At 47.4% G+C, this 144179-nt stretch overlaps 2 protein-coding genes across 2 annotated transcripts in view; both read right to left on the minus strand.

The window, feature by feature from the left end:
• The window catches only part of EDN2 (endothelin 2), a 5666-nt gene extending 926 nt beyond the window's left edge, over positions 1 to 4740 (minus strand). The window contains exons 1-5 of the mRNA XM_037381902.1: positions 4560 to 4740; positions 4123 to 4255; positions 2853 to 2972; positions 1935 to 2039; positions 1 to 1187 (exon numbers count right to left, since the gene is read on the minus strand). The exon at positions 1 to 1187 is cut by the window's left edge and continues 926 nt beyond it. Coding sequence (XP_037237799.1) covers positions 1091 to 1187; positions 1935 to 2039; positions 2853 to 2972; positions 4123 to 4255; positions 4560 to 4617 — 513 coding nt within the window. The 5' untranslated portion in view covers positions 4618 to 4740 and the 3' untranslated portion in view covers positions 1 to 1090. The remainder of the gene's footprint in view (positions 1188 to 1934; positions 2040 to 2852; positions 2973 to 4122; positions 4256 to 4559) is intronic.
• Positions 4741 to 45984: 41244 nt separating this feature from the next.
• HIVEP3 (HIVEP zinc finger 3) lies at positions 45985 to 116003 on the minus strand. The gene is made up of 7 exons (XM_037381538.1): positions 115936 to 116003; positions 106161 to 111820; positions 101943 to 102088; positions 68730 to 68905; positions 59953 to 60051; positions 51363 to 52423; positions 45985 to 48491 (listed from the first exon to the last, which is right to left on the minus strand). Exons 2-7 carry the CDS (start codon positions 111276 to 111278, stop codon positions 47598 to 47600), a joined length of 7494 nt encoding a protein of 2497 aa, XP_037237435.1. The 5' UTR covers positions 111279 to 111820; positions 115936 to 116003; the 3' UTR covers positions 45985 to 47597.
• Positions 116004 to 144179: the final 28176 nt, after the last annotated feature.

Below are 144179 nucleotides of genomic sequence, written 5' to 3' on the forward strand. Positions count from 1 at the left end.
GTTACACCTCTCGCAGTGGCACACTATCCATATACCGGTCATCTATTATATAGAGCCCGAATCAAAAACCTGACCTAAGCGAAGCAGCAAGCAAGCCTTTGCAGGCTATTCTCCCACCACCCATCTTCTCTGCCCCTAGCCTTTCTTTTCAGGTAGAGCTGAAAGAAAGCTGGGGTGTTAGGTTAAGAGCTGGAAGAACACTACCCTGCTAAGGGTATGTCCAAGATGAGACAGATTCACAACACTGCACTCATCCAAGCTAGCAGCTCAGCTCTGCCTTGTACCCAGCAGGGCTCCCTCCCCCAGGCTACAGGGGGCTGCACGCATGGGGGTCCTGCAGAGATATAGCCCCACTTCAGCCTCCCCTCCCCACTGCTGCTGTGTCTGATGGCAGGAGCCCAGCTTGGATCTGGTGCAAGCTCCAGTGTAAGCAAGCTATCCTCCACCTAAACAAGAGCCACTTACGGATGGCCCTTCAGTGACCTTCTCAGCCAAAGAATGCCCCTGACTGCTCAGCTGGCTTTCAGGCTTCTAGATGATACATATTCTTTAATAAAAGTTGGGAGCTGCTTTACCGTGGGAGTCTCATTCATACGCATATCATACTCTCTGACAAGTAAGAGAAAAAAGTGCAAAGGTAGGCTCACGCTGGAGGTGGTCGATCCCCATCTACAAAGACCAGCCAAACCACCACTGAATGGGGCCACGCTGGAACCAGCGCTCAGCACCCAGCCTGGGGCTGCACTGAGCTGCCTGCTTTGTGAGTGATTCAACGGCCCAGCGCCGGCTGACACTCTGCCTGGGACTCCAGCGCAGAGTTAAGCTAGTACTCCTCCAGCAAGACCCCTGCCCGATCCAAAAAGGCACAATTCAGCTCCACAACACATCTATGACTGTATAGAGGCAGTTTTCCCTTTACAACACTCTCTGGAGCGCATGCAGTACTGGTTCACACAACAGGAGCATGGAGGCTTCCACTTCTTCCCCCTTCCACTCATGGCCTTTCCTTCAGCTCTAACTACCGACAGCGGAGTTAGTGGCACCCACAGGACTCCAGATTCTTCTGGTGAACTTGATATGCACCTGATTCTTATCTCTTCTTCTTCCACGGCAAAACCATTGGCTGTGCGTCCCTCTGAGAATGGTGCTGGTGCTTGCCGAACCACAGGCTGGAGGCAGCAAGATCCCTGTAAAAAGAAGAGATGTGATGTTCATTCTCCCGTCCATTTTTCTAACTGCTCAGCAACTGCCCCTCTTTATGATATTTATCTACCCCTCACCAAGAGGCAGAAGATGGGGGAAGGAAAAGGGGGAATTTCTACTCGCAGACATATTAAGCCACAATGGGGATCCACCAGCGGCCAGTGGCAGCGGATTCAAGGAGTCCTGCAGCAGGGCATGACCCAAGCGATGCTTCCCCAGATCTGCCTTTCAGAAAGTGTTCCCACTGCATCCAATTTAACTGCCACCAACAGACCAACCCTCCTTCAGTTTGCCAACTCCCTTTAATTCATTTACATTCCTGGAGTCCACAGTTTCTCCCAGCAGTGAGTTCTGCAGCTCGCTGACGTGATGTGAGAAAAGCTTATTTCCTTCCATCCAAAGTTGCTGCCCAATGAACTTTTTTCCTGCATGACTGATGCCATCCCTCCCCCACTTTGTGTCTATCACCCATTTGCCTGTCCCATATCACAGCAATGTCCCACTCCAATCAAGAATTACATTTTATGTAATATTCCTCTAGTTTTGGAAGGACACAAGCAACGCTGGCTCCCTCAGGTGCTAGCCTTCAATTCCATGGAGAGCAGAAACAGGCAAGTGTACTCACTTAAAGGGAGACAAGAGGGGGAAGGTTACTGCAGTCTGGGGTCACAACTGCAGATTTTGAAGTGCTCAGGAGGGACGTTCAGAGTGGGTTTCAGTGGCATGCTCACCTGAGAGCTCTCAGCAGGCCATGATGGGAAGGCCTCATGCCACCACTCTGTGGGGACTTCGCTGGTGCTCCAGAGCTCGCTGGGAGCTTCAGACTCTGGAGGTACCTAATGAGCAAGAGGAGATGCATGAACCACTGACATCCAGCCGTGTGCTATGGTAAGTACCAGAGGAGTGTCGCTTTAACATCACCCGTGACAGACTAAGACAGTTGAATGCATGTTTTTGAAGAGTTAATTGCAGTTATTTGAGAGCTATTCATAGCTCATTCTTACACTATCCTCTTCTGCCAGACCTCTCTCTATTCACCGTCACATTTAATGATTGGGGATTTTAACTATTGCTTTGCTATGAAATGAATGACAGGTCTCTACAGTGACTCTGCTCCCCAACTCCCTGCAGTGTAAGCACGCCTCTGTGCCGCTGGCTGAAGTGAGACAACAGAGGGCCCATACGCACTATAAAACAAGCTGGCTATGGAAGATATCCGACTTCCAAGTCCCAGCTCACAGCAATCCTACTCTCCTGCAGCCTCTCCCACCTGAGCCGTGCAGGAGACACTGGTGTCCCAAAGGTTCACGTCCTGTGCTTGTCCCTCTTCCAGCATGCTGCCAGCAACTCCCTTCCCACCAGTGCACTCAGCACTCCCTCAGCCTCCTGGCAGCAGGAGGAATGGAGGTAACATTGCTTCTTATCAGCTAGTAAAGAGACTATTCTACAACAAAACCACCTATTGACGCTTCGCCAGGGCCTCTTGGGAGGGGTATGGAAGCCACTAGACAAGTTCCAGCTGTTTGCAAAGAGCTGCGCAGCTGTCCCCACGGAGGCTGCAGAGTTACTGCAGCTCCGAAGCTCTGCCTGCCTGCCTGCACCCTCACCGAGCAGCCCCCAGGGACATCCCCAGGACCCCCGTGACTTACCCAGGCTTCACCTGGCAGAAGGTGGCACAGATGCTGTCCCTGGAGTGCGAGCACTCGCACCTGCTGAGTGATCTCTTGCGCCGCCTTGGTGGGCTTCCCAAGCCATAGGGAGCGGTGTGTCTGTTAAAACAAAAGAAATCAGCTATGTAACCAACTTTTTATTAGCCAACATGTTTATAACACCATCCTGAGGCAGACAAGCCAGTGCCGGGATAATAAAAGATGCATCTATAGACATAAGGTGAAAAGGTCACTGATACATCTAAGCCTTTAAACTTCATCTCCTCTCCTACCTGCTGTTTTCCCCACCCCACCCCTCCCAGGGAGATTGCCAGTATGTGCTGGGTCGCCAGTGGAATTTTCTCTCCTTGCAACAGCCCGAGCGCCCGTGCAAGGGTCGCAACATGGGCTAGGCAAGCTGGCAGCTCACCTGCGTGGCACAGCACAGGAGCAGCACAGATGCCCAGGCCCCCAGCAGAAGCTGCCAGCCCCTCAAGCTCAGAGGTGTCAGGGCTTTCCCTCCCCCTGTGGGTTTTAACACACAGGACATAGTACAGATCAAGATGTCTTGGGGCCGTAACAGGTTCTTCTGATCACGGCATGCTTTCAGATCTGTTAGCACATTCCCTGCTTCATCTTTGATTGCAATCTACTCTCCCAGAGGGTTTAGGATTGGCAGTGACTGCAACTATTCTCTGAGCAAGCAGCGAGTTGTAATTGCACGTTAGCAAGCACGATTATAACCACACCTGAGTACATGTGTTTTCCTACAGCGTGATGGCCATTGGTCTGAAACTGCTCCGAAAGCTGCCCGAGCATTCTCGAGGGCAGGACTTGGCAGCTGCAGGACCTTAGTGCCAGCCCACCCCTGCTTCGCTGGCTGTAGCTGCGCTGGCAGGCGGCACTTGGGGTTACTGCTCATGAGCGGGCAGAGCAACTTTCCAACTTGCAGCTGTAATGCCTCCGTGTTGCTTTGGGCACACAGAGGTGCAAATCTCAGAAGAAGCCGATGAGGAAGCAGAGCCCTGTGTTTCCACTCTGCTCCGCGGGGGTTACACCGCAACCCTGTGCAGAAGCACAGCTTATCCCTTTCTGGCTGCGGGAAAGGACTGGACTCGCAATGCTCTCTGGAGCAGGTGCTGCAGGTGCCTCACGGGTCTGGGACCCTTCCCCACCTTCCCCTAACCGAACCCCACCCTCGATCAGAACGTACAACGGCTAAGTCAGCAGCAGGGCCACCCCCCAGCCGGAAAGCAGCACTCATGCTCACCCAGGTGTGTTGACCCAGATGATATCCAGGTGGCAGAAGTAAATGCACTCCTTATCTAGCCAGCTGTTGCAGGAGCATCGCTTGGTCCTGGGGTGCGCGGCCAGGTGGGACTCGGGTGGCGGGTGGCCTGTACCTGCGGCAGAAGGAGGGAGGGATGAGCCGCAGGCTCGGTGCGGGGCGCTGGCGTGCCCGTCCGTGTGATGGCGCAGCTGCACCTCCGCTGAGGATGACGGCGGGCAGGCGGCTTTAGCGGGGCGGGCTCCGCGGGGGCTCGCGTAACCCCGGCAGCTGCAGGGGCCGCCCCGGGAACGACGCCCCCCACCCCGCAGCCAGCCGCCGGGCACCCCCCAGCACCCCCCGCTCAGGGGGCGCGGGTAGGTGTCCCCGCCTGGGCGGGCACCCCAGGGGCAGCGAGCCCCCTCCGGCCCGGGGCTCACCATCTCCCAGGAGGGCGCAGAGGGCGAGCGCCAGCAGCACGGCGGAGGCGGTGGGCATCGCCGCGGCCCGGCGGCGGGGCCGGGGCGGCCGCAGGGCTCCGGGGACTCGCTCCGGGGTTCTCTCTCTCTGCCCCCCGGGCCGGCTCCTCCTGCCGCTCCTCCGGGAGCCGCGCTGCCCTGAGCCGCCGCGCCGCGTCTGGAGCCGGCGGGCGCCCGGCAGGTGCTTTATAGCCCCGCCACGCCGCGTCACGGCCCCGCTCCGCCCCGCCGCGTGGGGCGGCCGCGGGGGAGCAAGCGGGGCGCGGGCACACGCGTGGGGGCGGCGGGGACCCCCTGGGCAGAGCCCTGCCCGCGCCGCGCTGCCCCCGCTGCCGGCCCCGCCGCCCCGCGGGCGGCGCCGAACACGCGTGGAACCTTCTGTCCCCCCCCGCGCTGCGAGGAGGGGGCGTGGGGACGGTGCGAGGAGAAAGTGGGTGCAGTGTAGGGGGGGGGAGTGGGGGCAGCGTGTGCGCGAGTGGTGTCCCGTGGAGGGGGGGTCTCGGGTGGGGCGGCGGGGCCGGGGGTCGCAGCCCGCCGGCGGCTGGGGGGCGGGAGGCAGTTCGCAGCCGCCGCCGGCAGGTGGGGCGGGCGGGGCGCGGGCAGCGTGAGCCGCGGGGGAACCGCCGCCCCACGCGCGGGTGATGCCGGCCCCGCGCGCGCCCCCGCGCAGGGTCCCCGCGCCGCCCCCCTCCCCCCGCGCGGCGCGGCCCGGGCGAGCTGGAGCGGCGGGAGCCGGGGGGATCCCCGTGGGGCTCAAGGCAGGTGACACGGTCACTGGCCCCAACGCGTGGCTCACTGCACTGGTTAAAGCCTTCTGCTAGGCTGAGCGGTTAACATCCCTTGCATTAATCCTCTCCGAGAGCTGTCTAATTTTGCTTCGACGTTAATGATGGCATACGCGACGCCATCTGCACACTTTTAGGATACGATCGACGTGAAATAGGGCAATGACCTGCTGGCAGGCACGAGGAGGCCGGTAAAGCCGCCTGGTCCTGCCCATGGTGCGTGTTGTGCAGAAGCAGGACACTGTCCCCGAGAGGCGCCGGGCGCTGACCGCAGCAGGGCTGGCCAAAAGCCTCCGGGCACCCCGTGTCACCTGGGGCCACTGCCACACAGATCCGTGGTAAGTCTGGGCAGCAGAGCATGCCTGGAGTGTGAGCAGGTTAGAAAAGCCAACAAAGACCTACTGCACTCGCCTTTCTGAGATGTTTTTAAAGCCTTCTTAGGAAAGGGAGTGTATTTTTATTTGTTTACAATGAGCACTTTAGGGTTTTATTGCACTGTTGTTATGAACAGATGCAAGATGACGGCAATTACAGTCAATCAGTGTGAGGTCTCAGGCAAAGTGTAACACGTGCATGAGGAATGGAAAGAGAAGTAAGAAAAAGTGCAATGAACCGAACCAGTGTGGAAAACTGCTTTCATCTGAGCAATAGTTTCTGCTCACAGCGTCGCGTGGAAGTGAAGCAAGTTATGATTGCATTCCTGCAAGCAATGACAAGAAGCTTTAACAGACCAAGCACCAGTGTGAGTGCTTCTCTCTATTCATGCAAAATGCATGTGTGCAGGGGAAAACCCACAGTGGGATCAAAAAATATGCTCAGGGGAAATTATTGTTCTATTCACCCAGCAACTCTGACTACGACGGCGCATGAGAACACGGATACTGTCAAGAGCTGCATTTACTGAGGGGGGAGGCGGGTGGCTGAAGCGTGAGGACACAGGAGGCCAGAGCAGATGAAAAAAAAAATATGGAAAAGCAGCTAAAATATCAGGGAGGGGATACATTAGGCAGAGGAAATCAGGAATAGTGAAAATTTTATTTTAAAATAATAAGAAAATGAAGATATAACTGATAAAATACAGCTTCAGTGTGACTAGCAAACAAGCAGAGGGAAGTTTTTAAGCCTGTGTGCCAGTGTAGTGATTGTCCTAAAGAATACAGGGAAATACAATAGCAGCATTACCTGTTACAGCCCATATTCCAGCTGTGCCAAGTTTCAGAGTTATGTCAGAGCTCGGATACTATGTGACATTCCAGATGCCAGTTCAGTGATATAATAAACCTCCCTTGGCTCCAGTTTCTGTGATCCTCACTCTGGTCACTGCAGGGTGAAAGAAGATATCCTTGACATGGGGAAGGTAATGCAGCCGTAGTTACCCACATGGAGGAAAGGCTGGGGAATGAATGACTTCACTTTGCTTAAAGAAGGGGCACTTTCTGAGGAAAGGTGCTATCAGTTGTCTGCAAGAATTGCGAGACAGAGCCCCAGTAATATGGCTTTCCAGGATTCATTTGCTGAAAGGGATAGCCGAAAACTTTGTCACACAAAGACCTCATACCTCTGGGAAGGAAGAAGAGTCTCAAGCTAACCTGAGGTTTTGGAGATGAAGGTTCAAGTGATTACCTTCATCAGACTCCTTTTGTGGCTGTAGTTTTGTTGCTTAGCTTGCATTTCCAAGAAGGTCTCTTGCTGTGCAGCCAGAGGAACAGAAGCACCCAGGCACCTGCGAGGTACCTGCCTTTAATGCCAGGTGCAGGAACATCTTTACAAACCAGACCCTTCACCCACTTCTTTTCTCACTTTTTTTTCTTCATTTCTCATAAATCCCAAGAGATTTTGCACTGTCGCAGAAAATTGAGCAAATGTTACACCTTCTTGTTCATATATGTCTACTGAATGGAGTTTGAACTATTTTTTTTCCTCCAGGAAATACCCTACTGTGTTGAGCAGGCACAAACCTGACCAGCACACGTATGGCTATTTGGCACCACTGTTTCAAAGATCTTGAAGAATGTGGAACTATGGAGAAAAGCCTCCGTTTGTTGCAGGGATGTAGGAACCCTGCAGACGAGAGGTGGAGTGGAGATCGCATTGACCAGGACCGCTTTGAACTTGATTCTGAGAGCTTTGTCCAGAGCCACAGAATTTCTGTATGGGAAGGTAAAAAAAATAATAAAGAAAAGACTTGTTAAAAAGTAATTTGCCTTTAGGTTTTTGAAGAACATCCAGACATAGGGCGAAACAGCTGTTTCAGCATCAGCCATCCCCACAGAGTACTATTCCGGTATCTAACCATGGTGGTTTCAAGGGTAGCTCCTCATTTTAGGCTGTTCCTTCGTTCTCTGGGCTGGGGGGTTCAGCTGGGACTGGGAGCAGTGGTTCTCCTCGACCTCCTAGACACAGAGAAGCTGCACTGCTTCTGCCACTGTCCCAGCTCCCCTGATAAAAAGCAGGGGCCACTGCTTCCCAGGGCCAGCCCTCCTGGCATTATCACCACACTAAAATCCCTAAGAAAAACAACAGGCTGGAGCAGAGGGATGGGTCTGTGCTACACAGACGTGGCTTCCAAAGGAGGAACAGAGGCATACACAGGATCATAAATGCCAAAGATGGGCTTTGCCTCCTGCAGTTATTTTTTCCCTTTTGTTTCTGACTGTAGGAATACATTGTTCACTTCATTGTGAAGAGTTTCAGGCAGACATGACGAAAGGGACAAAACAGCTCAAGAAAGAGACATCCCGTGCAGCATTCATGAAGTGCGCTGTTTGGAAACAAGGAACGGGCAAACAGGAAAGTGCTTTAACCATTGAAAAGACAGGATCCCAGCATGTTCTTGGCACCAGCAGGAACAATGGGGTGATGTCACGAGCCAGAATTCCCCACGGTGGATGGAAGCCCAGCTAATAATCATAATTCTTGTCCTGGGACATTAGCAAAATTTTTCCACTGTTGGTCATCCCCCACTGAGTCCCTGTTAGGAAGTATAGGAAAGAGACATTGTCAAGTCAAGCTTCCTTTGGGAGATTCATCGCCCCCCCTCCCCACCCCAGATCAACGCATCAGTTGTTATAAATCACTGCTTTCTGCTGACTACAAGGAATTTCAGTGGTGGTGCTGGGAGGCTGAGCACAGGGCTGCCTGAAGAATATATTTCACACAGTGAAGAAGGGTGCACATGAGGGTCTGGATACTTGTAAGGGCAAAGGGGCAGGAGTCTCATTAGCTATCTAGGGCTTTGAGCTGACACAGCAGCAGTGTGGAACACTGTCCTTGCACCGTCAAAGCTGCTGAGAATGGCAAGGATCTTAGGAGGCAGAGTCTTGCACAGACAATGGTGTGGAGAATTTCAACCAAGTTTAAGGTTACTAAATTACATGAGCAGTATGAGGACATCCTCCAGATCCCAGACTCTCTTATTTTGGCTTAAAACCAGCTCCACAGAGAGTGACCTGAAGTTCACTTGCAGTACACAGGCATTTTCCGAGGCAGCTCTTGAATTCCCCTTTGGCTTCTTTCTTTTGACAGGGACTAGTCCCACGAGAGGACTGGGATAGCCAGGCAGCCCTCACAGGTTGTGACATTTTTCAATCATTATTGAGCTATTATGGAAAATTCAGGCTTCTCTCACGTCTCCCAGATATGTTCTGCAAGACCCCAGTCAGATTCCCTGCAGGGCACAGCAGCTCTGGGTTGACACAGTTTGTTGCAAGCAGGTTGCTGTTAGTGCGATGGGGAGGTGGGACTGCTTGGCCAAGCTGGACATGGGATTACTCTTTCAACAGCAAAAAGGACTTCAGCGAATCTAAGCCAGTCATTAAATGGCATCCTTAAATAAAAGAAGCATTGAGACATGAGTGTTTGCATGATTTACTGAAAACAGATTTGTCCCTGTTCTGTGTTTGTCTGTGGTTTGCATTATCACAAATGCTGTGTTGAGCAGGCACAAACCTGACCAGCACACATATGGCTATTTGGCACCTGAATATACCATGACGGGTTGTTTAGTCCCAGTTTCCAGATCTTTGTGTATTTTCCCTCTCCTAGGAGTTTCCAGAAAACCCGTGTCCCTCACAGGCATGGGGAGAGGTAGCCTGGCCCCAGGCATAGGGACTGTCATCCGAGACTGCTAGAGCTGTCCTGCTGCCTCCATCTCCCCATATCACAGACACAAACAAGGCTTCTCTGTTGCAGAGGCAGACATCTCCCTAGGAAAATGGTGAGAGAAGGTGGGGTTAGAGGGGAAGGTGATGACCATGCCCTGCAGCCTGGGGCTTGCTGCCTCCATCCTTGCCAGTGAGGTGGGAGGGGGGCAGGCAGCAGCAGCTGGGCTGGACTTTGCACGGACCACCTGTCAGATCCCGGAGAGCCAGCCCGGTTGTAGCATCACCCAGAAAGTGTGTGTCCCCGTGGCGGTACTGACCCCTTGACAGGATGCTGCCCTTCGCCTGCCTTGTCTGTGCCTTGAGCCAGCCTGTTACAGTATGGCTGATCTGTGCACGGCATCCTTGCTAGCCACTGCAGGCTACAAGACAACAAAGGGGAAGGGCAGGCATGGAGTGAATTTGTGCTCCCTTGCTGCTGTGCTCCTCGGCTTTTACTAGAGGTCTCAAAAGTCATTTGCACAGGGCAGGTTTGGTGCCACTGGGGTTGTGGCAATGACGGACTGCCTTGGGATGGCTGGTGGGCAGAAGGAGGCCCCTGCAACCCTGCAGTTCAGGAACCTGCTAATGAAAACTTCAGGGCAGTAAAAGAGAGGTGCAATTCTCAGGTGATTTTGAAGGGGAAAGAATGACTTGAATGTCTCAGAGACCTTTGACATGTACTGAGCTGTCGGTAGTCTAAGATGATTATCACACTGTTACACAAGTGTGATTAATTTTATAGCAAAGTAACTAGTCTAGTAAAATAAAAGAGGGGGGGAGGTAAGACTTGCCTCTAGGACAGCAGTTCAAATTAAATCCAGGAAGGCACCAGATAAACTGGGGATGTTGTGAATATATGGATATGTGATCAGCTTTGGAAGGGACATTCAACTTCATGCATCAGGGCTCTCCTGTTACATTAGACCTGGAATGAGACCTACAGCAGGAGCAGGCCATACCTCATCCTCAACGGCAAGACTTGTCCACCTTCCTCTTCAGCATCTTCTGCTGGTCACTGCCACAGACCACAGACCTGAGCTAGCCTGCATTTACAGTTGTTATTTTAAAGTCATAATAAACGTGCTCCTGATGACACCCTTCCATACTGCTGTGGGAGATTTTGCAGAGAGAGTCACCGGTAAAAACTCGCAACTCTGCCACACCAAGAAATTTGCTGAATATTTTCCACACAAGCTATTCCTTCTCTCACAAACATAAGGACTCTAAAGGCTGTGAACTTGTCCTATTCCTTCCTCACTACCTGGGAAGCAAAACATGTTCTCCCTTTTTCTATGGATGGAAAAGTTGCACCAAAGGGTAAGATTTGCAGGTAAGACCATTTTTTTATAGAGTTAAACTGAATGTCAATAACAGATCTGTCCTGTATGCCTGTCTGATTACATACTTTCTGTGCCCAAAGGGCAAGAAAAGCAAAGCGCAGTGTGTGTTTAGACAGCCCCATGGAGACATTCCTTGTATGTTGGGTGTTCATTGGAACACTTTAATATGGATGTCTGCGTTTACTCCACCCTGATGGTTGAACTCCTTCAGATTTCCAGAATGATGAGTGACCTGGAATTTATAATTACAATAGGTGTAATGCAATTAATCACCACCTCGAAGCTGTCTTCTATCGCTAACTGCTTTATGATACCAATCCTTTGCAGCAAGTGCATGAGAACAACTTGTGTAACATAACTACTTCCAGCTGAGACAAGTTCCGTGAGGTTCCTGCCACCCGGACAGGCACAAATACCCCTTTCTGCAACAGCTGCTTTCTGCAGATGCCAAGGTGTTCCAGGCTGCAGACTCAGCAATATTCAGTATCCCGTTCAGATACCAGCAGATGACAAGTGCTTGAAGTCCCCTTTAAGCAACAGGTTTTCATGTGGCTAGCAGCTTACATCCATTCCAGATCACTCTTTCTAGGTCATTCTTTTGGGGAGATATGGGGCCGGGGGAAGAGTACCCAGGCAAATAAGCTGCAAAGACTGGGCAGAGGCAGAAATTCATATAGAGCATAAGGCAGAAGTTAAATCTAGTTTGAAGAAAACCAAGAAAAACAAAGAAAATGCAAGTGTATGCCCTTTAAACCTCAGCACCTGTAGATGTGGTTAATTATTAATTATTGATATGGTTTATTGATGTATTGATGTATTGATTTGTGCCACCTGGAGGACAGACCCTATTGTTCTGAACGATGTACAAATCCACAACAGTATCTGAATTGCTTGCAAAGGTTTTCCAATGAGCAGTGCAGATGCTGGAATGCTGAAAAATTTGAACACTGAGAATATCTCAGTTTTCCCCCCAAATAATAGGTAGAATTAGAAATTAAATCCAGAGCTTTTGAATCAGACAGTTTGTTACACTCAGTAAAATTATTCCAGCTCTCAGTCTTGCAATTTGTTGCGAAATGGTTGAATTGATTTAATTTTCTTCACTCAGGGACTCAAAATTGTAATGGAAAAAAATTTCCCCTGTCAAAATGCAACATTTTAATCAAGCTATCAACTTTGAAAAACAACTTGTTTTTAAAAGAAATCAGAAATACTTGATTTGAGAAGAAAAAACCCAAAACAAACACAAAAACATTTCCAGCAAACTAAGAAGGTCATAATTTCCATCCAGCTCTATTTGCAATTTTGGTAGGAGATGAGAGACTCCAGTCTGCAGAAGCAGATCATTTAGGGAAGGAAACAACAAAAGTTTTACAAGAAAGTTTAATTAAAGTAGGAGTAATTAGGTGCTGAGGAATCACAACACAAAGCTGGCAAGGGATCAGTCTATGCTAGCAGTGTCTTTTTGCTGTATGCCTCTGCCCTTGGACAGATGTAACCATAATTTCAGTTACTGGTTAACCAGCCTGCCATGAAACTTCATTCTTACAGGCTCATTTGTGCTGCAACTGTTGGTATCTCACTGCAAGTCCAGAGGGATCAGAGCTGAAGGTAGTGACCAGATCTGCTGCTTCACTAGAAATTCTGCAGTTTTCTATTCCAACAAAAAAATGATGTAAAACTATTAGGCATTTCATATTAAGAAAATAATCTCATAAGCAAAATTACCTCAGGTCACAGAAATGTAGTATTCTGAGCAAACGGAATTTTAGTATATTGAAGGAAAGGTTTCACTTTGAAAAGTAAATTTAATCAGGATAGCAAAATAACCCATTCCTGAACTGTAGACATGAGATACTGCAGATTTGTAACAATACTTAACATTGTTAACTTTGCTGTTGATTGTTGGTTTCAGTACAATCAGTGTTTGAAAAGGCTGTTTAACAGTACTAGCTGTGTTTGTAACTCACCCAAAGCAGTTGCATTTCTAATATTCACTTTGTCTCAATTTCCCAATATAAAAACGGTGGAGAAGAGAATAAAGGAGGAAATCTTGTCCTTTTTCTTGCCACTGGTTGTTTTGTCTATTTATTCTAGAAACTCCTTGGCTGTCTGTGATGGTTCTGAGTAATCCAGTCCCAGCCCAGAGAGCAGGTCTCCAACAGGAGCTGCTGAACAGGGAGCACAGTGTTTCCATTGAGTGGTTTTGCTCTGAAGGCCACTCGTTAGTTATGTCTGACATCTCTTGCATGCCACAAACCATCTCCTTTGTTACTGGAGATAATAGAAAGTCGAGGAGAAAACAAGGCAGGAGTAGCAGAGGTGAGAGGACTCAGCTCCTCCTGAGCTGTTACTAGTTATACCTCAGGGATTCCTCAAAATAGCCTCTGCTGTGTTTACAGGGTGGTTTTCTCTAGCACGAATCACGTAGAGATGCACATTCCTTCTGCCCAGCATTGCCTGAAGATCATGGGGTCTCCCCATTGGTGGAGGAGTTCAGCCCTGGGGGGAGGCTGGGGAAGAGAGGGTTTCGTGATGCCATCAGGAAGGACACCCAAAAACCTTCTTAGCCGCTCCCAGACAAACTCTTCCTTTTGACGACCGAGGCTACATCATGCTGTCAGTTGGGAGCAAATCTAAACCTACCACCCACCTTGATTCATCTGCTTCTGGCCCAGCTGATACTATGTGCTGAAGCTCCTCTGATGGGGAAAGCTCAGCCCCAAACATAGACACTGGCTCTCATCAATACAGCCTGTGCTGCTCAGCCAGGGGGCAGCTGAACGGGCTAGTCCCAGCCCATCCAGATGGCCCAGGGATGCTTTTTTGCATCCAGTCGGGATGGGTGCTTAGAACCCCAACGCGGCTCAGAGTGCCGGATGCAGGAGCAGCCTGCTTTAATCCCTCTTCCCCTTCAAACAGGGACATTGCCTGAGGAGGTGTCAGGGAATTCAGCGGTCCTTGGTGGGGGGCACTGCCTCATTTTTTCAGGCTCTTACTGATACTTCTGGATACTTTCACTGAAAACCAAATAATAAGACAGCAGACTGGCCTGAGCAGTATCTCTACCCAGCCCTCCCATAATCCCCAGTAACCTCTGTTGAGCTTGGCCATGGCTGCACTCCTCCTTGCCACTTCTGCAGCTGCCCACCACAGCGGGGCTCAGCCAGCCCACCCTCCTGTGACTGCTTTCCCCTTCCCTCTCAGAGAAGCACCTCTGCCTCCTGCAGGGCCCAAGTCAATCCCTTTCACCGTTGTCTCCAGTGGGCTCAGATTTAGCTGGGCTCAGCTGTAGGTCAGATGTGCTTCTCACTGCCTTCCCACAGACCCAGATTTCCACGCCCCTTCATTTCCCTCTCTGCAATAATCCTCATCTGCCTGCAACAGAAGTTGTTAAATTTTCTACAGTGATGACTAGAATGTGCTGCAAATCAACTACCTTGGGAAACTGGGTTCAGTCCCATTTTTCTGCTGCAAGCGTCCTCCAGGGCCCTGGGAAATGCCAAAACACAGATTTTAAAATGTTAGAAATTCTCCTGCCAGCATGGCAAGATGAAGGTGCTTGAGAAATGTGAATTTTCAGAGGTGCTTTTGTCTCAGGTGGTAAATCCACAAAGTGCTGCCAGGTGTAAGCAGGAGACAGGACACAGAGAAGACCCAGTCTGAGCAGAAAGCTGCCTAAACCACTGGGAAATACAAAGGAGGGAGTTAGGCAGCCAGAAGGGATATTAACTGTGAATGTTCCACAAAAGTTCAATAAGGGAACTGGTCCGGTGTTTCCCACGATAAATGAGGTCCAGGAAGAAAAAGGTCTCTCTCTCTCCCTTCTCACTCTACCCAGTAGACCACTTACTTCCAACCTTCTACTTTACTCAGTATTTAATTAGTTGTACAAAATATAAGGAAAGAGATGAAAATCCCATCCCAGATAACCTCACTGTCTCCTACAAAGAGGGCTCTATATTTAATAGCCACAGCATAAAACAGGTAAAGTAATTCACACTTGGCCTGTCCCACAGCCCAGGGAAGCGCTGTAACCACTGGGCTTTGAGTCTACTAGTACACACACATGTCTGAGGGCTCGTCTCTGCTGTCTTTTGTGTGGGTTTGGCAAGCTCCGCACATGCCTAATGGATCAAGTCTTGCCAAAAAAACAGAAAGTGGGGAACGCCTAGTTTAAGAGTCTCTCCAGGGCTTGTGCACAAGCAGCTCACCATGTCCAAAGAGCTAAATCCAGAGGGGATTAAGTGCTCAAGCCTAGCATGTAGGCATCCTTGAGAAACTGAAAACCTGAGCTGCCACCTAACACTGTAGGTGCTTTAGGTTCCTGGGTGCTGACGTTCCTCCAAAGGAGTGCACACAAAACTGTCTACACCCCAGGCTTTTTGACACTCATATTTCTGCTGCTGCATGGCAGACATCCTACACGAGGTACGTGCACATCCCCATGGCATAAACATTCTCCACCGCACTCAGACTGTTCTCCTCTTTCCTAAAACAACAGAGTTGTCCCCGTTGTTTTATGACATTTTGGAAAGGAATTCAGCAGTACACTGAAGGACACATAACAGCAGGGACAAACACTGATAACATTGGCAAAGTGGCAAACAGTGGGTGTTTGATAGCTCCCCAAATACAGACTTCCATCCTCCGCTTAACGATAGGAAAAGTGTAGACAGGATATCCCTGCAGGGTATCTCTTCAGGAGAGTTGCTGGCAAAACGTGTGTTTCTCTATACACGGTGAGCAAAGGTGCTTTGAGCCAGAAGGATTTTTTATTGTGTAAGAGAACAAAACAAGAAAGAACAGAAGTAGTTTTCATGAGAGAAGTGTGTGAGTTTGCTTGTGCTCCCTCAGTAATAATCTGCAGTGAAGTGAACATAAATTGGCTGCCTGTGTCTCTAAATTGAAATCTAGCATCACTGTAGACATTAATAGTCATAACACATAGAGAGCTCCACACATGATAGCACTCATTGGCTTCCAAGTCCCTCAAGAATTTCTTCAGGTGAAAGAGTAGAAGGCAAATGTTTGCAGGTGTAATGCAAGGTTGGTTGGTTGTGGAGGACAAACTTGTCCCCGCAGGGTTAGGGACAGTAAGGAGAAGTCAGTCTTGTGAAGGAATGCATGAGGAAACACGGGCAGGTTCTTAGGATGAAGCTGGTGATTGTAGAAGACCATGCATGGCTGGGCTGCAAATTGAAGGTAGTTGGGTGTTACTGCTCCTTAGAGCTGATTCCTGGAGGAAAGATGGGCACATCTTCCCTTTTCCATCCCACCAGAGGGTGAGAGTGTTGAAATTAAAAGCCAAGGCTGTCCACTGGAACGGCATTGCTGGGCACCTTGTTCCTGGGGTCAGCTAGAGCTTTATTGTCCATGAAAGGAAGGGGAAAAACTGGGTACAGAGGAGCGATGTGTTATTACTAATTGCTCTTCAGAATCCAGGACTTCTTCAAGAGGCTTCATCAAAGAGGACCCAAGAGTCTGGACAATTTATCCAAAAGACTGTCCATAGCCTGGAAATGACAGGAGGGCCTGGCTGGCATTGGTTTGAGTGTCCAGAGGTGAGGAGCTAGAGGGACTTGGCTTTAGAGGGGATCTGTCATTGCACTCCAAAGCCATGTTCCTCCAAAGTATTGGACACTGAAGAATCAAAACTTTTGAAGATGTCTGTTGCCTTTAAAGATCTATCCATTGTGCAAAGTTAGCTTCAAAAAAGCCTTTCCAAATTCAGCTTTGATCTGATTTGGTATGAAAAGCACAGAAGGTAGCTTTTCCTTTCACTGACAGCCCTGCAGCTTCCAGCACAGCTCCGAGGGCTCTCACCGTACTCACGCAGAGCTAGAGGGAAGGGAGTCCATCAGGAACAGGTTTTGAGCCTGCTGTTAACATTTGTCCTGATAAATTATGAGCCGAGAGGGGCTGTTCAACCCTTTGGAGGCTCATCTTTGGCTCAGTCATCCTCTGCCCTGCTTTTGCAGTTGTTCCAATCACCGTGTTTTTAGGTTCAAACCTTTGTAATTCAGTGCCAGCAAGACAGGCTGCTTTGCACAGCTAATTGCACGCAGCAGCAGATGCCTCATTGTGCTATGGTTGTCTGGACATGATATAGCAAAGCCTTGGTCTAGCTATGTCAGAGGGATGAACAGAAATACTAGGAGGATGATCTGCCCTAGGTTAATGGCATAATGAGATAGGTGTGAAAATTATGAGTTGTGGCAGCCCTGGGAGGCATCTTATTTATCTGCATGGTGACAGATGCCACCTAAGGAAGGGGTATACATGCTACTGACAGATGATGTAACACAAATCTTAGTTAACATTAGGCACTTTTAACAATAACTATTCAGATGACAGTTCATGGAGAGCACACATTCCTGCAGGCAGAGAAGCTGCAACCAGGAGTGTACCCCACCCAGCAAAGCAACCCTAAGGCACAAACCTACAAAGGCACAAGGGCTTGCCTGAGAAGGGCATGTTGCACACAGCCCTTCGTTGTTTCACAGTGCTTTGTGTCCTGCGCTGTTCCAAACGTGAGTGCAACCAGAAGCCACGAGCACCATGACACGTTGGAGGTACTTCCTCCACAGCCACGCCACAGCAAGAGTCGACTACATAGAGAAGAAGGCAAGATATTCTGTGGGAGAATAAAGGTGTTCCCCCTGCCAAATCAAGAATGACTCTGCTCTGGGATCATTTGTCATGACTTCTTCAGCCATGGAGATGTTATATCCTGTGTCACCATGGTTTTAGACCACTGTCTTCTGGATCTAGTCATCAGCACCAGGTGTAACTATGAGCACTTCAGCTTCAATAACCTACCACTCTGTGCAAGCAGAAGAAGAGCTCAGGCTGAGGTACAGCACTGTTCTGTGGGATGCTGAAATGCATCAGCACCAGTTGTAAGAGTATGATTGCAAATCTTATTAAAAACTTCCTCAGAATCCCGGGCTCTGGATTCATGTCATGCTGTGACAATCTCAGCTTACATGGTTTGAAAGTAGGTTTCTTACTCTGTCTAGATCCAAGGTAAAACTACTTATGTGCAGAGCAGGGGCTGGGAATGCAGCCTGGAGATGATGACTTGGCTTTCTTCTGGAGGAACACCTGTGGCTGCTGCAGATGCTACCTAGGAGGCACCAGTGCCCAAACCTCACTCTGTGTATGATGAAGCAGGGGTGGCTCATGACCTGTTAGACGTGAATATTCCCCTGGCTTGCAGCCCTGCTGCCATGCTGCTGTAATATGTGCTGCTGCTTTAATCTTGGCTGGAATCAGGCAGTCATGCAGATCTTGGGCAGCCAACTGCACAGTAGCACCATTCCAATATGATGCTTTGAGCACGTAGGGGTGAAAAGGGACGTGGGATGCTTTCATGGCACCACGTTCCTCAACTGTCAAGAAGCAAATACCTCCATGTGGCAAATCAAAAAACCCTGGATTTTAATCCACTGAGATGCCAGCTTAGTTTGGCTTTGACATAGGTGCTGAGAGAGGATAAAAGCTTCTGGGAGGACAGGCCAGATGGGAGGATTATCTCCACTGTTTTGGGAAAGGCTCTGACTTTACAAACATTCACTCACAGAAATGAACAAAAACATCTTTTGTGGTAAGTGCTGCCTGCACTGAGCCTTCTCCCCAGCTCGCTGATATGCAAATCTCACCACACGCAGCTGGGCTGGAGCTCTGCGGTTGGCAACCTTTCTGTACCAATTTTGGTAATAGCTTTCTACGTGACTTGGGTATGACTAAGCAGAAAGGAATTAATGGGGACTCTTTGTTCTTGAAGCTCAGCCGAAATATGAACGTGCTGGCCTGACAAAAGCCGGCTTTTTGCATAAAGAAAATAAAGAGGTCTGGAAGGTTAATGAGTGACATAATCAGCTCTCTGGGAAATGCGCACAGGCAAGGAATGAAAACAATGTGCAACAGTGATAATTGATTACCTACAGTGTAGCACTCACCTGTGGCAGCATGGGTTCCCCATCACGCTAACTGAACGCGACTCACAGGGGCCTGGAGATGAGGCAAAGCCTTCAAAGGGTTCAGCTGGGATCCTCAGCACCTCTGGCAGGCTCAGAGGAGGAAGGCGGCTGGCTCTGATGGTGGGCATTTGCAAACAGCCTGTTGGAGGGCAAAGTCTGCAGGTAGGAGAGGTGTGCAGCAGGAGCAGGGAACACTACTTTTTTCCCATCCTAGTTTCAACCCAGGTTGTAGTCTGCTGTTAGGGATGGAAGAAATATGAATTTCCCTTCTGGTCACCAAGTCCTTAAACCAGTCTTTGAAGCTCTGAGTTACTTCCTAAAGCTGGAAAATAGCTCTTCACAAAGTCCTGTCCAAAAGCAGCCCTTGTTCTGTATTTGAATTGCGTGGTGTCTGCCTAATGTCAGGGCAAAGCTGTGCCATTGGGGAGTGGAATTTCCCTGTAGCCTTCCCACATCCCTACGGTCAGTGAGCAGCAAAGTTGAGACACACTCTTCACTTCCCCAGTGGTTATCTCTAAACAGTCTTCAACCCTTCGGCTCCATGGCGGGAGCCAAGTACCCTAAAGCACCTGAGGTTACAACAATCAGTGGTCACAGAGCCCAAATACCATCACTGACCTGCCTATACCAGAGCCTGGAATACCGCATGGGGTGGCAAGGAGGTAGAAGGAAGATGACCTGGCATCACTGTTGGCTGTGGTATGCCAGGTTATAGCATGGACCTGTCAAACAAGTCATGGAAATGAACTTGCAGCTGACTTTGGTTCAACTAACTATATCTGTGTCATGTCTGGCATAATGCTACTTTTGATGTCCAGATGAATGAATGATACCTGAGCAGAGCTTCCATCTAGCTGCTAAGTGGCGATGTGAAATCCTGTGCATCACTCCTGAGAGGTCTGCTGCGTACAGCAAAATAGTCTGCTCTGGGCTGTGACATCCCTGGCCAGGTCCTTGCAACGATGGACTAAACCCCCTGCTTCAGCCAGGCAGCTGCATTGCACATGGAGCCTCCCACCCCAGGCCATAGAGACTGTCAAAGATCAAGAGGTCTGCTGAAATTATTTTAGCCTAAATATTTCAAAGAGAAAGCAAATGCACTGTTGGCAACAATACCTGCTCAAAGGCCACGACAATCTCAGCGCATGGCAGAAGACACAGGCCTGTGACTGCATGAAGGATTTGCCTCTGCTGCCTTGTAGTGGGCAGCACACAAGGACATGAAGAGTCATGTCCCTGCAGCAGTGAGTGCCTGGGAGGCTGGAAGGCAGGACACTATTGTTATCACCCTGACTTAAAGGTTTTGTTTGTTGTTCTCACAAAGAATGAGTAAAAGATTAGGCTTGTTTCCTAAAAGGGTATATTAATCACTTATGGCTCTTGCCCACAGCTTGTTCTCTGCAGTCCCCGTAAAATGAGCTTCCAAGTCTGGGAATGTACATATCTGGGTTTTATTCTCAGTTATCTTTACTGACATCAGTAAAGATTGCCCAGGAAATCAGAGCACTGAGTTTCAGCTCTCTGGTCTGCCACAGCACCGCTGGAGAGTGGCTCAGCTCCCCAGCTTCAAAAAGGGGATGGTAGCACTGTCCTTTCCCACAGGGCACAAGGCAGAGTGGTGAGGATGTCAAATAGAAATGTATCCAAACCATGGATGGGCACTGGCCTTTATGTGCTTATGGGATTTGTATCTGTTGTCTGCACTGAGCTTTGTGACCAGTGTCAGTGTCAGCAGGGACTTAGAGATGCTCATGTGCCCCTGGAAGCCATCTGTGAGCCGCCTTCCATTCACACAGCCTGAAATAGCCAAAACCACCCTCCTCCCAGCACATTTTCTCATACACAGGTATCAATTAATATTTCTACCTTTGGCAGTGTCTTCAGCTCATTTATGTGAAAATATGTGCAAGTCTTACTCTGGGTCCTGGGAGATGAGAATTTGGAGCACAAAAGCGATATAATCAGCAATAAACTTTTTATGATCATGCACAGCAAAATTTTAGTGGAAGGGTGAAGGGAATGGTGATGTCCATTCCCATTTATTGATGTTGGAGGGGACCATTCTAGTCAACACTGTCCAGCTGTAGCCTTGCACAGAGTGGCAAATCTCTCTCAACCTGATTCTTATTCAGCGCCTTTTCCCTATTTTGAAGGTGGATAAAGCGATGGGCAGAAAACACCTTTGCTGTTTGCCTTTGCTGTGCCTGTTATGCCTTTGCTGTGCCTGTTATGCCTTGGTGAGCAGGTTTCCAGGCCCTGAATTCCTGCTTTCAGTCCAGCAGCATTCACCACTGGTAATGCATCAAAATGTGAAGGTCAGTTAGGTTGGGCATTATCTCTTTCAGCATGAGATCAGACCACTACGTTTGGTGAGTCCCTGTGCAGGACTCTGTGCCCCTGACCTGCTTCCACCCTCTGAAGGTCTCCTGCCCACCACTGAAGCAGAGACTGACTAGTTTGGACATAGACTTCTGATTTTCAAAAAATGCTCAGGTGGATGGACCTCGTACCTGATAACTCTCCAGGCTGGGGACAAGAGCATTTCTGGGCTTGTGCATTCGCCATGGTGCAATCTGGACATGTCAGATTTCTCCCTTCCAACGATCATCCCAAGGTGAAAGCCATTTTCCCGCAGGTACTCCTGTATCACATGGGCATTGTGTGGTGGCTTCCCTGGCCACTGGAATGCAAACTGTGGGGTATGAATCAGCCGTGCTGTCTTGAGAGGCCACTTCTTTTCAGCTCATTGAATTAGAGTAAGGGGGGGATTCTTTGGAGACTGATAAATGGCACCCACTTGAGTCTAAGCCTCATTAATGCCTGTGGTCATGAGAATCTCAGAACAGTGGCTATAGCTAAAGCAATCTCAGGAAGATAAATATCAGTCCCCAGGGGATACCCAAAGGAGGCAGAAACCCCCTGGGAGTCTCATAAATGTGCGTCCAATGTTTTATTTGCATCTGTTTGCAGGCTGCTCTTGGGACAGTCTTCAGGTCCTGGAATGTGGTCACACTGTTTCTCAAACGAGCTGCTTTGCCAAGATACCTGTCGGGCACTGCGTTCCTCAATCTGGTCAGTCAGGTGTGGAAGTGTGAGAGACCAGACAGGAGGGAAAAATGCATGCTGCAACTAAAAACCCAAATCATCTGTCACAATCTGGGAAATGTATTGGCAAAGGGTCAGAGAAAACAACGTTCAGTGCAGTGGCCTCTCCCGTGGCTCCTTGGAGTGGCTCCAGCCTCACACCTTTGTTAGACTCTGGACAGATTTCAGTTTTGTCTCTGTCAACACTTCCTTCCCTCTAGCATTGCCCTCATCGCTTCAATCGATCACTGTCGGCATTCTCCTCTCACCTGTACTTGGGCTGGCACCTTAACCATTCCCTAAATTAGCACCTCAGAGAAGTTATGGCCATGTCTGTAAATGAGGTACAGGGCTTTTAGAGGGAGCATAGTTCATCCCTGGAATGGTGTTGCAGAGAAGGGTTGACATGCCATCACTTGGCACCCACAGATGAAGCCAGAGTGGCTCCTTTGGGGTGATATGGAGCCAGGGACCACTGGGGAAAGCAGTGGGGCAAAAAAGGCTTCAACCTCCTCCACACGCAGCACACTGCACCCACATCCTGGACTCCAGCTAGCCCGGGCAGCTGCCTTTCAGGAGGTTAAACCACGACTTGTCTTGCAGTTGGACTGCATCATCTTGCCTTGTGTTTCCATGTAGGAGTTGGAAAACAAGCTCTGCTTGGAGCAGATTAACCATCACAGACTCGAGAAGATCTTAATGACATCTGCCATATGCCCAGCCTAGCAAGCCCAGCTCTCCCTCACCTGTGATATTGATGCACACATTGAAAGCCACACCACAGATGCTAACAAGATTTAACATAGGGGAAATCATAGCTCACCTGTTTACTGCTGCAACCTTTCTGCAGGATCCATGTGTCTGAGGGGCAGGGGTGGATCTATCCTTCACACAGCTGCGAAGAAGGGCAGGCTCAGTACCCTTATTGCATGGCTGAGGAGCAAAGGCGTAACAGGTAACAGTCCGGGTCCACACAAATAGGCACCAAACTCCTACTGAAGCACACACTTCGCCACTGAAACCACCAGGCAGCTCAGGATGAAAACCAGAACACCGCGTGTCCTGCAGCTTCCCCATGTCCAAGTAGTGATGGGATCTTTATGAGAGGTGCCTGGTTGTCCACCAACAGTCCAGTGGGGAAAGAGGTCCCTTCTTCCTCTGAAGTCCAGTTGGAGAATGTTTGGGCTAACAGCCCTGTATAAAGAGCACTTCCCCAGGAAGGTGCCTTCTCTGCCTCAGCAGGCAATGCTTCCCTCAGCAGGCAGCGGAGGGGGCTTTCCCATTCACACTCACCCTGGTGTTGCTGAGCTGCTGGGAACTCAGTGGAAAGGGCTGGGGAAGGAGGAGAGGGCTCCAGCCGCCCCGTGATTACAGCACTCCTCAGCACAGGGTCAGAGCTGGATCCAATCCCAGCTCCAGAGGACGTATTTGTTTATTTTGTTTATTTTTATTTCATGCAAAAGGGAAAAAACAAGCAGGCAGGAGGCTTGCAACAGCAGGGCCGTTACCCCCGAGAGATGATGATATACGAGGTGGCCAGCACCCACCCTGCTGCCCACCATCTTCAAACAGGAGAAAGGATGGTTCCCAGCTGATGAAGACAACTTCCATTTCCAGTAGCATCCTTATATTCTTAGTGGGGAGGTGGATGCATCTGGAATCATTTAGGCAATGGGCTGTCCACAAAGAGAGGAACAGCAAAACTAGGCTGCTTGGCTCATTTTCTGCAGATTCTCCAAGACAATGGCCTCTCCTCCTCCAACACGGTTACTGTAGGCCACCTACCTCTCCTGACCATCCCTGAGGCAAGGCATGGAAGATTTCCAGCAGGTAGCACTTGAATTAGACACCTCAATTAGGCAAACTGCATGCAGCCTCAGGTAACTTTACAGTTCAGGTCCTGCGTGACTTGTCCAAAATCGCCAGGACATGTGTGTCCAGCACTGTCACAGGTCTGATATTAATTGCCTTCCTATTAGGCGCAGGACCAGAAGACATCTCACATTTGCCTCCTTATTGCCTTGCAAGGCAGTGGCTGCAGCAGTGCGGTCAGGGTGGACTTGTTTTTATGCCAACAGGTTTAATCCCAGCCTTGTTCTTAAGAATCAAAAATTATTCACATCTGCCTGCTGCTCTGTAATCAGGGCATCTCTGCTTGGTCAGCCTGTCACCCTGCAGCGCACCTCAGGGCTCTCCCAGGCCAGTCATACATCTTCAGCTGAGCTTCCCTGCCCCAGTCAAGGCCATGGCAAAGGGCCTGGAAAACCGCATTGGCAGAGAGCTGCCAAACCTTTGGTGTACCCGACATAGTACCCAGCCCGAGCCTTGCACTGGCCCTTCCAGAAGGCCCATGGAGGACAGTGTTTGGCTAAAACCCAGGTGGGGCTATTAATTCTTGTGTCTCAAACATTCCTTGGCTACCAATTAACTGCAGAAGGCTATTATAACATACAATACTTATTTATACAGCAATTAAAATACTGTGGTGTGGGAAATGTCCAGATGCTTGAAACACATCCCCTTTTCTGACATCTGAGAAACTTTTCAGCATTTAGTTAATGTGCAGCGTGTTGCTGGGGTTAGCTCAGTGCTGGTCACCTTCACCGAGGAGCCTGTGAAGTCTGACCAGCAAAGGGAGCTCCAAAATCAACGGTAGATTATCTTCTCCCATGCTGGCTTCTAGCTGAACCAGAGGATTTGGGGGTCTTGATAATGGGTGGAGGGATGGTGAGGCCAGATGCTGATTTTAGCAACACGAGCAAGGCCTTGGTGCAGCAGTTCACCTGAAGGTAACCACACGGTGAGCCTGGCCCTCGACGTGCATGACAGAGGGTAGCGGAGGCTGCAGTGGAGGCTGTGGCTGAGCATGACTGACTCAGATGGCAGCAGGTTGGCAGTCCTTCAAAGAGGCTTGCTTTGTCTTCTTTGTGGGAGGTGTAAATGAATTGAATGGAGACACTGAAGGCTTTCCCGTGCCAGTTATTAGCAATCTCACTTCTATATATAGCTTCTGCCTAACTTACTCCGGGTGAGCAAGCAGAGTGGCATGTGAGTTATCGCTCTTGTCACGTTCGCCTCTCTTGATTACACACATTTTGTTTGCTTGCTCTATCATGGTGATGTAAGGCAGGCTTAAAGAGGCTGCAATGCCGCATGGCTTCAACACGCCAGAGCTACAGGCTCCAGTTAGGAGCTTCCTGAAGCGTTGGCACCCCAGGGTATCATAGCCTCAGGACTGGGAGCAGAGCTGCAGGCAATGCTCCACGGAAAGTCGGGCACTTCCCTAGCTGTTTCCTGATCTGTCTGGCACAGCAGTGGCTCATGTGCAGGAAGAGAAGCAGTGAGAGACTCCCGAAACTGCACTGGAGGAAAGCAGTGAAACTTCTTCTTGTGCCCCCTGTCAAGCAAAAGCCAATTAATTAGAGATTTTTCAGAAGTTTCATTAATTTTCCTGTTCTTTTTCATTTCTCCCCATTCTGGGCTGGGACCAGAATCAACATGTCAAAGGCTGTTCAAGTGGCACCATTGAGCTCACCAGGTCCCAGATGACTCAGGGAAGACTGGAGAAAAATACTTTGTGCATAGAACCTGCTTATACTAACCCAGTATAAACAGCCCCCCTTCATACAGATCAGCAGAATCTATTTTCCCTCCAAGCTGCTTCACTCCCTCAGCCCAGCAGCCCTCAGATGAAGGTGTTTCTTCCTGCACTTTTTGAGGGGCAGCAAGTGGAGCAGCAGTTGGAGCTTAATCCCAGCAAGCAGGGATGAGTCACGTTAATTAGAGATAGTGAATCCAGCCCAGTGCCCCACTCCCTCATCCCCGCCTCAATTCGGAGAGACTACCAGGCAGCCTGAGGGCTGATCCTTCTCTGGGTCCCTTGTGCCAGTGCAAGATGGCTGCAAAGCCTTCCTGTGCTGAGTTTAGCGTACCAGGTCCCTGTTGCACACACTCTTTGCACTCACAGCATCCCAAGGATGCCGGTGTAAAAAGGCCAGAGATGTTAATTAGTCACCTCTGGTGATTTTGCCTCTGTAGGTCTGGGAGCAGCTATGCCCAACCAGTTGCCCCAGGGCTGAAGGAAGGTTGTGTGTCACCCCTCACACGTAGGCAAAGCCAGCGGCGTCCCTGCTGTGACTGCTCTCCACAGATCCTGTCTGGATGCTCTAATGTCTACATGGTCTCCCCAGGGGAGCAGATGCTGGCAGCTGGTACCAAGCAGGGCCTCTCCACCATGTTCCCATTGAAGCCCTAGTGCTGCCTGTTGAGTGTGCCAGCAATTCACAACACTAGCAGGCCCCTGGGGCAAGATTTCGTGCACGTGGGCCAACACTGAGCCCCTTGGAGTGCTGAGGGGTGTGTGTGTGTTGGCAGAATCAATTAAAATTCTTGGATCACCACCAACAGCTTTGTCTCTGTTTGGGCCAAATTCCCAAAGGGGCCCCTTTGCTGCTTCCATGTTGGCTGTGGCCAAGGTCTCTTGAGAACAGACTGGTCCAAGTTGGAATATGTTTTAGATAAACAGTGTGTCAGGTTATGGCATGTGCCCAACAGCCTGAGCCAGCCTCAAACGCAAACCCCACCCACGAGCCCAGCTCTCCCAGAAAGAGGACGGTGGACTGTGATGATGTCTGTGGGCCCACCATGGATGGAGTACACCACAAAGTCCTTAATCCCAAAAGTAACCTCAGCACCCAAGGTATTTTTCTTGTGATTGTGGCTTCCCACTGACCAGTTGCACCTGGGTGTAATTTTACTAACAGGCAGGAAATTTCTGTTGAGGACCTAAGGCAGTGCTGGCCAGTCCCAAAGCAGTGGCGGTGATGGCTTGCTGGTGACTCACATCTGCTGTATGTGGCTGCGCTCCCCTATCTGCACAGGTCCATGGTATCGTTATCATCAGCCTCATTGAGAAGGGGAACTCACTTGGAATAAATTAAACAACTGCTCTTTTCTTCCCCTGCAAGAGAAACATGAGCAGGAATTGCCTGATTGGAGCGACAGGCTGCTCCATTGAATAAACACAGAGCCTTTTAACAGCGAGGCTCCTCCGGGCACTGGGACTATCTGAGGGTGAATTACAGCAAACAAGAGAGACCACTAGCAGCCAAAAGTGCGGAGGCAAAAGCCAGAGCCAAGCTAAATGTTTCCAAGCCCAATGATCCCACTTGGGAATGCAAACCTCCAACCAGGTTTGAGATTCAATGAAGCTTTTCTCTGCCTTTCTCTCTCCCTTGCATCGGGCTATCCTGGGTAGGAGGAAGAACAGAGAAATGCCACCGAGGAGACAACTCATGTTGACCTGGATTAACCCTCCAAAGCACTACCCAGCCACATCATGGGCAGGCCCTGCTGCCACACAGCCGTACCTTGGGTCCGATGTGGCAGGCAGGCATTCCGGGCTGCGGCCACGGGGCAGATGTAGGCTGTATCAGGTATCCTGATAATGAGTGTGCAAATAAAGCTAGGGAGATAGCCAGGTATCTATCATTTTACATTATCAGCTTCTCAGGGCTCTGCTCAGCTCTTCCTCACACAACTCATTTGTGGGTGGTGATTTGAGTAAGTAACGAGTAAAATATGACTAATGCTATCTAGGGCTGACACTCGGATAGAGATTCGCTGTACCCACAAAAGGCAGCAGACATAATGCCACTCTGGCAGCCCCACCTTTATCATTTCATTTTACAAGAAAGTATAAATTTAGGGTCAATTTTTGACAATAGATTTTAATAAACTGATTATTTTTTTCTGACTTTTAACACTTCAGTTGATCAGACTCTAAGCGCAAAGAGAGGGTGGACGGGGAAGCACCTTTTCTGCCAACTCGTACCTCTTTCAACAGCCAGAATATATCAGCCATCCACCATACTTGTAGAGTAGGAAGAATAATTCAGTCTTAGCAGTTATTCTGCTACATATATTTAAAATATCAGAAACAATACTTTATACATACATATGTATGTGTGTGTGTCTGTGGATGTCCTGGTTTCAGCTGGGATAGAGTTAATTTTCTTCCTAGTAGCTGGTACAGAGCTGTGTTTTGGATCTAGTATGAGGATGATGTTGATAGCACAGTGATGGTTTTAGTTGTTGCTAAAGTAGTGTTTATACTAGTCAAGGACTTTTCAGTTTCTCAGGCCCTGCCAGCAGGATGGATGGGGGGGTCACAAGGAGCCAGGAGGGAACAAAGCCAGGAAAGCTGACCCGAACTGCCCAAAGGGATATTCCATACCATATGATATCATGCTTGGTGTGTAAACTGCGGGGGATCGCTGCTTGGGGACTGGTTGGGCATCAGTCAGCGAGTGGTGAGCAGTTGTACTGTGCATCACTTGGATTTTTGTTAGACATTTTCCCTCCCCCCTTGAACTTTATTTCTCTTTTGCTTTTTGTTATCTCCCTTTTCATTACAATTATTGTTGTTATTATTATTAGTAGCAGTAGTAGTATTAGTATTATATTTTACTTTATTTGAAGTATTACACTGTTCTTATCCCAGCCCACAGGTCATACTTTTTTTCTGATTCTCCTCCCCATTCCACTTGCAGGGGGGTGGGGGTGGGGGGGAGCCAGTGGCTCTGTGGTACTTAATTGTCACCTGGGGTTAAACCACAACCATATGTGTGTATACATATATTTAAAAATATGTACATACGGTGCTTAAACCACAGTGTCCTACTTTCTATTTAATGCATAAGCATACTGTAGCTACAATGGCATTGCCTCCCACCCACCCTTATTCTACCACAGAAATAAATGTTTGTCAAACTTGAGGATTTTTCAGCAAATGAAGCCTCTCCCCACTGCTCTATGACATTCTGTTTCAAGAAAATATTACATTACATTCCTAGTACAGGTGACCTGATTAGGTGGTCACCCTGATGCAGAGAGCATCACCAATCGCTGGTCTGGGGGCTGAGCCTTGGAAGGTGCATCGCCCATGCCACTTCAGCATTTCTTTGAAGGAGCATCCTCCAGTTTCTCTGTACCAGCCCACAGAGAACAGCAGAGTCCACAGCTGGCAGATTCAGGCGTTGGTGTTGGACCAGCTGCTGGGTGAAAAGGGCTGGGAGTATGCGTATGGTCAAGGGAGAGATGGAGGGGCCCAGGTAAATCCTGATCATAGCTTACATGGCCTCCAGAGGGCCAAGCCTCCTGCAGCCTTAAATCCAGCTCCAATTCCTTTATCCTTGGTCTCCCCTTATCTCTATTGTTGGTCTCCCCCCTTCCAGACTCGTGATTTCCAAATAGGTCCTCTCAATGCAGCCCAGCATCTCCCATGACTTATGGGGACCTCCAAGGACACAATTAGGCTATAAAAGCACTTGAGAGTTTTTCACAGTGACCCTTCCAATGACTCCAGCGTGGAATAAGCATGAGGATGAGGCTTGCTCTGGTGCAAGGCTCTTGGTCTTGAAGGAGAGACAGGCAGAGCAGAGCACAGACATGCTGCAAGGAGCCAAATTGTCCCCTGCGTTTCATGTGGAGTGCCACCAGCATGGAGAAACACGCATCTGTCCCTCGGAGGAACCCACATATGTGCCTTGGGCAGGCACCCACACATACCTGTGCTTGCAGTGACATACTTTGCGTTTTCAAAGAAATGCAAATGTACTCTTAAACAAGTGCAAGCACACACTCTCTTGCTCCCTCTCCGTCACACGTAATCCCATACACAGAGATGCACGTATATATACGCACTAGTAGGTTTAGAGAAGATGTAGTCATTTCTGTAGGGTCTCTCACAAAAGGATCTAGACCTTACAGTACTTATCCACCCTGTAGTACCACTGACTTACAGGGCTTTTTAAATACAAGTGAAAACGTGCAATATTTTCCTTGTGGAGCTTCCACTCTAAATCAAGATTGATAACATGCCAAAAAAAAGCAGACATTATGCAAGAAAAGGAGAAGCAAAAACACAACTGGAAAGGAGCTTCTGGGAGAGCGTGCGATAGGGAAAATTTGCATTAATTAGTTTGTTTTCTCCTCTCGGACATGCATCCTATGTACAGTGCTGTATTTTTTAAGGAAACACAGCTTTTTTAAGGAAATATCGAAGATAAAATAAAACCCCACTAGATGGCACTCTGTGGACACGCATAATTCACTGTCTAAGTGAGGCAGAGCCCCGTGCCGAGCTGAGCTGGCAGCAGAGCTGGGGCCCGATCCTGGTGCGGGTGATGCAGCGCGGGGAGCTGGTGCCCTACCAACACTGTCAGCACCCGTGCCCCGTGCCAGGGCCCTGCTTCTGCCCCTAGCCGGGCACCCCAGCCCGTTCGTCTCCCTGTTGAACCCCGGGGGGGTCTGCTTCTCCTTATGTAGGTAAGGGGGCTGCAATCTGTGTTTCAGGGGTGGGAAATGGAGCCCTAAGGCAAGGTAGTGGTTTGCTGAAGTGAAGGAGGGAGTGCGTTTGGGAGAGAAGCCCTGAAACCACGGCTTCTGCCCCGCTGCTCTAGCTTGGGAGGCTTCAGTTTGCCAGGAAGGATGGCACCACAGCCATCTCCCTTGTAGTATAACCGGCATCAAACAGCCTGGCGTTAGGGCAACGGAAAACTTGGTTTGACCCTTTTATCAACAGCTCATGCCAGGGAGCTGTCCTTCGATGTGGCTGTAGGACAGAGACAGTGGGAAGGGGCATCTTCCTCCTCCTGCTCCCCTTGCCCAGCGGCTCCAGCCTGCCCTCCAGCCGAGGTGACAAGTGGGGTGCTTGTCCAGAGGAAGACCAAGCTGCGGACAGCTGGGGGTTGCTGCTGGGCTACAGGGAGCTGGAAAGGGTCCTGTTTTGCTTGGAGGAATATAATTATCAGAGGAGAGGGTCTGGGTGCTTCCCAGCTCCATGGCATGGTGGATGAGGGCAGCTGGGAGAAACAGACCCCACCAGGGAAACTCGCTGCGCACTGTGAAGATGTGACTTGGGCTAGAGAAACACCTAGCAAACCCCAAGACCCAATCCTTTCTTCCATCGGGCCTCAAACCCTTTTCTTCTCTGTGTGCCATGCTCAGGGATGCCTGTGGGAACAGCTGAGCCCATAAGGGTCTTTTTTTTCTCCAGGGTGATGCTCTTCATCAGAGGCCCTGCTCCCAGCCCCACGGCTGAGGCACAGGGAGATCGCCAGCCCCGCTCCCAGTGCCACCCCCATGGGGGCGAATGGTGAATCTGGCTCCTTCCCAAGCATCATGAGCACAAAATGCTCACTTGACCGAATGGCTGCTTGGCAGCAGGTCTGCAGCTCACACGGCTTGACTGACAGCTTCCTGAGGCAATTTAATTAAAGAGACAAGAGTGCTCAAGAAAAGCCATTAATTTCTCTTAAAAAGAAATCTTTGCCGAACATACCTGCCTGATGGAGGGCTGCTAGGAGTGGGGCTGCGCTCCAGCAGTAATTGGCATGAGCACCCACACCCGTGCTAATCCAATCTTTTCATGTTTCATTCCTGCAAGCTCATTTTAATACCATCTGTCAGCAATCCGATCCCCTCTTATCACCACTGTAAGACCATGCAGCCATTAGACAGGCAGCAATGACGGGGCCGGAGGGTACACGCAGCCACCTCCGTGCAGACTGCAAACCCTACCGAGCCATCGAGGAATCGTCATGTCTGTGATGGCAGCAACCAGCCCCAGGAAACACTGGCCTTTGAGATGAGAACAGTTTCCACTCCATCACTACTGCTCTGCAGGAACAAGGGCAAATATTTCCATTACTGCAAGGGGTGGACAGACATTGGTGGCACTGGGGATGGCCATGACTGGTTTGATTTTAGCTGTTCTGTGTTCAGGGCTGGTGGGAAAATAGAATTTATTGTCAAGGTGGTGGTGCTCAAGGGTTGGCTGAAGATGAGAGCAGGGATGCTGATGGGCCGGGTACCTCACAGAGTTTGGGGCTGAGGGTCCAAGGGCCATAAAGGGTGACTGGGGTGGGCTGTGACCATCTTTAGACAAGAAAGGAGCAGAATGAGGAGAATGAAGGAAGCCTGTGACAGGGACCAGATCTAGGTAGGTCCCAACTTGAGAAACCCAAGTGGAGATTCCTTTTGCCCGAGTGTCACGGCAGACTGGGGATGTGGCACATCATCACAGGAAGCCACAAGCTGTGTCTGGAGTGACTCAAACCTAGCCACCAAGATCCTGCTGCCTCTCAATGGATAGTTTGTGGGGAATCAACCGGGACGTTCAGCCTGTCTTCTGTCAATGGCCGCTGAAACCACCTCCACAGCTACCAGTCCAGCAGGTTTGAGGCAGGCACAACCACAGCCAAGAGCCAAATAAAAGCAAAAGGACTGGCTATGGGAGCAGCAGCCCAAACTGCAAAGATCCCAGGAATAAGCCATGGGTACCCAGACAGAGCCATGGACAGCCTCACAGGCAGCACACAGGTGATCTCCCCTAGAAAGGCTGCCCAGGCCTGGTTAAATAGCCACTAATACCTCCATCATCTGCAGTATCCTCCTTGCACCCGGCTTAAACAGTACCCTCACTGCTTCTGTGGCTTGATCCTCTTGCGCTGCCCTGCCCTGTCATTGCAGAGCTGTGCATCCCACCGTGCACAGCAAAGGCTGCTGAACCTGCAGCCCCCTTTACTCATCTCCCAGCCCACTGCTGCCAGAGAGCAATACAGGTGGATGTCTCCAGTGCAGACACATGGTGACAATGTCCATCATGGGGCAGGAGAGCTGGCAGGTGGTGCTGGTCCCTTGGGTGAGGCAGGGTGCTGGCACCAAAGGGTTTGCAGTGATGCAGCTGGCAAAGCTGTGTGCACCTTGACCCAGAGTTAAACCAGATGCATATTTATCTGTTCATGCACGCAGAGGTGTCACATGTAGCTCCTTGCGGACACAGATCAGCCTGAGTCTCTGCAGTCAAATGTTCACCCCAAACAGCTCTGGCTGGGTGCACACCCCGACACAGTTACACTGGCAGGTGCTCTGCAGATAACACTCCTCTGCACCCCACTGCACGGTGGCAGAGGGTGGGGAACTGTTGATAGTGAGAAAAGGGAGCCCATCAGCTATTTCCCTTCCCCTTCACCCCCAGCCCAGCCCAGCTGCATGCCTTCACTGCCAGCGCTCCCAAGAGGCACATGCACAGAGCTGGAGCTGTTCAGCTGTGGGATCTGGTACTTTGCTCCACAGTTTTGCCATCCACAGGTGAAAAGCAGAGGTTCAAAGAAAGAATCATTCTGAGCCCATTCCAATTCCAGCTGCAGGGCAGCGGTTAGGTAGGTCTTTCTTAGGATGTGCTGGACTTACAGAGTGATCAGATTTGTGAAGCCTGATCTCGTCGCTGTGCCTACAGCCCCAGTGAGGAGCACAGCCCCGCACCATTGTGGTTCTTCACCCTCCCACTGTGCTCATGACTTTCAGACTGAACACATTAGTTCCAGGTGTCTCTGGCTCAAGCACACCTTGAGGCTGGTGTGGTGAGACCATAACCAGACCTGCAGTGTGCACCACTTGGCTGAGCATGGGCTGAGCCGCATCCTCCCCAGCCTGTGCTCTTTTTCCCCAAGCAGACACAGCACCAGCAGCCCAGCCCTGTACACTTCTCCATGCCAATGCAGATCATCTGTGCCTCTCCCCTTCCTCCCTCAGCAGCGGAGGCTGTGATTGAAGTGTCTGTCTGCCTCTAGAGTCCCAGGTATGACCCCCTTGCTGTGCCCCAGGACCGGCAATGGCTTGCACTGCTCCCTAGCTTAGCCCAGCCCCGTGGCCTGGAGCCCAGGCAGGTCCCTGCCTAACCACCTCTAAAATCAAGGTCTGGCAGCAGGTTTTGCTGGCTTCAATTATCAGCAGCCCAAAATGGGAAATGCAGCCCCATCTCATTGTGCACCACAGTCAGGAAAACCGAGCTGCACTTTTGCCTTGGATGCTCTCAGAGCTGTCTTTTGGGAATAGCTCATGGGCCAGGAATGTGGCTTTGGAGCACGAGCTAGGATCACTGCTATTTTCCCACTTAAAAACAGAGGAAAATAGATCAAATTAATTAGCAGCAGGGGAACCTGCTGCAGGTTTATTAGGATTTTCCCCTTCTGCAGAACTGCCTGATTAACGGACAGGCTACAAAACACCATAATGCTTTCAACATTGCACATTTTCAAAAAGCACGGCCAGTGCCTGAAGGATGAATAAGTTGGGGGGTGGGGGGAGGCAGGGGAGAATGGTGTAAGTGCAGAAAAGGAGGATGTGAGTTTGCCTAAAGAGATGATGAATCCTAAGCAGCATCCCTTGTTCTGCCAGTGGCTAACAGTAAGATCTTAGCACAGTCACATCTCTGGCTCAGTTCTTTATCTGTAAAATGACCTAACCTCTGAGCTAGTTTAGGCTGTAATAAAAAGGCTAGCGGCTGGTGCGAGCGCTCACTGGTATCACAGCAACAGCAGGAACATTTCAGAGCAAGCTCGGTTTAGCCACAGCCTCTGGGGTTCTGGGGAACAGCTCTTTAATGTCTGCAAAAATGCTTTGAAATCCAGGGATGAGAAATGTGGAAGGGGAAGGATGGTGGTTATGACAAATACGGCAGATTGTGCTTCGAGCATATCTGAATGCAACAGCTCAGAGAAATCACGCCTGAAGAATATCTCGGTGAGACAGCTCAGCTCAGATTTCTCCCAACTGATACAGCTGAGAAATATCCAAGGAGACCCGTGGAGCTGCATGACCTAAAGGATGCTTCAGGTGGGATGAAGCTAGCAGAAAAGCAAACGGGCAATTCTTGATGATCCAGCAGTGCAGAAGCTGTCACCACAGCACAAGGGCAGAAAGACCTCTCATTTATCCTGCTTGTTGGGCCGAGGGAGGTTAAGAACCATAATGTGCTTTGGGATCCCTCCCTCACACCCAGAGCTATCTACATGTCCCTGGAAGGAGTCTGGAAACTTCCATCCTCGATCATCCCCCAACAAAACATCCTCCAGACCTCTATAAGTAACCCTCTAGGACTTATGACTCGGCCTTGCTGGAAGGCAGAGTGGGGTATAATTTTAACCCACAGGAAGAAATTACTTTAAGACAGGCTCATTGCTCCTTCTTGTACATCCCTGGATGGGGAGGAGACCCCAGAAATGAGCCCCACTGCCTAAAGGAGGTGTGCTTTGCCATCCGCAGGTGCCCTTTGGCTCGATGCAGGGGAGCAGCCCATCTCTGCTGCATAGTCAGCCACGCTTAATGCCTCTGCAGGACACAAGTCCACAGCAGAGGAACCAGCGCTGCCATTCTTCCATTTCAGCAGCTGCTGGCACATTTTGGAGATGGAGGCTGCCTGACGATGCACAACACTCCAGATCTCTTACTTGCCAATGGCGTAAGGGGCTTAAAATGTTATAATGGGACCTCTGGTGTCCACCAAAGCAGTTCATAGGAGACATTGTAGGATTTTACAGTTTCTCCTCCTTCCTGAAGCATTACCCCTGGGTTATTGCACTTATTAAATTAGGAGCTGTAAAGCAACTGGGTAAATAATAAATTGCTAGAAGGAAATAAAAAAAATGCCACCCATTTCAGTTATTAGTCTAGATGAGTGAATTAGGTGTTGAAATGGCAGCTTTGAAGTTCGACCCATTAAATCACACACCAATTCAGTGCTTATTAGGTCTCCAGTCAGATATATAAAAGCACTGTGAGGATAGGTTTGCTGTTAGCAATAGCCATTACTTTTTCTGCTGTGAGAAGCCTGTGAGTCTCACACTGTTTTCTGGGTTGTGAGGGAAGAATTTAAAGTACCAGCCTCTGGTGCCACATGAGAGTTTGGGAATTGTGGGGTTTGTTTCTGAAGAGGGAGTTCAGAAAGCGGGTGATAACTACACAAACATTCACGAAGAGGCAGGAAGGCATAGAAAACAAGCTGGGAGGAGAATTTCTGGCCTATCTGTCTGTCACAGAGGACGATCAGCCATGATGTCCACATGCCATCAGCCAGTGCTGCAGTGTCTACCACAAGAAGTTGAGCTCTTCCACTCAGCAATGTGGATCCACAGTTTGGAGGCTTTCCCCTATACCTTGATCCATCTGTCCTGGGTATCCTCCTCCTCATGCATCTCTTACGTACTTTCCCCATAACCCTTATACCCTTTTCTCCCCACTCTCACCTGCCAGATGGCACTGTCTGAGTGATGGGCCAGCAGCTGGGATGCTCACATGCCATCAGCCACCAGCTGGGCAATACATGCCCCAGAACAAAACTATAGAGCTTGTCAGAAAATATGAAAAGACCTTCCTTGAGTACAGCACTCCTTAAAACACTACCTGATTTTTATGTAGCTTGCCTCCTTAAATAAATTTGCAACCTAGTAGGTAGTAAAGATCTTAAAACTGGAGATCCCCTCTGCAGGGGATTAGTGTTCAGACATGGCACTGTTGGCTCTGTGTATTGAGAAGTCCCAAGTGAAGTCTTCAATGTTATGAGGTTAAAAGAATAATACATTTTGAATTCTTCATATTTGCTTTATGTTAGGAAATACAGTCATTTTTTTTTCACAGCCACAACACTCAGAAATCTATTTTTAAAGTGAAAATTTGGATTCTCAGTTAATAACCTGATTCCAGGAGCAAAAAGCTGTAAGTGAAGTACATTGCAGGACTGAACAATCCCAGGCTAGCGATGGCATGCGTGTGCCTGGGAATTCCCAGTGCTCACATATTTATAGGACCAAAGGTTTAACCAAATGTTCAAAGCACAACCCAATCCTCTCTCTGGGAGCCTAGTATTCCATCTCCTAACCCAAATATTTCAGCTGGAATGTTGCATTTCTTTAGGACTGAAGCAAGCAGGCATATCTGTGGCCTGAGCTGCCTTTCAGCTTGCAGCTGAAACAGGGGAAGACCTGAGATAAACAACACTTTGAATATGCTCTCACCCACTGCCGCCTCTTGCTGAAACCCTGTCCTCTCTGTAGTTGATCTGTAATTCAAGGAAGAATAAAGCTGACTCATGTCTCAGGGATATTTGGGGGGGGTGGGGGGGGGGGTGGGTTGGGTTGGTTTTTTTAGGTTTAAAGTGTTTTTTGGTTACCTAGTTAAAGGTGTGCCATAAGGGCAAGTTACTGGCGTCATTGCAATACTGGCTTGGGCGAGGGCAGCGGCAGCAGGATGTGGTGGGCTCACAGTCCCCCAGGCTCCCAAGCACAGGGCTGCAGAGGCAATGTCTGGCTGGTGTTGCCTCCAGCGTAACTTCTGAGCACCTGGAAGGCTTTAACCCATTGCTCACACAGAGATGTACATGTTGGCATCATAGGATAATCCAGTTTGGAAGCGAATTGAGAGCAGGGTCAGCTAGGAGGTCAGACCAGGTTACACCAGCCTTTATGTTGTCTGGTCTTGAAAATTTACTTTATGCTCACTTTAAAAAAGTCAGGGCCACATTCCTAAGGGATGTGATGAGGTGTCACAGGAAGGCAATGGCAGAGTCATGAATTTTGCATGGGTGTTAATCCCTCTTGGCAGGCACACAGGAGGCACAGTTCCAAGTTTTCTTCCATAACCCAGAGGATACAGTTGTTTGCATCTTTCTAGCAATGGAAGCCAAGGTTTTCACTTAATCTTCTAGGTCCAGGAGCTGTGGTTTTTACAAAGAAGTGCACAGTATGAGACATCTGATTAAAATGAAAAGCACAAGCTGACACTATGGACTTACCCTGACAGCTTCCTGCATTATGCCGACCCCCTTTTGGGCAGGAGAGGCTGTGAGGGGGCACTGGTGACTCCAACAGGACACAGAGTTTGTTATTAGGTGATTTTATTTGTCTTGCTAACTGTCCAAGAAATGTCTGTAAGGAGAATGAAGTCATGCTTCACCTGCCAGTGCTCCCCATGAGTGATCTGCTGCAGTAATCAGTAGTCTGTCACATCAGGCATTATTTCCCCAGGTTTTGCCCACTGCACAGGTCCCATTAGCCACGCACATGCTGGCAGGGTTTAGGCTGCTGGCATGTAGCATTGCAGGCACGCTCAGACCCTTCTTGTGCACAGTGGTGTCATGAACCATGGGAGGAGGCATAAAGCCCTACCTCTCATGGTCCTCCATGCTGGCTGCATCCCTGCACCCCTGTCCTCCATCCCTGCACCATGCATGCTAACCCCATGCTTCTGCCTGAGCCCTGGCTGGTTCAGACCTTCTTTGCTGCCATCCTTTTTCCTTCCCTTCCTCCCCTGTTCTGCTCTGCACACAGCAGCCTCCTCTTGTTGTCATAACAACAAGCATCAGCCCGTGGCGGCCATGCCAGCTCTTCCAGCAAAACCACTTCCCGGCAGAAAGCCCCGGCTCCCAGCCCCAAGCCGTCTGGCCGCGGTGGGGAAGAGGCCGAGCTCACCCGCGGGCAGGGGGCTGGGGGGCTGCTTCCCCCCACCCACACATGTTGCCACGAGATGTCCCTGGCCATGCAGCAGCCCCACTCCCTCTGTGCCTGCCCTGTCCTCCCTCCAGCTGCCCACGCAGTCAGGCAATGTGGGGCAGATGCAGGAAGGGCCGTGTCCTTCCCCAGCAATCCCTCCTCTCCATCTCTCGCCGGAGCCCCGATATCCCCAGAGCCTCTCAGCCCTGGGGTCTCCTCTCCTTCCTGTATGACACAACTCCAACATGTCGCACCCTGAGGCACTGGCAGGATCAAAGCCGACCAGGGCAGATGAAATGGCCCCACGGGCTCCCTGTGGCTTAGGACATGCTTCTCCAAGGGGTGCTAGGAGCACAGGCACAGCCAGAGCTGCTCCTGAAGGCATCAGGGGCACTGGGCAATAGTCCTGTGCTCCAGAAAACCCATCAAATCCAAAGCCTCAAAGGCATTTCTCCTTCTGGAAGCCCATGGCCAGCGACAGATCAAAGCCACTCAATGGCAGATGTTTGGAGTGAGGGGCTGCTGCTACACCCAGATGTCTGTCAGAAACAGAGGTCCAGGACAAAGCAACGAAGACCCGAGGTTTACCTACTCCTTCACCATTCCTCACAAGCTTTGTGTGAGCTCCGTTCAACCCAGACCTTCTGTGCCAGGACCAAAGACCAACACCCTCCTCAGTGGTTCTCAGCTCTTTCCCAGCTCTTTTCCAGCAAGCTCTGCCAGCTCCACCCCTCAGGGCAGCACTAGCGGCCCTTTGCACTGATGCTGGTGTGGAAAAGCAAAACCAGTAAACAACCAGAAACTTGCTGGCAGGGCTGGATCTTGGTGTGGACAGTCGCCCCTGCCCACCTCCACCCTTGTCTGGGCTTCAGTCCTGCTGCATCCCCCTGGAGACATTACTTCATCCCTGTCCCCAGTCCTTTCCCCTCCGTTATTCCTCCCACGCCAGCAGCTCCCTTTGCCACAGCTTGGTGCAAGACTGCAGAGTGACTGAAAGCAGGTAAACTAATTTTATTTTGCTAAAGCCATCCAGCTCATTCTCCACACAAGATCATCAGCTCTTCCCAGTAGTGATACTGGGATACACCTTCCAGCACAGTGCAGCTGAACCCCACCCCTTGGCTTGGTAATCTGGCTCCTTCTTCAGGCAAGAGCCCTGTGAGAGGTCAAGGAGTACAGATTTCTGAAGGTGCTTTTATGCCTGCAATGCACATAAAGGCCTGGTTATAACAGGGATTAATCTTTGCAGGTTCTCAAATCAAGCTCCCGAGCTGCTGGGAGGCTGAGGCTGAACCTGGGGAGAAGGAAAGACCATTTCACCCTGGGACTCAGGTATTTCAGAAGAGCAGCAGAAATTTCAGCCTCCCAGAGAGACGCACTGGTTCAAACTTCCTACAGCATCATCACAACCTTCCCTGCTTCACACGGCTATCAGTAACGGCATTTCCCAGGGGTTAACCAGCCTGTAACATCAGCCAAAGGATTCTTAATATTTTGATACTATGTTTGGATTGACAGGGGAGGAAATGTCTGGTCTCTGTGTCTAGAAAACAAAGATTCTTTAGGGGGAAGGAATTTCTTGGGACACCTGATTAATTGGAGCCACTCTGGAGATTCATGTAAACCAAATTGGTTCCAGGTTTGGGAGATTAGCAGGGTTTAGCTGCAGCATTTTCCAGACAGCTCTGCCTGCCTTTAAAGCCTCTCTGTTTTTGAGAAACTATTTTTTTTAAAAGGAAAAATCATTCCTCCATTCAGTGGCTAAAGCACACACTGGAGGGGCTAGCAGTGTATCTGGAACAAATGTCACCATCCCACAGCCTCCAGCCAAGACTTGTTGCCTTCAACCACCATAAAGGAAAATACAAGGTGTTATTCAGGCAGTAAGGGACCCAGCCTTCCCCAAGCCCTGACTCCCACACATCTTCCCTAGTCCCACAGAGGCTTTTGGATGCACAGACCAAAATGCTAGATCCACTTCTGCTGCACCTAGCAGGCTCTCGGAACAGGGCTATGGCATCTACCACCCAAAGCTTTCTAAGCCTTTTCAACACAGGAGCCCCCCTGGGAAGATGTTACCCAGAGCTGTGCATCCTTATGCCTTGCTGTTGCATATGCTTTAACCACTGGAGTTTTCTCATAGCTGCATGAGGCAGCCATGATTGCTGTCTGTAGTTGGGGAAACTGAGGCACAGAGCAGGGACTTGCTGCCCCAGCTGAGTGCTGGGGACTGGTACACTACTTCCTCCTGAGTGAGCAATGAATAAATTAAAACCCAGTAATTGCTGCAAAGCCAGGCAGATCTAGGAGAGGAGGAAGGCAGAGGTTTGCACCCTGACACCAACACTGCTCCCTCCTCTTCATGCAGAAATGTGGCTTTTGTGAGACTAAATGGAGACCCCTTCCCTCACCTCTCCTACCCAGCACAGCCACTGTGTCAGAAAACACAGTGCCAGAGAAGCCAACTATTCATGCTACAGGCTCTGATACTTGGACAGGGAGCAGCTGGTTCTGGTGGCTAATGCAGCCCCAGCTGCTTGGTCACAGATAGAAATCAGATGGAGATTTCCTTCCTTGACCCATTTTACAAAGCCTCCCTCCACCAGCCCCCCTGCTTCGGTCTCTGAACTTGTCTGCAAACGTCCATCAAAGGCTGGTCAGACCGCTGGAGGCGATGGGGTGAGGATGAGCAGGTGGGAAGTTGCCCAGAAGGGTTTACTGACCCATAAAGAGAAGTGACGGGCTGAGGGCAGCCTGTTTCACTGGAAGGACAATTAGCAGGGGGAAATTACAGGCTTTTCTTTTTTTTTTTTTTTTTTTCTTTTCTTTCCCCCGCCCCCCCCCCCCCCCCCCCCCCCCCCCCCATGTCATGCTCATTTCACCAGCAGCGCGGCAGTGGAAACTGCCTCAGGCAGGCCTGGCTCCCGAGAAGTGATGCATGCCTGCTGCACCGAGGCTTGCATTAGCTGGAAAGCATGGTTGGAAAGGTTGGGGTTCACAGGGGTGCTGGGGTGCAGGAAGCCCCCGAGCCGCTCCCCGCTGGCAGGGTGAGCAGGCAGAGCAGGACGAGGAGGGCAGCAGATTCCAAAATACCCTTTTTAGGGCTGCTTTACCCCTGCTGGCCCTGTGGCAGGGGTGCCCCAGGCAGAGGGGCAGGCAGCACTGCCGCACGATGGCAGGGCAGAGGAGGAGAGGAGGGATGCGGTGGGGAGGAGCGCCCAAGCCTGGCCAGAGGGGGAAGAACCATCTGGAGGGATGGGACAGGAGGGAGTGGGGAAAGCAGCCCTCTTGGCTTTCTGGCAGGGCATGCTGCTTCACCCGGCAGCGGAAAACCCAGCAAGCCCTCACAGCATTTGCAGCCACGGTGGGATGCTGGGCAGCATCCCAGGCTTTGGGGCATCCAGCAAGGAAAGACACCTCTTAAAAACTCAAACCCAGCGCTGCTTCCTGCAGATGGTCTCAGATCAGTGCACTGAATCCAGCCCAGCCTCTGCAGAGCCCCACCAGAGCAGCACAGTGTGCCTTTGCTTGGCTACCCCTGCACTGCAAGGAGGAAATACTGAAAAAAACCACATTTGTGGCATTTCTATTACAGCAGCACTTTACAGGCACCCGGGGTGCTGGAAGGGGTGACTGCAGCTTAACGCTGCTTTAGCTGAAGTTGCCTCCGTCATTTTACAACCCAGGTCCCTGACTGTGCTAAATAAAATGAAAATTAAAGACTGCCAGTCATGCAAGTAGTAATATGTTGGGACGTTAAAATTTATTCCAACACACTATTTTTTAAAAAATACGCTCAGACTGAGCAGACAATCTGAGCTGTAGTAAAGGCAATATTATGCTTGTAAAAACTTCTCATTCACAGTACAGATGTCATTTACAATAAGGGTCACAAACATCAAATACTGAGTATTTTTTCTTCTTTTTGTTTTTTGTTTTGTTTTGTTTTTTTGTGGTTTTTGTTTGGTTTTGTTTTTTTTTTTACATCAGTCTGTGCTTTTACCTGCATTTTTTTTTTTTTTTTTTGCACTGATATAACCATACAGACATTGCAAGATGCAAGTGTAGAAACTGGAGTTAAAATAAAATTACAGGCAAAACTACCAAATTACATTGTATGCTGTACATATTTACAGTACCTTTTTTGGAATGTATTGCCATTTTAAGAACATATAGAAACTTTCTACAGACTATTCCACTTACAGAATACATACACCTTTTAGAAAAAAAGGCAAATATTTATCTTACATGAGACCATGTATATTAAATTTGCGTACACATTATTATTATTATTTTTTACATTACATTTACTAAAGTGATCGTAAGTGCCATCATATCTCAGTAATGAAAACAGATTGGTTTTATGCCATCAGGACTGATTTTTAATTTTTTTTTTTATTATTTTTTGTAAATAATTTACAATATGGTTTTATTTGTAAATACTGTGCAATAGATGGAAATACTTAAAAAAAAAAAAAAGCACATGATGAAACCAAGTAAGCAAGTGAAAAGCTATTGCAAGAACAGCAGAAAAGGGCTAGATCAAATTGTCCAGGATTTTGCATGAAAACTGGAATAATTTTAATGACTTCTGTGTGACCAAGTATATTGCTTGTTCAGGTGCTGCTGTTTCTGTGGTTTTGAAACAAAAACCAGGTAAAAGTGAAAGCTGTCTTAAGGGAAAAACCGCCTCTTTTGCAGATTTTTTGGGGGAGGTGAACGAAAAGCGCAGGGGAGGTGGCCAGTGGCACCTGCCATGGCTCGGTGGAGCTGGTGGCCGAGGAGTGGCAGGTGCTTGGATGCCGACACCGGCTGAGGCAGCACCCCCGGCACTGCCAGCCAGCATCCTCTGCGCATCCAGCGCTGGGCTCGGCACGGGAGTGGGCAGCACTCGCAGCAAGCCCAGCAGCTTGGCACGGCTTGAGCCACAGCAGGGTTTGGGGCTGGCGGGTGGCTTTATCAGCGAGCCCGAGTGCTGGCCGAGGAGTGTAACTTTATAGACACCAGGGCTGAAAATGTCACCTTCTTGGAGCAGGTGATGATGAAATACATTTCCCAGTCAGAAGTCGTAAAGTCACAGCTACTTCATCATTACTTTTAAGAGTTTCCTGCTGCAGTTCCTGGGTATCCAGCCAACAACCTGTGAATAATTAGAGCTGACAGGGATCTGATTCAAGGCACAGGGTCGTTTTGGGGAGGTAACTGCTCCCCTCTCCTCCTCCCATGGTCTGCTCAGTCCTGCAAGACACTGAGTCCTGTAACCTTGATAAAAGAAGCTAAATTCATGTTTAAGCACAAAGAAGTTACTGAAACTCCAGAAATGCTTCAGCTTACACCAACATACAAGTGCTTTATTAGCTCTGGCTATAGTAAGGCTTGGTACTTGGCTGCTTCAAAGAGTTACTTAAGAGCACGGGCCAAGTCCTCTGTGCAGAATGATTTCTTGGATGCCACAGCATCCATTTGCTATTGAGTACCTGCATTCATGGGAGCTACATAAACAGCTTACCAGGGAAGGAAATCTCAGAGCAGGGGTCGGGCTGGTTAACCGGCTACATAACGAGGAGGAGCAGCCAGTCTCTGGGGGCCACATGCCTTCACAGACTATCAATTTAAGAACCTCTGCCATAAGAAAAGCAGGGGATTTTATTTCCACCTGCGGACGAAAAGGCTGGACTGGGCTCTGGTTTTTAATTTGCCTATTTGCATTATTAATATATTCCCTTTCAAGTAATACTGCTAACTGCTCTGCAAAGCGCCTGCACAAGATACAAATGTAGCCACCCCTGCAGCCCTTGTGGAAAGTAAGTGGGGATTTATTGTCCCTATTTTGCAGACAGAACAGACACCCAGAGTGATATTAAAATCTTTGATCTGCAAACAGCTTTCACCAAGTGTGACCCAGGGAAGCCAAGGGCTGCTCCAGCCAGGAAAGGCAGCCACCAGCCACGGCCCCTCTTTGACCCCGCTGTAAGCAATGCGTGGCTCTAGGACACTTGGTGGAGTGGCATCGCTGCATCCCTGGGCTGAGTGTGGGGGGGGAGCAGGGCACGAGTCACACAGGGTCACACTATAACTTCACAGCTGGGCTGGGGCTGCCCTTGGGGATGCCCACTCTGCCCGCAGACGGAGATGCTGGTGCTGGTGCGGAGGAGGACACCCTTCCCGCAGAGCTCTGAGCTGTCGGCGTGATAATTAGCCCTTAAATATCAATTATTTTTTTGTGATCCTTTTTGCCTGTCGAATAGGCCATATCGCACCCGGTAGGTATAGCATGAAGCACCATTTCACCCCAGCCAGAGCCTCCCCCGCGCTGCCCACAGCTGAGAAGTCAAACTGGGTCAAGACTCGGCACAGCCTTGGGTTTTTTTTTTTGTTTTTTTTTGCCCAGCTTCTGAGTTGTCACATGCCCTGGGGGGCACCTCAGTGTTGCACGGCCCCTTCCCAAGCTCCTCTCCCCACATTGGTTTTTGGCCGTGGGTGGGGGCATGGGGACAGTTGCACACACAGCTGCCAGCCTGGCCGCTCTGCAGCTGAGAGATGCAGAAAGCTTCAACTCATCTTGAGCTGCTGGAAACACTTTAAATAATAATAATAATAAAATAATAATAATAATAATTAAAAAAATAAAACGCAACAACAAAAGAAAGAAACCAATGTAATGACTTTTGAGGTTTGGTGTTTTGGTGGGTTTTTTTTCCCTCTGTCCAGAAATGACAGAGAGAGAAAAAAGAAAAACAACCAAAAAAAACCAAACCCCTTGCAAAGTATCAACAGGTCAAGGATTAAGATACAATTACAGAAAGAAGCCGAGCAAATTTGATCTAGCCCAAAGCTCATGTCAAATGCACCTAACAAAACCAGGACGCTGAGTGCACAACTGCTGCATTTTTTTTTTTTATGTACAATTTCAATATATATATATATTAAAAAAAATTAAATACAAAAAGCTACCTCGGAATAATGTTAAGAGTGTGACAAGGGCAAGGAGGGGGGAAATGTGGCAGAAGCCAGGAAAGCCCAAATGTCGCTGCATTTGGCAGATGGTTTCCAGGGGTGCTCACACAGACCCTGCCTGAGCAGCCCCTGCCAAGCCGCCTTGATATGAAGCACACACTTAAAGCACATGCTTGACATGAGCACACACTTAAAGCACATGCTTGACATGAAGCACATGCTTAAAGCCCATGCAGGATTTCAGCTGGTGCTTAAGAGTTTCACTGAAAGAAGCTGTGACGCCGAACGGAGCTCCCAGCCCCTGCTGCAGCTGTGGGATCTGGACAGGTCTGAAAGCAGGACCAGCTTCCAGGCTTGGGGACAAGAGGGGGAGATGGGAAAAAGGGAAACTTGATAAAAGTGCTAATTAAGGTATAAATGTGTTCTGGATGTTGTTTTGGTCAATGTCACAGGCTTAATGTTATTTCCATGATATCTTCTTTTGTACTTAATTCCCTTTACAAGTAAAGCAAAAAAAAAAAAATATCACAGAAGATTATTAAAAAATTTATATTATTTGCCCATGAAATGGGAACAGTTCATAGCTCATCAAGTCTGGCAAGGAAATATGTTCTAATTCAGATTTTTATTTGATTTCTTTTGATTTTTTTTCTTTTTTATTTTTTTTAAAAAAGTGTGTTACGTACCCAGTAAACTGGAACAGCTCCAAAAGAAGAAAGAACTGGTCCACTTGTTAAATATTTATCTTTCTTTTTGTTGTTTTTTTTTTTTTTGTTAAAATAAAAAAAAAAAAGAGGTTTGTACAGATTCCATAGACCAGAAAACCCTCTGAAGTAGTAAAGAGCCTGCTGAAGTAGTAAAGAGCCTGCTGTCTGATAGGGCAAATATATTTAACATCTGTATTTTAAAAAGTGTGTTAACATGACAGAGAGGAATGGCTCCATCGGGTCTCCCGGTATTTGGTATCGTATCTATTGGCAGTAGAGGCCATCACTCTGCTGTGAATGGTCATCATTAAAAATCTGCTCTGGAAAAAGTTACTGTGCATGCATAACAAGCTGATTGCAAACATGAACCACTCAGCATCATAACTTTTTTCTTCCAAAACACCAAAAAAGGGCCCATCTGCACAATAAGGACTACGTTTGCGATGTTCCACTTAAATAAATAAATAAAATTAAAATAAGACACAGAGTCACTCGTAAGCTACAGAACCGCAGGTGTGCAAACGAGCAGAGCACAAACGGCTCCTGCATCCCTAGAGCTCAACGAAGCCAAACCAGCCAGGACTGAGTGGGGGTGGGATGGAGGGAGCTTGTCAGCAACTAAAAAATTACAGAGGGAAAATGGTTGCAAGGCTGAGTTTACTTCCACTTTGAAACCAAGGGAGAGGGTTTACAGAGGGCTTCCAAACCCCAGAAAAGAGGGGCTCTCAGGCACAGGCATGACATTGCCGGGGCGATGTAGAGCATCGCGGAGCGGCCGTGCACGTGGGGAGCGGGCACAGGATGGAAGGATTAAAGCAAGCAGGAGGCCGGCTCGTCCAGCGAGAGACACCATTCCTGGCACTGGGTCTACATTCGATACATTCCTATGTTCTTGCAGTTAAATCTTTGAAGAGGAACCTTTTTTTGTCCCTTTTTAGAAAAGTGCTTTTTGATGGGTTCTGCAGGAGGGAGGGATGCTCAAGATTCATTTTCTCTTTTGCGTGACAATTTCTCTCGCTGCGAAGAACCTCCCCCTAGTCAGGGAAGTGCTAGTTTCATTTACAGGTTCAGGGTAAACAAGTTTTTCAAATGTAAAGCAGTCTCAACTGTTTAAAGCACAACCATAGGCAATCAGAGGGATGCAAGAAAAAAAAACCAAGCACTTTGCGAGAATTAAATAAAGCATGTAATAAATACGAATCATAAACTTCTGTACACAGGAGCAAGGGTTTGGTTTGTGGGGCTTTTTTAATCATTTAATCAATATAAAAAAAGTTTTTCTGGTTTGTTTTTGTTTTCAGTGCATCTTCTTCCTCTTAAAATGCTTAACCCTTTCCTTTCTGCATCTCTCAGGCCCATAATTATGCACACCTAAATGGCAAAAAAGACAAGGTCTAACAAACCCCTTTCCAAAAAACTCTAAAAAAATATTCACAGCCTCAAACAGTTTTGTACATTTCAAGCAACAAAAGGTATAGAAAAAGGCACAAGTAACTGCATACATGTGGAGATAATACCAGACTGGGACAAAGAAAACCAGGAATTTTCCATGGGTTTGGTCATTCACTAGAGTGCTTCTTATAGCAATGATTATACTAAAGGAAATAGTGTTGAAAATGTCTGTTGATTTTACATAGGAAGCCTAAAGGTGGAACAGATGGTGGAGGCTTAAGTACTTCCCGTGTTTTCATCCACCTTTTTTTGAGTTTGACCTAAATCTGCGTGCTCTAGGTGTGGACTGCTCTTCCTGGAGGTTCCTCCTTGGCGACTGGGCTCTCCAGAGAGGTTTCTCCTCCGGCCAGAGAATGGCTCGGAGTGCGAATGGCTCGGTGAGGGCTCTGAGAGGCTGCCAGTGCTGCTGCTTCGGTCCAATGGCTGGGAGGGGAGATCTGAGATGAAAGTGCAGGATGATTCAAAAGAAGTGCTCGAGCTGCCAGATTGCTTCTTGCCCGTTTTTTTCAAGGGTTCTTCCCCACTTGTCAAAGGCTTTGGAGAGTGCTCGTCAGATGTGCTGGGGCTGGCTGGGGATGCCGAGCAGCCTGCCTGCTCCGCATGGCTAGACTCAGCGAACTTTTTTACCCTGTATTCCTCCTGGTCTGTCTTTTGCTGAAGCTCACTAGTCCTTGTTTTCTCTTCCAAGTAACCACCACTCGTAAGCTCTGGGGACAGTGTGTATTTAGAAACTTTTGCAACCGGGGAGACGGATGCTGACGATAGCTCCTGCGGGACCTGCGATCCCTTGTCCCTCCTGGGACCCCAGCTGAACTCCGCGAAGCTGCTGCCACCAGAGGCAAAGTACCCCGCTTGCAGGGACACAACTGAGCTGGGCACCAAGCTGGGATGGCTGCTTGGTCTTGCCTGGACCATCTGGATGCCCCCAATGGGAATCATAGGATATGGGGTCCTTGTGAGCTGCTGCGAATGCAACGGGAGATGGCTGAAGACATTCTCCTCCCCTCGGTTGGGAGCGTGGACATGTATCTCATGAGGTGCCTGCAAGGGTCTGGAGCAGACAGGCTGCATGACGCCAGGTGAGCCTGTTGGGCTTTGTGGTTCTATATTCTGCACCGGAGAGGGAAAAGAAACAGCCAAATCAGTGCAACATGCAAGTAACAGCATTAGCATCATTAATGTTCCCTACAAGGATTGGGTTTGTTAACATTTTATGCTAATTTGAGGAAGATCAATCAACAGAGGAAGATTTGGACCCCCAAACCTTTAAGGAAAGGAGCAACACAACCCACAGCATTTTCCCTCTTAAATGTGCCCATGGTCTGTTGGGGCACAGATCCAGGGCTTTGGTTCAGGCTTGGATAATTACAAAATCATAGCATGGTTCAGCTTGAAAGGGACCTTTAAAGGTCACCTAGTCCAGCCCCCCTGCAGTGAGCAGGGACATCTTCAACTAGATCACATTGCTCAGAGCCCCATCCAACCTGACTCTGAATGCTTCCATGGATGGGGCGTCCACAGCCACTCTGGGTAACCTGTGCCAGTGTTTCACCACCCTCATTGTAAAAAAAAAATCTTCCTTGTATCTCGTCTAAATGTACCCTCTTTAAGCTCAAAACCATTACCCCTTGCCCTGCTATCAGAGTTGCCTCTGACACCCTGGCAGAGGATGCCGGTGTTCCTTCCATCCAAGCTGCTTTGGATCCCTTTCAGTACATGGGGTTTCTGAGAGCCCAGAACAACGCTATTTATTTTTACTGTTCTTTCTGAAAGCAGGATTACAACCTTACAGCTACTAATTGCAAGGATGTTTTGGACCAAGTAAGATATAGCATTAACTCTCATTTGACAAAAAGCACACCCAGCAGTGTGGTCCCCACCACCACCCTCATGGTGTGGTCTGTAGAATTCAAGGGTTAAGACCCCACCATTTTACCTTTTCCTCTTTCTCTCTCGGTGCTTCACATAGTTTCCTAATGTACATCATGGAGACATATGTGGCTAAACAGAAATGGATTAATTAGTGATGAGGTTATAACTAAACCCCTAAACAGGACTCCCAAGAACAGGAAGCAACAGAAACTGAAATCAACTTTCCATTAAGATGGAGTTAGCTATAAAACCTGAGGATTCACTGGAGGGCATATTTCTCTGTAGGATTAGGGAGAACTGCCTGACCCTGTGAGCTGGATCTCTGTGAAGAGGCAACAGAGGAATGCAGCAGAAGAGAACAGCAGAGAGAGAAAGCAAGAGCTGCTGGAAACAGTGTAGAGTTGGCCAGCAGTTACAAGCCCAAACACTTGCTAAAACTCACTTATCCACATGAAGTCTTGACAGAATCACTATAGGGATGCTGGGAATCCCCCAAACAAATCATCTCACTGGTGTAACAGCTACCAGAAGGAATGACTACCTACTGCAAGAGCCAGTGGGAAGAGAGATGGTCATGGTGAGGCCTGATGTGCAGGCTTGGCAGAAAGCCTTACAGTGAAGCCAAGTTAAGATTGTCTCCAAGTGTCTAAGCACCACACAGGGCATCAGTTTTGAGCACAGAGCTCCTTTTGGGATCCCATAAATCCACCTCTGATCTTTCTGTCTCTTGTAGCCTTACCAGGAACATGATTTAGCAACAAAAGCACAGGTGTCCACCTTGCTGATAAATGGCAAGTTTCCCATTCAGATCTTTACTGTCACTTTGGAGGCACATTAGAAAAGCACCAGTGGTGACTTTGGGTGCATGAAAGGAGCAGGAAAATGAAAGAAAAAGGCATGCGTGCGAGAGCATAAGTTAAAAGGTGTGAATGGGCAGATAAGCAGGGGTATGCAGTAGTGTCTTCTATGTGGACTAGGGAGCTTAGGGGATTAGCTGCAAGTAGGGGCAATGAGCAGTTTTCCTGACAGAGCTGCTTTAAAGTTGAAGGACTCGGCTTTCCACAGCCTGGGATTCACCACAAGAAGTTAAATGACAGGAAAGGGAAATAGCATTAAAGTGAGCAAAAGTCTGGACCTCAAAGGACAGTCTCTGAGAAGGTAAGACAGACACTCATATGGGAATCAGTAGGAAGGCAGCACCAAAAGACGGTAGTGAAAGAAATGCAGACTGGGCAGTGTGGCTTTTCTGGAGAAGACATGGGTCAACACCTGCTGTGACAGGTTCTCCAGGGCCTGTATAAAGGCCTCTCTTTCCAGTGCAGTCCCTAAGGGCTCAAGCCTCTCCTCACACCTGTTTCGCAGCAGAGCAACTCCAGCCACTGAATCTCGTGTTCATCAGCATGAATTACAGGAGAGCTAGGCACCTCAGTAGAAATGGGAAGCGTCCCACCAAACCCAATACCTAATTTGCCTGTAGCAGTGGGAGGAACATGGAATTTTCCTTTACCCATAGTATTTGATAGGTCCAGCAGAGAGATTAAATAATTTTCTGGACCCAGCGGGAAACACCTCTCTGTGCTGAAGAGAGAAGCAAGATGAAATTAGAGATGTTCAAACAAACATTTCCCAGCAGTTAATCTAACAGAGCTGGCTGCATATGTATGTAGCTCAGAAGTCAGCAACAGAGTGCAATGGCCAGTTCAGATCTGGTTCAGGTCACTGACCAGTGAAAAATGGTCACAGCATCACCCCAGCTGGTGAAGTCTCAGAAACAGGTATCCTTGGGATATCCCAGGGAAAAAATGCTACTTAGTGACAACTAGTCATTACTAAACAATTGTCCTTACTGCTTGTCTCAGCAAGAGCCTGGTTGGGTCATGAGTGTAAATAATCCTGCTGACAAGGGACAACTTTATTTCTCCTGAACTGAGATGGGCAGGACCAAAATGGTTGCAACCCCCCTTGCTGTCCGCTGTCACTTTTCACTGGGTTACCCATGACATTGGTCACAGTCAGAGTCACTGTGCACTTCTGCATTGCAACCTTCATTTAAAAACGTATCAGAGGACATACTGCAGGGACTGGAAGGGAAGAGGGGCTTGAACTTACCAGCTTGGACTCATAGAGCTCTATGTTTTTGCCAAAGAACCTGTGAGGTAGAGGCATCAAAGATAATATCCCATGCTGGGCTTGATATGAGCTTTGAACTTTGTCATCTGCTGCCAATTTGCTAGTACCAGGCAAGTCCTCTTTCCTGGGGGATGGATATCTAGATGACTCCGAACAGCCTGGTGACAAGGCTTGCTTCAACGATAAATATCTGACTGATGACATCTCTCTGCTCGGCGAGGAGTGCCTCGCAGGGGAGACTTCTCCTTCTGGTGGAAGGTATGTTCTTGGGGACAGCTCTCTTCTGGGGGAAAGATGCCTGCTGGGTGACAGCTCAAGTCTGGGTGACACACATCTCAGTGGAGATGCCTCCCTCCTGGGAGAGACGCGCTGGCAAGGAGACAACCCTCTCCCTGGAGACAGGCACCTTAGAGAAGACAGTTCTCCAGTTGGTGAAAACCGTTTTGGTGAAGTTTCATTTTTGGTTAATAGGTGTTTTCTCACTAGCATTGGTCTGCTGCTGCCACCACCTCTGCCAGAGTCCTGGCTTGGAGACCACCTTTTTCTTGGGGAGGTGTCTTTTGAGGTTGACAGGTCCATAACTAAGGTCATCTGTGGCCTTGTGACAGACTCTCTTTCAGCAGAAACTAATTGTTCAGTGGAGGTCAAAGCTGGTCTGTGGAGACTCAAGAAGCTGTGGCACACAGCAATGTCACTGCTGTCTGCTGACCACTTTGTTTCCAGCCCGGAGGAGGAGGCCTGCTGGCCGTCACCTACTGTTTGGCTGCTGGAAACAGTTTCTTGGGCTAAGGACAATGCTCTTTCAGTGCCTTCCTCTTGAGAAGGTGGAGAGCCACCTGAAGAGTGCATTGGGAGGGTGGTATGCTTGCCTTCCAGCAACTTTAAAGGTGGCTCATCTTGGCTCTCCTCTTCTTCCTCATCTTCCTCATCTTCATTGTCATCATCATCATCAGATTCCTCTAGGTCTGAAAACTGGTGTTCCTCAATTGGCTCAGATCCCTCCCGCCCCTCAGAGTCCTGGAATAGGTCTTCACTGGTTCCTGAAGGGGTGGGCAAACACAAAACAGAAAGTGTAAAACACACGTACAGGGACAATTTGGGTGCTAAATCTGCTCAAAAGTTATAAGGGGACAAGAGGAGAGACAGCCCGGCTCTTTCCTAGATCTGATCATCTTGTGCAGTTGTGCCCTCTGTGCCAACTTCACTCCTGATGATCCCAGTAGATCCAGATGAACCCCACCATCCAGACCTCCTGCTCTAGCCTAATTTTGGTTCTAGCCATTGCTCCATCAACACACACAGCCATCGGTCCCTGCTTCTTCTGTCCACACCCACACACCCTCCTGCCTTTCGCTAGAAATGAAAAAAAGTGTCTCGATGGAGAAGAGCATCACCCAGCTTCGCTGGGCTTTTTGTGAACATTTGGTGCAATGTTACAATGTTACAGTGTTGCAGGAGTACAAGGTTACAATGTCAGCGGTTGTGCTGTTACAATGTTGCAATGTTGCAGTGTTACAATGTTGCAATGTTACATGTTACCATGTTACAATGCTACAATGTTACAAAACTACAACCTGACAAATGTGACAAATGTGACAAATGTTACAAGTGATACAAAATATCAACAGCTGCCCAAGCAGGGGGAAGTTGCTGTGATGACTGCTCCCATCTTCCACATGCCAGCCCTTCTCCTGCCTGGATTGCTGTCAAACATCAGTAAGACAGGACTTTTTTGAAAAAGTGAACAATAGGGTTGGAAAACCTCTGGATTTTTCCTTATTTTGATAAATTCTAGCTATGAAGCAGATGCTTCTTTGTGGCAGAGGTTTTTGCTGTCTGTCTGTGGAAGGTCTTGCACCGGGATGCTTTGTTAACTCTTGGAAACAGAGAGGAGTATACCAAAAGCAAATTCCCAAGGACTTGAAATGCATCTGCAGGTAAAACCAAAGCATCTCTCTTCTACTTTAAGGGCCAGCAGCAGCTTTCTGAGATGGGTACCAAGCTCCCGAGCTGATCGCTGCTGCCTCACCCCCTGCTCTGCTCTGCACTGGGGAAAATCTGCCATTCCCCATGCCAGATGCGCAGGGATCCTGGCAGGGATCCTGGCAGGAATGCAGGCTCAGCCCGGAGCGGTCCACCGGGAAGAGCCACTGGATGTCACTGTAGCTCAGCAAAACCGCACTGGCAGGCGGCTTTTCCTGCCAGCCCCTGCTGCTCTGCGCGGTGTGTGTGTGTGTAATAAAATACTAGTTTCTCGAACTCCGTTTGTGCCAGCGCCAAGACGATGGGTGCAGAGCTGCCGGGACACGCTGGGTCCGTGGATTTGGAAGGAGAGCACCTGGATGCTGCTCCGACACCTGCGTGAAGCCGGGTAACTAATTACAGCACCGCTGGCCTCTTTCCCCCGTCAGTTCAGCCTAGGACACTGTTTCTTCTCTGATGAACACCGAAACAGTTTTCCATTTAGAGCTGCCATCTGTCAGCAAGACGAGCCGGAGGGGAAATTAGAGGGAGCTAGTGCTGAGGCTGGCCCACACCTGCCAGCTGCAGGCAGGGTGGTTTTCAGGAGGGGATGTGGCCACACAGTGAGAAGTCTAATTTTGTTTACTTTGAATAACAGGGCCTTACTAGTTAAATGCTCACGATGTATTTGGCATTACCAGTGACACAGGACATGCATTTTACCATAGCTGATCATCCATCCAAGAGGGAGCCTGAAATGCATCTCATTTGCTCCCCACCCGGTTTAAAAAGTATCTGTTAATTATCCATAAAGTGAAACCTACTGCAGCATTCATACGGCATAGAGTCAAAGGCAGCAGCTCCCCACCAAGAGGCTGACTTCCATGGTGAAACACTTGTGTAATGATGGTATTTGCTGGACACAGGATCCAGTGGCAGATTGTTTGCGACCTCCCAAAGGAACGGAGTTCAGAACAAATATTATTCCACACGACCAGTTCTCCCAGCTGTAGGGTGAACTGTGCATGCTTCTTGCTTGGAAAAGGAATGTGTTTCACTCCCAGAGCCATGAGCTAGTCCCTGTCTCTGGTTTTGGGGCTTGACGTCTATGGGCTTCGGAATGGACAGGCAGCTGTGGCCTCCACCCCACGGTGCGGGTCCGAGAGCCCTGTCCTGTGTGGTCTCCTTTTTTGGCTCTAGTCACACATCGGACAGGCCCTGGCCAGGACAGAGAGCAAGGCTGGAAGTATGGAGCGAGGGAAGCTGAAGCCAGCTCCGCACTGGGGAGTTGTTTGCATTTGGCACCAAAGGAAACATTTCAGTGAGTCCTGGGACAGCCCAAAGGGAATTTGCTTTGGCCTCCTAACCCCCTTCTTGCAGGCAGAAAGAGAGCACAGACCTGAGCCCTGGGTTCTTGCAACTGATTTGCATTTTGCTGAGCAAATGGGCAGCGAAAGGGCAAGTTAGGGGAAGACAGAGTGGGGGGGAGAGATGAAGGAGAGAGGAGCTACTGAAAACGTGCCCTGTCGACGGCTTTGTCTGAGGGCTGCATCTCATTACACATCTGTTATTTTAAGGTTATTCTACCAAACTGGCGCAATCACACCAAGCAAAGCCAGTGCAGGAGTAAAGAATTATACTCCAGTCTCCTTTTATAGTAACATCCCTTACTTTCTCCTGCCCCTTAAATAGAAATAAAAACAATGAAGTGAAATATAATGCTAGTTTAAAATAATCCAGGGAGTTTTACAAACTGCTGCTCCTTTCCCGCCTGTCCCAAAGGAAAGCACAGCAATCTTCTTGCGCTGGTTTCTGTCACATGGAAATAGTATTTTTTATTATTATTATTATTTTTAAATTTAATTAAAATAGCCTTTGCTAGGCTCTGTTCTGAGCCTGTTCACACACAGAGAAGACACTCTGTGGTTACACAGGGGAAGGCTCTTTGTAATCCACTGCTCTGAGAACAGGGGATGCATGATACAGCTGTGATCTCTGATTTCTCATGCACCTTTCTGCCATTTCTATGTTATTTTCTCACCCATCCAAACAGCCCCAACCATTACAGTACAAAATACTATTTTCTGACCATCTTCTTGGCTGCTTTATTTAGTATTTACTTGGCATTTCTGAGCAGTGGGCCTCCTTACTCATAAGGCAGAATGTTTGAAATTTCAGAAGTACAATAACCAGGTGAAAAAGCTTTAACCAGGTGAAAAAGAAGCTGGAAGAAAAGAAAGGAAACGTCCTCTGATACTGCGCCTTCCCGCTTTCACCTTTCTGCATTCCTTCCTGGCAGACCGTCCCCTTTACACAAACACAAATGGTCTTCATCAATGGGAGGAAATGGGGTCTGTATATTTTTTGTAATTCTAAAATTACACAGATTGCTTGCATAACACAATGAAGTCCAGACATTGCAACACATTCCAGTGAGCAGCCACACAGCCAACAGCAACAAAGAGAGAGGAGTCCCTTCCCAAAGCTAATGGGCTCCTGTCCTCTGCAGTCCAGGCAGGGCCCTTCCTCGCATGGCTTAGCAGGTGTCCTGCACCGGGTGCTCAGCCACCAGCAATCAGGGACCAATGCTACAATGATGGCCAAAATTAAGTCCCCCAGCTGATGGTCCCATCCTTTCTGCTGAGTGCTCTCCCAGATGAGGTGGGGATGCAAGGCAGACCTTCCTGGGGCTTTTGGTCAGACCGACTCTTTCCATGAGGCCAAAGGCTGAGACCAGCTCAGCCTCATCACCTACCAGAGGCAGGTTTTCACAAGCAGAGTGCTCCATCAGCTTACACGGCTGGCACACCGTGCTGCAGAGTGCACTGCTATTAACCCTGTATGAGCCTGGGGATGAATGACTGAAGTAAAACATGAGAGAAAGCACCCCCCTGGCCTGGTGCAGCGAGCCCTGGCAGTTCTCTCTTCAGAAGCCTGCAATTACATGTAACATAAATAGGACTTCTGATTTGCAGGTTTTCAAAAATGACACTCAATTAATATGATTCATTAGTTCTAATTGACTATAATGGAAAAGTTTAGAATAACAATTGTTCTTTTCAGAGTCATGCAACCAACATTTCAGGAGCCACTTTCCTCTTTCCCTTATCTAGCTCTGATCTGCAGAAGCATCACCCACAGGTGGTGCAACAGCAGGGAGCTATTTCTGGAGACCATGAGCCAATCAATCATTTTAAGCGAGTTCCTGGGCTGAAGGTGTTTTCCGGCAACCTCACACGGGAGCAGCCTCCCTTGCAGCACCTGCTTGGGCACTTTTCCCTTGGGGCGGCTACTGCAAAATCCCTGACTAGGTTTTCTTTCGGCCATGTCCTTCGGAAAGGCCATGGCCAAGTACAGCATGTCTCTGCCTGATCAAAAGGCTGTTCTGAAGAGCTGGAGAAAAGCCAAGAGTTCAAGCAGATATAAAAGGAAGAAAGCCATCCCCTGCAGCAGAGCAGCACACTGTCAGCTAGCCCAGATAGCCTTAGCCTTTGTTTGATGTTTATTCTGCATGGCCTGGGATAGCCCTTTGCCCAACCCTGAACACATCAGGAGAGGCACTGTGAAAGGGTGCACAGGTGTCTGGTAATGCCTCAGGGCTCTTCCCTTCTCCCCTGTCCTGGTCCCCTGAGCGCAGTGCTACTGCACTGGGGATCATGGGGGCTTGGGACTGCTCAGCCAGGGGGACTCCTCAGGTGTCCCCTACAGGTTCTCTGCCGGCAAGTTGAGCCATGGTCTGTTCAGGTCAAGGACAGCTGCATCAGCCCGCCAAGCTACATCTGTCCTGGGACAGAGACACAAGTCTTGCAGCCCCATCAGATTGCTCTGCATCTGCACCTCTGTGCCTGCAAAACAGGGTGGCTGCATCCATCCTCCTCTGCAGGAACACCAATTCCCAAACTATGCTCAGCATTTTTTTGGAAGTGTGGTAGATGGCCTGAACCACAGATGTCTTGCTGATTGCTCCTGCAGTTTAAGTGGAGACGATGGCATCCCAGTGCCTGCATATGTCCCCAGCAGTTTAATTAACCAGCACGAAGATACCCAAGTATAAAGCACGCTGTGGGGGACAGCATTTCTAACCTTCAGTACCCAAAACCTGAGACTTAAAGCACTTTAGAGGGTCCCAGTGGCCAGGGCTACTTGGTGGGCACAGCCTCCCCAGCCCCCGGAGCCACCTGCACCACGAGCTGACCCTGCGGCATGAAGGGCTGCAGCCTGCGGCGGAGCAAACCCTGTTCCTACCCTGGGCTATGCAGGGGAACACACTTAGTCATTTTCAATTACCTATGAAGCAGGAAGCATGTGACACTGCCCATGCCCCAGGAACCAGCCCCTTTCCCAATAAAGCCTCTGATGGACTTGACCTCAGCGGGGAACTGGGGTGATAAGCGCTGTTTGTTGTTCCTGCCGAGTTAACATTCCCTGGCTCACAGCACCGTCTCCAGAACTTGCTCAGCTGATGTTCACTTTATAAAAATAACTGTGGCGCCATGTGTTTTATGAAGTTCATTTTAACCCATTGTCAACAAACCCTTGTGGGCTGTGGTACAATGAATCCCAGGGATGGGTGAATCAAAATTGTTTGGGGTGAGACAGGAGGGTGAAACAGGGGGAAAAAATGCTAAAGGCAGCCACAAGAGCTGCCTTCATACTGGGATTTCTGGGGTGGCAGCCAGGAAGGGTCAATGGTGTCATGACCAGCCTGCAATGCAGTGCAAATGGAAACCACCACCCTGACTGTGGCACTGAGTGTTTTATCCAGGAATAAACACACTGTGAGAGAGACAGACCTGTGCCCCCAGAGCCCCTCCTTCCTCTACAGCTGGTATGTGCATCCTATAAATGCAAACGACCCACTGAACACAAATGCACATCACCCAAAATTTCATGAGGACTTGAGATCTGCTACCCCTAAGGCTTCTTCCCCATCATTCCTGTGCTGTGGCTCCAGCCCCGAATAGTCAGGGTCTTGCTAAAGGAAACAGAATAACAATTGTAAAAACATCTAAGTGTTCCCTGGAGACACATAACCTAACCCTTAACAGCTGTCGGAGCGCAGCCTCCAATAATTTGGGTAAAATATCTTTTTCCAGCTCAAACAGCTAAGTATACACGAGACTTCTCCATCTTCCTTCATCTCCCAGCTTGGAGACCTTCCTCACTTTTCCCTCAACATTTCTGATGGAGACAGGAGTGCTTATGGTCACCACACTCCTGCCTGATGCTGCCCAGCCTCCCAGGAGGAGATCTGCTTCTTGGGATGACTTTAGGGAAATTCAGCTGCAGATACTATAAACCAGGGCGGAAATTACTCCATAAGAGAGTCATGCATCCTTTTAAAAGAACAGACAGACTCCTGAATTTACAGAGCCTTTGGACAGGCTCTGTGTGTGTGTGTTTGTGCATAAGTAGATGAAAAACAAGCAGGTGAGTCAGGGTAAATGTATCTTCTTGTAAAGCACTCAGAATAATGCCAATAAATGTCAAAGCACATTATTTTCATTTTGCTGGCTCTTTCCCTACTGAGAAAATTTCCAGATAATTTCTGTCCCAGGTGATTCACCTTCCCTTCCACACATGAAAAAGACCCATGAGAGTGAGGGATGAGGGAAGCAGCTGCCCCCATGCTGCTCATGCCCCATCCTGGTATGCTGAGGCCCGCAGCAGCCGTCCAGGGTCCAGGCTGGGTCTGCCTGCAGAGGTGGGAGCAGCTCATGCACGCCCCAGTCCCTCTGGCCACAGACCAGGTTTGCACAGGTAGTTTGGAGTCTCCTGGGATCAGCCAAATACAGTAAGATGGGCAGGTCCCCAGAAGGTGATGCTTATGGAAAAGTCCTCCTCCATAGGCCCTTTCAGGAGGAAGACATCCCCTGAAACATTAAGACTCCTCTACTGATGGAGTGCATCCCCTCTGCAAGAACATCACAGCCTGCATGGGCAACGCACCAAGGGTCACCCCATGCTCATGCTCAGCATTTCATCTCCAGTAAATGATGTTGTCAGATCCTAACCAGGGGTGCCAGGACTGATTTTTCTCCTGCACCCACCAAACTGTGCTTGCAGCAGCAAAACGGAGGCTCACAGCCTCATGCAATTCATCCTTGGGGTTAGGTCTCATTTTGCTGCTTCAGCGGCTCCCGCTATGGCCAGGAGAGACCCAGGCTCTTCCAGAGCACTGCAGTCCACCTCCTGAACCCACTGCTAGAGACACCCCGCAAGACCAAGAAGCACCTTCTCATGCCGGGGACCCACTATTTATTGCTACACGCACAGCCCACATGCAGGGCACTGGCCACAGGCAGCATGGCCCCCACCCATCTGATGACTCTTGCCCCCCACTGCAGCCAGCCAAAACACTGGAGCCAAACAGCCACAACCCCCAGCTGGGAGAGGGGGGCTCACAGACCCTCCTAGGGATGCAGCCCCCCAGGACAGCCCCACAACCCACCCCAGGCAGGCAGAACCCCCCTTGGCTGCTGGAAGGGACCTGGGGTGAACAAAGCTGCTCCAGGTCTTGGGGAGGGTGGCACGGGGAGCACCCATCTTGCCTGGGGGGGCTGCCTGCTCAGCAGCAATGGCAGCTTTATAACAGGAAAGAACTTACCTTCTTCGGCTTCCAGATCCACCAGTGAAGATACTAACACACCCATCTCCTGACATTTTTTGCTGTGGGCCTTTGACTTCATATGTTTAGTCAGATTCCCTGAAAAGAAGCAGAAAACATATTTTGGTCAATACGGTTCTTTTTTTTTTTTTTTTTTGTCATTTTGCAAGTTCAGCAGTTACAAGTTAAGAATTTGGCTCTGAACGGGCCAGGGGAGGCCCCTGACTCTCCCCAGACCACTCTCCATTGCAAACAGCCCGTGGCATGAGGCTAAATCCTCCCCTTCGTTCCTTTGCTGCTGTGCTGGTGTGGAAGAGGAGGTGCTGGTGGGGCTGTGAGACCTTTCAGGTGTTGTGCAACCTGAAAAAACAGTTGGGGTACACGTCTGGGGGGAAAGGAGAGTCCTGGATTGCTTTCAGCTGTGATGGTGCAGCAAAGAAAAATGGTAGGCAAGTAAGGAAGAGAAACACATGTCAATCTAGCATCACGTCCCACCTCATCCCAGCACACAGGGTCACCTGCTTGGAGGTGAGGAGCTCCTTGGCACACAGGGCAGACTGGCACTGCTGAAATGAGTGCTCAAGATTCCAGCAACGGGGAAAACCCCTACAGTCACCCTCTCCCCTGCAGCAGGATGGCTCAGATGCTCTGGCATGCACGGAAGGCAAAAGTTCTCAGCTCTCTGGAGCAGGAGGAGGCACAGACGCCCTGTGAAGCCCTGTGGACTCGGGCTGGCAGCACGGGGAAACCTGCTGAGCACTGACAAGGGTTCTTCGGGCCTGGGATGGGAAGAGCAGCCCCTGCGAGGGGTTGTCCAGGATGAGGGCATTGCTTAATGCTCTGAGACACTGAGGGGGTAACTCATGGGCATGCTGGCCTCACAGGGCACCTCTCTAATTCTAACTCCTAACTTACAGGCACTTTAATTAGACAGTTATTAACCCTGTATCCATCCAAGGGAAACACTGAACAAAGGGGAACCTTTGTTGAGGGAGAAAAGGTAGGTAGGTGGAACAGAGAGAAAAATAAAGGGTAGGGGAAATAAAGAAAAAAATATTGGTTTTTCCTTTTCCTCCCACAGCTCTTTACGGGCTAAGCTGATGATGAGAAGAAACTTGGGCCCTTGCTAAAGCTCCACCAAGGGCTGTTTAATTTCCCAGCACAGCCTGGGCACTGGCTACGCACTCCAAACTCCCTGCAGCAATACGATGTGGCATCGGGGTTCCCGTTAGCCAGCACTTGAGAGTAGCGCTGAACATGAGGCTTCTTTTTCTCGCACCAAAAAAAAAATAAATTAAAGAAAAAATGAATTCTCACACATTATTATAACCTTCAGCTGAGGGCTGAGTTCCCTCAGCCAGTATCCTGCAATGCACAGAGTCCCCCGGTCCCTGGGCTGGGTGGGAGTACAGAGAGCCTCTATCAACCTCGCCTCCCACTGCTCTGGATAGTATAAATAAATAAGCAACTATTCATTGGAGCAGAGAATTACCCGTGACGCCCTCACATCTCAGAAGACTGCCATAACCATCTAGCTACCAAGTTAAGTTTCTCTTTAGCCCATGAATTATTTATTTAGCCTGTTTTATATAAAATGGAATAGCTCCAACAGGAAAGACCAAGAGAGACAAAGGCTGACTATATATCCTTGTGTATCTGGCTCCCATCTAGGATGTGGATTCAAAGGATATTTAATAATTTAAATGCAGCAAAACAGCTCCAATAAGAGAGATTTATTATTTTTTTATGCCTACATACCCTTAGCCTCTCAGTTAGGACACTCAGGTACGAGGATGAAGCCAGCTTGGCTCGGGTCCTTGCTCCAAATCAGACCTCTCTTTCTCCACTCTGGACCAGGAGTTGTGTTGTGGAATCCAAAGACACCCAGTTAAACGAGAGCATGCTCTCACGGACACTTCTGCTTCCAGTGAATCACCATTGTTTTAAAGTGAAAAATGGTTTCACTGAGAAGTATCCAGTGAATCCAAATTGTGGCCTCATGGAATTGGAATTTAACTTTGGGCCTAACTAGCAAAAAGGCAAACTGACTCAATCTGCTGAAATCAAACCCTGCTGCTGCTGCCTGTCCATCACTGCACATCACACCCTGACTGGCAAAAATGACCCATCTTTGCTCAGCTACCACAGCAAAATCCCTACCTGGCTTCCCTCCAGTGACAATAAACACAGAAAATAAGCTCAAGTAAATGCCTGGTGTGAGCAGGGGGCTGTTGGTTATTGGTGTCTGTGGCCTCTCAGGAATTTGGTTGTGATCCCCATGGTGGGAAGAGTGGGGAGGGGAGGTTCACCAGGCATTCTGGTGCCACCACATCCCCAAAACAAGCTCAGTAGTTCACCGTGCTGTGTGTATCTGGCTTTGGCTAAACCGGGAGGGCATAACATTGATCACTCAGGGGGACTGTGCAGTGCCATGGTTTGGGCAAGACTGCAGGCACCCCTGTACTCAAGGAAAGGACTCTGGTCCTCGGGGGCATACAGTGGCCACCTTGGCCACTTCAGATGTCTAAAGGCTGGTTACACACCCCGGTCCTCCTCGCTGTCCCAGCTCCAGCGCTGCTCGCAGCGAACATGCGCTCTCCCTTTTGCTGCTGCAGGACTTGGGCAGCCACGGGGAGCCCAGCTGGTGCAGCGGCAGGCTGCAGCTCCCTGCCCATCGCTTCACTGCGCCTCTGCTTTGACTCAGCTCCACCCTGGGCAATGGTTCGAGTTGACAGGCTCTGCCAGAAGCCATCAGTGTCACTTCCTTTTTAATTTTCTTTCACTGGAGGCAACTGTCCTTGTGCAAGGCAAGGCCATGGCTTCTCCCCTCCCTTCCCCACGCTGGCTGCCTGCACAGGCTGAGCTGGAAGGCACTGCACAGACAGTGCCACCCACCCACCCCCCATCCCACTTTGCAAATGAGCTTATGCAAAATACCAAAGGACCAGTTCATTGCAAGTGTTGCTTTCTTTTGCCTTCTACTTTTTTCTGCTCTGCTTTCCATCTTCCATTCCCATTTGATGAGATAAGGTAACACCCACACGCGCTGATGAACAAAGTAAGCCTGCAGAGCTCTCGGTGCAAATCCCCAGGTGCAGTCTATCCATGTACAGCACCCTGCCTGCACACCAAGAAGCAATGCCAGCAAAGTAGAGATGCTGCTGTCCTTTCAGAGAAGGGAGACTCAGCAGGCCAGATTCTCATCTGACCTAAGTTTGCATCATTTTAAGGCAGTTAAAAGCTTGAGGCTTGTTTACTCCAGTTGAGAAGCTGAGTTACCATCTTGGGAGCAATTTGGAGGACAAGGATATCAATCTTATCAGGGTTCTTTCTACAGTTTGTGGTTTCAGACCCCTCAATTAATGCTGGCAGGATTAAATGTTAAAGTCCTTCAACAAATTTCCAGTAAAATCAACACGACTTTGCCTAAGTAAAAGCTGGGTATGAGTCCTACAAGGAAAGACTTGCAGCTACTTGTCTTACAGAGTTCCGGCTCCCATCTGAAACACCCCACACACTCCCAAACCAGCCTCAGTCCCACACAGCACTGCTTCCTTGGGAACAGTGGGAAAAATGCATGTGAAGGAGCAAGAGAGAAACTACCAGGTAGAGAAGCTGGATTTAGATAACAGAAGAGTTATACTGATTCCTAAGCAGGTAAGTGGTCCTCTTTAAGGATTATATACCAAAAAGTTCCCAGATTTGAAATAAACTGGCTGTATCTAAATAAATTCAGGAACCAGTGGAAATTGTGACCCCAGCCCAGTTATTGCTGCACTGGAGGAGTCTGTACAGCATCAGCACAGCGCTCGCATTACACCTGCTTATAACTATGTATTACCAGCTGCTAAAGCTCTTCTGCTATTGTGAGGTCTTATTCTGGACTTAAAACAGCTTAAATACTTGTGTTGTTTTGAAAGCTAAAACTCTAGTGTTCCAAAAGCACTTAAAGCAGCTTAATAGGGACTAGAAGTGATTTCCCTGTTAAAGAGGGAAATTAATTTTTCAGAATATCCATTATTGTATTTTAAAGGTGGCAGAGTTAAAGCAAAATGTAGGCAACAGAAACATTAAGATTCCTGGGGAAATTATCCTGTCTGTATAGGGCATATACCCTGCTTTCTATTTCTTCTTTTAAATGTGAACAATTTAACCACAACAACAACAAAAAAACCCCAACAAATGATCAACTGTATGATCTCAGCATCCAAGGCGACATTTTGATACAAACATTCACAGCTTTCCAGGACGTTTTTCACAGCTTTTCCAGGACAGATTTCCAGGTACTTTCATACTCCTCTTTTAAAATAACAGTCAAGGAGAGCAACAGCTGCCCTGTAACTAGCAAACTCCCATTTTGCTGTGAGATGCACTCACACATAGAGAACCAGCCACAGGCCAGTACTTTTCATCCCAGATAAACCCTTGAAATAGGTTTTATGTGTGACTTAAGTAATGTGCAGGCCTTGATTTAGGTCTCAGCAAGGAGGTAATGTTCCCAAGTGAGACTCTATGAAAAGAAAAGATTTAATTTATGTAATTTATTAGGCAAAAGATTTCAGTTCTAAAAAAAATAATATTTATTATCTTTCATACTTACTGACTTAAAGATTAAAGGAGAAAACCTGAACATCTAGGCTGCCTGCCTGTAATGATGCAGGCTATAAAATAGTACCCATCTTCTGATGAAGCCTATCAGCTTGTATTGACTGAAAACTAATCTTCCAGAAAGGTACCCAGGCTGGATTTGCAGATTTCAAAACACAGAGAATTAGCATAATTCCCATTGAGGCTTGGGCTGAGACTTAATAGCTGCACTGTTTAAAAAAATAACAGTTAATATTTCACTTGATTTTGCCAGTCTCTTACTTCCAGCCCTTGTTTCTATTTTTTTACCTTTCCCTGGTAAGCTGAAAAGCCCTTTTACTCACAGCGTTTTGTTTCATCTCCTGTCTGGGCCACTGGGACATTTTCTGATCCCAGCAACACGTCTCACGCCCCATTGTGTAAGGGAGCAGGCAGCAAATTCCTGAGGATAACTGTCCCCATCCCATCGGAGGTTTGTGACACCCTGAGAAGCAGGGGGACCAAAGCCTCCTCCCAGCAGTGGCTCCACAGGGATGCTCGAAGCCTTTCCCTCCTCCCAGCCTCTAAGGAAGGGCCCTAGCACACACAGGGTGCAGGGACATTTTGCAAATCTATATATCCATCTGCCCTGCTATAATAGCAGTTCATTCTTTCGGAGCTTTCTGCCAGTTGGACCTGCTATGTAGTTTCCAGAGGAGGCTTAGCAGAGCGCTGAGTCTGCTAGAGCAGTAATAATAATAAACTGTGCAGCTATACCCTTGCCTTTAAGGGCTGAGGGGGTAATGCCTTTAATATATTAACATGTTCAATAACCTCAGTGCCTGTCATGTGCTGATTTAAGGAACTGCAAACTAATTTATTAAAGGAAGACTATGGCTGAGGACATGAAGAAGTCTGGTGTCTGGAAACTGTGAGTGGACTAGACTATCAAATGGGTATCTCCAGCCAACAGGCACTGATGTCCTTTACACAAGCACCTTTTAAATTAATATGCAGCTCCTTGTCCCTTCTGACCTCCCAGCAAAGGCAGCGGCATCGACACAGCAAGCTGCTCCACATGCTTTGCCCAGAAGTTTTAAAGAAATCTTAAGCAATCAGGACGTGAGAGTCTGATGTAAGCCTGAACGAGAACAGAAAATAGCTGTGGAAAAGGATCATGTCTGCACAGGAGGGGAATGAATGTGTCAACACTGACCCACATCCCCACATGACCCAAGAGAAGGAGTGCAGGGGGGGCTGCCCTTCCCTCGGGGGGCTGGAGATGAGTGACAAAGGAAGGCTGGCAGTCCCTGTGTCCCCTCCGGGATGGTGCTCAAGGGAAAAGCTCCCCCTGACCTTTCTGAAAGGGTGAATTGTTAAGACTGCAACTTTTTCTTCATTTCCTTCCTGGTAAGAAAACAATGAAGAAGCTGCTTAACTTCTCCGAAACAACCTCTTGGAGGCCACGGTAACACAGCCCCCAGGAGAGCGCTACTGCAGTAGAGGCAGCAACACCTCATTAAAGAGGCACATTTATATCTGGTCCAGAAACGTAAAATCAAATAAATCTTTACAAACCAAATTTCCAAGACTGCTGTTTCCATCAGCTAAGTGAGCATACAAAAATCTCATGGATTTGCTTTAAAATAATAATAACGATTTAAAAAAATCCCTTACAGTTCTATAACCCAAAGGAACAGCTTTGCTTACACTGACAGAAATGCACAAAAAGCAGACAAGCAGTGTAATTAGTGGAAAGAGGAAAATACTTAAAGCTCTTCCTTTTACAAAAATTCTCCAGGTTCTTGGAACACAGATACGGATTTTCTGGGGCGGGGAGGGAGACATTTTAACCAGATAAAAATCCTCATCAAACATCATAATAAAAAACATTTCACCGCTTCCAGCCTACTTGAGAGTTTAGAGCATTAGATCATGCTGGAGAGATCTACCACAGCCAAAATGAAGACAGCTCCACAGATAGCCCCCTTGAGTTTACTTTAAAGGCTAAAATTAACTTTGGAAAGCGGATTTCTAAAGAGCTTCAACTCAGCTTATATTTTTGCAAGTGCAGTCCGGTAGCAAGAGCTCCAGTTTCTCCATTCTGCAATTAAATGTGGTCGCAAAACTGCACACAGGGAAGGAGGATCCTCATGAATCAGGGTACAAATAAACTTATTCTAGACGTCTGCAAAACAAGCTGTGAAACATCCAGTTCTGCAAACCTCCGGTTCACACTCCATCACCAACAGCAATGATTCTGTAACTGGCCTTTAACTGATGATTTTATCAGCACACAAGGCTGATCTTTTCCTCACTTCCCAGTAACTGTTCCAGAGGTCCTTGTGTCTCCATCAGCAAAGCAAAGAGCTTTTACTCAAGTGCTGCAAAGTTACGCGGCATATGAGCATGCCCACAGGACACAGCCAGGGCTCTGACTGTCACAGCCAGGGCTCCCACTGTCCCCTCCCCTTCCAGCAAAGAGCCATTTCCATGCAATTCCAAATTACCATCATGCAACTATTTGTCCTGAAATCACTGATCCCAGGAAGTTCTGTCCCCTCATGCATCCACAGGCAAATGGATAGTTTTGCATACAAACCCCCATACTGGGCTGTTTTTCTGAAGGAAGCATTTCCATGCTGCCTTCCTCATGCAAGTCTCTGCAAAGTTAAAGAAGGGAAGCCCCTTGGAGGCAAGCATCTATTTGCAGTGTGCAATCGGCACCGTCAGCGCTGCCGGTTTGTGTGCTTCAAGGGAGCAGAGATGAAGAGCAAAGCAGCTAGAGACATGGTGAAAAGGATGGCTTGATCACAGCATCCTGAATAAAAGCCTAACAGAAGCATGGTGGAAAGAAAGGTGAAGAGATGGAAGAGGCTGAATGGATTCACCTCTCAAAGGAAAACTTCAGAACAAAGTAACAAAAGCAAGAGGGAAAGAGAAAGAAAATGGATCAGAAATAGCTCCAGGCTGGGAGGGAAAGAACCGTCGCTCGGATCAGCTGCATGTCTCTGATGAGAATTTAGCCTCAAATTTGGTATCACTTCCCCATGCTCCCATATACCCAGTGATTGCCAACATGTCTTTGCCCAGAAATCACCCACCAGCTTTACCAACAAAGCCACCAGCTCCAGGCATCGCTCAGCCTGAATCACCCGGTGTCGGGGTCACTTGTCTGGCACGGACATGCCCTTCATTGGGACTGCCAGGCAAGCAGCCCTGCTGCGGTTCACGCAGCGCACGGTGCCTCCTCCCCACACCCACACTGCGCCAATTTCTTGCATAGCACCGTTTTGGGGGTTGATGCTCTTCCTGAAAAATTAACTTTCCCAGCTGTGTCATCTTCTGAGATTTGCAATGATGGAGCTACAATAGACATTTTATATTTATGTCAAACTGTAACAGAGAAAATGAACTTGGCATTTTTATTGCAAGACTTGCTGTAACCAAAGATGGTGGGGAGAGTTGTCAAACCCATGGTGCCAGACTCTTACGGGAAGTTAAAGGGACCTGGGCACCTCTGGGACTTTTGAAAACTACCCACAGTCTCTTGGAAGAAACTTTTTTTTTCAATGTGGTTTTGCATGCTCCTGACAGAGTTCACTCGCACACTCACTGAGGCAATGATGAAGGTCGCTTGCAAAGAATATCCGGTGCTAATGAGGTTGTGGATCATTAATGACTAGATGTCCTGGAATGGAGATCTTTAGAGAAAGAAGTCTGTTGATATGATATAGAAAATGTCAAAGCGACATGCAGCTGCGAAGGATGGAAATGTGCAGCGCAAACAGATCTTGAGAGCACTAGCATAAAAAGCCACCCAAAGACTGTCTCCAGGTGCTTGGTCAGGAATGTGCCTGTACCCAGGAGCTCCTGCTCTCACTTTGGGGTGGTTTGGTTTATAAATCCCTGCCAATGAAGCTGTATTCCAGGATCATTCCCTTTAAGAAGCTCAAATCGGATGGTGCAGATGCTCTGCTGCAGACTGGCACATGCAGCCAGTGCTCTCCACCACAACACACATCAACTTAACGCATGACTGGTCCTCTTCGGAACATTTCAGCCAATTTAAGACTCCCTCATCCCCCTCCCTCTGACTCCTGGGATTTTCCAGACCCTGGGAAGGCTTTCCCTTCCCCTTCACCAGTGCCCCCAAGAAGGCTTGTAAGTCAAATACTAAGCAGAGGAGCTAGGAGCTGTCTGTCTCTTACCTTTGGTTTTAAAAGCAAAGTTACAGTACTTGCAGACATATGGCCTGACGTCTGTGTGCGTGCGAATGTGTTTCTTCAGCATGCTGGGTTTCTTGCAGCGAATTCCACACTCCTCACATACATACTTCCCTCTTCCACGGCCTCGCACATACACATACTCTTCGTTTGATTTGTACCTATGAGCAACAGGTGTCATGGTAAAAAAAAAAAAAAAAAAAAAAAAAAGAAGATTCCCACCTCAAAAGTAGTCACAACTTTCCTGGATTAATTCAGCATGTTATTGACACCACCAGCCTCATTTACCATTTGCTAGCTCTGGGTAATTAGGCTAAATTCAAAATATCTTCCAAAGCTTTTGCCTAGATGCCTGCTTCCTTGTCTGGGTTTGTCCTCGTGTCCTGCATCTGCTTCTTTGTACAGACAAATAGCCCAAAGTCTGAGACAAGTCACAAAGCCACCCAAATGTCCTGAATTTCCCCATCCTCAAACACCAACCAATGCACTCAGAATAGTCTGAATAAGATATGTCACAGTCCAGCCTGGTTGCCTGAACCATCTCTCTCAGCTTATACTGTGTTTCAAAATATGCACGGTCTGTCACCGCACTATGCAAAGTATTGAGAAAATACACCCTGAGCCTCCTGCAGCACAGCCTTTCCCCCCACTGGGGCAACAGCGAGAGCCATCTGAGAAGGCTGTGATGCCACACTGCAAGCTGTGGTCCCTGCACAGACTCCTGCTAGAATGAGACACCCAGAATGGACACAAAGAGAAGAAAATACCAATTTTTAAAACTATGTTGTGCTAGTACTAAATGTAAGCACCACAGACATCAGGCTCTTTAATACATGGTTCAATACCTCACTTAGGTTTACCCAAGAGAATGAGATTGGTCATCCTTCCTTCACACTGTGTATTCATTTATTTTCTGTCCCTGCATTAGTGCATAGGGAAGGCTATGTCATGGGGGTTTGAAAAATAATTCTAAGACTGAGACAAATCATTTAGCCTCCTGCCATTTAGCAAATGGAGTCTGCAATTTCCTGTACTTGCAGCACAAGAAGAATAAGGTACCACGAAATTGGTCCCCTCAGATTTTTAAGAGGCCAAATTTTTGAAGTGTGGTACTTTTTGCAACTCATTTTTCTATCCAGTATGAATTATCTCTGGTCTTTAGAAATCTCCAAACATCCAAGCATCTTAATAGGGGATCCGAAGACACAACACCATCAGTCACATCTTCCCAATAAAGCCTTTTCCAAACCAGAATGTTGAGAAAACAGCAGACTGAAGAGAAACTGGATACAAACAGCAGCACTAGGAATAGCTTGAGCACTTAAGTAAGTGAAGATATAGTGCATTCTAAAAAAATATGTATTTATAATGAAAAAAAAAATAATTTAAAACTGAGTAAAATATACAAAAAGGACATGAATCCAGCCCTGAAGTGCTAGGATAATGGCATGGCCTGTACAGGATGCATCCAAGAAAATACATCCCCGTTACCCCCAAGTGTGGATTTAAAAGCAGGTAGGTCACTGCACGACCCCCTTGATCTACCCCCTCCCAGGCAGAATGCACATGCCCTTAACCCCGTATTGTTTCTTTCATTTAGGAAGCATACAGGGAATTTCAGTTCCACGTGAGTGTTTGGGGGACCTACTACACGTGATGTTCAGAATGGTCTGCCTGGGTGTCACCTGGTAGGTGGGAGTTCTGGGCTAAACCCCTCCTCTCTGCCAAGTCCTGGCCTCTCTGCCTCAAGGTCTTTTCTGTAACGGGCAGGCTGAGCCACTTCTCTGCTTCATAGGAGACATGTGAGCAGATGCTTAAAAGATGATGAGCTGCCCATGCGCTAAGGTGATGAGGTCACAGATCTCCCACGCAGGTTCAGACATAGGCTAGAGAAGAGAGGGAAAACGGGTGTCTTGATAGCCCCAGTCTAGCCTGAAATACCAGTAGCAGCACCAGCAAACCCAGGTCTTGGTGTGCATGGCTACACGTGGGGGGAACAGCTTCCACTTCTGTCTTTCAGTATCAGCAGTTCTCCAGACCATAACCAGGGTCAGCTGGTAGCCCAGATACTCTATTCTGCCTCTTGTAACTGAAGCCACAGCAATGCCATCTACCCTGCGCCTTCCCCCCCACCTCCACCCCAGCAAAACCCCTATACCAAAACCCTTTCATCACGAGGTTCTCACTATTTGGCCAGAGGGGCCTGAGCTGGAGAGCACACACTGATGGCCAGCCTCCCCCCCAGGCGAGTCCAGCTCTCCCCATCTAGCCCTGCAGACACCAGGGCAGACAGAACTAATGGTTAGGGATGGCCAGTGTCCCTTCCTCAGTCAGTGACTTAACGCTAAAGCCACAAAAGGAGCAAAGGGAGGTCAGGAATCCTGATTCCTCTCCTTCTGTTCAAATTTATATTTGAAGCTTCCTTCTTGCCCTCCTTTCTTTCTGTCATTGTGCTGGTAATCACCTTGCCGTTTAAAAACTGAAATTGCTCCTTTATCAGCCTTGTACTTGCACTACCCACAAATACACTCTCACATGGAAATCTCTAAGCAAGTTCTTTGTGTCCAACAGTCCCTTCAGCCTCATTAAAACTATCGGGGCTGGCTTTTCCTGGATAAAAAGGGACACGTGATTTGATCTGAAATTAGACATTGCAGTTTATCTGACGCTCTGTGAGACTGAGCCATCCTTCAACACAGATATTTTTCTACAGCTCCCTGAGATGGTGTGTGAAACACACGGGGAGGGGAGAGAAAGAGAAAAAGAAAGGTAACTTAAATACCAAAACAAACAAGAAGAAAGCAAGGGAGGTGACACTTCCATAACATAGAGAAGGCTGCTGCAAATGCCATCTGTCTACACTGAAGGCTATAGTATGTTTATGGAGGTAATTACTTCCGTATGACACTGGTTTCTCTGTGGATCCAATAGGCTCATATGATTTGCCTCAGGAAGACAAATCAGTGACAGCTCACTTCATGTGAAGACAAAGGATCTTCCTGCTCCATAACGTTTGCTGTAACCAGATCCCTTTAATATCCACAGTTGGAGTCTGTGTCAGCAAATCTGGGCTTCTCTGCCAGAGCACTGTGGAATTCATAACCCTGTAGTTAGCAACTTACACCTCCTACAGACTCACAGCTCCCATCTAACACCGAGATGATCTGAAACCCAGGGAGCTAACTGGTCATTACAAGCTTGGAGACTAATTCAGGAAATAGTTCTTTCAAACAAACACACAAAAAGATACAAATTCAGTTATTTGATGCTTTTTTGAAAGGTTATTTGCTGGGTTTTGCTAGCAAATGCCTGTGTTGAATATCACACAACCACCACAAATGCTTTTCAGAACCAGAGGAGCTGGCGCAGCCATGGCAGCATGAGAGGACCCGCAGGCAGTGCCAGGTTCAGCTGTACGGCCCCAAACCAGTCACTGCTGTCAGGAGCCACAGGGAACGCAGCAACGGGAAAACATGAACCTTGAGAAAGCTTTGTCTCCACTTTTTCCCTTACACCTAGTTGAAACCTAAACCCATGAAGCATTTATTCCTTTGCAGGCTTTAGCAGGCTTAGTTCTTAATATCTGCTGGTACAAATACCTGGCTATCCTTTTTAGCCACAGACACTTCTTTTTCTTCTTTTTTTTTTTTTTTTTTTTTCCCCTCTCAGTGCTGTGAGCACATCCAAAATCTTCCTGTGGCTGAAAACCACACAATAAAACCTTGGAGAGAGGAGGGGGAAGGAAGTTTGGTGGTTCACAGGCAGGAAGGGAGAGCAGGTTTCTGGGGGACTTACTGCTTCACTGAGACACAGTCGGACTGAATCACCCCTTCTCTCCTGCTTTCTCCAACCCCCTGGAGTTTTCCTTGCCCTGCAAAGTCTCTGCCGATGTGACCTTGTTGGTCACAGCCTCACCGCAGCAGCTGCACTTACATTCTCTGCCAGTCACATGGAGGCAGCCTGATTTTATGAATTTCCAGAATCTGGAGCCTGACAATATATTATGGTAAAGAACATCTCTGGTTAGTTTTGCAGCAACTGAACAAGTATTTCCTCAACTGGTTTTCACATTTGTTAAACTCACTTGTTTGCTTTTTGGATTTCTGGTGCACAGTAACAGGAATCAGATATCTGAACCCTTTCCTGAGCTGCTGCATTTAGTTCAGAGTCAAGTGAACTGAGTAGCTCCGGTTGTTGCCTTCGGTGTAAGTCTTCTGGATTTAGTGATGGCACATTTGATCTGTCATCAGGATGACCACTCATCTGGCCTGGCTAAATCTTTCAGAAGTTCCTGACAGTCTGCCCTGGCATTAACTAATCTAATTTATGTTTTATGCCACCCGCAAAATTTGCCAGATTGCTGATAAATGCGTAACTACTATAATGTCACTATCACTAGTAAGTTTGTTGCCTTTCTCACAGCTCCCTACTAGATGATTAGACCACTTCTTCCACGGTGACACCTGAATCCCCGCTCTGAAACAGCATGTGCAGTGTAAGTCCTTCATCTCACCCGCTGCAGACCTTAGGGAAACAGGGGGTGGGAGACCCTGCAAGACTGCAGCTGACATTGAGGACCACCACAGGCAGAGGTGTGTCCTAAGGGCCAGACAGTATGAAATCTCCCTTAACTCAAGCCAAGCTGCAGCAGAACAAACAGAAGGATCTCTTTACAAAATTCAGACCAGACAATGTCATTTCCAGCTTTCTAAAATCATCATAAAACCTTCTAGCATCCCCATTTACCAGACAGGGATATTGCACCAAGACAAACAAAAAAATTCCAAAGAATGACATTGCAAGACAGAGAAAGAGCTGGGTATGGGTATGGGAGGACCTGGCACAGAAATTCCCTCCTCCTTGCCTGAAGTAATGGATCTTTTGCAAACAGCACTTGCCAGTCTCCAGTGAAGCTGCAGAAGAGCCTGAGCTGAATGTGATCCTACCACCCTAACTGGACATATGCAAAGAGGCCTGGTGTGAAGGTGTTTCTATGAACATCATTCTGCCCCTGAATTAGGTATCAGCAGCTAAAATAAGATTTAACATTGGAAGAATTACACTATGCTAGATGACCAGCTCACAGGCAGCAAACCCCGGGGCCTTCTGCTTGGTAAGATGTCGGGGCCGGACCATCTCCCGCCGCAGGCACAGCACAGTGCCTGGAGCAAGGGGACCCTCATTTTGAGTGGGCTCCGATTCAGGTAACAGATGGGGATTGATCCAAAGACAAGTAGCTGGCTTGTACTAATGGGGAATCTCACAGAGGCCGAGGGGTATTACATCTGTTAATCAGCAACACATACTGCTGGCATGGGACGAGCGCCTGGCAGCCGCTGCTCCCACCCCCACGTGCTGCAATGCCTCCAGTGCATGGGGCTCTTTGCTGATGCAGAGGAGCTGGATGGATGTGCCCTATCACAAATCTTCCCTCTGATCGCTGATAGCGGATGATTAAATATTACCAGCACGGCTCCCTTTCAGGACTCCCTCACACATCTCAGGTCCATGGCTGCTTGGGGCTGCAGGGTGGAAGGGGGAAGTGGGGAGACACCATGACAGACGCACTGACCGCAGGTGCTTGGTGTCTGATTGGAAACCCTGCGGCTTTGCCAATGTCTCTTCCACACAAGGAGCAACAAGAAATACATGAAAACCAGCACATCTTCTCCCCAAGCTTCTGCGACCGTTTCAAGTTTGTTCATAGAATCACGGAATCATTTAGGTTGGAAAAGACCTTTGAGATGATTGAGGCCAACCGTTACCCCAGCACTGCCGAGCCCACCACCAACCCATGTCTCCAAGTGCCACATCTACATCACTTTTAAACACCCCCAGGGATGGTGACTCCTTGCCTTCCCTGGGCAGCCTGTGCCAGTGCTTGACAACCCTTTTGGTGAAGAAATTTTTCCATTTTGGGGGAAAAATGCTGACTTGACTTGTTTTTAAAAATTTGGAACGCTTCATTTGATGCACTGGGCTTTTAATGTTTTAGAGGCACAACTCAAAGATTTTGAACATATCCAGGATTTTTTTGGTCTTATGAGTGCTAATGTGGCTCAAGCTTCTCATCCTAAATATTCCCCCAACAAATATGTTAACACAGAATTAATAAAACATTATTACCCAGTAGCAGTTAGATTGTCTTTTAGTTACTAACTACTTAATTTTTGGCTAGTAATATAGGAATTTTCTGTTTGGAGTAGAAATTTGCAAAGATAAATTATAATATGGCACTCTTAAAGGAGCTTAACAGCTTATTTAAGTGTACATATCATTTAGGAGTTCAGAAGGAGCAAGTGATAAATACTCTCATTTTATCTCCTGCCAAAATCTCATCTGTACCAGGAAAACCAATCATCCCTCCAGTAAATGGAATTCACAGAATCTCAAACATGCACCTCCTGACTTGCACCAGCAATGGTGTGGCCAGCAGGACCAGGGCAGTGCCCGTGTCCCCCGTCACCCCCGCCCCCCCGCTCGGCGCTGCGGGGCCGCCCCGCGCCCCTGGGCTCAGCGTTGGGCCCCTCACGGGCAGAGGGACGCAGAGGGGCTGGAGCGTGTCCAGAGCCGGGCAGGGGGCTGAGGGGGTGTGGGGTGGCTGGGGGAGCTGGGGGGGGTCGGCCTGGAGAGGTGGGGGCACGGGGGCCCTGGTCGCTCCCTACAGCTCCCGGACAGGAGGGTGTAGGAAGGGGGGGTCGGTCTCCTCCCAGCCGACAAGTGACAGGACAAGGGGAAACGGGCTCAGGCTGCGCCGGGGGGCTCAGATCGGGTGTTGGGAAACATTTCTTCACCGAGGGGGTGGCCAGGCACTGGCACAGGCTGCCCAGGGAGATGGGGGGGTCACTGTCCCTGGGGGTGCTGGAAAAACACATAGATGTGGCACTTGGGGACATAATTTAGTGGTGGGCTCGAGAGTGTTGTGTTAACGGTTGGATTTGATGATCTCAAAGGTTTTTCCAACTCAAATGATTCCATGATACTCTGAGCACTGAATATTGTTATTTCTGCATCAAGTCCTATCAATAACAGATCATACTTTTTCAAAGAAACCCTTTAAATCATTTTGCACAGGAACATCTCTAGCCTCACCAAAGAGCAGCACCTCAACGAGGAAGATGTTGCTTATGATCATCCAGTCTGCTTAGGTAAAAAGAGGGATGATCAAAGACCCACCAGCTTTCTTGCATGTAAACCCCCTGCGTGCTGGGTGCCACGGGATGAGGCACTTCCCGGGGGACAGGAGCACTACTCATACAGTCACTACTCATACAGTCATTACTCGTACAGTCACTAGCACACATAAAGCACCAGACAGCATGTCTGCCAGCATGGAAACCTGTACTCCTTGGCAGCGTGGGTGTCCCACTGAGCAAGATGTCCCCTTGGCTTGCCAGCAATGCCGATCACCACAGCTGCAAAATGGACATCAATTCAGCAAAAGACTCTAAAGGCAACTTCAGGAATAAATGCATCCTGGTCATTTTTCTCTCTGCGGGAATCTAAGCCTAGATAGGAGGAAGAGGAATTTTGTGGCACTGCAAAAGAAAAAGATCATACAGGACAGCTCAGGCCTAAGTTACTCTTTCTGCTTTTTATAATATCCTTGGTGGGTCTTCACAGCTCAGATTTTACCTAAGGCAATTTTCCACATTTCTTTGAATGGGAAGCAATAAAGTGGGTGTATCCCCACAGTGTGCTCCTTGCGATCACAGCTCTGTCAGCACGACCTCAGTGGCACTGGGGCTGCGTGGGACAAGCCAGCTGCTTCAGAAGTGATGCTAGCACCATGGGTGGTCAAGGCACTGTCCAAAAGCAGATCAGTGATTCTCCAGGCTTCCAACAAAACATGAACACTGGCAGAGCCCATATATCATTGAAAAAAGCCACAGGAGTTGCTTCCTATAGCACTGCCCTGTGACAAGGCAGCCAGACCACCAGGACATGGGGAGGTCAATGTAGAAACATCAAGTCAAAGGAAGCTTCTCTTGATGTGATCACATCTAGGACACTGTGTCCAGGTTTTTGGGTTTTGAAGTCTGAATGATGCTAGCAAACCGGAACAAATGGAAGGGAAACAGCATCTCTGGTGAAGGAGATGGGTGCAAAGATGAATTTGAGAGGAAAGTGTACCAAAAGTGAGCAATTTAAACATCATATCGAACCACAGGCAGTAAAATGTCTAGGGAGGCTAATGGTCTGGAAAGACGTACGTCATAGTCAGGATGAAGAGACATTTAATATTGACAGTTATCCCAAGAACCACAGAGTAAAACCAAAAAGTGGAAAATTTAAGCTACATACGAAAAAAAGATGTCCAATGTCTTCAAGTATATTTACCCTGCACAAAGCCGTGGCATGAATTTAAGCAGTATAACACCTCCTGCATGTTCAGCCTTTAAAGCACCTTTCACTGGACACAGCTTCTTGCTGTAAATTCACTGGTAGAGCTGACACAAATGCTGACACCTCTGTAAAACACACAGAGCATCTCCAGAGGTAGACAAACAGCCAGAGTGAGAGCAATACAGAAAATATGCATAAACAACCCAAATCCACACAAGAAGCTTTTACTAGCATAAAAACACAGGCCAGAGAATGACTTTTAATGGCATTTCTCCATCAGCAAAAGCAAATCCTTTTGCCTATAGAGCCTATTTTGATTGAAGAAGTGTTGTGGGCTACAGGGAGAAGAGCATTTGGGAGTGTGCGAGCTGGTCTGTGGTGGGAGGACTGCTCCACTGACAGCTGTAGCTGATCCCTGATCCTGAAGCTGGCCCTCCAGCAGCGTCGTATGTCCAAAACAGACCACAGGACTTCCTTCAATTAAATTAATCCAACAGAGAGCAAGCACAATACCAGCAAATGTTGTACATGGAAATAAAACTGCAAAAGCAGTGCAGTTTTATATTACTTCTCTAAATGTTATGCTTGAGAGAAAGCTTGATTCAGCTTTGGGTTGTGGCATCAGACCTCTTCTAGTCTATTAGAAATAAAATTATGGTTATACTCATTATGGCTCTATCTGCTGTTACACAACTTCATCCTCTCTACACTTTAATCATTTAATTGCTGTTGCAAATGGCTATAAAAACACATCTATTTCAGAAAAAAAATCAATATAAATAGTACTACACTGCTTTATACAAGCTGAAAACCTGGGCTTGATTACTAAAATGCAATTAGAGATGAAATGAGACTGAAAAAATGAAAGTACATTCACTGCAAGGTGAAAGTATTTCAGTGAAAAGTGTGTGTATCGTCCCTGCCAGGTGGCCAGCTTTAGCCACCTAAGCATGAAGAAATGTGGAATTACATTGATTGTGTGCACAGGCTAATTAGTCCCTTCTGGGCTTCCCTTCCATTAAATCCAATTGCAAGAGCAGAGGAGTAATGCAAAAACTTCCACAGTCTCTCACTTCTGTTTAACAATTGGGCCATGTGTCCCTGTCCTCAGAAGATGCCAAGCAAAAGTCAAACAGTTGCTGCAGAGCACGTGCAATCTACACACCTCATCCCACCACCACAGTGGCATAAAACAGGGAAGAAAAAAGAAAGTCATTAGCTGCTGCAGTGTTTTGCAATGACAGGGCCAGGATGGCAGCATCACAAAGCATCATGACTGCCTTCCACCTCTACATGTCCATTTCTGAAGATTTCCCTCTACGCTGTTAGAATAAATTAATGCTGTATGACTGCTAACGCAAGGCTGGGCTTTTTTTCCCAGCACCAGCCAAACAGGTTGGGTCACGACACAAAAGTCCACATGGATACACATGCACACTGTTCCCAGGGCACTGCTCCAGCACCACCTTTCCCTTTTGAAGATCACATACAAATAGAATAAAATACTGGATTAAAAAAAAACAACAACAAAAAAAACCAACAAAAAACCCCAACAACAACAAAAAAACCACCACAAAACCAACAAAAACAACCACCACAAACTCATACAGCTGATTCATAAAATATTCATAGAGAAAGTCTAGCATGGAAATCCCCATAGATGACCTGTCTCAATCCCATTTCTTCCTCCTCCACCCCCATCAGAACTGATTAAACAATTTCCAGAGAATCTGACATTAATGACTCTGTCTGACTGATTCTCGTCTGACACAGATACTTCTTGTTCCCAAAACAGCTCTTTCTGCAACTATTTTTCTAAGTGCTATGAACAAGTCTGGATGCCATTGCTGGTTTAATTATAGGTTGCCATCCTGGCCTTCTGTTGCTTGCCATGTCAAGGAGGAAGGGCTATGTTTAATGGCCTTAATCCAGTGCTTTGTTTCTCGGTACTGACTGCACTCCCTTCAGTACCTGTATTTTTGGAGGCATGTTAGGGTCTGTAACACTTGTTAGTCCTCAACAGATCATCAAATTCTTGAAGAAACTCTTTTGGATTGAGATCAGTTAAAACTCAAGAATTATTTCAAACTGCACTGAGGCTGTGGAACAGAAATATCCACTCTAAGAAGCAAGTGCCTACATCAAAATACTCTGCCCACTACTCTTGCTGTATGGTCATTAGCTCCAGGATCTATAGGGGGGATCAAGCTCTATTTTGAAGCTGCTACTAATATACTCTAGAGTTTATCTTAACACAGTTACAGACATTCTGAGAAATTACCGTCATGAGGATTTGGTTTCTGAGATGCATAAACATAAAAGCATTTAGTTAATCCTTTTCTGTGTGCCTGTATAAAGAACGTCCCCTTTTTGACAAAAGCACACTTTCAGGGTACACATGACTCCTCATCATTCAGGTTGGGTACCATCACGTTATATCTACCTCCACATTTATTCCAAGTAGATTTTTTTTCTACACCATTTACTGAAGGGTTGATGCTACTAGTATTTTTTACATTTACCGACTTTTTCATCTGGGAAGCATAGTTTTCAGTAGTCCGGCATAAATCCAGTCCTTTTCAAAGTCATGTCCACTCCTTATGGCAATCTTGATTTGAGCCAGCTATTAATTACATGGGTAAATACTACCAATACTTCATCTCTAATTAGTCCATTTATCAACTGCAGAAATGCACACACTACAGAATTAAGTAGATCTGTGATGTAGCAGTCAATGGAGTCTCTCAATAGACATTTTCTGGCCAAAAAAATCTGCTTTCGGGAGTGACACTTCCCTGTGATTCAGAGTTTATTCCATTTGTGGATGAATTTTCTCTGGCTTTCAATCCCCTCCTAGTCCAACTGGGTGATACAGAGGATGCTCAGCACCTCTAGGCCTGATGCATGGGCTGGTCCAGAAGATTTTATTTTTGAGTATTTCTTCCTAAAGCCGCTTGTCTCCCAGACATGGTTGTCTCCTCCTTGAGTTCTCTGCGTGGTGCCTGTCCATTCTGAGGGGTTCACGGTGCTCTGCTTGCTCCATTTTTGACCCAGGTCTAGTTTTTGCCAGACGCCATGTCATTAAGATGCAGCACAGGGGAGCGCTGTTATCAGACTGGCCCCCATTACCTAACACAAGTCAAGGTGAAACAAGCTTAATATTCCTGCCATGGGACAGGGTGAGTAACCATTGACTCCAGTGACTATGCTACAGAAATGCATTTTCTTTTCTGTCAACACCTCTGATACAAGCCTTCTTGTTCTCCAGCCTATTAGAAATGCATAAATATCCCATTTACAACTTATACCTCAAAGGAACACACCTCTGTGTCTTTGAGACAGGTATAGAAAAAAATCACTGCTGCCTCTGTATGCTCTCCATTGCTACATCGCTTAGTTTTAAATTATTAAAAAGTGGAATTTCATCATTTCACTTGAGAAACAAACTCAACTGACACTTAACAGAAGGCTGGGTTGGAAATTTTTTCTAGTATTCTGTCCAAAATTATATTTACATTGTTTCATCCAATTATTGCTTAATCTTCTGCAAGTAATTCCTTTGCTTGCAGAGATCACTGACCTACAAATTGCACTGTCCCATTCACAGTCAATGGAATTACTGGTAGGCAAACAGGAAAAAAAAAAAAAAGAGCCATCTACTGGCTTTTACAATAAATCTGTAGTGTAGCAGCCAATTCCGTATGGTCTTTAACATAGAAAACATATTTTATATTCAGCCTGAATGCTAATTGCTTTTGTGGTGAGACTTAGAAAGATGATACCTAATGAGGTTGGTTCTTTGTTTAAAAAAAAAAGAAAAAAAAAAGCCATGATGCACGTTTTTAGACTAAAACACTGTTGTGTTAAAAAAAATGACATTTCTGCAAATAACGAAAAACAGTAATTAAGACAAACACCACACAAGGGAAATTTAACTGCATTGTTCTGCTACTGCTCTGGAGTGAGGCACTCCCAGCCCAGCTCCCCCATGTCCCGTTCCTCCTCTGTGGTGGGAAAGGGGGGTGCAGCACTGAATGGTGCATTTGAAAACCACTTTACTCTTCACTAAGAGGGACAAGAAGCAGCAAAGAAACTGAGGCCGAGATCAACAACATCCACTGTCAAGTCAAGGTTCCTAAGCTTATTTCACGTACTTGAAATGAGCCACTTGCCAACATTGCTGCAGAGCTACAAGCTGCAACATGAACAGACCAAATAAATGGCAAAGACAACCTCAGTAATAACAAGAAACACTCAGCAGTTAAAAGAATTGAACAGACCCAACTGGCTCATCGATTGCCCTTCAGCCCCAGGTTCCGAGCTTTCAGTGAACAGATGATGCCAGAGATCACCGCATCCAGGCTGGTGAGGGGAAGCATCCTGAACGAGCACCCCCCGGCAGGAGCAAGGGACTGGCCAGGGCTGCTGAAGCTTTGTGCAGGTGAGGCCATCAGCCCTACCCCGAACCGAACTGATTCCATCACACCAGACTTTAGGCATTTCTGTACTGGGTTTCATTTCACACTTTAGACAAGTCTAGGAGATGTTAAGTTCTGTTATCACATCTGCACACCAACCCTGCTTCAGGACTTAAGTGTCTTGACTCCATGCCTTATGCACTATTTCTAATTTCAGTATATATTACTAAAGAAAAAATTGTATAACTAAATCATAGAATAAAATAAATTTGCAGTTAGAGTTACAAATTCCATTAATTAGAAAACAGGAAATACCACATATAAGTTTGTCCTCTTAACCATTAGCCTTATAGGTCTGACTACAACTTAGATGACGATCTTTAAAATTTTAGTTTTAATGTTGACAAGCTTTGGAAGATATGTGATATGACATTTCCAAATTTTCATTATTTTTTGACATCAATAAATGCATTTTATTATGAACATTTCTAATCACTCAAATGGGCAATTAAGAGGCTTTTGGTATTCATTAGAGTGGACAAGCCATGAGCTACAGTCAGAGCTACAGAACCTGGTATTTTAACAGCATCGGCAACCTGAAGCCACTTCCCCTGTGAGCACCCTTGGTGCTGGTGGTATGTCCCGTCTTCAAGGAATCTTGTGTTTACTTACTGTTTGGCCAAGCCACCTACTTAACCCCCTGAGTACTCCAAGTGAGAGAAAGGAATTTCCAGCCATTCTTATTTGAGTAAAACTTGTAAAGCATTTCACAAGGTGAAGAAGAGGCATTTTCTGGTGCAGCTAACTCACTCGAGCAAATTTCAAAAACTCCCTGCAAACAACGGAGATGCTACTCCTTTCTCTCAAAGAAGGGTGCAATGTAATACAGGGGTCACTGGTTACTTCCATCTTTCCTTTACTATCAGCCAATGTTAGTAATGCTGATCATGCTACTACTCAGAAGTGCACAGACGGAATAGGAAGGACTAATTCTGCTACACAAATGAGCCACAAGAATGGCTCAGGCTAAACCCATTCACTGATGGATGTCTGCTTTGCCACATCTGTTTTCCTCTTGCTGTCTCATGGGGCTTCCTTATGTGTGAGCTTATTTCTGAAAGACTTTCTGAAAGGCTTTGGCAAGGATGCTTTTAAAGCAACCTCCTACATCTTCATTCCCACTGCTCAGTCAGTGATAGACTTGGGGAGCGTCACAGGAAGAATCCATAAGGACAAACGGAAGGGTGAAAGAAAAGAAAACTTCCTTTCAAGTCCCTTCACCTCCACCATTACATGCTGGAGATGCTCTCCTTGGGGAATGCAGTCTCCCTCTAGTTGGTGTGAGGAGGCCGCAATGCTCAGCTCTCAGTGGAGGTGTATGGGGGCATGGGAGGGGGGATGCTGTTCAGGAACTGTTTTTATCCCCATCCTTTTGTTACTTAGCAATAGAAACCCAAACACTTCTCCTCCAAGTGTAGAAGGCTTCCAGCAGCTCCAGCAAGAGCCCTGCAGGGAGTATTGAATTTTACTCACTTCTTCACCAGCAGCATGAATACCCATCCATAAACTGTTGGCACAATAAACCCTGAACATCTAAGACTGCCTGCCATTAACAATAACACAGGCCCCATCCAAGCGCGGCCTGATTATGCTTTGAAATAACAGGAATTGCCTTGATTTCAAAGAACCTTGGACATGAACCTGATATCCTGCACATTATGGAATAACTTCTTCAAGACAAATGCTTGATTTCCAAATGTCTACACAAGACAGGCCAGACAACCCTACTTCCAACCCCACATGAAGCTCCAGCAGAAGCCAGGGAGCTGATTGGAAGCAGCAGGGTGGTTTTGCAAGAGAAATGGTCCCCTTTGGGGTCTCAAGACCTTCAGAAAGACTTCAGGCAAGAAGGCAGTACGGATGGGTCTGGCAGCATCAGCCAAGTCCTTCACAGTCTCTTGCAATATGTGTTTCCCTAGTGTAACCTGTGGCTGACCTCAAGATGTCAGAGTACATCTCCTCGCTAGCAGGATCCTGGGAGGTTCCTGCCAGCTGAGGCTTCTGAGGGATGCACCTTGGCTCTGCCAGCCACTGGCTGCTGGAAGGCAAAATGGAATAGAATGGTTTCTCTGAGTCTGACACTTTCCTAAGTGAGGTCCAACTCCCCAGTGAAAGCTCTTAATAAGTAACAACAATAAATAAAAGCCTAGTAGACTAGATTTATTTCTATAGCATGGAAACTGAAGTGCCTCTGGCTATATTGAAACGTAGTAAACAAAAGCAGCTGCAGCTGCCTGCTCCATTTTTCCCCAAAGATAACAAAACCGTATACAAAGGCAGAGTGAAGACAGCCTGAGAGCCACTACTAACAAAAATAGTAAGTATCACTTTCTGGTCTGTTCTTGCCCTTATCACCACTGGGTATTGATGGTTGATGAATTTCTGATTTCCAGATATAAATACCACTGACAAAATACCCAAAGCCACTTAGGTTATTATGACATCTTGACATCCCAGAGGATCTAATGGCTTAAGCTTAGATTATGACCTACAAGAAGACCATCGCACCAACCCTCATTCTGCTCTACAGGACCTAGGGGTTGTAATTATTAATGAAATTCTGTACCTTATTCTGGTAGATAGAGAAATGCTTCAAGGAAATGTGTGCTCAGACTCATTCCAGGCCCTTAACCGTCCTTCAAACTGGATCTGACACATACTAATTTGTAAGAACTGATTAAATTATTTCCCGTTTCCTGCACCTCCTGTCTCCTGTCATGGCCAAGCAAAGAAATGAGGGCTAGTCCCAAGGAGGCCTGAGATACCATCAGTCCAACTGGACAGCAGAAACACAGCAGAACTGCATAAGAACATTTTGTCCTACCAAATGTCAGAGTGGTTCTAGCAGGTAAGAGATTCCAGATGAGCTGGAGCGAAGTGTCTCAACCCTCCAGCACACATCTGGACTAGCGGGATGAGCAGATTTTAAACCCTACTCTAATAACGACTGACTGGTGGGAAGGACCTGCATGGTGAAACAGCTGGCAAGAGGCAGTAAATCATCACTCCCACAGAATCTGTGAACACCAGGATGCTTTTAGTGTTTCTACAGCCAAAACAGGGGCCCCAATCCAACCAGCCCTCAAGCCAGTGTGAAAGCCCAGACACGGGGGCAGGCAGGGTCGCGCCAGGGCTTGCTGTGGATGGTGTGAACTGGGTCCATGTATCGTAAATGAATCATGGACCAAGTGACTGACTTCTTGCCAGCTAGGCAGCTCACTCCTCCAGCCCAGGCACTCTGAAAGGAGTTTGGTGACTACCATTCCCACTTCTGTACAAAATCCCGCATCCCTAAGGACCATCCTCCATCAGCCATGCAGTATTCAGCAAAGTTTCAACCACCCCATGGTTTTTCAGGGCCACTCACAGCAAGTTGAAAAGTGCTTCAGAAAGTGCCTCTTCCCATGTCACTGCTCCTCCCCAGGGCATCTCTAGAGTCAGAATTTTTGACTTGGCAACTGAAAAAACTTTGGCATTTCCCTCCTCTGCTGTTGCTGCAAAAACCAAGACAGCCCAGAGAGAGGGAGCTGGATCCTGCTCTCACACATAATCAGCACAACTATTTAGGCAGCTACGATCACATATACAAAGCAATTGAAGGAAACAGGGCAGCACAAGGGTAACCAGGGGTAGAGCCTTCGTTACCCATGATGATGTGTGAGGAGGTGAGCAGAGCCAAAGTTGTGCTTGCAGGACCTAGAGTTCAAAACCCTCATCTTTTAAATTGGAACTGACGCACATTAGATACCACAATTATTGAGGCAAAAATCTGGAAAACTCATAATGCTATTTTCCCATTCAATTTTCTGCAACTGAACTTAAAAAAGAAAAAAAAAAAAAAGAAAAGAAACCTCACAACCCACCTCTATTTTACAGATCTGCTTTTAGCTGATGCATTAGGTAATTGCTGTGCAGAAGTTTCGGTGTACAATGATTACAGTAATAATAAAAAAGTACCATTATGCCAAGAGCAGACTCTTTTGTAGCTTAAGCAGTATTTGTGCATGCCCTAAGTAATTTCTTCAAGAAGTCCCTAAATATTCTTCAGCCAGAGATAGTCTCACTTACATCCTGATAGTTTTAGAAACAGTTTCTACAGATTCAGTTTTACAACCTCAGATAACAGTTCTGTGACACGCAAATGTTTTCATAAGCCCCAGTAGCAGAGTGGTTCTCACGGGACCATCATCCAGCACAAATGGCCAATGCAGGTCTCACTGCTCCAGCAGGGACCCCCAGCTTTTCAAGGATGCAACACTCCCCACCCCTGCAAGGCCCTGCAAGGGCTGCGGGATCGCGATGGTCCGTCTGTTCCCAGATGTTATGCCACACTTGTGGGTGAGATCAGAGACACAAGCAGCAAAGCAGCTGGCAAATGAGTAAGGCAGGGATGCAGTCCCTCAATCTCCAGGATGGAGACACACCGGCAGTCTGGATTTCTCTCCAAAGAATGTGGCGCTGGTGGGAGGAGGTGACCAGCTCCCAAGTCACTGATGGAAAATGCCATGGGTCCCGCTGCCTCCCCTGTGGGTTGAAAGGGACTGTGAAATAATCCCTCCTTGGAAAGTTTCCCATGGAATTCTCACAGAGATAACACGGAGAGAGAAAAATGTACCAGTGTTTGTGTGTGCAAACGGTGGAAGATCCTAAGGTTTGTGGGAGGGTGTTTAAACAGAAAGAAAAAAGAAAAAAAATATATGTAAAGAAGTCCCTGGAGAGCCTCAAGGTCTGCTGATGACATTGAAGGGCTTTCACTTTGAGTCTGTAGTTCAACATTCAGCCCAAAGCAGTAGTGGCTAAAAGCTGTCATGGTGTGGCGGTTTTCTGGTAGCTCGTAAGAGAAAGAAGCTGGTAACTGCAGCTGAGCTCCCGTGGATCATGTCTCTGCACTCCAGACTGGCTTCTCCCCTTCCCTTCCCAGGTCAGAATGGGTCCCCTTCAACCCTGCCAGCCCCCCTTCTGCACACAGAGGTTTTGCTCCCCAGTGCTGCAGGTCAGTACCTTGCACACATGAAAAAAGACAATTTCCCAAGACAGGAACCCTGTTATTTGTCTTAGCATGGTGCCTACAAGTCCACTATGCTGGCACTGCACGCAGAATAAAAAACTAGTTTGTACCCTACAGAGTTCCTGCCCTGAGGATATATGAAGTCACAGCAGATGGACACAGGGAGATCGCATGGGAATGGAGCAGGACAGCACTGCGATGTGCTGGAATGTCCTGGCACAGCAGCCTCGATGTTTTGGAAAAACACCATTTCTGCAGACACTTCACAGCAGAGGTGAGTCGAAGGAGGAAAAAGAAGATTGGCAGATGTTTTCAGAGAGCTCTTTCCAGCAGGGAAGAACAGTTTGAAAACGTAACACATGGGGAGTGGAGAACGGATGGAAAAAGATGCCACCATCCAGAGGCAGGATATGAGATCTTTGTAATCAAAAAGAGACAACAGGCAGGGTGGTGCTGAGCGGTGAAGAGTCTTGTTGGTGACAGCAGTTTGCATATGATGTGATAGGGGGCAAGCAGGCAGTGTAAGAGGATGCAAAGAGAGCTCTGTGTAGACAAAGCTCTAGGGAAATTACTTTTTCTTCTATTTTCCAAAATGGACTGAGACAGACCCAGATTGCCACTGTCAGCATGCAGAACAGGATACAGCAAAGGATTTGGATGAGCATCTGATGAATTTTGCTCCTATATATGGACAGGAAAGGTGGTATTCAGGAGTTGTACATGAAGAGCTGGTGAAGTGCAAAGAGCCTACACATACCACAGAAATGCCCTGCACAGAGTGAGCTCCCCAGAGAACAGCAGGAAGGTGGTGGTGTTGAGTGCTGTCATGGAAAGGTGCTGAGAATGGAAAATTTGCAGCACAGCATGTTTTTTCCAGGTTGAACTTGAGCTGATGCTTAGGGCAGGATTCCCCTCATTTCACCTTAGTCATCTCCACGCTGCCAACCCAGGCCAAATTAGCCACGCGGACAGGAACACTCCACAGGCAGGAATACTCTGGTGGCACCATTGTATTTACAGCTGCTGGTTTTGCACATGTTCATCAGAGAAGAAAAGTCAGGCTGCATCACCTGTGCTGCCTTTCCACAGAGCGATCAGTTACGTGACAATGGCAAGCAGCTTGCAGCCCTCTCCTGCCACTGGAGAAGCTAATGCCAACCCAGCAGAAAAGCTGGGGTGCCAGGAGCCAGACTAACCCCCAGGGAATGGGGAAGAGATCTCTGGTCCCACCTCTGAGATGAGCTGCCACCTGGAAGTGGATCCTGACAAGCTCAATATCACATGGCTCACAGACAAGACTCAACCTATTCAGAGTGTGCTGTACCCAGGGAAGTAAAGACCATTCTCCATGTATTTCAGGAAACCCCTTTCTGCACTAACAGTTTGGGATATTTCCCTTTGAAAGAACAAGATTGAAAGATCCCAGAAATCCCTGCCCAGAATGCTTTCGCTCTGTTTTGCATGTGTGCAAGGGAGACTGTCAAATGTACCAGTGTATCATGCTCAGTTTTCCTGAGACCAGAATATATTCATTTTTGTCTCCAGAAAGTTATGAAACCAGCCATCCTTGCTTATCCTATGATTATGGCACTTTTCCCAAGCCAGGGACACACACACAGACTCCTGGGGGTCTCTCAGGTACACATCTTCGTATGGGACATGAGGGCTTGCTTCCAACTAAGACTCTGCTGGAAGACATGCTGCTGCCTGAAGATGATGCGACAGTAAACCCTGCAAGAATGCGAGGCAACTCCTCCTCAAAACCACTCATCTTCCGCTCTCTTAGATAAACATCAAGCAGTAGGAGGCTGCCAACAACCACCAGCACTCGTGGGATCACCATCCAGCTGGGAGTTCCCTTGACAGGTCCATCTGCAGAGGAACTTGAAGCCATCTGATCCCAGGCACAGTTTTTGAACCCACTGCTCCAGATGTGACCTTGGCTGCTGGAGGCTTCGGCAGTTCTGGTGACACGACTCACACTTCTTATGAGACGGCAGGAAGGCTGCAGAGACTGTCTGTGCAAAAATAGCTGGCTGCCATTGCTGCTGACACGTCCTCTGCTCTCCAGCATTTCTGAGCTGTGCAGGAAAGGGACCGTGAAGCCCTCTTCTGAAGGAGGGGGGTCAGAATTAGAAACAATTTTAACTCACTGCTTTTCACTGCAAGAAATAAAAAATGCCCTAAGCTTCTGCAGAGAGACCCAAGCATGTTCTGTGCCCAAGCACCCTGGAGGCTGCTGCGCTGCGCAAGAGCGATGCATCATGGCCAGCGGCACAGGGTCAGGAATTTCCGCGCTGACTCTGCTGGTGAAGCCAAGCTGCGGGCTGCAGGTGTTCACAGTGCAGGACCGGGATCCCTCAGGGCTCTTCTTTTTTTTACAGGCTGCTGCCACCTGCAAGTACCCTTTGCAATGTATTAGCATCTTCTTAATTTACCATCGGCGCTAATGGTACAACCATGCAGTAGGGCCACAGTTCTTGGATGCTGTGAGTGAGCTTCTTAAACTCATACAGTGACACCCATATGTAGGACCAATTTGCACAGGTACAAATAATCATAGTTCTTAATGACTGCAAGGAGCTCTGCCCGTTACTCAGCACCTCGGAAGATTAAGTCCTCCTCTGAGTGATGAACTCAGCTTTCAGATCAACAAATTTAACTCCAGGTTCAACACATAAAGAGCTAAATTCATAATAGGTTATAGTTATTAGTGATACTCTGCAGCACAACTAGCATTTCTCAGTTCCAAAATTCAAAACCATTCACAACCAGCGTGAATAGACTAATTATCCTTTACTTGTACTGTGACCCTACATTTCCACACGCACAGGAGATCTCACTGCAGCTCAGCACTGTAACATTTTGGGAAAGAGGGAAAATACCCACAAGCCAAGGCAAGAACAGAGCCATGCAAAAACCAGCTTCCCCCCTACATTGTACATGGCCTGAGTAAGCACAGGCCCAACATCACTCAGCTTTTTTGAATTCTTGTGAAAAACTGATCATTCTTTAGCCAAACCCACCCAAGGCTCTCTTTATCTCCTGCTTCTTTCTAGCAGCATTCTACCCCTGCAACACCCAACGCAGGGACCTCATGGAGCACAGTGTCCCCCCCAGTGACCGGCTCCAGTTAACTGCCAGCTGCCAGGTCTCTCACCCCATAGCAGCTCTCTTGCCAAGCAGAGGGGCTATATTTTTAGTAATGAAGGTTCACATTTGGGAAATGTTCTTACTTTATCAAAACCAGCTTGCAGGCACAGGCTGCTCTGGCACACTTCAGGCCAATGCTTTGCAGATAACCCCACACTTGGAAGCACCCGTTGGTTTTGTAAGGGGACTGAAATGCATACAGTTGGATTTCAGAAGAGCGGTGTAAGTGCTCAGCCTCTTGCAACCTTGAAAACCACATAATTCTTCCATCAAATAGTTTGTTTAAATAAGAATGGCAAGAAATTCACAAACATTGAAAACCACTGGTTTAACTGCTGATCTAAAACATCTGCAAGAAATATTTGCTCTTTGAAAGTGCCGCTACTGTGCTGCTAACCCAACCAAGAGTTACACAAACCAATTCAATCATGTCTGGGGTCCACAAGAAGCTGGAGCATATAAGAATAAGCATTATAAGAACTTGGCTGCACGCATCTGATTATTCCCCTGTTTGACACACCAAGCCCTGAATAAAGTTTAGAGACAAAAGCACCCAAGAATTAAGAAACACATGAACTTCCAAGAAACTGAACCACCGTGCACAGATGCCAGGTGAACATTATCGGGAGAGTCAGCCAAGACCCTGCCTGTAATCTCCCCTCCCTGCTTCCAGTTTTTAAAAATCTTGTAGTTCTTCAGCCTTATCTCTACACCAGCACAAGCAGCAAAACAACCCCACAAAAATATCTTATTAGGTCACATTGCCTTTTGTCTGAGGTTCTACACATAAAGCAGCATGCAGCTACAGTCAGTCTGGATTTGTATTTTTCAACACATACACATGAATGTCTCACATGGTTCTAAGGAGGGACACCACATCCCCCACCTCCCTTTTCATCCAATGCAGCAGCAGGTCCTTCAGGACGGGGAAATTGCTTTAAGCACTTGCAGTGAGTAACCATGGCTTTTCCCCACTCCTCCATCCTGGAGGAACTGAGCTGGGCTGGCAGCTGCCTTACAGCACTTCATGGTCCAGAGATCATGGGACTCAGATTGGCTACAGCCTAAGATGCATCTGCCTGCAGCACATCCCTACTGATCTCCTCCTAAAAAAAAGGACTACAACTAAAAAGTAGGTAAACGTGTTTTATCATTAAAAAAAAGGAATTATAACTTTTAAATAGTGAAAAGCACCTTGGGAAGATGGAGTATTAAAAAAAGAAAACAACAACAACAACAACAAGTTTATATGCAGCCCTGCCCAGCACATCTTTGCAGCTGGATCCTTGCCTCCAGCAACTTGCTGACTTTCTGAGCAGCAGCAGACTGTTCATTCCCTCTGGTCCTGATGGTCTTCTTTCCATCTGCTCCTGCCACGTCCCACAGCCTCTCAAGCCTCTTCTCCTTGAGCAAGCCCAGCAGCGTCCCACGAGGAGGAATGATCTCACCTTCCTTCCATGGCACTGCACCTCCATCAGTTGTGCAGATGAACAATGATATTAAAAACCATCAAAGATCCAGTTACATGATGGGCTATATCAGGACAAAGCACACAAGCTAAGCTGCTCTCCTTCCAGCAACAAAATGGGAAGACTTGGAAAATCTTTCTTAAATGTAGAGTCTGGCTCTCACAGTCCCACCACTTAAGGATGTAACAGGCTTTACTCAGTTCTTACAAGCATTCTCACCAACAGTATGACTCATATACTAACTTCCAAATTATACAAAAAAAAGTAAAACTTTTCCAAAAATAAAATTCAGAATCCAAACTGGGAGTGGGGAGTGCTTAATTCCCTGATTTTCAGGGACATGGTCCCTCTCTAGGTGAAACACAGTGGGTGGATTTCATGGGATTCATGCTCCCAAATGCATGTCACTTTTCACAAGTCCAATTCAGGCACACTTTACTCTTGGACTTCTATCATTTCCGTCATGTAGACTGTTCACAAGAATGTCACATCCCATCTGTCATCATCAGCATCCTCTGGTGGTCAATACTAAAGAGAATTGAAAAATCAACTGCTACACCTGGGAAGACTAAAAAAAAACCAACATAAAAAACAACAAAACCAAAAAACCACCAAACAGGAATCAGATTAACATCTGCCTTGAGAAGAGACCTGTCTCCTCAAAAGTAACGTTTTCATCATTAGAAAGGGACAGAAAAGGAAGTCCCCAAAAATCAGGGCAGAATTATATTCTCAGTCATCTTCCTGCCACGTACCTAGTGGAATATGGATTTAGTAACAGGCAGTCAGGTCTGGGTCTGTCTATTTGAACATCAAGCTTCTAATTGATTGCACAGTACTTGGAATCTATTAAAGGACTTCTATAAATTACACTTCTGTGTAAGACAGGCTGCCTAGATATGCAGATGTTAAGAACTGGCTAATCCTAAGTAAACCTGGTAAAAACGTTTGCCTTCTTAAATTTTCCACTGAATTAATTGTAGAAACTGTGTCACAGAATCAATAAAGTGACAACCCTATAATCTTGATGTTTGCCACAAGCCCATAAATAGTCTGCGAATGGGGAGAGCTTATTATTCCAGACATTTGGCCCATATCAAGCAGTGGCTCAGAATAAGACATTGTGTCATGCCTATGAATTCAAGATGCAGAAGGACAGTCCAGGTGATCACGGACTTATTTCAGGACTTCACACAGATGTTTTTACATTATTGTTTTCAAGTCCCTGACAAAGGAAAGTGTCCAGCTTGCTTTTTATTAAACTGCAAAAAAATGCTTACTCTTACGAAACTCTTGGAAATGCAAACAGACATGACCGTTACTCACTTGGTGCCTGCATGCGCCAAGTCCAATGAGTATGTAATTTTCCCTATCCTAGGATAATCTCTGACCCTCATCCTCTCTTTCTCTTCACTTTTTTGCTGGCAGGAACTCATACCATTTTTCTCTCCATCCCACGCTCTCCCTCTTTGTTGTGAGAGCTCAGATCTTACAGCCTGATCTGCTCCTGCTTGGATAATTGCAATGTTACCTTCTAACCAATTTCTACCCCTCTGCATTCCTGCTCAGCTGCCAAAATTGTCTGTCTGATCAAATCACGTTCTTCCTTTCCACTGGCCTCCCCTTACCTGTGTGACCAAGGCACTGTGAAATGCTCTTCTGTGTCCCTTCAGCTGCTCATAGATGTCACATTTTCTGCCAGCTCCCAGGCACAGCTCTGCTCTGCCAACTGGACCTGTAATGCCCACTGATGCATTTTGGCCCAAATGCTGTTTGTCCAGTTTGGTTTGTAACTCTTTGGTATAAAACGCCCACCAGCACACAGGTTACATCCTCAGACCCTCCCTGCCTGGGATGACAGTGTCATCTTCCCCATGTTTACCTTCTCCCCCTCTCAGAGTGCGTATACTTTGTGCCTTCACTACAGAGAATGACCCCAGAGTAGTGCATGTAGGGTTTCATGAGCAAACTACACTCCCAGAAATGAGACGAAGTTGCACATAGGTTCAGGGAAGAGGCAATGCTGCAGACTCGTGGAATGGTCTAAACAGCCCCAACAGGGTCTGAAAATGAAACACCCACTACTGTCATCTCCACTTTGCCCACAGTTTTGCAAAGGGATGACAGAGAGAAGTGGGGTGATGGCCAGGGTCACAGATCTCTGGCAGGGCATGGAAGGGGTACCCCAAGCAAGACAGTGCTCCTCCTCTGCCTCTGCAGGGACCTGAACTCATCTTTCCACTGAAGAAGGAAGATCATGCTCTGTCCTACCCCAGGGATGTACTTGCTTGTCAGTCTCAGAGCCTGCAGAAAGGGGCTGCTTCTCTTTATCTACCTGGACTGAGCCTTGGATCTACACAGTGTTATAAGCAAAGTAATTGCTGGAATGAATGCAATTATTAGTATATTTTTAATTAATTTAATGCTACAACAGGACACTGACAAGTCTGGCAGCTGGAGCACCATTCATTCCCAAAAAAAGATACAGCACAATGCTAGCAAGGCAGGCTGGCCCTTGCCGGGTAACCCAGGCACCTGTGCAAGGTATCAAAGACATTTTCTTGCTTAATACTGTTCATTAAGTCTGTATTTTTCATTATCTGAACTGAAAGCAAATGGGAATTCTTGTCTGTGTGTAACCACAGAAGATAAAAGTCCTAGTGAGTGGAATAAGAGGCTGGGAAAACCCTACTGGGAATGCTGGGCTCAGGAGGTACACCATCCTCCACCTGAGGACCACACTGCCTCTGCCCCACTGTAACCATCTCACACTGGGGAAGCCCACGGGTTGGCTGGCTGGATGCTTACAAGGATCTCTAATTAGGAGGAAAGAAATCCCTGCAGAAAGCTGAGCATCCCACATAAGGTCAGATGGGAAACTGGAGATAACATTTTTTTAATAATTGGCTGTGGGAAATGAGCATCAAGCTGCACGACGGGCACCTGCCAGCAGGACATGTCAAGGAAGAGGGCTGGCTGTACAGGCAAAAACAATTAAGGAAAAATAATAAAGAAAACCAGACAACAACCTAGACTAATTCCTTCTGTGTTTGTCAAACTTCCTGGGAAAGCAGGAATAAGCTGCAGAATGAAGCCAATTTGTCAAGTGAAGTGACAAGATACTCAGGAGACGAAACATTAACAATTCCCACCGAGGAATACTAAGGTATTTTAAAGGCATAATATAATCAAGCTTTGGAGCAGGTGAGTTTGTGTGTCCCCTCTCACAAACAAGGAAACTGAAGTGTAGAGAGGAGAATAACTTATCCAAGAGTCACTGTGAGTCACAAGTCCAACATCCCCAAGTCACACTGCTCTGCTCTAACCACCACCGTTCACAGGAGGCCAGGGAACAGCATGTTCAGGAACTGCTCAGCACAAACACAGCTGGTACTAAAGGAAAGCTCCGAGCTGTAGGCACATGGGGATGTCCTGCTTTTTGGAGCCAAGGTGGTGGTGGTGCAGGGATGGCCCAGCATCACCGCACCAGAAGCATGAAAAGCACAGGGTTCCGTGGACTGCAAGTACCTTTCCATCCAGCTGTACCGGGACTGGGATGGTAATGAGATTCGGTCCATGCTTAGTTGACTGAAACATATGCAGCAGGATTTAATGCGGGCTTTTTGTTGTGGGTGGTTTTTTTTTTTTTTTGTACCTGGCATCTGTAAGGGGCAACCAAAGGAGATAGAAAAGAGTAGACTCAATGTGAATGAGGCTGATTCGCATTGCATGGATCCTGGAGGATTCAGGGATAGAATCAACTTACAGGTTGCAGGTGTTGTCATAAGAGCAAGGAAAATAGAAAGTTCTTCAAGCCCTGAGTTCTGTCCCAAAGATACACCACTTGGGATCTTGCATGATGCTTCAATAGTGATTATACAACCAGAAGCTACTCCCAAGAGAAATTAATAACCTGTTTTAAAGTTAATAACTCCAGGTTATTTCTATATTATACAAGGTTACTTATACAAGAGCTCTTGGCACGCAGCACCATCTGCTGAGTGGCAGGTCCGGGAACTGGCGCCGTTACAGAGCCGTCCTACACTTTCCCTCCGAAAGCAAATCTGTCAGCTCTCCCAGACACACCAGCTCTTATCTAACACATCTCAGCAGCAGCTCAAAGCAAACAGACAGACTGAGGTGCCCAAAGCTGGAGCCAAGAAAGTTACACCTTTACTTGCCTGCTCTCTGCACTGACTCCACCTGCAAACTTCTCCCTTCCCTCCTCCTGCGTAGGCAGTTTCCTGCCGTCTGCCTTGCTGCTCCTGATCCAAGCAAAGATTTCCTGAGCACACCACTGACAAGAACAAATTTTTCAGCTTGGCTACTCCCTGAGTTGCCAGGGGGATTTTTTTTTTTTTTTCAATTGAACCCAAAATTAAAAAGAAAGAAAAATCCAAATTTTCATGAAGACATATGATGGGGAGAAAAAAGCATTTGCTTCAAGCTGAATTGAACCTTGTCTTCACAGTAGCTTTTAAGTATATTTTAACATAAGAATGCAATGATTTTCAAAGCAAAAAGTACATATTCCTTTCATTTTGAAAATATTTTTTCTCTAGCTGCTATTTTTCTCTGCTGCTATTCCTGAATGTATCTTTCAAGCTGCCTTTCTCACTGCCTGCAAACCTGTCTCTTCAAACAATTTCTCCTTTCATCTTGTCAGCATCAGTAAAATTCACAAATCTGTCCTTCCTTAAATTACCACCCTGTGTCTTGTCTCCTTTGGATTGTTAGCTTTTTAAGCAGAAAACTTGCTTTGCTTGTGCTATGAAAAAGAAAGAGAGTGTAAACGTATGGTGCTCAACAGAGACCTTATGTTCTTTTATATGGGCACGAGAAATGAGGCTTGTCCTTCCCCCTGCACAGAGCACAGCACCCAGTGCCCATGAGGATGGAACCTGGTGAGTGTGAGCACCATGACCCTTCGAGCTATCCCCCAGCCCCCTGGGCATGGACCACCAGAAAGCCAACCTCTTAGAGGGAAATGGAGATTGGCTACTTTGGTAGGGATTCCTGGAGAGCCGCCAGTACCTAACACGACATGTCTTTTTTCATATGAGCATAAAAAAAACCAGGGTATGCTCTTCCCTTTTCCCAGAGCTGGTTAATCATTTTCAGCTCTGCCTAGGCACCAGGGCTGGCCCTGGTAGTGCCAAAGCCAGCGGCATGAAAGCTCTCCTCTCCATTTGGTGTAAAGTCCTATCTGAAAAACAAACACACAATTTCGCATATAAGAAACACTTTTTTCTTTTTACAGGTTTTTTACAGAAGCAGGATAAGCACCTGTGCACAAGCTGATGCTTCAGACATTAAACATCATGTTTCAGAGAACAGCCTGACACATGCAGGACCAGATGTCCCGCAGGGCTGTGCAGCCACAGGGCTGCCCAAATGGAGCACAGCAATGCCTGTTCAGCGCTTCTCAGGACAGGGAAAATCCAGCAACAAAACCCCATGAGATGCTCAAATTAATGCCAAGTGGTCAGTCTGGCACCACTACCTCAACAGAAACATTTTAACACCAATTTCTCCCTCCTGTGCAAAGCAACCTGTCTCAGGAAAACCCCTTTCACTTAAAAATGCAAATTACAGGCATTATTTCCTTATATCTAGGAACAAAGTACAGAGTAAAATATTGCTGTTTACCACCAGCCCTGCTTTGCAGAGATGTACGCCCATGTGGGGCAGTGCCCTGGGCTGCGAGGTGAGCCCACCACCAGGGTTCGGGCAGGTTTGCAGGTAAATGAGGGAGCAGCAGCCGTTCACCCGCGCTGGCACACGCGGCAGCTGGATGTGCTGCAGATGGGGGCTCACTCGGATTCCTCCCTTGCTGCTAAAGCGCTTGCTGAAGTTAGTGTCTTTGGGATAAAGAATGACTTCTCTCAAAATAAACACGGTAAATTCTTAGAACTCATCTAAGCAGCAAAGGAAATCCCCTGACCGAACCGGGTCCGATGCAGAGTTACACGCTGAGAAACTTTGCTTGTTTAACAGAGAGGCTTTCTCCAGGGTAATAAAACTCTCACATTGCTGTGCCAGGGATTTTCCATTAGGTGTGTGTCAGCGGGTGGTGGGAGCTGCAGTTTCTGTGGCCAGTCATAGAAGTGGAGTGAGATCACCCCAGAGAAGCCAACCACAGATCCCAGTGAGTCCACAATGGCAAGAACTGGGAGGATAGCTGGGGGAAGGGAGGATTGCATACAGCTAATGGGTCCCCCAAAGGTTTGGTGGGTTTTTTTTTTTCCATACACATCCACTAATTAGCAGTCATGTTCAACTCTGACAACACGGTCCCAAGGCTTCTCCATTTTCCTTCAACCAAGGGGAAAGTCTCTCGCTAGAGAGGCCAAGTTAGGTAGATGTAGAGCTCCCTCATCTTCTCGCCTGCCCGAAGCCCCAGAAGCAGCCCCACAGCATGGAGGCAAAGGGCAGCGCCACACAGCAGCCCCTGCCCCTCCAGCCCTGGGGGTCTCCAGGGAACGCAATGGACAGACCATGCTCAACTCCCCCGTCACTTGTACTGTACCAGGCAGAAGCGGCTTTGCCCAGGCTCAAGGGAGCAGTGATTTAAGGTAGGGGTGCAGGACCTCAGTTCAGAAGATCCCATAGCTGGTGAACCTGCAACTCTCTGTTACTTATTGATGAGGACAAAGAGCAAAGGACTCAGATTCATATCTGAGTCAGACCAAACCAATGCCTAGAGCAGCCTCGGTTACAACAGCACTATAAGCATCTCCCTCGAACGATACACTACATCACCATGGCCTCTTCTTGCTCATGTGTGGATTTGTACACATGGGATAGTGTGAAGGGGATGTATTTTTTAAGGTGCGAATGCAAGGATACTCAGGTCTGCAGCCATGAGGTTGCAGCCACACACTTTTTCAAAGAGAGCCTTCCTTTTGACATAGTTTTCAAATCACATAACCCTGGGCTGGGGATGTCGGTTAAGGTTAGTGGCCTTTAACCTTCTGTATCTTAGTATTGCTTTCCCCACCAGTTACAGACAGCCGTCCTGATGGGCCCCCTGAAAGCCCAGAGAGTTTGGCTATGAAACAGAAGAACATACATTGACTGTACCTACCCCACTACTATCAGATTTCATCATGGTAATGCTAATGCACAGTAAACAGGCAACATTTCCCTGACAAGACCATGATACCATCGCATACCTCACTCTCAAATCAGGTCAATACCAATCTACAGTTTCATGATGTAAGATTTCAGAATGGGCCTGGTGCCTCCAAAGTACCAGAGTGGATTGATGAAGGTGACACAGAGCCACCAAGGAATCACAGCACTTCTCCTGAAGCAGTACTGGCCAGCTTGACATTCAAAGGTCATTTTCATTGCTCAAAACCACCACAATATCCCTCAGGACAAGTCCAATGGATATTTGTATCAATTCCTTCAGGAGTACAAACACTGACCTGGCTGCCTAATGGCGTGGCTCTCCCAGACACAAGCTGAGGAGACTGTGCAGCGCCCAGCCTGTGCGTGGGGTGATAAACGACTCCCACCTCCTCTGCAGGCAGGTACATGCGGTGTCCCAGTGGGGTGGGGGCTAAATGCTGGTTGCAATGGAGCTATATGCAGTCTTAAAAAATGTCAGGAGTGCAAGTAAAAAGCCACTGCTGAAACTGCATATGGAATGACCTTAAGACTTGCTCTCTAAGAGAAATTTGCTCTTTAAACAGGAGCCCAACAGAAAACTCTGCGGATCCTGTCTACAGTTAACTGTGGAAAAGTCAAGGCAGAAAGACCCACACACTCCTGCAGTCCCCAGGAAGCAGAGGCACAATACAAAGGGACTACAGGGGGCCAAGGGAGGTAGATGCTCCAATGGCTGGGTAACTCAGCTGGAGCCAAACACCTCCCACCACCCAGGTCCTTTTGACAGCCCCAGGGGCCACCACTCCACATCCTGAGATGGCACCACAGGAAGCTGACTGACATTCTTCAGGGAAGGAGTGATGAGGGAAAAACTGAGCTTGAGCACACCCCATGCATGGCATTGCTGAGCCTGGACCCTACACCCAGGTACGAATGTACCTCAAGGCTCAAGGAATCTGCAAGCTGTTTCCAAAACACTTCCCAGCAGGTAAACACAACAAAGCAACTATCCACCTTCACGGCCAGGCAGGAGACATCTTCAAATGGGAGAGACTTTGCAAGGGAAGCCAAACTGCCCCACCCACTCCGAGAGACTCTGGCAGGTTCATCAGTTTGTTCCTTAAAAATGGGCACTGGGTATAATGAAAGTATGAAATCTGTCTTTTCTGGTCTTCTCTGAAAGCCAAGAAATATGATTCCAGCCAGCAGGCTGGACAGCAGCAGGGAAAGTAGCGAGCTGGTCCTGGCAGTGCTACAAGCAATGTAACAACAGGGGAAAGGCAGCTACAGGATTGATGGAGCCAGGAGACTGTGTAGAGGGAAAAAGCAAGTGTTGAAAATGGCAGTGAGAAAGGCAAGAGCTCTAAAGAAATAGAAACTGAGGGGAAGAAGGAGCTAATAAAGCTGCAGCAAGTTCACCTTTTGTGAGAACACTTGCATTTCTTTACAGTCTCCCTCCTTGGTTGAGGCAACAAAGCATGGGATGGCTCCAAAAGATTTGAAACCAACTGCATCCCACTGGAAGGATGGGTCCAGCCAGAAGCAGACCATGTGAAACTAATAAATAAGGGGGAAAATGAGACAAGGAGGAAATTTTCAGGAGGCTGGGGGTGGGGGGAAGACAGTGAAATAATGTCTTGAGAATGACGCACTTTTTGTAAAACATTTTCAAGAGATGGCCAGGAAAGGGGTCTGATCCTTTCAGTATCTCGCACAAAGCACTAGGCACCATGCAGATTCATCTGCAGGCTTGTTCCTCTACTGCAAGGAAATATCCTCGTAGATATAAGCTGCTGAGGCTGAACAATTTGACATGAGAAACCTTGCGGGAGCTAGGCACGGACCGCCAGGTATGCACCAAAGCACCTCGGGAGAACAGCCTGTCTTGCCTGACCTCTTAGCAGTGTGTATGGCATGTAATTTAGATATGAGATTTATTTCTGTGACATGGTGTGTTGCATTAGTGCCTGTGCTTGGTGTTAAACAGCTACTGTATTCTGTCTCACATCCAGAAGGACGGCTGCCTTAGGTCAGTGCTACAGGAACTTTAAAATAAAACATAGCATACGTTCAGAATGACTAATACATTCCCTGATGCTGGCTTACATGGAACATGTTGAAAAAGTTGCTTTATTTTGTGTCTGTTGTTTAGAAAACGTGACTCTGCATCCGTTGTGCTGGGCTCAGGGACACAGACAGCTTCCCCATGTGAGCACAGGGATGTGGGGATGCAGCTCGTCTTGATGGGGAACAGTTGGGGAGCAGCCAGCACCCAACACCTCTCCCCAGGGAGCCTCTGCAGAGCTGCTCTGCGAGGGGCAGGGTGACTTTCATTCATGTTAAAACTGAGCCTCTTTCACCATGTCTAGGAAGGAGCCCGAGTCCCCCTGAAACGGCCACAGCTCTGGGAGAGCCCAGCTGAGGGAAACTGAGGCTGCTCATGGGCTTTAGAGCAATGAAACCCAGTGCGCAGTTAGCCCCATGGCCCCTGTCTGCTACAGGAGGGTGATGGCAACACCCCGAACCCATCGTACCCATCCGTCTGTAGCTTTCTTGCTGTTTCCTGGCTCCCTCCCTCAATCACTTTGGTCGTACCCATCACGGGTCCGCACTCCTTTAGCTCTTTGCGTTCCCCACTCACTGCTGACAGGCATCTAAACCTGCACTGGGTGCACAGCACCTGCATCTGGGTGGGAGGTGAGTTTTGAACAAAGCAGCAGGTTTCCTTTCCCAAAGGAGTATTTTAATTTTTTTATTAGCTAGTTTGATCATTTGTTAACGAAATATTTTTTTAAAAACTAGCAAACTTCAACTAGTAACAGCAGAAAACCACAACTACTGACTAATTAAAGCCTTTTTCTTACATACAAAAAACAAGACCACCCAATGGCAAAAGCAGAACTGATGAACCCTGCTAGGGATTTCTTACATGTCTTTGGCCCCCTCTGCAACACACAGGAAGGATGATCTTTAATTGTACCCCACAGACATGCTACTTATTAGCTGATTGTTTATTTTTGAAAAGATAAACAGAAGTATCAGACCAGTGCTGATTTACTGAAGAGTACTCTGAATTATCTGGAGCTGAGAATTAAGATATACATCAAATTTAGATCTTGCATCCATTCTGGTTTGAGCTACTTTGGTTGGGTGGGATTAAAATCACATTAATATAATCCTTCTTTTCTCCCCCACCCAAACCCCAGGCATCAGAAAAGATCTCCCCAGATCCTCCTTGTAATGGTAACAACCATCAGGAACATCATTTTCAGAAGGTGGCTCTGGAAGGATTTAAAAGATACCGAGCACACTTCTGTCACATCAGAGACAGCTACAAGATGCATTTGTGCTCTTCAGCTGTCTTCGCTCAACCACCCGCTCAGAAAAGATATCGAGGTGCTTGCTAGCTTAAACACAACTCAAAAAAAGAAGAAAATTAATGCAGTCCAGAGTATTTACTGATCTTGAGGGCCAGTTTTTTACAGTGGCTGTGGAAAGTAAGCTGAAATCCAACCATACCTGGACTTCTGCTCACCTCCACATGGCACCTTCACTGACTTGCCATCATTGTTATCAGTAACTCCTATGCAACTGTAACACAGAAAGGGAAATAAAATGAGACACTTACCCTCCTTCAAAGATCTTGATCCTGACTGGCTCCCCTCTTTTGGTTACAAGAGCCTCTTCTTCCAATTTTCCTCTTTTATCCTCTTCCTTCTCAGCTCTAGTTATATCTTTTCGACCTTCATTAGAAAGGGGCGAAGGCAAATGAACCTATCTCCCCAAAAGAGCAAAACAATCAATGATTACATACAAAATCACTCTAAGACAGACACAGACCAAACAGCCTCAGAAAGAGACAGCAACCTACCGCACATGCTGCTCCTGACAGCTAAGTGCAGTAATTAGGACATCCTCTCAACAGCCAGGGCCTCTGCTTCTGGATTTTGAGCCCTGCTGGTTATGTTATATTTACTGTGACTGCTTACAAGTTTTTAAATCACCCCCTGCATATGGTGGCTCAATATTATCCAGTTCTTGCCAGCTGGAAAACTGAGGCATAAAGAGAAGTGTCTTGGCTGGGGTCACTCTGAACATGTGGTAGAACCATAGGTCTCTGTTCCCAAATCCACTGCTCTGTCCTTGGATAATCCTCTCTCTATTATATGCATCTACAAAGGTCTAGAGAGGAGGCATCTGTAGAATTCATATATTTAACCTCAACCTTTGGGTTTCCCCCACATACACGCACATTCACACAAATTTGGACTTTAGCCACATAAACTTGATATAAATCTCTTGACAGTCAAAGCTCTCGGGCGATTTCCTTTCACCAAAACTTGGTTGCCAAGGGCACAGCACAGAGAAAGCCACAAAACCAACAGGAGAAAATAACCCTCAACCTCTCCAGATGTTCCCAGGGTAGAATTTGTTTTTTCACTGTTAAAATTGCCACCCCTTGTTTGGACCAAGGTTTAAGTCATGCACTGACATCTCAGCTAGCATATTTAATGTTATTTGTTATAGTATATGGACCTAAACATTACAGCTGCCTCTCCAGCTCTGCATGATGCCAGGGGAGCTCTCCACACCCAGAATGAGATCTTGGGACATTGCCCCTCTACGACCTAACAGCACAACTAGCAGGGGCCTCCAAAGCTCTGAAAGAGGACTGCAGATTGCCTCTCACCCAAGTGCAAGAAGATCTTTGAAGTTCAACTGAATTACCCCTGTCCTGGCTTTATATATAATTTATGGGAACAGATTGAAGGCATTTGAGAGACCAGGGTTATGAAGAGGGATTTTGGTGTGAACGAAGCCAAAGAACTGGCAGAAGTCAAAAGCAGAGCTGGTCACCCTCTACACTTCATAGTTGCTGGAAAGAGTGGCAGCTCTCAAGGGTGATTCATCTGCCCTACCTTAGACACTTATCTTAAGGGAGGATGAATCACACAAGAGGTGCCTCTTTGTCTCCCATGGTTATAGGGGAAGCCAAAGAGTGATTAGCTCAAACCCAGACTTGCAAAATTCAGAGGGCTTTAACCTGGCCTCCACAGCAGCCAGCTGCCAGTACTGCCCTTAGATTCTCAGCAGGAGAAGAGATGGACTCACTGAGATGTAGCTTTACAAAACTGAGGTCAAACATTTCAAATTTTCCCAGTAATTTCAGAAGCTCAGCTCGGAGCATTACCTGCACCCGGGACTGCTCTTTGCCCCCGGAGCCAGCTCGCGCAGATGATCCCACATCCACACCACCAGACCGACCTAACCCTTCCTAGGTCCTCCTGGGAATGGTCCCTGTCCTGTCCTATCTCCCTAAATGTGCCCAGGAACTGCTCAGGAGAGGGCTATCAGCCCAGGACAGAACAGTGCCAGGAACCAGTTTCCAGCAGAAACAGTCTTGAGCTGTGTCTCTGGGCATGGAGACATCTGTGCCCAGAGGAAATCAGTGGCAGGAGACACACTGAGCACCTTCAAAAATTAGACTTTGGCCATTGTCACTTCACCTCCTGATATGAGCTACATGCTCGTAAAAATGCTAGTGATAACCTTCCCAGTTCAGTCCCTTATTTACTGAGGAATACAAAACAATTGACTTGCTAGATGTAGCATGAGGTTTATTTATTGCAGCTTTTGAAAGCACAAAACATAGACAGATGAAAGGCACCAGAGAGAGCCAAAATCATACAGTCACTACTATCCCCTTTTACAATCTCATTTAATTTACAAAGTGTGCAAGCCCAATACAGTGTAATTAGCCATCCCTACATGCACGCTGGAGCCTACAGTCACTTCAGAATTGATCTGCTCAGTAAATCCCACTGGTAATTTAAAAAACAAGCCAAGTTTGTAGATTGTATACACAGTACTACTGCTTGCCGGTAGCTTGCTGCATGCATAATTGTACAAAATATTTGAGTTTTTTTACATTTTCTGTTGTGTTGACTGACAACTTCTAGTTACATCAAGAAGAAAATATTTAAGAAAAATAGCTAGAGCAGAGTTCACTGAAGGTTGAACTTTCAACCTCTGATTGATGCTACTGCTATGCAGCTCCTGTTAATCGCATCTTCCTGAGTAACCAGCAACGCTGCTTCCTAATCTGTGCTAGTCATAGGCTTTTTAAAAACTAAACTGAGGATTTCACTCCTACTGATCGTCTAATCAAAACCTATTTCTCTGCCTGGCATGAGGTCAATTTATCTCCACTGAAATTACCATAATTTCTGCAAACCTCACTCCTTTAAGCAGCAGGAACTAATGTCAGAACTAACATGAATTTGGCAGGACAAACTCTGACTTTTGCAAGCTGTACCATGAAAACCTTAGCTTCTACAACCAGTCAGCTTTTAAGGTTTTTTCTGAAAGGCGTTTGAGTCTTTTGAGCAAATGCATGCAGTGAAATATGTATTTTGATGAGTAAGGGCTTAACCATTCCTGTCCAGAGCTTAACCTTTAAATTCAGGGTATGAGGGTCTCGTATTTCTGAAACACACACTTGGTGTGCATTTTAGCACCATGTCAGACAGCAAAGCTCAGAGGAGCACAGGCACTTCTGTTGGAGAAATCAAGGATGGTATGACAGATAAAATCCTTTGAAAACGAGTGCATAAATATCGAGCATTAGCATGGTTATTGCACTGCGCAGGTAATTGTCTGCTCCTATGTCCCTAGAAATTCTGTCTTTTGGATTTCTGCAGAAGAATGGGAGAAATGTTGAATAGAAATAAACATTTATTGAATCAAAGTGACTCTACTGTGTATTTTAAGACATATTTATAAGCAGCAGCTGCAGCAGCGATTATGGTAAATTTAATATTCAGAGTTCATTTCATGATACAGAAATAAAATGAATAATCCATCAATATAAATTGACTTGAGATGAATATCAAATTGCAAAATCTTTAGAGCAATTCTGTTTGCTAGTCTACATGAACACGATTTGGATTAAAGGGACCTGCATGGTTCAGCATTAACCAAGAGGGGAAAAGTCTGGCCTCAAAATGAGCTACATAACACTAAGCAGCTACCAGAAGTGTCTCAAAGACTTCTCTGCCTGGCCGGTGCCTTTGGCGAGCTCTGCCCCTGTGAAGCTGCTTGCCTCGCTCCCCTTAACTCTAAAGGCCAGGTATAAAATACCCTTAGATACCTGCAAAAGCAGGCAGACAGCTAAGGACATGAACTACATGGACCAAACACCACATGTGTTTTAACAAGACACCACATCTAACCTACTGAGGCACTTCTATAAATGTCACTGCATGCCTTTACACTTCTTTAGGGGCCTAGAGTACACTTGCAAATCTTCCTTTAATATTTTTAAATACTATAAGCATGCCTCTCCATGTTCATTAATGTGAGATCAGCAGATGCACAACCAGACAGAATCCCATTTCCCCAAGGTAATCCTTTTTCATTTATAACATGCAAAACGTAGGGAATTATAACAGCATTTATTAAAAAAAAATAAAAAATAAAAAAGTTGTAAAGCTATTTGAAATATCAAGACAAATGCAAATCAAGACTAATGCTTTGTGCTTGAGCAGTGGCAGTTCATGGTGTGGTGGTGATTCCTACATGTTCTTTTGATTACAAGGCAAGTAGAAACTGGAGAACAGAAATATGGCACATTGCCTTTGAGCAGGCTTGCCTTTTTTTTTTTTTTTTTTTATTACAGGGGGTTTTCGCTTCTTCATTCTAAAAGTTTCACTGAGAACAAATGCTTACCAAACTGGGAGAGGGATGAATAAACTCCTACTAAACTAAGAATAGCAATTCCCCGTCCCTTGTCCCCCTCTTCCCATGTATCCAAATGGATGAGGAGAAATATATAGGATTGCATTACCTCGGTCATTTTTGGCTTCCTGGAGCTGGATGGGACAAGCCTGCCTGCCTCTGGACGTGGAGCAGTAGCCATGGTGTAGGTTTCCTTGCTCACCTTCTGCTTGGACCTCAGGAGGGACAGGGCTGCTTTAGTAGATATACCTGGAAGGTTAGGATTATACAAGCTAATACACCAGCTGGCATACACTGAAGACCGTCGATCAACTTGCTGGATATGATTTGGCTTTATGTAGTTTAAATAGCACCAACTGACATTAGTGGTTGTGTGGAGACTGGGGAACTGAAGTACCTTCTTCATGTCTGTACCTTCTCGAGACTTCATTGCACTATGAGTGACCTCGGACAGAGGTGCAGCGCTTGCAGGGTTTGGTGGAGACTGCTCCACCAGTTCTTTGGAGTCTTCTTTCTTCACGGGTTGCAAAGATGCCTTGCTGAGGAACTGCTTGCCAGCTGGCTGCTTATACTCTTCCAGTGCCTCAAAACTTGGAGAACCTGAATGGGACACAGCTTGCTGCAAAGTACTTGGGATTTCCTTTGGCTCTGGCTGCTCTAAAGACAAACTAGGTGGTGTTTCAACTTCGACCCTGCCTTGGCTTTCTGCAAGAAAGTGAGATTTATCCTGCTTTTTCCCTTCCTCTATTGCACTGGGTGGCTTCACCACTTCCAACTTCTCTTCTGCTTCAGACACCTCCTCCTCTTTCACTCTTTTCTGTTGTTGTGTTTCCATTGTCAGCTCCAAACTTCCAGCTGGAGAGAGCATCCTTTTGCTTCCGCCGACTGTTGATGGGCCTCCTTCCAGTCCGAGGACGTTGTCTGATGGGGAGGTGAGTGGCATGTAGCCTTTTCGCTCTGGTAAGGGTAAGGGCACTCTCAGATAGGGGCTCTGGAAAATGCTCCTTTGATCCTCCGTGATCATCTGTGCCAGATCGAAACCTAGTCCATGAACATCAGCGCTACAGACTAGGGTGCCCTTGGGCTGGCGATCATCAAATTTCGGGAGGACAATAGAAGAGGAACTGCACTGGGACTGCGTGACCAGGATCTGGGACAGCGTTGTGTACATTGCGCTCCCATAGGACGGCATATTTGTCTGGATGCGAACAGGGACAACAAGTGACACCATTGGGTCTGACCTTGTAGGAACGACGAGCTGAGATGTGGACACAGACACCGAAGGACTTGTTGTGCACGTCAGAGGGTGCAACCTACTGTCCGAGCCATATTCTGTGCACGGGGAAAGATTGGAGGTTCCTGCTGCTGGGAATATACTGGATTTGATCTGTGGTAAATGTCCACCAGCTTCACCTGGCAACTGGAGAGCAAACTGGGACTGAAGAGGCAGAAAAAAGGCTGAAGGGATCGGTGAGGAGCCAGGGTAATGCACTGGCAGGAATGAAGGATGCTGCCTGAAAGGCATGTCGGCAGGGTGTGACATTAACGGAGGAGCGATATGAAGCGGGCCTGGGTGGATGAGCGTTTGGGGGAGGGGCAGTGGTGGGCTCTGAAATATGGAAGGAGGAATCTGGGGCATGGTGAACTGAGCAGAGAGGATGTCGGACATAGTGTGCGCAGCAAAGAGCTCCGCAGACTGCCCGGGCTGAGGCAGGAGGTGCTGGTAGGGAAAGATAGAAACCTGCGGGGACATGAACTGCTTTTCATGCAGTGTTAGCTGTGGTACGGGATGGTGAAACACTTGCAAAGCTTCTGTGTATGGCTGGGTGTATGCTGGCGGAGGGCTGTCTTTTGGCTGACTCTTTTCACTAGGGTAAGTACCATGAGACGGCAAAGGGGATGAAGATGTCAGCTGATGGGGCAGACTTGTTGAAGGAGATTTACTTGAAGAAGGAACGGGATCTTCTGTCTCTGGCCGGCCTGCTGGGGTTGAGTCTGGCTCATGCTCTGGGTGTCTGCTGAGGGATGCTTGCCTGACCAGAAAGCATTTCCTTCTCTCCTGTGGAGCTGAGGAGGCTGAAGGGCCGGGGGTGGAGGCAGGAGTGGATGACAAGCTCCCATAGTCAAATGATTTACTGCGGGTCTCTGACATCTGGGAAGGATGTGACACGTTCGGTGTCTGCTCAGAAGCAGATCTCCGCATTTCCCTGGAATGATGATGGTGGCTTGGTACCATCAACATATGTGAGCCAACACCAGGCGGCTTTGGGTGGGACTCGGAGGGCTGGCTACTTGACTCGGACTTGCTGTGATCTTCACGATCGAACGAGACAGAGTGGCTGGAACTGTGGGATATGCTGCTTTCCTGACTTGGGCTTCGGGTGAGAGAGACTGATTCAAAACTGGACTCTCCGGAGGACTGAGCCATTTCTGCCAGCCGCAGCCTCTTCTTTTTCGGTGGGAGTTTCTCCGCAGGGAGCTGAGAAAGTGTCTGGCTCCTCTGCGGCCACTGAAATTCCTCCGTTTTCTCTGGCTCTTTTGGAGGAGGCTCCAGCTCTGTTTCTGGTCTGTCAGGCTCTTCAGTGACCAGAATCTCGGGGACCTGGATGTTGGGCTGGCGTACCAGCTTGGGCTGCAGGGAGTGAGGCGGGCGGCTCTGCTGGGGGGGCAGCTGAGAGGAGTACTGCGACAAGGGTTTGTCTTCCTCCAAGCTGCTCGCCTGCTCGATAGAATCAGACTTCTCAAAGGAGCTCGTATGCTGGATGACAGATATCTCCTTTGAGGTTGTTCTCCTCTCTTTACCCTCCGCACTTGAAGCCGGTTTGGTATTCCTGGGATGAAAGCTGCCACTGATATCAGAAGGTGTGGATTTACATGTATCTGCTGGTGACTTAATGGATTCACGGGTCAGGTTTAAAGCGACATCAGATGATGCTGGGTTTGCAAACTGAGTTGTTGGCCCAGCACTGGAGGAAGGAGTGTCAGACAACTCGAAAGCTGGAGGCTCCTCGTCATCACCGAGACTCTTTTCCTTTCGCCTCTTTCGTAGTGGGGTGAGCTCCAAACTGCTCCCTAGCTTGTAATGCATGATCTGGGGCCATGTGTCAGGATCCGCAACACTTTTCTCAGTCTCTGAAGAGGTATGGGAAGTGGAAGAATGAGGCTTTGAGAGCTGCAGTTCTGAACAGTAGTATTTCTTATGGGCTTCGTAATTGTCCCTTTTCTTATAGCGAGCACCACATATGTTACACTCATACATGAACCCTTTAACTTTCGGACCCTTCCGTGACTTTTTGGTAAGATCGCTTTCCTTGGTTTCAGGCTCCTCGGGAGGTTTGGAAACAGTTTCTTTGTTCGTGGAGCTAACCTCCTCTGAGATGTATTCCACTCCCAAAGGTAGCTCAATAGCTGGTTGTCGTTTTAGCATTCGAGGATGCGAAGAAAAAGCTTGACTGCGGCTTAAGACTTCAGGCTCCATGATGTGATCATCAAATGAATAGCTACCTCTAAAGGTATGTGGGGAGCTTATAGTGCATGCAGCAGAAGGCATTGAGTGGCTTCTTAGGAGAGGCACTGTCTCTGTGGCACTGTGGGATTGCTGAAGTGACAACAATGATTGTTCGGGCTTAATTTTTTCACCGTGGGATGTCAACACTTTTGATGCATCCAACTGGCTACTGGAACCAGACTTGATATCAAACTGAAACGGTTCCCTATATACACCAGACTTTGGAGATTCAATGCTGCTACGTCTAGATAAAGAGCTTCTTCTAGGCTTAACGCTATCTATTTCACTGGTATCTACAACAGCTTCATTAATTGTAATTAGCTTAGTGATGTGTTCAATGACCTGTGTTCTAGGCACAGATAATGGTACCATACTAGGTTTCTCTTCGGTAGACAAGTGTGGAAACCCCTGGGTTGTGTTTGCAGCTAACGCTGCAGTCCTTTGCCCAATCCTACCACATTTCCCAAAAATAATTTCTGCATAAGATTTTGCATTAGTATTTGGTGGGCTGATCTGCTGCTCCGCACTTTCTGATCGTGAGAAGTAGCCTGACTCGGTACTCCCTTTGCTCCCAGGGCTCAGGAAAGCTTGTTCATCTATCACCTTCTTCCGTTCGCTTAAGCGGAGTGCAAGCTTCTGCTTTATAGTATGGGTATCTTCAGATTTATGGCTCAGAGCATGGTCTGACGAGGGCTCCACGAACTGGCTGCTGTCCTCAAGAGATTGGGACATACTGGAATGAGACAATGAACACCGGTCATGGCTGGAGCCTTGGCTCCCCCCACTCAGCAGGCTGCTGGACAGCAGGGTGTGCTTCCGCCTCGGCGACAGCTCTACTGAGTGGCCTGACATCGCACCCGTTTCCTCCTCTGAATCTGTGCTTTCTCCTTCTGTTGGCTCTTCGAAGTCCTCCCCACCAATCCTTTCCATTTCCAAGCTCGATGGATACATCTCTGCTCCGATCCCTGAGGCCAGCCCAGCTTTTATTCGATGAGCATGAGATTTCCTATGTTTATATAAGTTGCTCTTAGTCTTAAAAGAAAAGCCACATGGAATGCAAGGGTATGGCCTCTCACCCGTGTGTGACCTGATATGTTTTTGGAGCACACTTGGCTTCGCACAAGGCCTGCTGCAGTACTGGCAAATATATTTGCCTGGCTTCTGAGGTTTCTTTTCCTTCTTGTGCACTTCCTCAGCTTGTTTTAAGGAAACTTGTGAAGGGCGAGGGATATAGACCTTTTGAACAGATGGCATGTCCTCTCCAGGAATGATTGGTGAATGGGAAGGTAGGAGCTGGCCGTGGTGAGAGTGAAGCCCAGGTGATGAAAAGGAGCCAGAGGGACCTGGTCTTACTGGATCAACTAGCTGCCACGTGGGACCTTCGAGGACATGTTCTGGTTTCCCAGGAGACATAAATGCTGGTGACAGTGCGTGCTGCTGAAGCTGTGAAACGTGGGGAGGATGCTCAAAAGAGGAAGGCTTAGGTTGCTGCTGATGTCCAGTCTTCTCCTGAGACTCCTCTCTTGGAATCGGCAAAGAACCAGAAAAGTGCTGCTGCGATATGATATCTCGGAGAGGGGTTCCTTGCGAAGAAGCAGAGCTGCCCTGGTACGTAGCTGCAGATGAAATACTGGCTTGGAAAGCCTCTCCTTTGGGAAGCCTCTTTCTTGGACTTTCCTCAGCCTTTTTTGTGCTCTTCTGGCTTTGTTCAGGATCCATGACCTTAAAAGGGTCTTTGAATGCTATTTCGGGAAGGTTTTGGCAGGCTTCATTTATGAATAATAAAGGTCTCTTCTGTAGATTCCCTGTTTTGCCTGCATTTGCTATGAAGCTGGAGCCACCAGGAGATGGTTGTTGATTTAAGATTTTACTAAAGTGTCACTAGTTGCTATTTGATTCAAAAAAAAAAAGTTTCAAGGTCAATAAAGTTCACATTGGTAACACATGACAAACTACTTCAAAGAGAGAAATTTTTCCAAAACTTTTAGTCCAAATATTTTCCTTGTGAACTTGGTTAAGGCTTTAAACCTTGCCATTTTATTTCAGTTGACAGTGGCAAGCCTTCAAAGTCAAGATGCAACCCACAATGTGTCTCTTGTTTGTTATGCAAACCTTTGAAAACTTGAGACTTTAGTGCTCATCTCATAATGATCTTTTTTTCCTGTGCAAGGAAAATAACACTGAATGGTGTATGTCCCCCTGTGTCTTCCTTCTGTTCCACTTCTGAGTTCAAAAGCCTTGGAAAAGTATTTCCCACATTTCTGTAATTACATCCAAAAGAAAACAAACAGGAAAAAAAATTACTTCAGCATTTGTATTTAAGTAATTAAACACTGCTACTTCCATAGAGGATAACAGTAAATATTTTGCACAAAAGTAATTCAGAATAACTGACTGAATGTCTACCATTCATGAGACAGTGCCATTAAAAGTAATCTAAACATACATTGTACTAAGTCAAACCTCAGGGACTCATGCTCAGTTTAATGCACACACAACCTGGCTCTGCAGCAGTAACCAAAGACAGTAACTTGAAACACAGACAGTTTTGAAAAATGTATCAAAACAGTTTTAAACTTGAATTCCTTCTAATCTTCTGCAAACATTTATGGTTTTACAATATGATTATGTTTCCCTTCCAAACAGACTACATAGTAAGGGTGCCTAAATACAAAGCACTGCCTAATGTAGCACATACATTCACTGACAAATAAAAAGCAAGTCTTTTCTGCATAAAATCTGCTCTTAAGCTTGTAATAATCTTCAGTGTCATTTACAACAGCAGGTAAAGAGAAAGAACACACATGCTTTTACCCAAACCTTGCCTCTTTAATTTCCTGCCTTTTGTTACCAAACAATGTTGCAAATCCAACCTCTATAGTGTGCGTGTATTTTGTCCGGGCAGGATGTGAAATTGGCTGTCTGGAAAGGGGAACCCTTCTTACAGTGAGTTTGAATGGGTGGCTCTATTAAACCTACCACCCTCGTCAGCAAATATAGCTGTTAATGAGACACTCGGAAAGGAAATTCTCTGATTCCACTGCAATAAGACAGCATTACCAAGAGATGGAATAGCAAATGGGTGGGATACTCCTAAGGAAAAAAGGACGGTGCTCTTTAGGTGAAGTAAATTGATACATGTAATTTACAATGAGAAAAGAACTATCGCCTTTCTTTACAAAGCTATTATCTGCCTTAGGGTGCAGTGCCTTGCTATGACAGAATGGCATCAGTTTAATTATGGGAAATTGCTCATAGCTCTGCTGCTTTGATCCTGTCCCATGCAGGGGGAGGGTGTGTGGCTGCGGCTGAAGTGTAAACCCAGCAAAACAGGGAAGCACAGGGGACTGAGGTTTCAGCTGCACAATGGTATGACTTCATCTTGGGGAGCAATGGTGAAGAGCCAGCAGAAGAGGTTGGTTGCGTTCAACATAAAGTCCTGCAAGATTACCCACTCCTTAGTCATTCCCACAACCCTGTGGACCCTCCACATTCAATGAGGAGAGAGAGAAATGGAGCATAAAGCAACTTTGATTTTGCAGAGTCTCAAGATATGACAACACCCTAGGACATATCATGACCAACTAGACTTTACAAAAGTGGTTAAAAACTGCCTATTCTTTGGACAGGATTGTTTTCACCTAATCTTAGAGGGCCAGAAGTCAGGGTTCGAGTCCTTAGACACAGCTCCTTATACTATCACAGACAGGCAGGTGCCGATGAGGGACCCAGCGGGGGCAATGAGTCCCACATTAAGGTCCCAGTTCAGTGAGACTGATTGCCCTGAGATGTCAGCTCATATTGACTGGGTTCATGGCTTACTTGGCCAGTTGTGGCACCCACATCTTAGGTGAATATACAGAAAATCAGTCCTGTCATTAAACTTCACCTTCCTTTTCCTCAAATATAGGCTCTGCTCCTCTCCAGCATGAGCTTCACCTCTTCCCAGGACCTCCAGAGCACCTGCACTTGCCCCAGCCTGCTAAGAAAGGTGCCTCATGTTTATGGGCTCATTGCTATGAAGAATAATTAATTACATTTTGAAACCCCTTTTTGGAGAGTGCTGGCTCTTCAATGCTGACTAACACCAACCATGGTCTGGGCTAGGCTTAGAGCACTGTACTTACAGCACAGGACTTACTTAAGATCAAAGACAGCTGCAGAGCTGATTTATCATGTAGATTTTTGCCCAAGATGCTGTTCTTTGCCCCACTCATGGCACACAGGGCATGTTAACTTGGTAGAAATGGAGTTAAGCAGAGATTTTTTCAGCAAGCATAAAGCGAACGCTGCCTCCCACAAGCTCAAGCACTCACATTTAAGAACTGCCAACTCAAGAATGCCTGAAAAACATTTTAATAGTGTTTTCTCCTATAGGCTCCCTTTTCACTCCTAAAGGTATAATAATTAGGAATAATGTGAGGAAGCTTCCTGAGATGATTCAGTATCATCTCAAATGTTCATACCATCCTCGGTCTCCTCTGATGAACACATGGGCCCCAGCTGACTTTGTTAAGAACTCTGCACAAAAGTTAACATTTAAAGAATTGGTCAACAAAAAGGCGCACCTGCTGCCTACAGCAGCGAGCACAGCCATTCTCGGGCAATTCAGGCTACTTTCCACATATTTTTTCCATTACTGGAAATGGACCCTGGAATGGCAATGGCAATCTCCTAGCTGGATGCAGTTACTCCAGATGGAAAGCACTCCAAAGAAAATTCAGCAGTGAAAATGAAGTGGTAGTAAAAAACTAGGTCCACCCAGTTAAAAGCTGTAGGAGGCCTTCTCCCCTGTGAACCTCAAGGCATGGTGAAGGAAGGGAATGAGAGCTTCCAGCAAGCTGGCTGCAGATGCCTGGCACTGCTCCGCTCAGCTCAGATACAACCTAGAGTAACTCAGGAGCATCTCGTTGCATTACACCAGATAAGAGATCTTGTTCCCACTGCTCTGTCTTTCACTTGGTGCATCCCTCCAGCTGGCAGAGGCAGGGGGGCTGGCACAGGCCAGCCCTCCACAGAGCTCCTCTGCACACAGGCAGATGCCTGCTGGCTCCTGGACTTAGTGGGACTAAGGTGGGTGGGAAAAGAGACTTTTTTTTTTCTTCCTTATTTTCCTTCCAGTTTCTGTCCTCCTTACCTCAGTCAAAATCTACCTTCAGACTTGAGCCTTTTAATATTCATCACACTTCCCCAATTCTCCCATTTTTTCTCAGAAAAGGCACATCTTTTGGTTTCACTTTCATCTCCTCCTCATGACCCGAGTAGCTTCTTCTTTCTGTCATGTGTTATGCCTCTACTATTTTTGCTTATCACTTTCACTTAGTGTGTATTCTGCACTGTGCTCTCTGCAGAGCAGCACAACAACAGCTAATGCACAGCAAGACAGCACATGGCATTGGCACATCAGCAAATCTTTTAAGAAAAAAAGTCACATGGATTTTGTGGCACATGGTTTCCAGCTGTTAACATTGCATGTCTGTGGGCATATCCAAAGTACAGGCACTAAAACTGGGCATTCCAGCTATTATTTCTATTCAAACATAATTTCTTAGGGTTTTACTCTACATGCAATAGAGCGAACATGAACAGAAATGCCTGTTTCATTTGCAGTGCTGCTAGAAGATCTGCCTGTTTATTGCTTGTGATAACTTTTACGCCATTTGGGCAATTTTAACTAAACTTAACTAATTACCAACATCTGACATATGTTAAATATATTTTAAATCTTAGAAGTTTTGTGGAAGTGAGTGAACTAAGTAAAACAAAAGTTCCTATTGCTGCTCCTCTGAGGGACAGATGCAGCTCCCTTCTTATTGGCAGCCATTAAAATGTCCCATCTACGGAAAAGCCACATTCAGCATTTACCCCTTTTTAATTTACCGAGGAATCAATCTGGACAGACACATCTGGACAGAAACATTTCAGTAGCTCAATATGTTCCCCAGTTCTTGCAAAAAACCTGCAAGTCCACACTTTACAAAAGCAGATGAGGTGATGGGCAAAGCACAGGGTGGTAGGGCACTCTGCTACCTGGAGATTGTGGCCTTTGCAACTAGATCCCAACTGCAGCTTTGAACAAAAGGGCAGGTGCCGCCTCAGACATTCAGAGTGATTCATGACAGAGGGATTTACAACGCAAACTGGGCAGCTGTAGTAGATCCCCTGTCACTACCTCTTGTAACTAGGCTTAGAAATATAAAATGCTACTGCAGCACTGGGAGGACGCACCAGGCAAATGCTTCTCAAATATATTGAAGATAAAGCAAAATAAACCAGACAAAGAGCAAAGCAAGTCCTGCTGCCAGGTTAAGCCCACTGCAAAGGACAGTGCACACATCCAGGCTAAGTCACTAGAGAAAAAACAGAGATTACTTACAGTGGATTTGGTAGTCTGTAATTTTGATGCTGTCTCTCTTCTGTTTGCCCACAATTTAATTCAGTCTGTAAAAGAAACAGCATGTTGGAATTGCAATGCGCGTACATTAAAATGCCATCTCAGCAGTGAGCACACAGGACTTACATCAGGTGCCCTGATGGAGAGGATTGCTTGGTAACCGAAACAGTACACAAACTGAGTCCCAACAGCTGGAGAAGCCCTTGGTGACTGCATTCACCTCCTTCAGCACGTGTGCCCTGATGGTGACGTGCATGCTTACAGCAACCACAGCGCCAGGGGCATTCCTCCTCCTGGACCAGTGTCAGCTGCAGGCAGATGCAGCACAGCCAAGGCAAAAGCTCCACAGCCTGGCATGGATTTCAGGTCTGCTCAGATACTGAGTATTCAGATCAGCACACAGGTGCCACAGCCCTTCCTGCAAAGCTCCTATTTAGTCCTGAGTTTTGCATTTAGACCACATTCAGTTTTAAGTAGACCATTCAGTTCCTCCATACTTGCCTTCCCCAAATTTCCTAACAGGACCAGAACTGATCTGCACACGGGTCAGGTTTAGCTATAGGAAAGCAACATTCCAAATGAAGATCTACTTTCAAAAACGACCCTGAGTATGGACCGTGCTCCAAGTGTGCTTTATATGCAAAGAAAAAGACATTTCCTTCACATTGCACACAAGGATTGCAATTCCACATGAGAATGTTTGGTTTCCCCAGGCTGATGTCCCTCCCCATCACGAATCCTGTGTCCCATGGCACCTGTGTAGCCCAGCCTGCAGCAGAGGAGTCTGAACCTGCCACCAGAGCTCAGCTCAGCGAGGAACACCATCAGGACTAAACACTTCTGTCTTACTTTCCTACATGGCCACAGAATTTCTGAACCACAGAAGGACCAAAGGCAGAACATATTGCTTACTAAAGCACCTTCAGAGGACAATTCTGATTGCACAGAAACCCCGGTTTTCAGAAGCAGTTTAAGGTCTCTCAGGCTTTGTGACAAATTTATGAAAGCTCAAGGGGCTCCCACAGCTGGCTGCTGCAGGACAACCTCTGACTTTATGGCTCACATGCCCAAAAGAGCTTTGCTCCTGTCACCTTCTTCCACCTGCCTTTAACCCAGCTTGCCACCACCTTGCCTTTTTACCACAGCATGTCCAAATCTGCACTGCACCTTCCCTATTGCTCAGCCTCCTGCCATCACAGACCTGATCATGCCTGTCAGATCTCCAGCCCCCATCATTTCCTTCCTCCTGAAAACACAGTGCAGCAAGCCCCGCTGCACCTCCTTGTGCCAATACCAGCTGTACAAAGGTGAGGTTGCAGTGTGACGCCACCTCACCAGCCCACCTCTCCAAACAGCAGAACCCCTGAGCGTGTGCCAGGGCCTCCCAAGGGACACGTGTACCTCCCTGCACAGACACCAACTCAGTCCAGGCAGACAGGGACATACAAACATCTAAAAAAGGGTAAGTCTGGAAGCTGAACACTGTGGCAGGTAGCATCCTCTCCCCTGAGTAGCATGCCCAACCACATCCATGAGAAAATGGTCATTTTTTCACCACTTAAGTTTTCACTCCAGTTTTGCCATCCAGACTCCCAGAAGCTGTAAGTTCAGGAAGAGCAAAACAGCAGAATGATGGCACTGCACTGCCTGGACACAGCCCTGCCCACTCCCAAGTCCCAAGATCAAAGTGGAAACATGTTTGGTGAAGTGTCATAAACTCCATTTGAACTTTGTGGCCACCACACACCCAGGCCCAGGGAGCACTCATGTAGCTGGGAAGAGGGCTGAAATTCCACCTCCCTTGGGGCCACGCCACCTAAAACCCAGCTCAAACAGCTCAAACCACTTCAGTCCTGTTGGCATCTGGCATCAGCTGATGCCTCCATGCTGTGTTATGGACAAGGCATCCCTAAGAGAGGAGGTGCCTCCTGCACTGCTGTGAAGCACGTGGTGATGAAATGCAAGACATGACTGTCCTGCCCCTGAGGAAGCTGGATTCCATGTCCCAGGTTATCCTCCCTGCCCCATCACCAGGATGGTGTATTTTGTCTTTCCAGATAGGGCTGGCCAACCTGCAGCCAAAAGCACAGCGGTCATGAGCCAAAGAGAGGAGAAACAAATGGGACCTTCACCTTGCAGCTCTGTGGGATGGCGGAGAGACAGGAGCATCCCCTGTGCCCAGCTCCTACCTCCAGGCAGTGCTCTGTGGGTGAAGAGCCACAAGCTGGACGGACTCATTGCTGCGCTTTGTGCACCAAGAGACCTTGGGTCCTGCAGGTGTTTCTTGCTCATGCCTAGAGTCGCTGAAGCGTTTCGACCCAGCAATCAGCCGTTTCAACAAGTGACAATTTATCCATCTAGGAGTCCCAATGATGGGCTCAGTGTCACATACCACAGAAAATAAACGCTGCCATGAGGAGCTTGCACACTGAGAGAGGAAAGAGGGAGCATGCTCACAGGTGGAGCTGAGAGAGATGTGAGCAAAGCAGGGCAGATGCACATGGGCAGTGGTGCAGGAAGAGATGTACAGCAGCAGTTAATGCTGGTGGGCTCTGCAAAAACTCCTTATGCCCCCTCACCCATCTCTAGCCCATGCAGCATCGTCATGTCTGTGGTGCCTGCTCTGGACAGCCAGTCCTCCAGCCACCCTCGAGTAGGAAATTCCCCAAACCACTGCCATCATCATGCCAATTATGGGAGTTCTAGACTGAAGGGGGTAAGAAGCCGTGAGGGTCCTCCTCCCCTCTTTGCCAAGGGACCATGGACAAGCAGTGCTCCCTTTTCCTCTCCAACTTCTGCTTCTGCTGGAGAAAGGAGGACTCTGCTTTAACAAGAGTTGAAGTTCTTCCGAGCAGGCACGTGGGGCCAACATGGGGCAAGGGAATCTCCATGCTGACTCCCAACTCACCTTTCCCCATGCTCTGGGGCAAATGCTGCTTCCCTAAGTGGCTACAGATGGCTAAAAAAGTAGTGACAGAAAGGATATGTGCATCCTCCACAGCTCAGAGCAGCACTTGGGATGGGCAAAAGACTGCTCCCTCTGTGCTCCTCTGGCTCGATGATAAAAGAAGCATATCCGTATGAAGTGTGAAGGTCAGTCTCAGGCAGTTTGTGTCCATGCGCAGCCCCCTTTCCTCTAACCCCACTTCCAGCTGACGACCCACGCCATACTTACCCTCCGCGTGCCCCTAGTCTCCTGGCGCAGCTGGGCAAGGAGGCAGCTGGAAAGGCACAGCAGTGAGGGGAAGGGACGAGATCCACGGGGCAAAGGCTGCAGGCATGAAAGGTACCCGGCGCTGATGGTGAGGATGGAGTGTATGGTCAGAGGGGCAGGGGGACGGCTGTCCCGGGCAGCGCCCGCCATGCACAGGCCAGCAGGAAGGGCAGCGCAGTAGGGGCTGGGCACACTCCCTGGGAGAAGCCGCTCACTCAACACACCTGAACACTGCTGCCTAACCCCTGCAGCACATTCACACCCTGCCCAGCTGAAACTGCCTGATCCCCGTCTGTCCCAAGGCAGACACACAGGGTGAGTTTTACTCTTTTTCAGTGGCAGCTAATTGTTAGAAAACATATAAATTCTTTTTTAAAGGATTTTTAAAAAAACAACCCACAAAACCAGGCATCTACCAGCATGATTCACACATTTGATTCTTAAACCAAATTCTCACATGCAACATCTGCAGAGTTGCTGTAGCCCTGCCAAGGGAAAAGGCAATCCAGTGCTAAACTCAAGTGACTTGGGTTCAATTCCCACTTCGGTTACACATTTCCTGTGTGAAACTGGGCAAGTCATATCATCTACGTCCGTGTTAGTCCCCGTTTCTAAAACGGGGATACTTCCTTATTTCACAGATGTGTTGTGAGTCATTCATTAATGTCTGTGAGGCCCTCAGATACTACGGGAAGGGAGAGACCCACAGAGATGAACAGGGTTCCATGGAACTAGAAACAGACAGGACATCCAGGAGACTTTCTCTGCTCATTAAAAGGTCTAGGATTGAATGCTGTGCTTATTAACTTGTACTTATACCCTCCATGGTTTCAGCAGCTTCTCTCCTTACCTTTCCAGGCAGCCAAGGGCACCAGTACCTGCACCATGAGGAAAGCAGACAAACAAAAGCAACTCTGCATTTTGCCAGCAAGGCACATGCAAAGGGTTAATCTATTTTCATAACTTAAAACCATATTTCCAGAAAAGCCTTTGAGTCAGAACAGAGTAATTATTGCAAAATCTGCATATTTTAGACCTAAACATTCCCAGAAATATCATCATTGAAACTAGGAAGAAAAAGGAAATAATAACAAAAAAAAAAGCTACTAGCCCTGTGCAGCCTGGCAAGCACCACCACCAGAAAGGCAGAGAGGGAGCAAAGCTCTGCACCACGAACCCAGACAGGCAAACCACAGCAGAGAGCTCCCTTCCTCCTGGGCACACTCACAGCGCCCAGGACACGCAGGTTGATCCTACCTGCCAGGCCAGCACTCGGCTCGGCCCCATCCAACACACGACTCCGGCAGAGTTTTAAGGCAGAGCCAGCTCTCACACACAGCCTCGCTCATGCTGCCTGGACCAGCCCACAGCTGCTCTGTTTCCATCCTTAAGCACAACTGGGATTTGAAGTCAGGCTCCTGCAGACGGTAAGGGCATGGCAATACACCACTCTTATTCCAGAGGTTGTTTGTTGGTTGTTCTTTTTTTACACTTGTAAGGAAACTAATTCTGTTCTCTTGCAAACAAAACTGAAGAAAACCAAGTTCTCTAGCAATGTTTAAGATGACCCCAAGAACCATCCAATGCTTGTGACTGTGAGGAGGCACGATGTGCATCACTGTCACACCTCCTCCAGGGGACTCCAAAAATCTCTGCTGCTTTCACTTCTCACACACTCATTGGTGCAAGGAAGTCATTAGTAAACTAATATTTTGAAACTGCTGCTACATAATGATTCTTTCAAAATTCATCTGACTTGAAAATTCCAGACCTGCCAGACCAAGAGTGGGAAGCCAGCTTTTGGCGAGATGTTGATTCTTTCCGAGGTAATGTGTCTTGCATACAGCTAAAGCAGTAATTCCCTTTCCCCGATAATATGTTCCCCCTGCTGAGACTTATGGTTAAACTCATGTATTGAGAAACCTTCCAAACGTTTCTACATAGTTTCAAACCACAGGAGTGAGAAGAAAAAAAAAAAAGGACAACTACAGTTCAGATGGAGTTTATGATTTCTGCTCAATCTCATAATTGCAGGGTGAATCAGTGGGAAACGAGGTTTTAGTCAATACCACAGTCCCTGGTCTCACGGCCAGCGAGCTGTGTGATCAGCTGAAAATGGTTTCCCTTGACCCTCCCCTGACTTATCGATGAACCTGGCCTTCGAGGCTGCCTTGCCTTCCTCCCCTGGGTGCACACCGCCATGCCTGGGCAGCCCTGCTGAGCACAAGGGTCACTGCACACTGCCCGCTCTGCTCTCCACCTGCCTTGTGCAGATGCCAACAGGCCGGGGGTAGGGGACGCATACTGCAAACCCCCGGCAGGTACAGGGACTGTCCCAGGCTATTTTGCTGTGTGAGAAGCAGAATCTTGCTTCAGGACGAAGTTTGCCCTTCTGCAGAGAGCATGTGTAAAGCCTAGAGGCTGAGGTGGAGTGAGGTCCTTCCGTGCCACTGATTCCCAGGGTCAGAAAATGGATCCTGGCTCCTTTTATTTGCTGGTGTAAGAGTAGCCTCACTTGCTCCACAGCTGGAGGGTGGAGGTTTGTACCAGCAGCTAGTCACTACCCTGCTTCTCCTGCCCTGAGGAACTGACTCCTCTCGCTGTCTGGCGAACCCAAGGGCTGGCACGGGGCAGAAGGAAGCATGCTGCGGGAAGCTGAACAAAGACAGACAAACCACAGTGGAGGTCAGGCTGCTAAAATGTTAAGAAACAGGTAACCGGACAGCTTTCAGACATCCTGCTCGATGCTGCCTCACAGCATGTGGCCCCAGTTTGAAAAGAGCTGTAAGCAGCCGCTGCGATGAGCAGGGGGTCCCAGGCAGACCCATGGCACCCCTGCAGCCAGGTCACGCTGCAGACCTGCAGCAAGGCAGATAGAGCATGGGTCATGAAGCTGTCGTTTTGCATGCGTAGGCGTCCAAGGCTCACTGCACACATCTTGCCAAGCCCTATGCAAATACATGCCAGACCCAGAACCCTGCCATGTCGCAGGCGGCGTGCATCATCTGTATCTGAGAACCAAAATTTCTATCACAGTAACACAGCAGTGATTTTAGCATTCAGTGAGAGAAAATGGACCCCAAATCAACCACCAAAATGGAAATAAGTTTGTCCCAGCACTTTTCGTATTTCATTTTACCCAGCAATGATACACAGCAAGTCCCAGGTCCTGGCTCCTCCTCACACATCTGGACTTTGTGTCCATAAGGGACCAATTTGGAAACTTCTCTCATTGACTTTAGGAGAACAATTAATGGAGTAAAAGGTTACCCAGCAGGCAAGCCTGCAGCTATGTAAATTAGATGGTCAGTTAATCACTATGCAAAATAGTACCGAATAACAGAAAAGAGGCAGCAACAGCAAGGAAATCATGGCTGCATGTAATAATGCGATTAATTTCCATTCCTTGCAGGGTATTCTACAGTGTTTTAGATACACAGATTTTACCACCCATGATTTGGACCCCACACTAGATGACATAACTTCTATACGGTTTTCTTCACAGGGACACAGAGAAAGCTCTGTGAAAAGATTGCAACTATACTCTTTTCAGATTGGAGCTAGTAATAACTCATTTAGCCTTCCTCAGCTCTCCACAGCAGGGGTAATGCTAGGCACAAGCCTGCATGTCCTAGCTTCTTGAGTGATGCTCACCAGCTGTATTAATATATTTTCCTTTCCAGTTTATTTTGCATTTCATGGGCTTCCTGAGAGTAGTATTCCCCTCAGGCTTCACTAAAGAAAAAAATGGAGAAAAAAAACCACCCAAAGAACAAGTTCACTGCCTTGTTAGCTGTATCATTTAACTCAGCCTCTGGTTTTTCTACAGTTGGTTACTACAGGAGTTGAAGTCATTCCACAATAGGGAAAATGAGGCATTTTGGTGTATTTCACAAATATAAGAAGAGAGGGCTACTTTCAGCTGATTGCAGAAGTGACCAGAAAGGACAGACTGATGCAAGTGTTCAGGCAGTGAGGCACTGCCCTGACCAAGTGCATGCCCAAGAGTATGGGCAGCGCACCATCACCATCAGGCCAGGAGAACTCCTCCCTCTGCTCTGGTCCAGATGAGCTTGCCCTAAGGATGTACTTGCAGGACACAGATGGGTCAGTGATGTTGCCTGCAGGGCACAGCAGGTTTGTAGGACTGAACAAAACCAAACGAGGAATTTGAAGACAATGAAAACAATAAAAATAAACTTTTAACATGCAAATTCCATCTCTGCTCCTTGATAATTTTACTCTGTGAGCTATTACGCAAGCTGCTTTTTGTCTCATTAACAATAAAGCAGAGGCAATTAAGCAAAATGCAATAAAACTTAAGCAAAATAAAACTAAAACAGACTCCAAGATTATTGTATAACCTCACTAAAATGACAAAGTGATCTTTCAAACTTCTAGTTCGCTTTGAATACAGAAGCAAGAAGAAATGCTACAGAAAAACGTCTCCAGAAACATTTCTCCTTGGGAGTGGAGGTCAACCAGTGGCTGCAAGCTGCATTATCATTTATCCCTTTGCAGAATTACAGCCCAAGCCCACAGTAAAGCTCCCTCTCCTTACACAGTCACAGAAAAACAGGGCAATGAGGCATCTGTTCCTGAATGCATTTGCACCTTGGTGTATATCTACATACACATCAAACAGTGCACCAACACACCATACTCAATCAAGCCATGTAACCGTCAAAACAGAAACAACTGCTGAGGTTTCACCAGTTTTGGTTTGCCACCCTTTCCATGTCAGCACATACATACAACCAAACTGACAACCTTTTCTCCAATGACTTAATTTTTTTTTTTTTGCGTGATGAATTCATTTGTCCAGGTTTACACAGGAGCTTCAGTTTTCTGCCTTCAGGGACACATTAGGTTTGAAAAACTGGGTATCCTTTAAGCAGCACATTCATGAGATGGTGGAACTGGCCTGCAGACAGCACCTTGTAAAGGCACTGTGCTCCAACCAGCCAGGCAGGCAGCGCCAGGTGGCAAGCAGAAAACCTCATCTAACACCTGAAGACAAGACGATGTTCTGCCTTGTGATCCAGCCACCCCCAGCCGCCCACCCGTCACTGCACATGCATTTCCAAGGCCCTGTGGACAGAAGGGCATCTTTGCATTGGTTTCTGTAACCCACTACTGTTACAGATGAAGATGCTCTGACAGCCGCTGCTGGCTGACACATGGGAAACAAACCAGAAACCAGCTGAGCTGAGGCGGGAGCAGCTACTGCCCGAGCCAAGGCTCTGCCATGGGCAGATGCAGCATCTCACATCCTGGCTGGATGGCACGGAGCGGGACCTCTGCCATAATTCACAAAGGGGTGGCAGGTTCATTTTGTTAATATATTACTGACAGCCCAGCTCCAGTGTTCATACTTTGTTTTGGCTAGCCCATACATAGTTACTTTCTTTTCCTTTTAATGTTTTCTGGTTTATATATAAAAAAATAATCATTAAATATCTATGGGTATTTGTAATTTCCCTCTCTAAGGAAAAAAAGTAAATTTACAAGGTTTTGGAAAACTCTTGGGATGTGCCAAGGGCTGCATCCTTCCCAAGTTTAAATGCCAGTCACCAGTAAAGGTGAGAGGCGTTTGAAAGTCAGCCAGGAAAATCTGGAGCATCACATCCGACATGTACAATACAGAAATAAGCCAAATGCTCAGAGGCCACAGCCTCCAGAGCTCCTCGCAGAGGTGACTGCCTGTGCTGCTCACTGCAGCGCTCCCCACAGCCTCAGCAAAACACGTTCTCAGCAGAAAGTTTCCACAGAAAACACAAAAAGTGCTGCCCTCCCAGCCTGCTGTTTTTTCCTCCCCCCTTCAACCAAAGCAGAGAGGGATCAAGGCTGATAAAGCACCCCCTGCCATGAAGCTGCCATCGCTCTGGCTTTAGGAAACCCAGTGCTGACCCAGGACCAAAGGTGCAGAGCCCAGCCTGAAGCCACTGCTGCAGGGAGACGGGAGCCAGGCACCCATCACACACAGTGGCAGCAAAGGTCCCTTTTGCCCAGCAAACTGCTACAGTGAGACACACAGGAATGAACCTAAATCTCCTTAATCCTAGCCCCCTCCCCTCAGAAAAAGCCAAACACCAAACCCACCACAAACCAGAGCAAATGCACAGCTGGGCTGCGACCCCCACATTGTCCCTGGCACTGGGCAGCGGGGAGCAGCAGGTACCCCCCTGCCACCCACCTCAGGGTGGGCTGCATGCCCCTGCCCCCAGCAAAGGGGCTGCCTTACAGCCCCCGGGCACAAGGGCCAGGCGTGGCCAAAGGATCTGGGTTGTGCCCTGCAGGGGCTAGCTATGGCTTTCATAACTGTCGGAGTCTGGTAGCAGTGGGGTCGGAACAGACCCGTTCCTCGTGCCACTGAGGAGTCCAGCTGCTCCCATGCCACCCCCAGGGGAGCTATTCGGCCTGCGTCACTGCAGCTTGCCCAGAAGAAAGCAGCTTTGCTCTCCACGCAGCAAAAAGCAAGCTTATATTTTTTGCCTCACTTCCCCAGATCATGGCATGCCAGGTGGGAAATCCCTGCTGCTGTGGACAGTTTGCATCACTTCAGGTCATAACCTCGCCAGATCTCACTGGCTACAGCAGGATCTGGAAGAGGTTGGTATTTTGCTGGAGGTCTGCAGGGAAATCCAGATGGAGATGCAGCAGACAGCTGCCCTACACCAGAGGAGCAGCTACATCAGTGCCCCCAGGCTGGGAGGTTGGTGGAAGTTTGTGACTGAAATCCAAAGACTGATCATTAAAGATCTCATAAACCCTTCTGGGCAACCACAGCCTAAAATTCCCACACTCTGCAGGACAAGTGGCTTTTCTTTCCTTGCTTGCCCTGCAGTACGGTGCAAGGTTGCTGCATGCTCTCACCCAGCTGCCCCAGTACTCCAGCATCGGAAGCAATGCATTGCGTTAGCCAAGTTCCTCAGTGCTCTGATATCCAGTAAGGATAGAAAATACTTATAGAAATACAAATACATTATTATTTCTCTGAATTAGGGAGATGCAAAAGCAGGATGTAGATGGGGAATTACTGCATCTGTCCGCAGTCTCTGAAAAGAATAAAAAATTATCAGATCTTCCTAAGTAGAGCATTACTTTCTGGACACAGCATCAATACACAACGCTGTATTATGCCAGTTTGTATCTTATTTAACCAAACACAAAGAGGAGATGCTGAAAGATTTCTGTTTAAGTGACAGTGAAAAAAACCAATCCTGGAATCTCAGTGTAAACAATTCAACAAGGAAACTTTCCCCACTGATTCAGGACCAAAGACAATGGGGTTTTTCCTACCCTCAATGAAAAGAAATCCAGAAAGAGAAGAAAATAGTCCTTTTATTTCACTACAGGCAAAAATAGAGCTTCTGATCTATCACCAGGCTGGCAACCTCCTATCTACAGAAACAGTCTTAACTCGTTGGGAGCATATACTGAAATTCATTTGTATCTTTTCACATAATAGAAATGGTGAAAAAAGTAGAAATACATATTACACGCACTCTGCAAGCGCCTGCCTGTCCCCAATGCCACCTGCATCTCGAAAAGCTTCCTTGATAAAGACTTTGCTGTGTTTTCATTACATGGTAGGGGAATTGGTAGAAGAGTCAGTTTAATTAACACAACTTTTCTCAAGATAAATATTTTCTCAGGCAACACAGAGCTGCTGAAGCGCCATGCACCAGCAGCTGGGCAAAGGGAAGCAGATCGATGAACACTGAACCAGCTGCAAGACGTGGTGCAGCTTGTGCAACTTTTCTCCCCCAGCAACGTGCCTCAAACCTCACTTCGAAAAAATAATATATATCCTGCAGATGTCCGCGCACGTGCACACATATGTATGTACATCAGTGATTCCAAATGACAAGCCCTTTGGAAACAGCTATGGAGGGTGTGAAGCCATGTCACTGCTGGAAGCCCCTGGTGTTCCGCACACCAGCGTTGTGGAGGTTCAGAGGGAAATGTCACATTTCAGAGATCTCGTACTGCCAGCAAAGGCCAAGCCAAGTCACAAAAAGCAGAAATAAGTTTAAATCAAGATATACATTTTTTTAACAGGAAAGAAAGAAAAAACATGACTGAGTTTGGCGGGAATGCTGTTAGCTTTGTAGGAAGAAAAGAATCAAGTCTGGGCAGTGTTTGCTTCCTTGTCATCACAAGCTCTACAAAACTCCCTTGTATGCACATACAAAAATACACCTTATGCCAGTGAAATGAAGCAGCATTTAATGAGAACCAGAATGTGTTTTGGTTAATTTCCAGGTGATTGGCCTTTTATTAACAGGTATTTCTTGTAGATGAATGCAAACATTTACAGTAGGGACCCTATCGGCTCTGTGTCCATCTATTCTGTTTTTTCCCCCTCATAAACTTGTTGCTCAGGAATCCACAGCAGTAGCCTTCACTGGGGCAATGAGAGAAAACCCAGAAGAGGATTTTCCACATCTCCACCACCCCAGACAGGATCTCCTCCACACCAGAGAGCCTCCACTCTTTTAAATCTGACTGGATTAAAGTATCAATCAAAAATTCCCCATCCCTGACTCCTACACAGGGATTCAGCTAGACCAAATACTCGCTCTAGCATCTGCTGCTTCCAAGGGGCTGTGGTGGCTCTGCTGGAGAGCTAGGGTAGTTTTGCACAGGGAAGCTGCTCTCCACTTCAGTGGGAAAATTTACTGAGCATAAAGCAATGCGGCAGGACAGAGAACAATTCTCTACGACAATGAAGAACTAAAGACTTCTGCCTGTGCCCAAGATACGAGAGACATTCCCAGTTTTAACAACCAATTTAAAAGCCAAGAAACCTGGTGCTGCCTTCTCCTCGCCCCGAGCCTCCGGGCTGCTTCAGACAATGCCGCTCCCTGACATTCTCCTTCCCCTTATCTCTGTGAAGCTTTGAGAGCTTCAAAGGGCAGCGCATAAGGAATACAAAGCCACCCAAGTCCACCACAACACCTAGTCCTACGTGGCTGTAGGTCACGCACGGATTTGGAGTGCAGGACGAGCAGGAGGACACACCCCAGCAGGATCTTCTCTGCGAGACCTCCAGCCTCACCCCACTCCCAGCCAACTGTGCAAAACCTTCCAAACCCCACAGCACAGGGATGGCTGGGGGCTGGGGGGTGGGGTGTCTTCGTTTGGGGCCACCTGAACCCATCAAAGGAAGAGCTAATGCAGGAGATCCCCGTTTGCTACATCCACCTGTTTATTTTTCTAAGGCAGCTATTTAGACACCCCAGCATCCATGAGGAGCAGCTCAAGTTTTGTGACTTTTATTAGGATTTAATTGGCCACTGAAATCTGCCCAGTGAAGATAAACTGAGAGGTGACACTGAATCACAATTTTTGTTGAAAGCAGCTGGGAAGTTACAGCACCTACCCCAAATCAAAGGGAAAGAGATCTTATGTACGGTCTAACCTATGGCAGTGGTTCAGCAGAAGCTGTATATGCTGCCACCGCATCCACAGAGCAGATAAATCGTCCAAACGTATCAAGGCCGTGAGCAAAAGGACATCTTAATGTAGATCAGGAGAATGAGACCACTTCAGTGACACATAGCTCCACTTTCTAATCCTAATAGACTTACGGAATTTGTTTCTAATAGTCAATGAATTAAGAATCAGCCAATTGTGTGTATATTAATTATTATGCTTATAATGAAATAAAGTGTGTACTTCTGTTTAATTAGAAATGAGCTCACACTGGTGACCAGAGGCACCATTAAAAATATCTTCCAGCACTTCACATCGGAGCTTATAGGGCTTTGAGTTGGAATGGCATCAAGGAAATGCTATGGAGGTCAAATATTGAAGATTTCAAGGCAAAGAAATATTTTTCAAAGCCTGGTCCCACGTCCCTAGCAAAGAAGGTGGATGTATCTGTGTGCATAGTCATCCAGGAAATCTGAGATCATATTCCTTCTGCTTAACAGAGGGCGCAACAGAAACAGTTAGGCTTCAAAACATTTACTTGGTGATATTTTTAAAAGAACTGAAATGTCTTTGGCAAGAAAAAATGGACAAAGATTAAAAAAAAAAATAAAAATCAGGTTGGAAGCGTAAATTAACAGCAGGTTACTTTTTCAAGGAAACTAAAATAACAGATCTTAAACCTGTGCAGAACCTAGATCCAGAATTACTCATGTGCCTCAGCTACTGATCCAAAAAGCCTCCTGCTTTGCAAAGCCTCAAGAGGAACAACAATTCAAAAAAAACTCACCTAAGATGAAATCTCCAAGTAACTGAACAGCTAAAAGATCACAAAAGCCCCTCATTATTTTAATGCAAGCAAGAAACTTTTCAGTCAAAGATCAAAACTTGCTACACATCTGAACTTCAGATTAAACGGCTACTTTAAAAACCAACCAACCAAACAAAACCACTCTAAACCCATCAAGTCAACATCTGTTGGCAAAATGTTTCTTCAGCCAGTGGTCATTTCCCCTCCTGACGATGCTGTACAAGCATGAGAAATAACAAAAGCAGCTTATGAGAGTACTGACACCCTGAATTTTGCCCAGATGCTTTGGTTAGCTCCAGTAATCTTCGTGTTTGGATCTACAATGGGGTCTCCTGGTGTACCCCAGAGTAGCAACAGTTCTTTTGCAAAATACTATCTACAAAGCACAGCACTAAAGCCCTAACCAGCAACTCTCTGTCAAGGGCTACTGAAAACGCGCCATGACTACCTCCACATCAACATGAAGGCCACTTTGGTTATTCATAGGAAGTCGTTTTTGCAGGGCCCAGGTGCAGACAACAGCCTGTTAAGACTATAGGAGCCCCAAGTGGTGTTACAAGATTTGTCTCTATCTTCCCCTCAACGTGCAAAACAATGTTTGTAGATGAGGCAAGTCTGAAATTGCCTCCAGCCTCTTTAAGAAAGGTTAAAAAAATATTTAAAAAACCCCAAAACACACATGTATTAAAGAGGCCAGCATTCCTGCTTTATGCCTGAGCATTAGCAGGGGAAAAAAAAAAAAAAAAAAAAGAATCGCTACAGGCCTTGACAGGAACAGAGCAGGAGCAGACCTTCGTTCATGGGTGTAAGGCTGTTTTACGGGTGAAAGTCTGTTTTACAGCTGCTGCCTCTGCTGCCACGACTCGCTGATTTAGGCAGCAGAAAGCAGAGGCTGCCTTTCATCTGCTTGGCAGCTGGGCAGGACAGTTATGTCAGTACAAATACAAAACAGTGGGGGACAGGTTCAGAAAATGTATTGGAGGAGGTTTCTGCACACCCCTGAACAGACGGACGGTTCCAGCCACATCTTAAGGAGGGGACCTGGGAGACCTCTCATTAATGTAACCAACAGCCAGTCCAGGCTGGAGGAAGAGCTCCTGTCTTTAAACAGACCAACTGACATAGTCAGAAACACCCGGCTGAGCTTTCAGCCACACCAGCCCTGGTGCAGGTCGATAACACCACAGCTTTTGCTAGAACAAGTCACGGACTGAGCAGCTCTCACGCCGCCGGGGGGAATGGGGTGCCACAGGGGGAAAGTCCCCCACGGCACGGTGCTGCCGGATCTTCTACCCTCTCTGCCGCTCGCCTCTGCCCAGCCAGTTCATCTGCCAGATCAGTAATTCTCTGTTTCCTTTTGGCTGCCATCGCTGGCTCCGAGGGCATGGGGTGTGCCCCACCGCGGCGGGCAGGATGTGGTCCCACACCCCTTGTGCACGCTGGCTTAGCGGTGCACAACATACAGCACCCCTGTCACCGCCCAGCACCCCGAGGGCTCGGAAACACTACAGAAAAACAGCGTGAAGGTTGCTTAGATTTGGCCCCGACTCCAACATCACCTTGGCAGCTGGCCACAAGCCACCCCGGGAGTCACACGGCACTTCCAGGCTGGAGCTGGTGAGGAGCCCCCCTCTCTGCACGCCCCCAGCATCGCCCAGGCTCCTCCACCGCCCGGGGCTGCGGGCCAGAAGGTGGTGCTGCAAGAATGGCGTAGGTACCACCGCCTGCCCGGAGCCGGGGTGGAGGATGCTGAATCATCCTTCGGGCTTCATAGAGCCCCACCGCCTACCCGACCAGCTCACCCGTAACCAACAGCGTCCAAAGCTGAAGGAACCGAGCAATTAATTGGCCATCTGGGTAGGAGCCCTCTTCTGAGGAACCTGTAATTACAACCTTGGGTTTCTGCTTTGTAAAATTTTCCTCTGAGTCTTTTGCATTCATTCATGAACAACAGGATTACGGGGGAGGAGAGCCATAAATAACAGCCCTGCTCTGGCTGCAAAGAGAGGATGCTTGGGCAGACAAGTACCAATCTGACATGCACCCAAAAAGACAGTAACATACCTTTTTTTTGTGCACACACCCCACACACACACACCCTTTTTTTTTTCTCCTCTCCAGTGGCATTCTTAGAACCAAACCTGGAGTTTAAGAGAACGGTCCCAGAAATAAAAAGATGATCATCTGAAATAGAGGGAAGCTCAAGCCTGGGTGCAAAGGTGTTAATTTAAAGATACATGAACTGCATGGTAATTGCACAAGAGAGCATGTTTGTTTCCACAAGGAGCTTGTGCCCAGCTCACAAACCAGTGTGACCTGTGGGGGCCCCCCGGGCTGTTCTGTGGTGCCAAATCCTAACAGCCATGACCTGCTGTGCAGTTAGTCCAGCATTTGTCCGGGGAATTCCTATTCTTAGCTCTAGATTGAACAGCAAACAACATTCAAGCGCACATTTATGGGGCTACAGATAGATAATTTCAGGAAAACAATTATACTGTAGTCAAGGCCCTTGATTTTTTAATTAGGAAGATTAAGAGGTTGATTTTCAAAACGTGATGCCACGATCTCACATGATCTTCAGAGACTCCCAAATGTTAAGACCAGAAGACAGCACCATAAATGATAAAGCCCAACCTCCTGCTGAAGACAGGCTGCAGAACCTCAGACATTTCTGCATCAAGCTCATTACTTGTCCTTGAGTTTCAGCATCTCTTACAAAAACACAAAAATGGTCTTGATTTAAAGACTACAAACGGTGGTAGGAGAAGCAGTTCTCAGTTAAGACGTTCCAGTGATTGATTTCTTCTCTGCTGAGATTCTGTTCCTTTTTTTCTAGGCTTACTTTGTCTAGCTTCACTGCCCAAACCCTGCATCTACAAAATTAAAAAACAGATTTATTTTGTTGTTGTTTTTGCTCTTCAAGGAGAAATACCCACACTATCACAAGCCAAGAACAGATCTTTGTGGGCCCTTCCTAAAACCAGCCATTTACGTTGTAATTCCCTACCTACATGAGATCTACTTGGGGTAATAGAAACACATTTTAAATTTTAGACCGTACACAAACCAAAACATAAAGAATTCTTGGAAACATGCTTCTTTTCAATCAGCCTTCTATCCATCTTACACAAACTTTCTAGCTGCAACTGGTTTTGCGGTCTGCAGAGGTTGACTGTGACACTATGGAACAGCTTTTGATGAGCAGCAATTGTCAGGAGCCAGAAACCATCACAATTTTCTCTGGTCATGGAGATCCTATGGTGCTGAAAGTTAAAGGAGGGGGAAAAAAATAATAAAAATATATATATTTCTATTCTTTGCAAACTAGTCAACATTCCAGTACCCACATCTGGCTATCTGCCAACAGCAAAATTCATATTCCTTTTCCTGTTACATGAAGATTTTTTAAATGTTATTCTTAAACATTGCAAACAAGAAGAGAGATATATTTTTTTTCTTAATAACTGCAGGACTTAATAATCACAAAGTGCACAGTACCCGAGAATGAAAGTTCAACGCAATGCAACCACCAGTCCCCACAGTTTCCCTGTTAGCTCCCCAGTGCACAGCCTGAGGACTGGGTACGCTGGCTGCTGGGTTTAAAGCAATATTCCAGTTACTTAAAGCAATATTAAATCTGCAGGGCTGTTACAGCAAATTAAAAAGTAAACCTAACAGGGAAGCAAATTTGGTAGCTGTTCCATCTGGCTGGCAGGTTGAACAGTCTAGCTGCACTGGCTGTTTTAGGAGGGACTTGGAGCAAGGTCAGCCATTAAGCCCAGTTCCAGAGCCACTTCCCGCAGCAGCACAGAGGAACTGGTTTACTAGAAGACACTGTATAAATATTTTGCTGAGCTGCAAAAGGAGGAAGCTTGCCCAGCCCCGGGCTGACATGTGTCATGATGAGTTTCCAGGCACAATGCTCAATGAATGCCATTATATGAAAGGGTGTTTATTTCACATTGCAAAGCGGTTGCCAGAACACACAATCACGCGTCTTACCCGCCGGCCCTGCAGGCTGCCACGGAGAAACTCCTCTCCGAAAGAGAATGAAACAATTATGTTGGGATTAACACTTTGGCAGTGGCAGCAGGACTTCCCCCAGTCCCTGTCCCGCTTCAACCCCGGCCATGCGGAACCAGGGGCACAAATATTACTATTGGGGTATGTGTGTGTCCCATCCTGGTGACCTAATTAAAACTCAGTTTCAGCACAGAGAGGTGAGACTGCAGCTCTTCCCACTTCTTCACTGGTTTCATTGTCTTGCCTACTCAAGGGCTTTGATGCTCTGCAGATGATCTCGTTCCGTTCACCACGAGGCAACCCAAGGAACACACTTATCTGAAAAGGCTGCGCTGTAGCGCTGGGCAGATCTAATCAACAGCTGAAGTGTTTTTATTTCACTAGGGTATTTCATTTTCACTCCGGCTGTCATTTTCTTAATGAAGACAAATGAAGAAAACACCAGGTTAAAAAGCCTGTATCCTTGCAAGTAAAACCAATACGCCTCTGCTCAGCCTCAGCAGAGGTCCCGACTTGCACGCTTTTGCTTTGACAACAATTCTGATTTTCTTTAACTGTTTTTGCATGGTGGTAACTGCTGTCTTTGAGACAGACATCCCTGAAATGCACAGTAAATAAGATCAGAATTAGGCTAAATTTGTCCCTCTGCTCCTATCCCTACTGTCAGTTCAAAACATGATGAATTTCTTGAGCAGCGTTTTATTCTAGGATCCCAAGTCCGACATCAGTGAATCCTAGACAGCCTCACAAAAACAGAAATGCATCATTCCTGTACTACAACTGAAAGAGAGGACCCTGAAGAAGTGCTGCATGACAAGCCAGTACCACAGCTGGGCCCAGACGTCCTGGTTTGCCTCCTCCTATCATGATAAACTTCTTTTTCCATTCTAAAGAACCACACTGTTAGCAAGCAATGATATTTTCCTCCCACTTCCCATGCAGCAATCTTTCCTTTGAATTGCGTGGTGGAGTCTCATCACTTCTTCCAGGGGGTCAAGCAAATCATGTCTGCTTCACTACGATGTGCTGCAGGTTAATGCCACCACAGAAAGCTCTAGGAAACAAGAGGTCTCAAGGGTGCCATCAAGCTCTGAAAGGCATATTCATATGAGCAGGAGAGGAGCTGGAAGCTTGCAGACTACCACCCAATCCTCTGACAGCCAGAGACCTCAAAGAGAACAGGACCAGGCTGTGGGTTGATGTACATCATCACCCAACCTTTAATTTCTGCGATCTGCTCTCCTGTTGTTCAGCAGCGAGATGTGCCCATCTCCACATGGCCAGGGCTTTTTGGCCATCTGTGATACACAAGGATGCCAGTACAATCATCACTAAGTTATTCTGTGTGTCTCCCCATGAAGTACTAATGTTCTAGTGTGCATCTGCACTACAGCAGGGGTCTGGAGGAGAAGTCATATTTGCAACTTCTGCGGGACAGGCTCTTCTCTTGTGTGCACCGAGCTCAGTAAGACACCCTGAAGCATGACTGGGGACCTCAGGTGTGAGCAGGCTTTCTTCAGCTTGTGCTTCTGCTTCCCCTTGCCAGGGTGCACCAGTGAGAGCACAGGACACACCAGCTTGTTTTTACCATAGGATGGAGCCCAGGACCACCTGGCTTCTAGCAGGGCACTTGTTAGCACTGCAGGCATTGCTGGTGGCACAAGAGCAAGTTTTCTGGGTGAAGTGAAGGCAACCTTATGTCTTCCATGATCCTGCATTGTTCATGTGAACACCCTACAAGCAGCAGCACTTTCTCTTATCCCCTGAAGCTGTCAGGCCCACAGTGGCAAATCCATGGCCACTGGGTCACCTGCTGCCTTTGCAACCTACTGACATGGCCCGTGACCACACACAAGCCTACTGCTGCTCCGCTCCAAATCTACAGGAAAAGCAAATGATGGCATTGCCTTCAGCACGGCCAGTTTTCATTCAGTACTGATGTTCCAAAGCTGGTAGGCTGGAGATCACAGTTTTGAGGTATTTGGCCTTTCAAAGACAGCTTCAAGATGACAACCCTGAAATCCTGCTGCTCTCACAGGCAGACCAGAACCACTGTTACTGACAGTCATTTGATTAGTCTACTCAGGGGACTTGAGCCATTTCTGCTCCCTTCAGTTATTTTGGTTCCTTCTCCTTATTTCACATTAATCCCTAAATCATCTCTAAGTGTACACTAACCCCAGGAGACGAGACATCTTGGTGTTGGAAAAGAGGCCAAAGGTTTCCTCTGTGAGCTGCTCACATGTTTGCCTGCACAAGGGTGACCATGAAGTAGTTCAGCACAGGAGACTTGGTCTTCTTAATGTTAAAAAGAACAAACCTGTCCCACATGCTGGGAGCTACAGCGAGGAAGCTGTTCCCCTCAAAATGCTGAGATACTGGGTTGGGAAGGCAGAGTTGTCTTCTGCTCTCTAGGTACTTCTGCAGTGCGTTCCTCCACCTCACCCAGTACCTCTGGCTCTTGTGGTTCTTCCCTGCAGCTCTGAGCACATGCAACAAGTTTTAAATCTCTGCCTTATTTCCCAGAGGAACCATCTCTTTCCTCATTACTTCCCTTAGTCCTTAGTTCTCATTAGATGTGACAATGCCTTCAACTCTCCAAAGCACTGTGGGACACCGTCTGCATACAGAATGTGTTGTATTAGCTGCCAGACACCTCCAGGAGAGAGCTTGTCCAGGGTTTAACGTGACACTTCAGCCTTAGGGGAAAAGCCAGCAATCGTAGAGCTAACTGGGAAAGTCCTCACAGCTGCCTAGACCTTCATGTACGGTCAGCAACTCACCTACGTTATTTCACCTCAGGGTAAAACTAGTAAAGCTCATCTTCTTTCTATGAATCATCCTAAGAAAACTGCACCAATTAAAATATGAAACATCACTGCAGCAACACCAACTTGTGCGGGAATTTATTTTTAGAAGCACCTTAAAATAGAGTGTGTGTTACCTTGTTAAAAAACATCGCCTCTCTGTGTTGGTAAAGGATGACGTAAAGAGCTGTGGCACTTCACACCCAGCACCAGGGCTCCCGCACGCTGCCGAGGTGAGAGAAAACACTGGAAAAAACGGAGGGGAGGAAGTTCAAAACCAGTCTTAACACCTCACTGCTAACGTAGTAAGATGCCAGGGCTTAGAGAGAGGAATGAAAAGGGATGAGCAAAGATTTTGGCAGTAACAGCATATTTCCCACTAAAAAAGCGACAAGAAAAGGCTGCGTGTAACTCTGGGTAAGGAGTTTGCTTTCTGACAGCCAGCCCTGGGTCTGAAACAGGTTCTGGTGCGATGTGTGCTTTTGATCAGAAACGCCAACGTCGCTGTGAAGCCAGGCCTGGATGCAAAGACTTGAGGACCTATCCTGACATGGCACCTCCAGCACACCCGTTCTGCACCAGTAAAGTAACGGAAAAGGGAAGGAGAGCAGCAGCATCCCGGCACACGTGTGCCCCCAGCACCTTCCCCCAAAACAGGCTCCAGCAGACTTCTGGCACAAGGACTCGCGAGGACCTCATGTCCTCAGGTGTCCACCAAAAGCCACTGTGGATAATGGAATCTTTGCCAGGAGCAATTACTTTTCCACAGGCCACGCCATGTCCCCTCTGCAGCTCCCAGTGCTCTGTGACCTTCTGTGACAGCGCACAGGAAAACATGCCAATGAAGATGCTGTTGAATCCTTGCAAGACCAAACGTGAAGGGTACACTTCCAAAATACCAGAGATTCACGGCACAGTGAAAACAAGCAAGGAAAGAAAAGGTGAATTAAACCAGGCGGGAAAACAGCAGTCAGGTGGGACGTGGAGGCACCGAGGGAGCGGCTGCAGAGAACCTCTGCCAGCGCACGTGGCTGCTGGTGGCCCCGCGCCACCAAGCCTTCCCACTCAGCGCTGAGCAGGAACAGTCACAGCTTCCACAAAGCTCCACAGGGAGAATCTTCTGGTCTTTCAGACTTGTAAAACTCAAAGCCATTTTACTGTTTTAATTGAAGCTTTCCAAGGAGTAAATATAAAACGAGAATAGAAGGATGAATTTGATGGAAAATTACCTCATTTGACATACTGTTCTGAAACCTCTGCTGTATGCGGATACATACGGGCAAACACATATGCAATGCCATACAGTTTTGTTTTGTAAAAATCTGAACAGCTTTTCAGAAATGGAAATCAGTAAGAGCAAGAAGCAGTAAAAAAGTGATGGGAAAAGTCAGCAGCATATGCAAGTGAGGAAAGATGTGGCTCCTGTTGAGATACAGCAGTAGAAAATTACAGCAGGATTGTTCCAGAGGGAAAAGGCCATGCATGGGATGGGGTAAAGGGTCCTGCTACGCAGGTGGGGTGCTTGGCCATGCCAGAGGTTCAGGAGCAGAACTAGGCTGCTGCCAGAGGGGAGATTTGGTTCCATTCTCAAAAGAAACAGGGGCGGCTGGGCCACCTACAGCCGGGCAATGTGGGAAACGTGACAGGAGATGGATGTACTGAAAACAAAAGATGTAAGAGGAGATGGAGAAGTAATGGCTAATTCTCCCTAAAAGCTCAGCCAGCTGGAGATTTATACACACATCACATGAAACAAGTAAAAAAATGTTACTAAAACTCATAAACGTTTTAAACAGGACTCCTTAGACATGTTTTTATTTCACATAAATAAAAGCCAGGCAACTAAATTAATTCTAATTAATCTGATTAGGATTAATGCCGTGGTAAGAATCATTTACTGGTACCATAAGCTTTCTTTCGCCTCTCTCCAAAAAGAATTCCCATTGTGTACCTGCTTTTAACACCACCATACTAGATAGCACATCCAAATATAATTCCATTACGATTGGGAGAGATTTCATCCACTCAGTGAAATGCATGAATAAATACAAAATCATTCACATTATGTACTCTCTACAGGGATATTTAAGGCTTTTCCCCCCAAAGTAAATCAGTTTTATGTAGTTAAAGTTCTTGACAATCTCAAATTGAATGTCTTTGTTCACAGAACTTCATTTCTTGTCAAATTCTTGTACCTTTGGGAAAGGCAGAGGTCAGAAAGGAGGGGACGAGAATCAGTATTTCTCATCTAGGCTTACTCTAGGAGCCTACCACTATCCTGGCCTCCCGTGCCATGGGGGGTATTATTTCTGGCCTGTGACACAGGTCCCACAAATCCTAATTCACTCTCACATCTATGAAGTCTGAGGTGAAAGGCAAGTAGCAATTTGGGTTTTTTTCTGTTTAAGCTTAAATTTCCAGAAACAGCAGATGTCACAGAGAAGACAAGGTTTGAAACCGAGAGCTGTTCTGAGGCACACGCATATTTATGTGTGGCTAACAACAAACCCCAGCTTTATACTCCTCCTGAGAGAAAAACAAGAAGCTAATTCTCATCTGGGTTCATTTGCAACTGATTACCTTTGAGGTCCCTCACCATTTTTGTTTTCATTTCTTATTTGTTAAACACTGACAGTTACAGGGACATAAACAGTGGCTGTCCACTATATTTTTGGTCTCCACAGGCAGCATCTGGCTCTGCCCCTCTGCACTGTAAATATAAGCTTGGTCAAGAAAGCTTCATTTATCAGACCCTATGGAAGTTCATAAATCCTTGAATACTACACCCTTCGCCATCTCCACCAAAATGAATTTATGGGATAGTCTGCTTATACAGAAACGCAGTGTTTGAGCCAGAGGGCAAAAATCCAAGCCAAGGACATATAGACCATCTACGTGGACACATACCAGCTGCCACCCCCAGCAGGTCCAACACAACCCCAAAAATCACCTACAACTGCCTCCTCAGTTCATAAGTCATAGAATCACAGAATAGCTTAGGTTGGAAAAGACCTTCAAGATCGAGTCCAACCACTAACCCAGCACTGCCAAGGCCACCACTAACTCACATCCCCAGGCACCACATCTACACAGCTTTTAAACACCCCCAGGGATGGTGGCCCCACCACCTCCCTGGGCAGCCTATTCCAGTGCTTAACCACCCTTTCTGCAAAGACATTTTTCCTAATATCCAGTCTGACCCTCCCCTGGCACATTTCCTCTTGTCCTATCATTTGTTACTTGGGAGAAGAAACCAACCCCAGCTCGCTACCACCTCCTCTCAGGTTGCTGTAGGGAGCAAGAAGGTCTCTCCTGAGCCTCCTCAGGAAACAAATGGTGTCTCCTTCCCTTCCCTCCGGGTCTCAGCCCCAAACACTCTTTAATAAGCAAGTATTTGTAAAAGGGCAGCTACGAGGTGTGAACAGAAGGTGTTTTTTTCCATTGAGATTGTAGGAAATAAGAAAACTGTAACCAATACATTGGGAAAAGCGGACTTGCTGGTTTTCCAAGAAAGCATCACTTCTACTCGTCCAGACTGCTGTGATATGGCAAATAAGCTTATTTCTCATTACAAATCCTCAAAGGGGCCGATGAAATCTCTCACTTTGGGGTATAAATGTCACAAATCTCATCATCCTTGGGAGCTGCATTGCCTTTTGTAAAGCAAACACAGCACTGCAGGATACTGCCACAGTACGTACTGGCAAAGGGAAAGACATATCAAGTGAGTGTCTAAGATGTCCTAGCTCTAGCACAATTTGGTATCTTTATAATTGATTTGAATGATGGAACATAGCATGCTTACTAAAATTGCTGCTGATACCAGGCTGGGACAAGCTGCAAGTACTTCGGAGGCCAGGATTAGGATTCAAAATGATCTTGATAAATTGTAGAAATGGTCTGGAAAAAAAAAAAAAAAAAAAAAAAGAGAGAGAGAAAAAGAAAAAGACAATTCAGGAACAACGGGTGAACAGTGCTAAGACAGGAATAATCAATGACATGGTCACAAGAGAAATAAATACCAGCTCACAAAGGTTATTTTTTGGGGAAAAGGATCTCAGGATTACCACGGATCACAAAGCAAACAGGAGCTGAACACCGTCATGTTACTGCAATAAAACCAAACACTACACTGCAATACATAGGTATACTGCTCACAAGATACACAAAGGGAACTTTTAATGTATGTAGCACTGCTGAAGTTCTGATATTGGACACGGCATTTCAATAAAGTTGTAGGGAAAGTCCCATGCAGACAGCAAGAATGATCAGAGATCAAGAAAGCACAGACTGGAAAATCAAGGGGGGAGCTGAGAATTTAGGTTAGCCTGGACCAAAAAGTAAAGATGACAGGGAGGCATTGTAATGGTCCTCAAACACACCAAGAGGGCCACAACAGAAAGAAATAAACCATCTTCTTGGCTTGTCAAGAGTAGCACAAGATATAGTCTTAAATTGCACCAAGGAACATGGGTTAGCCACCAGGAAGAGCTTCCTGACTACGGGAAGAAAAGCACTCAGATAGAAATTCAAGGACGGCTGCAGGCTCTCCAGCATTCAGATCAGCTAAATTAAGGAAATTGTCCATCAGGAAAGGGCGCAGAGGAGATGGCTACACATTGAAGTGTTAATTTTTTTTGTTTCAAAGGGTAAAAAAAATGTAGGAAGCAACCCAAAGACAGTCCAGCCAAACCTACATAACCCACTGTTAATTTATTAACAATATTACAACAGTTGAGGCCGTGGCCCCATCCACCACACGACCCACACAGGCAGCCCAGCCAGTCTTCCCCAGCCACTGTCTACCTACACAGACCAGGTAGGGGAAAGAAGTATTACTGTGTCAATATTGTGGAGAAGGAACAGATTTGAAGAGACCAAGTCACATGCCAATGTCATAGAGGCTCTGCCACAATAAAAGAAAAGCCCTGTCCAGTGGTGCGATCTCAAAATGACCTTTCTGCTTAGGGAATTATTAAAGCATATTCAAGAGAGGTCTCACTCAAATATTTGCAGATGCCCTGCTTGTGGCCGTACATAATAGGATCTCAAAACAGTTTTATTTTTGAACAAATCTGCCTTCCCACATGACATGCAAAATACTCATTCGCAGGTGAAAGACCTCAACGTAAATGATCAGAGCCCTAATTTCTTATTACAAGCAACCTGCACAGAATAAAGATGGGGCTGGAGGGCAGGAGTTTGATAGCTAAAATATTTGCTTTTGCTCATCAGCCATTTTCATTGAGTGCAAAAATAGATTTATAATAAGCTGCTCCCCCAGTCTGGCAGGCTGCTGACAGCCGCAGCAGAGGATGCAACAGGCACCTCACCTGGGCTGGCAAAGGGTCTCACAGCTTCCTTCAAGCGGCAGGGGGCCACTCGCCCCCAGGCCACTTGATCTTCCCTCCCCACCCGCAGAGAACAGGCAGTCTCTAGCATGTGCAGAGATCTTCACCAGTGATCTCAAGAGACCAAAAGGGGCTCTTTGAAACCACTGCTACTTCCCAGCATCATTAAGTCCTCACTGCCACCTGGCTGTAGATAAGCTAGGAAAATCCAGTGCCAGAACAGGCATTACAGATGCTTTTAAGAGAAATGAATTTTCATTTTAATAGGAAAGAAAAAAAAAGCAAACAAACCAAAAAACTAATAAAGAGAGCATTTCAGAAGCACAGAGTGATGCTAACTAGTGCAAAACTGTCCTGGCTTTAGCAAAGTATTACTGTCATGTCACTCCTCTGCCACGGAGGCTTCTCCAAGGCATCTCTAATCACAAAGAGCAGCTGAAATGCTAGTGGGAATACATGCTGGCCTTGCCACCTTGCTGATGCACAAACATTTAAACAGATTTCTTTTTGCACTGTCTTTGACAAGCTGAAGCTCCAGCCTTTACCCCAATTTAGCTGGGGAACATCCTGTGAAATAGCAGGCAGACTTCTACTGATAAGCCGCATCAGTCTTAACTGGGAGGCATCTGCCCCTTCTGGGTTTTGAACAAAGAATATCAGATTAAAAGGAAAAAGGGAAAGAAAAACACCAGCGGTCCAGGCACTGCAGATAAAGTAGCTGTTATCATCCTCTCTAATGAGGCTGCGTGCTTTCTGTCTTCAGGCAGTGACTCTGGGAAAGCAGTTTGAACACAGGTTAAAAATTCACATCCCAGCCTGGCTGCCCTCACTAAGCCAGAGGAGGGTCGGGGCTCCTGTAACCTTGCACTATGCATTTCTGGAAGACAATGGCAACTCGCTCCTCTGGCCATCCTCTGTGGAGAGGGAAGGGCCTTGCTGCTTCTCCTTTCTTGTTGAATAAAAGCTTGCAAAACCATTTAGAGGGCAAGAAAATCTCTATTTTGGGTTGAAAACAACTTTGTAAATCACGTAACTAGTGTAGCATGGAGATATCTGGCAAGTCTCCTTTGCCACGACTCTGAACAGGGTGATAACACACCGTTCAGCTCTGCTTTCTTACAAAGCAGTGGGTTTCTGCAGCACTGTTGGCAGGATTTCATCCTGTCTCCCCACACCAGTGCTGCGTCCCAAATGGACTTGCAGGACAAGTCAATTAAACGAGCAACTGAAAGCACCCAGGGTCTTGGTTCAGCAGCTGAGAACAGGTACCAGCAAAGCTGCAGTTCTCAGGAGGTAGCACAGCAGCAAGGAACTGAATTTCTGTAGTGGCTATTCCCCCACTAAGAAGAAAAAAAAAAAAAATAATTCCCCCATTTATGTGCTATTTCACCCTGCTGACAGGAAAGAGCTGGAAAGGGCCATTGCTTCTGAGCTTAATTACATCCGATGCTTCTAAGGGTGAGGGAAAAAGAGTACTTCATGAGCCAAACCCAAAAAAGTTAATATATTATACTGCAGAAGGAACACAACATCTTCAAAGCTTTCCCACCCCACACCCCAAAGTGTGAAATCAGAGATTTTTTTCTTTTTTTGCTCAGTAATGCTTTTTGCTCATTTCCTGCCTGGCCTCATTCATTGTTATGAGAGTATCAGGATTAATTAACATCAATGTCAAGATTAAGATCATGCCTAACCAGGACTTTCTTGTCATCTTCTAGGGAATTAAATGAAAACCCACGTAATGACAGACCGACCACACTGCCAGGCTGGGATAACTGCTCACCCACAGGGAGCCAGTGCCTACAGGTGAAATCAGCCTGCCACAGAGCACAGATTGCTTGCTTTGGGAAAACTCGGAGAATCTCTCCAAGCTGGTTCTTTGTTTTCCACACACCTCTTCTAAACCCACCATCAACATTTATTTTCACATTCCCAGGCAGGAAGCAAGAAGCCATGCAGAAGCCCGAAGCTGTGGTCTCTGAGGTGAATGAGATGCACTTTCAGCATAAGGTACTGCAAGCCACAAACAAGTATAAAAAGGAAAAAACAAGTCCAGCAGCTTATGGTGCTCTGAAATCAGCGATTAGCAGCTGAGAAGGAAATTTCTCGGGGTTCTCCTCCAAATACACACCTCTGACCTTATTGGGCTCCATCTTTTTGGAAGACCGAGGAGACCAGAAGGTCTTGTCTTTCTCATCTTCTGGCATTTGCTCAGTAGGCTACTCCAAGTTGAAACCAAGTGCTTCAGCAAACAGGTGGTACGAAAGGGTGGGAAGCAACCCCATCAGTCACCTCCCCGCAGGGGACAGGATGCACATCCTCAGGCAGGCAGCTCGAACCTCGCCGTGGCAGGGACCCATCAACCTGCCTCTCCAACCCAGCCCATGCAGCCGATAGCACAAGCACAGTGATGTCTTGACTTGAAGACCCTCAGGAGATCTGCAGCCCCCATCCCCCTCCCCCTTCCCCAAGTGTTGTATAACACATTCTAAACACAATGTTCTCAAAAGAAATCTGCTGTCAAGCATGACATAGTGTCTATGGCAGTTTCTACAGCTATTCATTCATCTTTCCCACAGCCG

Source organism: Falco rusticolus, chromosome 3 (genome assembly GCF_015220075.1).
Source record: "Falco rusticolus isolate bFalRus1 chromosome 3, bFalRus1.pri, whole genome shotgun sequence".
NCBI lineage: Eukaryota > Metazoa > Chordata > Aves > Falconiformes > Falconidae > Falco > Falco rusticolus.

What these genes read in the sequence shown, in the direction of transcription:
- HIVEP3 (XM_037381538.1), bottom strand. Translation starts at nt 111,278, where the DNA reads ATGGATCCTGAACAAAGCCAGAAGAGCACAAAAAAGGCTGAGGAAAGT. An exon ending in GGAAGCCAAAAATGACCGAG is followed by an intron (nt 102,089 to 106,160) that starts GTAATGCAATCC and finishes TTGGGGAGATAG; the next exon opens with GTTCATTTGCCTTCGCCCCT. An exon ending in GGATCTGGAAGCCGAAGAAG is followed by an intron (nt 52,424 to 59,952) that starts GTAAGTTCTTTC and finishes CCACCCCTTCAG; the next exon opens with GAACCAGTGAAGACCTATTC.